Here is a 118,821-nt window from a genome sequence, read left to right as displayed (position 1 = left end):
TCTCATGGGTGGCGGCAATGGAAAAGAAACCTGCCATGAGTAACTACTTAAGGGGAAAAAACGAAATTAGGAAAGAAACCATTTATGATAACTCAAAGGGAAGCTCATTACTTTTCGAAGCGAGATCGGGATGCCTTAGAACACGCACCTATAAAACGAGATATAAGAAGGAAGAAGAAGCATGTGCTTGCTGCGGTAAAGCTAGGGAAACGACGGAGCATATTTTATTAGAATGTAAAGACATCTATCCAGCGGTCGATTTGGGCACCACTGGCCTCCTTGAAGCCCTTGGGTTCAGCGGGAGCAGTGGTAAAGCAAACAGGTCCGCAATAGACATCAGTAAGAGGCGATTGGAGGATTGGTGGAAGAAAAGTAGGGAAACGACAAAAGACGGAGACGTACAAAAGCACAGTTCGCAATAGGGTATCAGAAAATTTGGACGTGGTAGTTCATAGTGTCTTTTTTTTGTTTCTCATTGGTTAACTTAGGTAGGATATTAGGCAGCATAGTAGCAAGAGCTTGGTGGCGCAAGCCACCGCCCCGTTCCAAAGGGGACGCTCATAACATCCATCCATCCATCCGATTCAAAGGGTTGAGCCTCATTATCCATCCACCTATCCATCCATCGTCGGTCGCGGGCGTCTAAATGTTGAACGAAAAAGGGAACGACAATCCCTCACGTGACCTGATCTTAGGTGCCTAGGGACAGGGTCGTTTAGGGACTCTTGAGATGGCGCCATGTGGCGCGTTGAACATGGTTGAACATAAGCGTTGAATCTCCAACCCACGCTGACCACTGATATGTCTCCGCAGTGGGTTCAGTATAGCCCAGACCGCCCAGACCACACGTACGCTTGCGGACGCGCGCAAGCTCGCGTTCACGCGCCCACGCATGAGCAGACGGTGCGGCATGGCTCGTACGCGTCGAAACGCGGCGTGATCTCGGGGAACAGTTCCTCAACCAGACGTACGCGTTCCAATACGTCCGCACACGTCGCGCTGACTCGACGTCGCGTCGCGCCCGACAGAGGAAGAGGGCGCGCACCCAAACGACGCACGAGTTGCCGCCATAGAATAAAGAACAACTTTAGAGAAGGGAAACTGTACCTTCCACAGTGGTTCGAAAATAAAAAGCGGCAGCGCATGGAACTTAGCGGGGGGCCCGACCAGTGGCGCTACGTAAACAGAAAGCGGATGGGTACGGATGGGTACGGATATGGATGGGTACACAGACTCCACAGGTAACATGCTGCTGGATATGTGTGAGAGGCTTAACTTAGTTGTCTGTAACTCTACTGAAAAGTGTGACGGGATCATAACATGGGAGGTAGGGGGTCGACACTCGACAATAGATTATGCGTTGATGTCACATAGGATGTACGATAGATTAGGAGCCATGATTATAGATGAACAGGGCTCCAGAAGTATAGGTAGCGACCACAAACGTATCAAGTTGAGTTTTAAGAGGGAAACTAAAGCACGAACGACGCGCGAGGAAACGCCAAATGTGATTTTTTACTCAGAAGACGAAGTGGAAATAGCGGCCAAACAAATTGAAGAGGAAATATCAGAGAGTACTGAAACTGATTGGACTTACCCAAAGTTAATGAGACTATTTGAGCGTGAGCTAGGTAAGGCGCGAGTCAGGAAAACAAGGCAAGGGATACGAAAACTCAAGAGCTGGTGGGATGAAGAAGTTAAGAAGGCCATAAAGAAACGTCAGGAAGCCTCCAGGGAACACAGGTATTCCAAAAGTAAGGGAGAACCTGAAGCAGAAGTAGAGAGGAAATGGGTAAACTACATAAAATGCAAAAGGGAAGCATCTTATTTGATCAACGAGAAAATCAAGACAAAATGGTCCCAATGGCTGTCAAAAATAAGAAATAAAAAAGATAAACAGGCAGCTAGAAAATTCTGGCAACATCTGAACTCCTTGGGTAATAGGACAAGCCTAGAGCAGAGGTATATAGTAACAGCTCAAGGTACTCGGTTAGGAGGAGAGGCGGCAATGGAGCATATAGGAACCATGATGAGGGAAAAATTTACAAAACAGACAAATGGTACATGCAGTACGTCGCAGAGGGATAGCCCGGTCAACCCACTGCTTTCGCTTGGACAAAAAGAGTGGGAAAGGGCGGAGAAGAGAGAAGGAGATTCTTGAATATGGGAAGGAAAGGTTGGGGTAAAGTGCAGCGCAGTAACTGTCTCTCAGCAGAGGACACCTCAACCGCGCTGCACAGGGGGTAGGGAATGAAAGTGGCGGAGAAGAGGGTACCAAGTAGCACATCGGCAGGCCCCGATGGTATTCCAATTATGTTAATAAAGAAATTGGGCCCGAACTCTAAGAAAGAATTGAGGGAGGTGGTGAGCAAAATGCTAGTGGATGGTAAAGTGCCTGACGAATGGAGGCTAAGTAGGATGAGAATGATATATAAGGGAAAGGGGGACAAAGCTGACATAAATAACTACCGGCCTATAACAGTGACGTCAGTGGTTTACAGGGTGGTTATGCAGATTATAAAGGACAGACTGCAGGCATGGGTAGAGAACGAGGGGGTACTTGGAGAGCTACAAAATGGGTTCCGGAAGCATAGGAGGCTAGAAGACAATCTGTTCTCGCTAACACAGTGCATTGAAATAGCTGAAAAGGAACACAGACCCCTATGGCTGGCTTTTTTGGACATCAAGGGAGCCTATGACAGTGTACTTCAAGAGGGCTTGTGGGGCATTCTGGAAACTTTAGGAGTGCGAGATGGAGTAACCAATTTCTTAAAAGATATCTATGAAGGTAACCGGGTGATTATACAATGGGAAAAGCAGGTTTCGGAGCCTGTGATGATTCGGCGGGGGCTTAGGCAGGGGTGCCCATTGTCACCTCTGATGTTTATGCTGTACCTACAAGGTCCTAGAGGCCAAAATACAGCAAAGCGGACTCGGCTTCAACCTATCATTTCTCAAGCAAGGAAAATTGATTGAACAGTCATTACCAGGACTGATGTACGCGGATGATATTGTATTAATGGCTGACAATGCAGAAGATCTGCAGGAATTAATGGACATATGTGGTACAGAAGGAGACAGGTTAGGCTTGAAGTTTAGCAAAGAAAAATCAGCAGTCATGATTTTTAATGATAACAGTTGCGGCGAGCATAAGATACAGGAGGCCACGCTGGAGATAGTCGATAAATACAAGTACCTTGTGGTGTGGATAAATAATGGCATTGAGTATCTGACAGAGTACGAAAAATATCTGACGACTAAAGGTAACAGAAGTGCAGCGATTATGAAGAGTAGGGCACTGTGGAACTACAATAGGTACGAGGTAGTACGAGGGATATGGAAGGGGGTAATGGTACCAAGCCTGACTTTTGCCAATGCAGTTCTATGTATTAGAACAGAGACCCGGCAACAGTTGGAAATTAGGCAACGTGGTGTGGGTAGGCTCGCTCTGGGAGCACATGGCAAGACACCAAATCTTGGAGTGCAGGGGGATCTGGGATGGTCTTCTTTCGAGGGCAGAGAGGCTAGTAGCAAGATAGCATTTGAGGAGCGATTGAGAAAAATGGGGGAAATTCGGTGGGCTAGGAAGGTTTTCAGTTACTTATACACGAGGAATGTTGACACGAGGTGGAGGAAGCGAACTAGAAAATTGACAAGCAAATACTTGGGCAGTAGCGGGGGAACAAGTAAGGAATCATCTGTCAAGAAAAAGGTTAAGGAGGCAGATAGGGGTATGTGGAGTACAGAGATGCAAACCAAATCGGCATTGGAGACATACAGGACGTTTAAGCAAGAAATAGCCAAAGAAAATATTTACGATAACTCTAAGGGAAGGTCATTGTTGTTCGAAGCCAGGACAGGTGTACTGAGGACTAAAACGTACCGAGCCAGATACCAGGAGATAGATTTGGTATGCGAGGCGTGTAGAGAGGAGGAGGAAACGGCGGAACACCTGATACTTGCTTGTAAACAACTTCACCCTGCAGTTGAATCTAACGGGGAACTATTCAAAGCCTTGGGTTTTAAAGACAGTGAAAGTAGAATAGACTTTGAACAGGTAGAAATAACTAAACGGAGGCTATCTGATTGGTGGACAATATCAACGCAAAAGTAAAGGAGTAAATACATAGGTACACTCTAAGAACAGTTTGCACCCTTTGGCTTGCCCCTTCTGCCACACAAAAATAATCGTCATCTGCCTTGATGCGTTTCCTTTCTTTATCGCTGCAAGCCCGGAACTTTCCAGTGACGAACGGCACGCGCGTTATCAGAAGGGGCACTCCGAAGGGTGTAAACTGTTCTATGCTGATAACGCGCGTGCCATTCGTTACTGGAAAGTTCCGGGCTCGCAGCGATAAAGAAAGGAAACGCATCAAGGCAGATGAAGATTATTTTTGTGTGGCAGAAGGGGCAAGCCAAAGGGTGTAAACCACGGTGTAAACTGTTCTTAGAGTGTATGCATGCATATAGAACTATTAAAGGCTAGGTGGCGCGCGCCGCCGCCGCCCGATTCAAAGGGTTGAGCCACAATCATCCATCCACCGATTCAAAGGGTTGAGCCCATAGAGTTTCCTACAAAATTACCTCTATGGTAATTTTGTAGGAAACCATAGAGTTTCTCAGTTGAGCCACAATCATCCATCCATCTATCCGCGGATATGTCTTTTTTTTTTTTTTTTTTTAGTGCATTATCCACTATGGCCGCTTTATACCGGTGCTCGTCTCGCTGGCTTTGCGGCATGCCGCAGCTGCTGCGTTTTAATGGCCAGGAGACCAAAGAGCCTCTACTGACGCCCATATAAACAAGCCACAAGTGAGTGAACAGGACGTGCGACTTTATTGGCAGAAGCAAAGCAGTGCACCTTCTCATACAAGATCAGAAATAAAATTTGCATGTTGAGATGCGCTGAAACCATTAACGCGAGCACGTAAACTGCTCACTTTCGTCGCCGCACATGGCGATCTGGTAACGAGCGACAATCAGTAGCGCAAGCAAATTGGGCAGTGCACCACCTGTTTGCATCGACGGTCGCCGTAACTTGCATTGCGAAGCAATCGGGTGACGCAAGGCATCTGCTGCCGCAACCAACACAGCAACATAAACTAAACGGCATTTTAGCGTTCCCGCCTTTCCAACCTGCACGTTTCTTTTTGTTCTTTCGGGGGCCGCTAATGTGTAACTCATAGTTGGCGCCCCACATTCTCAATATGGGCATCACCATTTTGCAGCCACTTTTGCAGGCCTTTCCACCCATGTGGCTATCAACTTCGGACCATGTAATAACGTGTGCTGGTCTCCGCTCACGCCACATCACGGCCGATGAAGGCCCACAAGTCTAATTTGCCGGCGGCTTCAGCAGGAAATGTCGGATTGGGAGAGCACCAATTACGGTGCATGTAAATTGGGAGTCTTTGTCGCTGTGTCGACTGCAGGAGCAGATGGTTACCTCGGGAGACTGTTGCCCGTGCAGCTGACCAGGTCGCTACATCGAAGAAACATCACACGGCGACCATTATCAAATTAGACTCTGCATTCAATCACCGCATAAGCTTCATACAATACACTGTACATTGGCTAAGATCCACATGACAACAGTGGGCATTCACGCACTACAGGTCACTTACAGCACATTCAGCTATCCGATTTCAGGCACAGTGCTTGCCTACATCGCACATGATGGTGTAGTAACGAGTGACAACCAGCAGCACAAGCAGATTGGACAGTGCCCCACCTGTTTGCACTGACAGTCGCCGTAACTTGCACTGCGAATCAATTGGGTGACGCAGGCACCTGCTGCCATAGCCAACACAGCGACATGAACTACCCGGCATCCTAGCGTTACCTCCTTTCCTACATGCACGTTTCTTTTTGTTCTTTCGGTGGCCGCTAATGTGTCGCTCACACTTGGTGCCCCACCTGCTCTCTATATGGTTGTGGTCTGTTTTGTGGGAACCGCCATTTCGCAGCCACTTTTACAGGCCTTTCCACCTATGTGGATATCAACTTCATACGCTTCAAACCATGTAATCATATATGATAGTCTCTGTTCACGCCAAAGAAGGCCACAAGCACACTTTACCCATGGCTGCAGCAGGAAAGGACAAACGGGGAGCACCAATAGCAGTACATGTAAACGGGGAGTTTGTGTCACTGTGCAGACTGCAGGAGCAGGTGCTTACCTCGAGAGGCCGTTGGTCAATGCAACTGAACAGGCTGCCACATCCCAGAAATGTAACACGGCAACCATGACCAAGTGGGACAACATTGAAACAAGATTCCGCAATCAAATTACTTCAGCATACTCTAACATAACGCTCAATCTATACATTGGCTACGATCTACATGACAACAGTGAGCATACACGCACACAGGTTGCTTGCGGCACATTCAACCGTCCGACTGTAGGCATAGTGCTTGCCTTCGTCACACACAGCAGTCTGGTAACAAGCAGCAACCAGCAGTGCAAGCAGATTGGACAGTGTGTCCCACGTGTTTGCACCGACAGTCGGCATTGAATATGAGCAACTTGCATTGCGAAGCAATCAGGTGACGCAAGCATCTGCTGCCACAGCCAACACAGCGACATGGAGTGCCCGGCATTTTAGCGTTACCGCCTTTTTAACCTGCATGTTTCTTTTTGTTCTTTTGCATGCCACTAATGTGTAACTCACACTTGGTCCCCCACATTCTCTATATATGGGCATGGTCGGTTTTGGGACATCACCATTTTGCAGCCACTTTTGCAGGCCTTTCCACACATGTGGATATCAACTTCATACACTTAGAACCATGTAATTATGTATGAGTTGATGCCAAATTATGGCCGAGGAAGGCCACAAGCAAAATTTGCACACGGCAGCAGCAGGAAAGGACGGAACGGGGAGCACCAACCACGGTGCGTGTAAATTCACAGTCTATGTCACTGTGCGGACTATAGGAGCAGGTGCTTGCCTCGAGAGACTGTTTCCCAATGCAACTGACCAGGCTCCCACATATGAGAAACGTAACACGGTGACAAGTACCAAGTCAGACAGCAGCGCAACCAGATTCTGCAATCAATCACTTCAATGTAGCTTGCACAAAAACACAGGCTATCAAGCAAGAATAGCAATCCTGAATGAAACTAGGAATTCAATATGGGAATGAGAAAGCTTGCATTCAAGAAAGAAGCCACCCTACCTTTAAAGCACTGAAAGCCAAAAACATTAACAAAAGTTAAATGCTACATAGCACACTGTGTAAAGGTTAATGCAAGACACACGCCAATGCCGCATCAGCTATTTCAGGAGAGGAATTGCACATGGAAACATACACTAGAAAGTACTGCTACAGATATGTTATGCTTTTAGACAGTGACTGATATTAAATATGAGCAAAGAATCGGTCGACCTTAAGTGTTTGGATGAGGAATAGGAATGATCTCTAACAAAAATGTGGAATGAAAAAAGCTTGCATTCATTGAAACAAAATAATACTTGGCACGAATTGGCAAAGCCAGGAAGCTCACTAAGGAAGGGCAAGCTGACAGAACACTCTTAGCCAGCGTCGTCTGTTCTTGTTCAGAGGTTGAAGGTGCATCTGAAGACACAGAATTTTTGTTGTTGAGGTACCTGGATGACTCGGCCAATATCTGTGCTGGTGGAATGATGGCGTAGGCTCTTTTCACTCTTGAAACAGTCGTCCGTAGACTTGATATCTCATCCAAATAATTCTGGAATGGCTTCTTTGTTCGTGGTCTTGCGAATTCAGCTCCAGCCCCTTCCTGTTGGTGTAGATGGGGGCTCCCGTGATGACCAAGATGTACTTTGCACATACTCTGTTGAGGTAGAACAATGGCACATGAGATACAGCAGAGATTATACAAACTCATGTAGTGTTTTCTTTCATATTCGAACCAATTATGCTGAACTGTAAACATGGACAAACGTTCATATCATCTGCTACAAACAAATCACATGTAACTCAAGACTAGCAAGCCAATACAGCATATGTCAAGCATATCTATTTCTGAACCAGGTGTTGTTTACCTTGTAGTAGCAGCCAAAGTCCACACAATGACTTGTAGCAGACAGCAGCTTCTATTTAGTGCATGGAGTGTGTTGCTCTATACTGGTGCCATCCTCATTACTGCATGTCTGGAACAGAAATTTTGACTGCATCAGAAATTGAATAAGCACAATTTTGCAATATAAAATGCGAAAAGGTGTGACATATACATTGCAATGGTTTGTGACTACAGAACACATGCAAATGTACACTGTTTGTCCTAGGGTGCTTAAGCAGCATGGTAAATAAATATGGTTACTCTCCGTAAAATTGATGTCTGCGTAACTACAATGCATTCAACAGCTTAAGTATTATTAAGATCACAAATAGGAACATTTGTGCACTCGTTTATACACTAGAAGAGGTCACACTGCTGATTTCACAAGCAAATAGATGAAAGACATGAAGCTATTAGAAATGATGCATTCTTTTTGTGCATGAACGTGATGCACCGCTTCACTACTGCAAAAATAAATGTCCTGAGGTAAGCCAAACTGAACAGCAAGAACATTTGGAACCAACAGGTACGAAATATGGGTGAATTATCATGTGTGCAACTGTTTAATACATTAAATTCAGTACTTTAGCTTCAGTTTATCAAAAGGTTATTCGGTTCTGTGAACAAAAGAAGTTGCCGGCGGACCCGAAAAAAATATATATTGATAAGGCAACTCAAGTCACTTATGGCTACTGCTACAACGAGATGAAAAATGTGATGCGCGTTCCGATATCGCTTTCTCTTTCGTGAATGTGTGTATAATGGTGGTCTCGCAACTGAAAGTTTATTTCGGAAACAACAATGGAGGGTCCTGACTGCCCACATGCAATGCAGCATCTAGTTCGTTGACTTGCCTCCGCCTGTAAGTTAACGAGACGAATAAATTACATAGCAATTGAAGCAGCAATGTTAAACGACTCACCGGTATTGCTGTCCCCAGTCGCAGCAGGACCCGGCTCCCATTTCCATCCAGACGCGTTCCACATGGCTTACGACTGAAACCTAGCTTTCGGGCTTACACCCCAAGTTAAATAATGCGAGATATCGAAGCGCAATAAACTGGTGTTAGCACAAAATAACCAACCAATGTAGAAACCAAAGTATCCATACCTGCCGTGCACGCGAACGTACCGGCAAAAATTTTAAATCCAGGCCAGAGGTCACGTGGGAGGTCGATGATGCTGAACGCTATTTTGCGTTTAAAATGACAAAAGAAACACAAAGTTGGTAATGAAAAGTACAATGTAAAATTAGGAATTATAATTTTGTAGTCCTTATCATGTAATAAAAACGCTTCGTTTACTGCAGACCCGCCGTGGTTGCTCAGTGGCTATGGTGTTGGGCTGCTGAGCACGAGGTCGTGGGATCGAATCCCGGCCACGGCGGCCGCATTTCGATGGGGGCGAAATGCGAAAACACCCGTGTGCTTAGATTTAGGTGCACGTTAAAGAACCCCAGGTGGTCAAAATTTCCGGAGTCCTCCACTACGGCGTGCCTCATAATCAGAAAGTGGTTTTGGCATGTAAAACTCCAAATATTATTACTGTTGAAGAAAGTTTGTACGTTAAAACTGTGCTTACTGCGGCGCCTCTAGCGGGAGATAATGTGCTCAAGGGGGAACCTTTTTAATTGGCGTACTATGCCTGTTTCTTTAGCAGCGCCGCGCGGTCGATTTTTTCGCCCTCTGTGGCCATTTGTTGAACTTGAGAGTGTGCGGGGCCTGTTGCCGCGCGTCATCGAGTTTCCCTCGCGAGTTTCCCGCGCGTCTCGTCGCGGCGGCACAGTGTTGCTAGCTTGCCATGTTCAAGGCAGTGTAGCCTTCGTTTAACGGCCACGTTAAGCAATGTGTTACATATTGCAAAAAAACAATAATTTTAGCTTAAAATTTGTTTTTATATTTCAGAAACATATTTTACGTCTCCCTGTGGGTCATTCAGCTCAACTGCGACCTAATATGAGTATTGTGAGCCCGGCGAAACCTGCAGCAGCATCGGCATAGCATCACCAGGTACTGTTACCATAGGTATTCTGTGCTGTTACTTTAATAATAGACCGGAAGCGAGACGGAGCCGAGACGGACGGATGCCGACGGCTAAGTTCTATTTTTATTTCTAATTGCAGCGGCGGGAAATCTGAATGGAGATAGGGCCAGCATAGAAACGTAGGTTGCAGAGAATTGGAGCATTGCAAAGCCAGGAGAACACTTAGCCAAAGTAGGGCGATAAAGTAGGTCGTGGCCAACACATAACAGTTAGGACTAAAGGTTTAATAGTTAGGGCTAAAATTGTTTTTTTTTCCTTTTTTTTCTTTTTTTCCCCTGGTTATTGGTTTGGTTATTTTACTAGCTCTCTTTATTCTTCTAGAGATTCCCAGTGGTCTTTATTATAGTTAATTTCTTTCCTCGCTTGTACACTGTTAAATAACAGTAGGACAAGAGAATTCATGGGACGGCCGGCTAGAAAAGCCAAGGAGGAAGGTGGGGACCTCGTCCAGTGTGAGAGGTGTGAACGATGGTGTTATTTGGATGAAACGACATTCAAAACCATGGCGGAGGCGGAAGGGAACGGCTTCGTGTGCAGGCTGTGTAAGGTGATTGAGAATTTGGAGAAGCAGCTAAAGAGTGAAATGGCGAGGACAAAGGAGCAACTCGAGAAATAAAAAGACGAAACACGCAGAGTTCAAGGAAAAGATCGAGAGGGAGTGGGCCTCAAGAATGGAGGCTGTAGAAAGGAAATGGAGTGAGGAGCGAGAGAAAGGGCAGCAATTGGAAAAACAATTGAAAGAGATGTGAGAGAGAGAAGCTGAGAGGGAGGCACAGCAGGAACTGAAGGAAAAGGAAGCAGGAGGATCGCCCAGTGGAGCAGAATTGGGGGCGGACACGTTAACGTGGGGACCGCGGGAGCCACAGGTACAGAGGGATGAGACGACAGGAGGCAGAGAAGGCGAGGAGGCAGGGAAGACCCAGCCGACAGAGACAGGAGGGAGGCAAGATTTGCTTGAAGACCGAAAAGTGGGTCGTTGGAAGCTCCAACGTATCGCGAATGCAAACAGCACTCCTCAGAACAGTGCAGTATGACAGACGAGTGAAGGTCGAATGCATGCTGAGGGCTCGATTCGAAGCGGTGGGGGAGAGAGCCAAAAACAAACTGAATGAAAACAGAGAGGGAAGAAACCTGGTAATTTTGCACGCTGGGGTGAATGACGTCCTACAGAATAGGGGGCGAATGCTGGGCAGACAGATTCAAGAAGGAGTGGCGAAATTAAGGGAGACTTCTGAGGCGGTGCACATTGCCCTCTGTACTGTCCCAGAGGTCAGGGGACAGGGCCCTTTCATTAAAGAACAGGTAGTGGCGGCCAATGTAATGACTAGGGAGTTGGGGCGAGCCCTCAGGTGTCATGTGGTGGAGGTGAACAGAATGATTGGGGGGGAAAAGCTTCCCCCCTTTCGGCCCGGATGGCATTCACTACACTGCACCATCGGGATGGCAGGTAGGAACGAGGGTGGGTCGTAGGGCTCAGGCTTTTTTGCAGGCACGCAGGGCGACCCTGCATGTCAAAACATAAAAGATAAAAGGACAGGGGAGGAGGGGGCAGGACAGGAGCACGGAGGAGGAAGAGGAAGAAGAAGGCAGTAAATGTGTGGTTCATCAACATGCAGGGGAGAAGAAATCACATTAAGTGGGATGAAATAGAAGAACAATTACAAACGGCAAATTTTCAGGTATATGGAGTTGCCGAAGCCCATTTAAGAGATGAGGAAGAGCCACCATTCATTGTGGGTTACACCTGGGTTGGGTGCAACAGGGAAAGGAAAGAACGCAGAGGAGGAGGCCTTGGGGCGCTAGTGAAGGGACAGGACTGGGAAAGGGTAAGGGAGAGCTGCAGTGAGCACATGTGGCTCAAGGGCACCGTAGGGAATGTTGAGACAATCCTGGGAGTTGTGTATCTGAATACGGGGAATGAGTCTAAAGAGGAGAATGCAAAACATTTCAAGTGTATGGCCAAGGACATCAGGGAGTTAGCTATGAAACGGGAGATAATCATCCTAGGGGACATGAATGCACATTTGGAATACTTTGACGGGGCGACAGATGCAACAGGGCAGATGTTAGTAGATTTTTGTGAGGCTCATGATATTGTGATAGTTAATACTGAAATTAAATGCGACTGGAAAATAACATGGGAAAGAAATAACACCCACTCGACAATTTACTACTGCCTAATGTCCCACAAGCTGTATGAACGGTTGGGATTTATGGAAATTGATGAGGAAGGTACAAAAAGCCTGGGGAGTGATCACAAACGAATCAAAATCGGTTTTGGAAGGACAGTACCACTGGTAGAAACTAAAGAAAGGAAAGGTATGAGCAAATTGAATGACAGGCAGCTACAAGAAGTGGCCAAAAACATTGAAAGCATGGTATCCAAGCAACCGCAAAGGGCATGGACATACGACGAGTTAATAGGTATTTTTAAACGAGAGCTAGAGAAGGGACAGATTAGGAAACCAGGAAGTAAGCAGGCAAAATATAAACCGAAAAGCTGGTGGGATCGAGAAGTTAAGGAGGCCATAGAGCAACGCAAAGATGCGTGCAGAAAACACAGAGCAGCGAAGAAAAGGGGAGCCACACCAGAAGAGGTGGAGACAAAATGGGAGGATTACCTTGCAATGAAAAGAGAAGCATTGGCATTATTTCAAGCGAAGATAGCAAAAGTTGGGGTACAGTGGTTGTTAGAGATACGAAAAAAAGACAGAAATGCCTCTAAGAAATTTTGGGAACACATAAGACAACAGAGCAAGAAGACAGAGGTGGTTCAGCACTCACTGACCACACCAGAAGGAACAAAGGTAGAGGGAGAGGTAGCTCAGGAATATATTAGGTTAAGAATAGAGGCAGCATTTGCAGAGCCAGTGGGTAGCGAAATGGAGAACAATGACAACAGCAGGACAGAATTAGAGGAGGAGTACAGAAGGATGACAAGTAAGGAATGGGACAGAATTGAACACAAGGTCCCCGTGAAAACAGCGACAGGACCTGATGGCATACCTATGAAATTGATAAGCATATTAGGCCAGAAAAGTAAATTAAAACTACGACAACTTATTGAACAAATAGTAGTAGGGGGAGATGTTCCACAGGACTGAAAATCAAGCAGAATTATATTAGTTTACAGAGGTAAGGGAAGCAAGGACAAAATTAAATCCTACAGGCCAATAACAGTCACATCAGTCATATACAGAGTAGCAATGCAGATGGTGAAAAAGAGAATGGAGGAATGGGCAGAATGTGAAGAGATCTTGGGAGAACTGCAGAATGGATTTAGAAAGAACAGAAGGCTAGATGATAATTTATTTGTTATAACACAGTGCATAGAGATAGCGGCAGCCAGGCAGAAACCGCTATGGATAGCTTTTTTAGACATTAGAGGAGCCTATGATAATGTAAACAGAGAAAAGTTATGGAGCCAGTTGAGGGAATATGGTCTAGATAGAAAGATGATTGGGTTCCTACAACAATTTTATACAGATAATGAGGTAGAGATAACATGGGAGGGGGAAACTACAAAGCCAGCTAAAATAAGAAGAGGTCTCAGGCAGGGCTGTCCAATGTCGCCTCTGCTTTTTATGATTTACATGAGCCGAATGTAAAAGAGACTAGAACAGAGCACAATAGGAACCGACATAAGCTATATGCTGGAAGGGCGGAAGGTAGCTCAAGTATTAGACGGACTGATGTATGCAGATGATATTGTACTGCTTGCTGACACCCGAGTAGGGCTACAGGAACTAATGAGCATATGTGGAGAGGAGGGAGAAAAACTGGGACTGCAATTCAGTAGAGAGAAGTCTGGGATAATAGTACACAATGAAGGAAGGGGGGAACCATTGGAAATACAAAGCACTAAGATTGATCATGTTGAAAAATGCAAGTATTTGGGCATATGGCTAAACGAGGGCAAAAAGTACTTGGAAGAACAGGAAAAAATTATGATTGAAAAAGTGAAAAGGAACTCAGCTGTAATGAAATACAAGGCATTATGGAGCTATAATAGGTACGAGGTGGTTAGAGGGGTATGGAAAGGGGTTATGGTACCTGGCCTCACATTCGGAAATTCAGTACTGTGCATGAAATCGGAAGTTCAGGCATGCATGGAAACGAGACAGAGAAGTGTAGGCAGGTTGCCTTAGGAGCACACAGGAACACCCCTAATGAGGGAGTGCAAGGGGACATGGGACGGACGTCATTTGAAGGTATAGAGGCAATAAGTAAACTAAAATTTGAACAGAGACTCCCAGCACTGGAGGAAATAACGTGGGCAGGAAAAGTGTACAAATACCTGTACATGAAAAGTTTGAACACAAAGTGGACACTCCGAACGAGAAAGCTGAGGAATAGATACCTACAGCCGAGGGAGGAGGTCCAACGTGGTTCTAGTGTGGGAAAGGAGGTGAAGGAGACGGAAAGAAAAATGTGGGAAGAAAGAATGCTCGGAAAGCCAGCGCTATCAATGTATAGGTCACAAAAACAGGAGATTAAGAGAGAGCTCTTATTTGATAACTCACGGGGCAGCTCACTGTTATTCGAAGCTAGGATGGGGGTTTTGAGAACGAAAACATACAGGGCTAAATTTGAAGACGTGGACCTTCAGTGCACAGCTTGCGGAGCCGAAATGGAGACCACTGAGCATATAGTGCTGAGATGCACAGACCTTCGCCCGACCCTGGCAGAGGGAACAGTGGCAGATATGGAAGGGGCATTAGGTTTTCCCGGGGAACGAGGGCAAATAGACAAGAAAAGAGTGGCAGTAACGAAGGGGAGGCTAGAGGATTGGTGAAGGAAGTGAAGGGATAGATAATACCATAAATCGGGGAGATAAGGTTTCCTCTACTGTTTTAGATAGTTATCTTGGGGGGAGGAGGGGACGAAAACTAGGTTAAGGAAAAGAGGATATAAAGAAAGGGAAAGAAATAATAATAAAATAGGAAGGGGAGCAAAAGGCTAGGTGGCGCCAGCCGCCTCCCGTTACAAAGGGTATAGCCGCCATCTATCCATCCATCTGTCCATCCATCCATACCTGGTACCAGGAGGACGACAAGGCCAGGAGGACGGACGGAGCGAAGACGGACGGATGCCGACAGCTAAGTTCTATTTCTATTTTTATTTCTAATTGCAGCGGTGGGAAATCTGAATGGAGATAGGGCCAGCATAGAAACGTAGGTTGCAGAGAATTGGAGCACTTCAAAGCCAGGCGAACACTCCAAAGTAGGGCGATAAAGTTGGTCGTGGCCAACACATAACAGTTAGGACTAATAGTTTAATAGTTAGAGCTAAAAGTGTGCTTTTTCCTTGTCCTTTCTTTTTCTTTTTTCCCTGGTTATTGGTTTGGTTATTTTACTAGCTCTCTTTATTCTTCTAGAGATTCCCAGTGGTATTTATTATAGTTAATTTTTTTCCTCGCTTTTACACTGTTAAATAACAGTAGGACAAGAGAATTCATGGGACGACCGGCTAGAAAAGCCAAGGAGGAAGGTGGGGACCTCGTCCAGTGTGAGAGGTGTGAACGATGGTGTTATTTGGATGAAACGACATTCAAAACCGTGGCGGAGGCGGAAGGGAACGGCTTCGTGTGCAGGCTGTGTAAGGTGATTGAGGATTTGGAGAAGCAGCTAAAGAGTGAAATGGAGAGGACAAAGGAGGAACTCGAGAAAGAAAAAAACGAAACGCGCAGAGTTTGAGGAAAAGATCGAGAGGGAGTGGGCCTCAAGAATGGAGGCTGTAGAATGGAAATGGAGTGAGCAGTGAGAGAAAGGGCAGCAATTGGAAAAACAATTGAAAGAGATGAGAGAGAGAGAAGCTGAGAGGGAGGCACAGCAGGAATTGAAGGAAAAGGAAGCGGCAGGATCACCCAGTGAAGCAGAATGGGGGGCGGACATGATAACGTGGGGACCACGGGAGACACATGTACAGAGGGATGAGACGACAGGAGGCAGAGAAGGCGAGGAGGCAGGGAAGACCCAGCCGACAGAGACAGGAGGGAGGCAAGATTTGCTTGAAGACCAAAAAGTGGGTAGTTGGAAGCTCCAACGTATCGCGGATGCAAACAGCACTCCTCAGAACAGTGCAGTATGACAGACGGGTGAAGGTCGAATGCATGCCGGGAGCTCGATTCGAAGCTGTGGCGGAGAGAGCCAAAAACAAACTGAATGAAAACAGAGAGAAAAGAAACCTGGTAATTTTGCATGCTGGGGTGAATGACGTCCTGCAGAATAGGGGGCAAATGCTGGGCAGACAGATTCAAGAGGGAGTCGCGAAATTAAGGGCGACCTCTGAGGCGGTGCACATTGCCCTGTGTACTGTCCCGGAGGTCAGGGGACAGGGCCCTTTCATTGAAGAACAGGTAGTGGCGGCAAATGTAATGATTAGAGAGTTGGGGCGAGCCCTCAGGTGTTATGTGGTGGAGGTGAACAGAATGATCGGGGCGAAAAACTTCCCCCCTTTCAGCCCGGATGGCATTCACTACAGTACACCGGCGGGATGGCAGGTAGGAACGAGGGTGGGTCGTAGGGCTCAGGCTTTTTTGCAGGCACGCAGAGTGACCCTGCATGCCAAAGTATAAAAGATAAAGGACAGGGGAGGGGGAGCAGGACAGGAGCACGGAAGAGGAAGAAGAAGGCAGTAAATGTGGGGTTCATCAACATGCAGGGAAGAAGAAATCGCATTAAGTGGGACGAAATAGAAGAACAGTTACAAACGGAAAATTTTCAGGTATATGGAGTTGCCGAAACCCATTTAAGAGATGAGGAAGAGCCACCATTCATTGCGGGGTACGCCTGGCTTGGGTGCAACAGGAAAAGTAAAGAACGCAGAGGAGGAGGCCTTGGGGCGCTAGTGAAGGGACAGGACTGGGAAAGGGTAAGGGAGAGCTGCAGTGAGCACATGTGGCTCAAGGGCACCGTAGGGAATGTTGAGACAATCCTGGGAGTTGTGTATCTGAATACGGGGAATGAGTCTAAAGAGGAGAATGCAAAACATTTCAAGTGTATGGCCAAGGACATCAGGGAGTTAGCTATGAAACGGGAGATAATCATCCTAGGGGACATGAATGCACATTTGGAATACTTTGACGGGGCGACAGATGCAACAGGGCAGATGTTAGTAGATTTTTGTGAGGCTCATGATATTGTGATAGTTAATACTGAAATTAAATGCGACGGGAAAATAACATGGGAAAGAAATAACACCCACTCGACAATTGACTACTGCCTAATGTCCCACAAGCTGTATGAACGGTTGGGATTTATGGAAATTGATGAGGAAGGTACTAAAAGCCTGGGGAGTGATCACAAACGAATCAAAATCGGTTTTGGAAGGACAGTACCACTGGTAGAAACTAAAGAAAGGAAAGGTATGAGCAAATTGAATGACAGGCAGCTACAAGAAGTGGCCAAAAACATTGAAAGCATGGTATCCAAGCAACCGCAAAGGGCATGGACATACGACGAGTTAATAGGTATTTTTAAACGAGAGCTAGAGAAGGGACAGATTAGGAAACCAGGAAGTAAGCAGGCAAAATATAAACTGAAAAGCTGGTGGGATCGAGAAGTTAAGGAGGCCATAGAGCAAGCAAAGATGCGTGCAGAAAACACAGAGCAGCGAAGAAAAGGGGAGCCACACCAGAAGAGGTGGAGACAAAATGGGAGGATTACCTTGCAATGAAAAGAGAAGCATTGGCATTATTTCAAGCGAAGATAGCAAAAGTTGAGGTACAGTGGTTGTTAGAGATACGAAAAAAAGACAGAAATGCCTCTAAGAAATTTTGGGAACACATAAGGCAACAGAGTAAGAAGACAGAGGTGGTTCAGCACTCACTGACCACACCAGAAGGAACAAAGGTAGAGGGAGAGGTAGCTCAGGAATATATTAGGTTAACAATAGAGGCAGCATTTGCAGAGCCAGTGGGTAGCGAACTGGAGAACAATGACAACAGCAGGACAGAATTAGAGGAGGAGTACAGAAGGATGACAAGTAAGGAATGGGACAGAATTGAACACAAGGTCTCCGTAGGAACAGCGACAGGACCTGATGCATACCTATGAAATTGATAAGCATATTAGGCCAGAAAAGTAAATTAAAACTACGACAACTTATTGAACAAATAGTAGTAGGGGGAGATGTTCCACAGGACTGAAAATCAAGCAGAATTATATTAGTTTACAGAGGTAAGGGAAGCAAGGACAAAATTAAATCCTACAGGCCAATAACAGTCACATCAGTCATATACAGAGTAGCAATGCAGATGGTGAAAAAGAGAATGGAGGAATGGGCAGAATGTGAAGAGATCTTGGGAGAACTGCAGAATGGATTTAGAAAGAACAGAAGGCTAGATGATAATTTATTTGTTATAACACAGTGCATAGAGATAGCGGCAGCCAGGCAGAAACCGCTATGGATAGCTTTTTTAGACATTAGAGGAGCCTATGATAATGTAAACAGAGAAAAGTTATGGAGCCAGTTGAGGGAATATGGTCTAGATAGAAAGATGATTGGGTTCCTACAACAATTTTATACAGATAATGAGGTAGAGATAACATGGGAGGGGGAAACTACAAAGCCAGCTAAAATAAGAAGAGGTCTCAGGCAGGGCTGTCCAATGTCGCCTCTGCTTTTTATGATTTACATGAGCCAAATGGAAAAGAGACTAGAACAGAGCAAAGTAGGAACCGACATAAGCTATATGCTGGAAGGGCAGAAGGTAGCTCAAGTACTAGCCGGACTGATGTATGCAGATGATATTGTACTACTTGCTGACACCCGAGTAGGGCTACAGGAACTAATGAGCATATGTGGAGAGGAGGGAGAAAAATTGGGACTGAAATTCAGTTGAGAGAAGTCTGGGATAATAGGATACAATGAAGAAAGGGGGGAACCATTGGAAATACAAAGCACTAAGATTGATCATGTTGAAAAATACAAGTATTTGGGCATATGGCTAAACAAGGGCAAAAAGTACTTGGAAGAACAGGAAAAAATTATGATTGAAAAAGTGAAAAGGAACTCAGCTGTAATGAAATGCAAGGCATTATGGAACTATAATAGGTACGAGGTGGTTAGGGACGTATGGAAAGGGGTTATGGTACCTGGCCTCACATTCGGAAATTCAGTACTGTGCATGAAATCGGAAGTTCAGGCATGCATGGAAGCGAGACATAGAAGTGTAGGCAGGTTGGCCTTAGGAGCTCACGGGAACACCCCTAATGAGGGAGTGCAGGGGGACATGGGATGGACGTCATTCGAAGGTAGAGAGGCAATAAGCAAGCTATAATATGAACAGAGACTCCCAGCACTGGAGGAAAAAAGGTGGGCAGGAAAAGTGTACAAATATCTATACATGAAAAGTTTGAACACTAAGTGGACACTCAGAACGAGGAAGCTGAGTAATAGATACCTACAGCCGAGGGAGAGAGAGAGAGAGAAGGAGATTCTTGAATATGGGAAGGAAAGGTTGGGGTAAAGTGCAGCGCAGTAACTGTCTCTCAGCAGAGGACACCTCAACTGCGCTGCACAGGGGGTAGGGAATGAAAGTAGGGGGAGAGAAAGAGCACCAGAAACAGCAGCACGCCGCGGAAATGGGATGGAGCTAAAGGCGGTCGGCGAGGCCGACAGCCTCGGCGAATGTCAGGAGCGCACGTAGAAGTGTCCTGTGGCGTGAAGGGCAGCCCGAGGGGTGCAGGAGTTAAGTCACGGTGTCGCACGGCAGGCCGTGCCCACGGTAAACACGGGCAAGGGACGCGCACGCGAGCGAAAAGTTGGGGCACTCACATAGCAGGTGCTCGAGTGTCTCGATCGCGCCGAGGGAGGGGGTCCAAAGTGGTTCTAGTGTGGGAAAGGAGGTGAAGGAGACGGAAAGAAAAATGTGGGAAGAAAGAATGCTCGGAAAGCCAGCGCTATCTATGTATAGGTCACAAAAACAGGAGATTAAGAGAGAGCTCTTATTTGATAACTCGCGGGGCAGCTCACTATTATTCGAAGATAGGACAGGGGTTTTGAGAACGAAAACATACAGGGCTAAATTTGAAGACGTGGACCTTTGGTGCACAGCTTGCGGAGCCGAAATGGAGACCACTGAGCATATAGTGCTGAGATGCACAGACCTTCGCCCGACCCTGGCAGAGGGAACAGTGGCAGATATGGAAGGGGCATTGGGATTTCCCGGGGAACGAGGGCAAATAGACGAGAAAAGAGTGGCAGTAACGAAGGGGAGGCTAGAGGATTAGTGGAGGAAGTCAAGGGATAGATAATACCATAAATCGAGGAGTTAATGTTTCCTCTACTTTTTTAGATAGTTATTTTTGGGGGAGGAGGGGAGTGAAAACTAGGTTAAGGAAAAGAGGATATAAAGAAAGGAAAAAAAATAAAATAGGAGGGGGAGCAAAAGGCTAGGTGGCGCCAGCCGCCCCCCGTTACAAAGGGTATAGCCGCCATCCATCCATCCATCTATCCATCCATCCATCCATCCAACAGACGAGATGAAACCATAGTAACTCTATGGATGAAACAGCCGTCTGAAACGGCTTGCCCGGGCTTGCCTGAACGTCGCGTGAAGATTCGTTGCGGAAGTGACGTTGGCTTGCCGTGATCATGTGAGGTGCGTCATGCTACTGACGCGAGCGGCAGCTTCCGGTGTGGGCGCAAAAATCCTAGCGGTTGTAGGTCTCCACGCCGACACGCGAAACAGCCTCCGCGCCTGACGCCGTACGCGCCCAGGAGTGGTGCGGCGCGTGCGGGCGCATTGGAACGCGTACGTCTGGTTGAGAGCGCTTCGGTTGACTCGCGTCGGCGCGCCTAGCTACGCAGCTACGGCGCGAAACGTTCAACTCTCGCTGAAGCAGATTTATATCATGCAAGAAAGTGGTTCTTCTTTCCTTTTTATGCTGCTCTAACAGTTATAAAAATATTACAATTACGTTTATATAAATTGAAGCATTTTGAAACACTGTCGATAACAAAGTACGAAGCGGTGTCTACCAAGGCGTCTGTGAGTGAGCCCAGTGAGGGCGCATCTATTTTCTTTAAACGGTGCGACAGGCCAACGATAGGCCAACGTGCGAATGTTAGGGTTGTGTTTTCAGCTTCTACAAAATGGCAATGCCTGTGCAGACTAGCCAGACCAGGCCTCTCTGATAAGCGCACGTGCAAAAAGAAACACCAGGAACCGTTTGTTGAATGTGTAGAAGCAGTTGTTTACAACCTTCCTTTAAAGTGTGGAAAGAACTATGTGGGGCAAAGCGGAAAGTGCCTCAACGAGCGTTTAAAGGAACACCGGTATAATGTAGCAGAAAAGCGGGGTGGGTACCTTGATGCCCACTGCAGGCATTGCAGCTACACTGTCGCCGGGGTGGATGATGGTGACCACTCGAAGTGTGCTCCAGCATACAGAGACTGCTCCATTGTGGGAAAAGCCCGAGGTAGGATAACTTGCGAAATTATAGAAGCAGAAATGATTGATAGGCTTGGCGATAACTGTGTGTCTAAACCATCAATTGCCCTTTCCCGCAATGAGTTATCGTACCTGCGCAATAGTGTGTAAGGGTTTTTTTGCAAACAGCGCATGTATGATGTACGTGAAAAAGTTGTATATATGTATGGGTCCCTTGCTCGAAATAAAGATTGTTGCAAGTTAGCGCCTAAGTGTGTCACGTCTCACTTTCGTCCTTGTCTTTTTAACGCGCTATAAGCCTCACGATGTCTTACCAACAAGCCGAAATCACTGCTTTACCTATTTGCCGGTATTTTTATTTTCACATGCTGAATGGTCCCACCGCAATACATATATGTAGTGAGGTGAAGCTTATTATAAAGTTGCCAAATGCTTTGACAGTGTCAGCCCTAACAGTTTTAGAATGACATGGCCAATACAACAGCCCAGACCTTCACTTTAACAATTTTATTAGGATTGTCAAACTAATCTTACAGCACAGAAAAACAATGTAAACACCTCAAGAGTTGATCAGCAAGTAATAACTGGAAAGCACAAGTCTAGTGGCCACTCAACCGACAGACCTTAAGTGCTTAAAAATGTCTAGCATATTGATGCAGGTTGATCAGACTTATTGCGATATTGGTTGCATTACAATGAAAATAATAGTATTGGATAAGAGGATGCAATCGACTCGTGTGCTGCTTGGTTATGCACACCAAATGGGTGCCAGAAATACCCAAACAGAGTGCTTGTTTATGCATGCTGCTTGCATCCACTAATCTAAAGCTCTCTAATGTCAGCAGTATAAAGAGAGGCTGTAAAAATAGGGCTTTGGAACTTCACAACTCCAACTTTGTTTCTTGTGTACTCATACAACCTAAACACTATGCTTTCGTGACAGCATCTGGCTAGCTCATTGCCACATTTTGCAACAAAAGCAGTGATCACTTAGAGTTGCCTGTCCTAATATTATTCCAAGAATTCTTTAAAGTCCATTTTTTCAGCACGAAGCATGTCATGCCTCTCAACTGCTTTGTACTGCACCACATCATGCCCAACTAGAAAATTAACCACACAATAAGCTACTAGAAGTAGCTAAAAAATCAGCAGTCTTCTAAAGTCAGCTTGATTTGCAGCTCCTAAAATTGGCTATTATTGAATTAGGGGAAGAAAAGAAAAGCTTGAATAAACATACCCTATGCCTGATCAGAAAGTTATGGTCGTGTGATCTAGGCTAAGGTAGTAAAAGGAAGCCTTTTTGGCATTGGTCTACTTCTGTCCCAAAACCATGCACTGCAGCCGAGGCGACTTCACTTGGCTTTGACATCTTCAAATTCGCTTTCCCTAGCACACAACACTCAGTCGAGTTGAGCTCAATGCGCATTACCCACATTGGGTATGCAAAGACGTACGGCCAAGAGAATGCCACCTTGACGAAGCAGACACCACAGACCTCAAATTAACAAATGACACCAACTATACCAACTGCAAGACCCTCCATTAAAACCGGAAGGGCAGTACAGTTACCTAGCATGGGCAACTGGGGCCTTCATCCAGAGTGTCAGTACGACTCTGCCCCAAGAGGCAGCAACCATTATCCAGTATAAAACTTGATGTAGGGGTGAAAATGTGCCACATTCACAAAATCATGGTTTCAGGCTGGGACCATTTCCGTGATGCACTTGAGTCTGCAGAATGTGAACGTGTTGAAGAATCGATAGCAACACGCATCCTTTACACACTGCAAAGAGTAACATGCGAACTGGAGCTTACCGGGGCAACATCCAGCCCTGACAAGCACTTGCTGCAACTTTGGGGTGAGCAAGCCAAGCTGCATACTGCATACTTAGATTGAGCTGCACGCAACAAACCCTGATCAATGTTCTGCACAAGACTGAGCAGGCAAGATGTCATGCTAAGAAACTTGCCAGACTAGTGGATGGATCACTGTGCGTCATTTGAATGTATAGGTCTAAGTAAGATGCTTAGTAACTCAGGGGACCAATTGCAATGCATGCTCACTGACCTGGAGAGGCAAAGCAGAAGAGTCGGTCTAAAAATTCATCTGCAGAAAACTAAAGTAATGTTTAACAGTCTCAGAAGAGAACAGCAATTTACAATAGGTAGCGAGGCACTGGAAGTGGTAAGGGAATACATCTACTTAGGGCAGGTAGTGACGGCAGATCCGGATCATGAGACGGAAATAATCAGAAGAATAAGAATGGGCTGGGGTGCGTTTGGCAGGCATTCTCAGATCATGAACAGCAGGTTGCCATTATCCCTCAAGAGAAAAGTGTGTAATAGTTGTATCTTACCAGTACTCACCTACGGGGCAGAAACCTGAACGCTTACGAAAAGGGTTCTACTTAAATTGAGGACGACGCAACAAGCTATGGAAAGAACAATGATGGGTGTAACGTTAAAGGATAATAAAAGAGCAGATTGGGTGAGGGAACAAACGCGAGTTAATGACATCTTAGTTGAAATGAAGAAAAAGAAATGGGCATGGGCAGGACATGTAATGAGGAGGGAAGATAACCGATGGTCATTAAGGGTTACGGACTGGATTCCAAGGGAAGGGAAGCGTAGCAGGGAGCGGCAGAAAGTTAGGTGGGCGGATGAGATTAAGAAGTTTGCAGGGACGACATGGCCACAATTAGTACATGACCAGGGTTGTTGGAGAAGTATGGGAGAGGCCTTTGCCCTGCAGTGGGCGTAACCAGGCTGATGATGATGCGACACATTCTCGGCTATAGAAGGATGAACCAAATACTGTAATACTATTGAAAACAGGCTGCTTGATCTTCAGTGCATATCTGCGTAATTTGAGGAACAAGCTGCGGATGCTTTCCCCAACCACCTAACAGTCACCAGAGTTGTACGCCGTTAGGGATGGCCGGACGCCAAGGGCGATACGTCATCCCCTTCCCCTCTCATGGTCGTGGCACCGTGGGTGATACGTCATCCCCTTCCCCTCTCATGGTTGTGGCACCGTGGGTGCTACGTCATCCCTTTCCCCTCTCATGGTCGTGGCACCGTGGGTGATACGTCATCCCCTTACCCTCTCTTGGCCGGACCCCACGGCGCCGGAGAGGTCATTCACCCGACCTTCTCCCCGGATTCGTCGAAAAGAGGATCGACTTCTCCTTCCCGTGCTCGGTATTGCAGGAGGAGGGGCCCTCTCTCCGTGCCTGTCACGTGTCATCGACGGAAGCAAGATCCCGCCCACACTTGTAGAGAGCCTATTTAAGGGGCTCCGAAATGTACTTTTGAGATACTTCATACTTCATGCTCTTCTTATTTTATTTCAACTACCTTTGAATAAACAGTGCAAGTTTCGCACTAGCAAATCGTCTCGCCCCTGCTTGGTCGCCATGATCTACCGGATGCCTGCAGCCCGCCGACAACGCCACGCTACCCAATAAGTAAATGTCGGTTGAGCTTCGATAGGCAGGCCCCGCTACTTCTCGGCAGCAGTCTGGTACGCTACCCTGGAGTACGCAACAACGCACCTTAATGGCCACTTGCCAAGGAAGGAATGGAAAGCCTCTTTACGGTGGCAGAACCTGTTGTTGCTCTCGAACATGTCAACACTTAAAGCGCACATGGCACAGATGGAGTCATTTTGCAGATGTTGAGGAATCTTGCTGAAATGAGGAAGCAAGCATTATTGCTTGTAATCAATGAAATCTGGAATATTGGAATTCCCCACAGAGTGGAAACACTTGGTCATGATTCCACTACCGAAACCAGGCAAGAGACCCGACATCATAGCCAACCTTCGATTAGTCTCATTCACACTGACAGAGGCAAATTGACTGAAGGAATGTTGCTCGCGAGGCTGAACCACCATCTGAGAAAGACAAGACTATTTACACCTGTGCCAGTTTGGTTTCTGGCCTAAGGTTGACATGTGCGACAATAATCTCTTTTTGCATCAAAGCATCGCCAATACCAGCCGCTTCGGAGGAAAGATATATGGGTTCTTAGTTGCAGTCGAACCAAGAAGAATGTTGAGCACAGTCTGCAACGAGGAGGTACTGGTGGCCTTTCGTGAAGCCTGCCCAGGCCTTAGGGTTGCCAGTATTACCAAAGCCTCTTATACAACCAAATGTTTGAAGCATGAAGTTACAGCAAACAGCCAAAGACTTTTACCAACCATACCGGTGGAAATGCAGGTAAAACTCAGACCAGCACACTTGGTTGCAGGAGTGATTCGATGATGAGGCAAGAATGAATGAGGAAGAATACTGAATGCAAGTATGTGCATATTTACATGTACTGTTAGGCTGAAACAGATGAATTTCTCTAAAGCAATATCAAAAGCTTTTTTTTTTTTTTCAGGATGCCACGCATGTGCTTTAGGCAAGTGTGGACAGAGTTATATAAAGCTGCATAGGCAAAATGATACAACTAGGTACAGTAAGCATAATATTTTTTCTGGACTGAATTCTTGCTCCTTGAACTCATTCAAGATCATTAACTGTAGCACCAAAGTAGTGGACCACTACCAGAACAAAGACATGTAGTGTGCCCATCTCAATTCTTGTGCTTATGCCAGTCTTCTTTTTTACAGCAATAGCTTCTATGGGCTTACTTCCCTGGTTGTTCTGATGTCTGCTGGTGTTCTCACTGGAATTCCCAAATTTCTTTCTAGAATATTCCAAATAAAGTTCTAATTGTGCTGCGAGGATTCAAAAATACGATCAAAAGATTGGCAGTCCACAATTCTACATTTCAGCCACTCTGCTATAGTTACAGTCGTGGTGAATACTGATCCTGGAGAGCGCAATCAAGCCAACAGGTGCCATGATTGGCTAACACCTGCTCAATGTCTGCGTACTGTATATTGGGTTGGCGCCCACACCTACAAGTTCTGACACATCATTTTCCCACTTGTGAAGGCAGTCCTATTTTTCTTCTTACATGTAATGACAGTGATTGGGTGCATCTGCTTCATTAATCTTCTTCTAGTGCTTGGCTTCTCAGATTTACTGGATGGGGCTGTTGGTATCTTGTTTTCCTCAAGCACAGCGCAAGACCTAGCAATGCGTAGCCCAAATATAGATTTGAGACAACCAAAATAAATTCAGCAGTAAGAAGCTAAAGGGTTGTTTTGGTGGAGACCAGTGGCCAAGTCCGGATATGAAAGCAGAGGAAGAAAAGTCGAGTCTTTCCACTTCAACACTGGGAGGCCAAACTCCCACAAATAAATACGACTCGTGCTTACTTTACTTCTCTAAAGGAGATTACTGACTTGCATTGACAAGTGTTCACTTCAACAAACACCGCATGAAGCAACCTTCCTGAGCATATTTCACCAGCTACTGCATCATTGTGTCTTATCGAGTGAAACTGCAATTTTCTTTATGCCACGACTTGTCCAATTTTGTGTTTTGCAGTAGGATGTTAGCAGTGCTATTAAGGCACTTAAATACTTGTGAACCGTAGTAGAGAAAAAAAAAAGTAAGAAAGCAGTGGCTTTTTGTGCGTAGACTATGCATACACCTGGTGCTCCCATGGTAATTTGTTCGCTATCTGTTAAAGTATTCTAAACAAGAAAAGCTTATACACAATTATTGTGCAAAGTCAGACCACAACTAAACCGGAGGTATTTTTGGTAAGCAAAGAATATTTATTTGGTGACATTTTCTGCAGCCCTGCTATTGGGCTTTCTTTCCTTCCTGTTCAGCTGTGCAGGTTCATTAAGAAGTGATGAGACAGTTTGACAATTTAAATCATTGAAAGACTTAACAAAACCTTTTTTGGGTTGTTTTTTCTTGGTTTCAGATTCTGACCATTGCATTTTAAGGCATGTTTTCCAAGTTTCTTGCTATTTTTTTTTTAATGTGTAAGGCATGTTAACACTTTTCACACCATGTCAAGTATTTGGTGCAATAGAGTTGTTAGATGGAGTCTTGCCCTTTTATTCTGTACAATATGATGTCAGTTTTTTGTGTCCAAGGCTGTTTTACATTTGAGTGTGATTGTAGCATTTTGCTAATTTTGCCTCCGTCACCCAAGCTTGGAAGATTGCTACCCACTGCTGATGGCAAGACACATGACATTTTTTTTTTTTTTCAATAAAAGGAAGTCTGTCACTCATCCTGTGCACTGGTTGTCTTTGTCTTTTTGAACTACAATTTGCTGCTATATCTGCCCTGTAGTTGATTTTCAGATTAGGAATGGTTATCATAGTTGACATCATTTAACCATATCGCACACAATGTGGATGATATGTAGTTGCAATATATGGCCACCATAAACATAACAAATAGAAGTTAATTATTCAAGAATATCATATCCATATTATATCCATATCAACTTAAGCCCTCCAGTTTAAAGTACCAGCACACTTATGAACAACGAATCAATTCTCAAAGAGCATGTGCAGTCCAGCCAAAAGCATGGGCATGAATCTGCATTGTGCTCCAGCATTGAAGGTGAATAACACGTTCCATAATGGCGAATGTGCTTTAGGTTTCCCTGCAATATGAATTTGTAATGTACAAAGAAATGTCAATGAAGCTTACTATGAGTACAGATACACTTGCAAATTATATCACAATTGCATATAATGAGCACAGTGTAAACATATGTGCCCTTTTAACTCTTAGTATGCTTTACTGCACGATGCTTATTTCCACCCATGTATTACGGTGTAGCAAGCTACAAAATAAACATTGCATGATTGGGCTTTTTAAGATTACCTTTCTGGCAACACATCAATGTTTCGCGGTGAAGCATAAGCAATGTACTGCGGTGAAGCATACTAAAAGTGGAAAGGGGCCACTGTCACTGGACATGAGTTCTTTAATTATACACTCGCGCCGCCGCTGCTTTTCAGGTCACCTAAGTGGACACACTATGCTGGGTGATAGTGGCCCCCTCCCACTTTTTATGCTTCACCGCGTAACTAAAATGTACTGCGGCGAAGAAGCAGTGCATTTGTATTGAGTGAATAAACAAACGCTTTTACAGAAATCAACGCGCACCATGCATAAGTCTACCACACGGAAGAGCGCCGCAACAAAAGGTAGCCGATTCACACAGGCCGTGTAGCGCACTTATTAGTCGTGAAGCGTATTATGTGTAATTCGAGATTTCATACACACAGAAATATGTTTACATGTTTACGTTCGTACTCCTCGCGTAATAAGACTCCCAGAACTTCCACAATAGAAAGTAATTTACAACACACAAACGCAAAGAACACAGACACATGCCTCGTTTTCAACTCGGTCGTCATGCAAACGACATCTAGCACGGATTAACGTGAACAAGCTGTGTGTTAGCATCGTAAACTTCATACTAAGCCAGGAGCACACCACAATCCCGCGACAGTCGCTAATAAGATCAAATTGGAAGCACATGTCTGTGAACGCGCAAATGGAGCCCCTAAGTCACTGCTCCACCACCACTTTCACTGCACGGCTGCACCACTCGTTACAAGCACAGCACACCAACCACACATTCAGCACTGAACAGTGGGCGTTCGACGCAGTCGCATTTACATGCCTTGTAGCTAGCAGCACATCCCTCGACGTCCGCTAAGCAAAGGCGGTCACGGCGACGCCACATCGCGGTTCGCTGAACTGCGCTAGGCCACTTCGACATTTCAATTGTCACCACAGCCGGGTTCTCAAGGAAGCACGGGTTCTGTACTGCCAGAGCTCACGGTGGCCAAAGCCGCACTGCCACGGCTTTCCGCCAATTAGCACAGAACTTGCAACTAGCACACAAGCAACGCAAGCACAATCACATGAGCAATGTTGAACAACGCGCGGTCCAGAGAACGATCAAGCCGAAAACGAACACGCGATGGCGTCGCTCAGGGGCACCATAGCGCCTTCTCAAATATCCCTAAACAATCCTGTCCCTAAGCACCTAGGATCAGGTCACGTGAGGGATTTTTGTACGACATTTAGACGGACGCTTCCTATGATGGTTGAACGATTGCAGCGCCAGATTTCTCTCTAGTTATACTTGTGAAGCAATAAAACGATGGATTACGCTTCTATGAAACCCTATGGTTTCAAGGAAGCCAGTGGGGCCTAAATCTACCGCTTGGCAGATGTCTTCACATTCTAATGTTTCGGACGTTCTAATCATCAAGCGTTTTCCCTTTCTTAAGATCACTATCATCATCATCATTTTTTATGCAGCAGTTGTCAATGCGCGGACGCGCGTATGTGTCTGTCTGTGTGTCATCTGTCGACAGCTCGTGTGCGCGCGTGTTATGTAGGCGGTACACTTTGATCGTTGTTTGTTTAAGTTTCACTTACAACTGTATATTCGCTAGCTGGAAAAGTAGCGTCAGTACTGAAACCGTGGCGTTTTGAACTTTGTTGTCGGTTGACTTCGTCTACGGAAGGTGCAGTGCTTGTTAGCTGCATGAGGGTGAGTGAGCTCACGGGTCACTTGTTACGTACCTTGCCTCACGTTGTATTTGCGGAGGTGCTGGATCTCGGAGACAAAGCTGGGAGTACGACACGTACGCATGGCATCGTTAATCGCTTTAAAAAGTCAAAGGAGCTGCTTGCAGCTGCGTAGTCCTTCTCTCCATAACCCGTGTCGCTCTCTGCGCTTACGCCATGGGATAGAAAATGGGAGTGTGATATGTACCTTGTTTATGCTGTCTAGATATGTTTGTGGTATGCGGGCTTCGTCCATTGACTTTGCTACCAGCAATCGTTGCGGCTACACTTTTTGGGACAAAACATTGGTGGCGCAAACTTTGATATTTCGCCTGCGCGCGTCCATCCTCCGCGCCCGATCTGCAAACGCTAAAAAGAAAAGGTTAATTGCTCCGTACTGCTTGCCAAGCGAAGGCCGCCAAGCCATTGGCGAGGTGGGTGGTGCTTTTCTCGATGCCCGGCTCAGCCTCGCTGACCGGCATTCTCTTTTCCTTTTCCTGCGCCGGTCAGAACGTTTATCAGCGGATGCCGAGCGGAAACGCGCGTCCGCATACCGTATCCGCCAGAGCTGCCGCTTTTTCTTTTTCTTGTCCTATGCTCTTGTAGAGTTGTCTATCGCTCCGATGAGTAAGAGGGACAAATAAGTGCACGCGTGCGACGCGTGAGGAAAATCGCGTGGGTTCTCGACGAGAATAATCGGACCACGGGAGGTCCAGCCACGCTAAATATGTTTTGCGGCCTGGTGGTGTGTTTTTGTTGAGGGTTACGCTTTACTATATATCGTGCTTAAAAAAAATAAAAAATGAAATTAGTTTTATACACACATACATATATATACGTTATCACATTCGCGCATTTCATCGTGAATATTCCAAGTTACACATAGGTTGTGCTGCAAAACATTCTGCCATAAGTGCTGCAACAACAAAACTTTTTGACACTTTTTTTTTTTTCTTAGCTAAAGATATTTGTGCACAGTATGACTTACAGCGTACAGTGATCAGACAGTGACAAACAGTGCACACTAGTACAAGGGTTTTTTTCTCATAAGAGGCAGAACACCCAGAAATGGAGGAGGTCATTGTCCACGTGTGGAAAATGTTCACGCAGACATTGAGCGCCACTCAATTGGACACAATTAGGACTCTTCCTGTGCAGGCTTCCGAGAACCCACCCTTCGCTGCAGCCACTTCATTTCTCCAGAGGAAGTTGCAGACGCTTGTCCTTCACGGCTGGTGGTGCCCAGACAACAGCTTGTGTTTCACTTGTTCACAAGCTGAAAACTGCACCACCAGTTAGCGTGCATGAAATTATTAAATTATGAGCTTTATTTTCAGAGGAGAGACCTTGTTGTAGGCATTGTCTGCCAAAAATGCTCCTGAAATTCGTAAAAAAAATATATTTAAGTTAAATGAACTTAAGTTAGTGTGACTTGTAGTTGTACGAGCAGCTTTCCCTACATTGACCTACACATAGGCGTCTGCAAGGCCTCTGTTCTGTTAGTTGACAGCAGGGCAGAAAAATGACCGTCAAGGACCATCTTCAGAAATGGGCAGAGGATTAGAAAAACCAGCGCATCTTCAAAGGCTGGAACCAGGAGCAATAGCTGTGTAACATGTACTTTGCTATTGAGGATCCAGCATGATGCAGTTCAAGAAACATGGAACATCCCTCATTGTTGTGAGAGAAATTCCAGAGGCATCAGAAGGAAGATGAAAAGATGGCAGTTTACAAAATATTGCAATGCCTGAGCGAAAAGGTCACTGTGTATGACTTAGCTGATTTGGATGCGTGGGAGAGGTGGATACCTCAGTGGATGAGGATAAAAAAGCATGGTATCTCGCTGATCTTGCCTACATCTTGCCTGACATCAGGCAAGATGTAGGCAGTTTGCCGAGTCCATGAAAAAGGCACCACCTACAGACAATAAAGCAAAGAAGGCAAAGGTGTGAGAATACATGTGTGAAACATGCCTTGAACCAATTTTATTTTGATTTACTTGTAATAGCAAGTTATGCTTCGCGTTTGCACTAGTTTGTGTCGTCTTGTCTGAAGCCTGCGATGTGTCATGTCTAATCCCGCCAGAATGAAAGCCAGTAAAAGGCAGCTGTGCAATTAAATCTTAAGAAACTGCTAATGTATATGGTTAAAACACGCTGGCGAGCTAGTTGGTTAGAATCCATGGTAGAGGGTATAAGCGCGACTGGACGAGGACGAAGAAAGAAACAGATACACAGACACAGCGCTTCACTTTCAACTATATATTTTCCTTTCAATTTTTTTTCAATACAATGTTTCAATACAATGTCAATAAGGTAATCTCGGGTCACTTGGGTATTCACTGCCGAGATTGTTCCTGCAAGCCCATGTTTGAAAGCACTTCCGTTCTGTATAAGGCTCATAGCAGGATGACGAGGGAGATTGTAGAGGCATACGAGATAGCAAAATTACAGCAAAAGTGCGTAAGCAAGCCTTCGGTATCACTTTCGGAAAAGGAGATACGATTCCTTGGTTTGTCTTCGTGACGATTGTAGTACATGTTTTTTTTTTCTCTTTTTTTCCCTTGCCTTGCACACGTGTCCGGTTCAACGAAATGTACCACTCAATGTTCTTTTTTGCTGTCACGTTTGTTTCCGCTCGCACGGTATATATTTATCGATGCGTGCGAAAATAAAATATATAGTTGAAAGTGAAGCGCTGTGTCTGTGTATCTGTTTCTTTCTTCGTCCTCGTCCAGTCGCGCTTATACCCTCTACCATGCTAATGTATACACCGAGTGCATGCTTGTTGGTGTCAAAATGCTCCGCAGCATAAAGTTCCTAGAATAACTAATGTTGCGCCATTCATTGTTAACCTTGACCACCGCTTTTTATTGCAACCGTGAGTGTCATGTTGAATGTCCACATGTCTTTTTTGTACACTCATTGGTGCAGCGATTTCATGGCACACCGCGGCAGGTCTTGCCGAAAGTGGGACATGTGACGCATTCTGTGACATATAAGTGGGGGTGAAAGGGGAGCTTCATGTTCTGAATAAATGATAAAAGACAACCTTACCCCTTTTTGAATACGGAGAAGCAAAAAGTGGAAGAGGCGATGTGCACTTGGCTCCACACTCATGACAGGTGCAAGGGTGTGGTGCTTTCAGCTGGAACTTCCTTGTAAACAATTTAGACCAGGGTTTCCCAAACCAGGTGCTGTGAACTGTACTTTATAGTTTGGCGAGGTGCCAGAATGAATCCGATTCCATACCTTCATGGGGGGATTTTATGCTACAGTTTTAAATGAATGATTAAAACTACCACTTCTGCACTTCAGCAGTCTTCACAAGAAAGATTAATTTATAGCAACAATCACTGTGAGGCCATGGATAAGCACATTTATACGAAAAAGAAGTTTGAGAAGGCAGGTCGCAAGACCAGAAAGTTTGAGAACCCTTGCTCTAGACCACGCTGCAGCTGCTACTTGGAAAGAGGCAAAGATGAAGATGAAAAGATGGCAATACTTTTGTTACGACAAGTCAGTTATGCGGAAGTCTGTAAGGTGGGGAAGGTTCACAGAAAGGTTAATTAGTTCAGATTGTAGAGTGACTCACTTGGAAAGGCGTTGGTCTCGGGTTTGATCCTTGAGCCAGGAAAATTTTTCTTCAGCTGCGAAGCTTTACTTCTGAAGAACCTGTACAGGTTTCCTTTGTAACTTCACTTTTGTTGTTCAGTGTGTGGTGAAGAGGAAGACGAAGAAGGCGCTCTTGTGTCGGCTGTGCGCGCGATCAGCGTTCGCCTACTGTCAGTGCGACTAGACTGTGCCTAGTGCCTTATAATAAATAATCTTATTACATTTGGTGGAAGGTGCTGCACTCCCCGACCTCACCCTGGAGCTTCGCAGCCGAACTTTAACATCTGCTCCAGCCTCTACTATGAACGACGCTCCCTCCAATCCGCTTGGCGCATCTGCAGCTCCTGTCATGTGCGGTGCCGTGCAACGGCAGCGGGACCCTCCTGTTTTTAGCGGATCAGGTGAGACTGGCGTAGAAGATTGGCTCTCTACCTACGAGCGCGTCAGTGAACACAACAAGTGGGATGACCCGACGAAGCTCCGTAGCGTCATCTTCTATCTTGCTGACGTTGCGAACCTCTGGTTCCACAATCACGAACGGGAACTGCAAACCTGGTCCGCTTTCAAAACTGCATTCGCGGAAGTCTTCGGTCGCCCAGCCTTGCGGAAACTCCGTGCTGAACAGCGCCTCCGCCAGCGCACTCAACAGCCCGGCGAGACTTATACTAGTTACATAGAGGATGTCGTTGATATTTGCGCCCGTGTCGATTCCACCATAACTGAAGAGGACAACGTGAAGCACATCCTCAAGGGCATCGAGGACGACGCCTTTCAAATGCTCCTGGTGCGGAACCCTACTTCTGTCGCAGCTGTCGTCACTCTTTGCCAGAGCTTCGATGAGCTGCGTCGACAAAGGGTCCTTGCGCGCAGCGCTCTCGCACCTGGAGACTCTCTCGCGGGCCTCACGCTTCGCTCAAACACTACACCAGCAGCATCGCTCTCTGTTGTGATTAAGGATTTCATTCGTGAGGAGGTGGCGCGCCAATTGTCTATGCTGCCTCTCAACGATGGACCTCCCCAGCCTGACACATTTCTGGCTGCTCCCATTAGGCGGGCCATTCGCGAGGAACTTGCTGGGTCTTTACCTTTCGCCCAACCCTGCCCTCCCGTGGCTGCACCTCTGACCTATGCAGAAGTCGCCGCGCGACCTGCGCCGCCGACGTTCTCGTTTCCGGCGCCAATGCGACTTCAAGCTGCACCTCCTCCCGCGTCGCCTCCCATTCCATCTCGACACCCAGTTTAATCCCCTTGGCGCACACGCGACAACCGACCCATATGCTTCGCTTGCGGTGTCGCCGGCCACGTTGCGCGCTTCTGCCATCATCGCATGCCACCTGCTAACGCTACTGTCGCGCCGCCTGGATATGCCTATTGCCATGATACTACCGGGCATGCGATGCTTCCCGACCCCGAGTTTTCGCCGCCTCCTCGACGCCCCGTCGGCACCCATCGTTTGCCATCACCACGTCGTCGCTCACTTTCCCCCTTACGTCGCCGCCAGTCACCTAACGAGGGAAACTACTTGCTGCAGTTCCGCAGGCACGAACTGCAAGCTTCGCGACTTCTACAAGGCCTGCACAGTCACCTCGCAATTTATTGGACGTTTTGGTCGAAGGAACCGCTGCAATTGCGCTTATTGATACTGGGGCTGCAGTTTCTGTTATCGACGAAAAGCTTTGTCGCAGCCTCCATAAGGTCACAACGCCGTTAGCTGGTATGCTTCTAAGCACCTTGACTGCGCAGCACATAGCCCCGCTTGCTCAATGTACTGCAAGGGTGGTCATCGACGGCATTGTCTATGTTGTTGAATTTCTCGTGTTGTCATCATGTTCACATGACATTATTCTCGGCTGGGACTTCTTGTCTCACCATCGTGCCATCATCGACTGTGCCCGGGCCGAAGTGGCGCTCTTCCCGTTTGACGACGCCCCGCTGCCTGACCCCTCTGAACAAAAAGCCTCCAAGCTCACTATTGTGTCCGATACGGACATACCACCCGACATGTGTGTGCTTGTGCCCGTCTCTTGCTCTACCGCGCCAGACGCTACAGTACTTTTTACACCGTCGCCGATTTTTCTACGTCGCAAGGCCCTACCTCTCCCATTTGCCGTCCTCACCACTGTGTCTGGATTATCCTCCATGCTTGTGTGTAACCCGTCTCACTACCATGTGACGTTACTGCGCGGCGAATCACTCGGTCGTGTTCAGCCCCTTGACCCGCTTCACATTTTCGATGTTTCCGACGACATGGCCTGTTATGAACTCGACACCCTCACTTCTCCCGTGCCGTGCACATCATCATCATCATTGTCGTCGTCGTCAGACGTTCTTGAATCTGTCGTAGACGCCGATCTGCCGCCTCCGTATCGCCAGCAAGTCCTCGCGCTTCTTCAGACTTTTCGCTCGTCGTTTGACTGTGACCAACTATCTCTGGGGCGTACGGCAACCGTCACTCACAGCGTACACACTGGTTCCCATCCTCTTTTACGCCAGTGACCATACCGCGTGTCGGCAGCCGAGCGACAGATCATTAACGAGCAGGTCGACGACATGCTGCACCGTGGCGTCATTCGCCCTTCCCACAGTCCTTCGACGTCTCCTGTAGTATTAGTACGCAAGAAGGATGGGTCGACACGCTTCTGTGTGGATTACCGTCGACTCAATCAGATCACTCGTAAAGATGTCTATCCGCTGCCTCGGATAGATGACGCCCTCAACTCCTTGCAAGGCGCGGAGTACTTCTCATCTTTGGATCTTCGCTCCGGCTATTGGCAAGTGCCGATGGCAGATGATGACTGTGAGAAGACAGCTTTCATTACGCCCGATAGCTTGTACGAATTTACCGTCATGCCATTCGGGCTCTGCAACGCGCCCGCTACTTTCGAACGTATGATGGACACCATCCTTCGCAATTACCAGTGGAAAACATGTCTATGCTACCTTGATGATATCGTGGTGTTTTCGCCAGATTTCCCGACGCACATCGTTCGCTTGCGTGAGATACTGACCTGCCTTACCTCTGCTGGCCTCCAACTTAACATCAAAAAGTGCCGTTTTGCTGCTCGCAAGTTAACTATATTGGGTCACGTTGTATCGAAGGACGGTGTGCTTCCTGACCCAGCCAAGCTTCGCGCGGTCGCAGAGTTTCCGACGCCCACTACTCTTAAGGCGCTCCGCAACTTTATAGGGCTCTGCTCTTACTTTCGGCATTTTGTGCGCAATTTTGCGACTATCATCGCACCACTGACCAATTTGCTTACCGCTACCAACGGCATCTCCGCGTGGTCAACTTCCTGTGACGAAGCCTTCCAGCAACTACGTCGCCTACTTACTTCGCCACCGATTCTTCGACACTACGATCCCACAGCGCCTACAGAGGTACATACGGACGCCAGCGGTATCGGACTTGGTGCAGTCCTCGCACAACGGAAAGACGGCTATGACGAGTACGTCGTCGCATATGCGAGCCGCACTTTAAAGAAGGCAGAAGCCAACTACTCAGTAACTGAAAACGAGTGCTTGGCCATTATTTGGGCGCTCGTCAAATTTCGTCCATACCTATATGGTCGCCCTTTTGACATTGTCACCGACCACCATTCACTTTGCTGGCTGTCCTTGTTGAAGGATCCGTCAGGTTGCCTAGGCCGATGGGCACTCCGCTTACAAGAATATGATATCCACGTTGTCTACCGATTGGGCAGAAAGCACTCTGACGCTGATGCGCTTTCCTGATCGCCGCTACCTTGTGATGTGGCTTCAGTGTCTCCGCTCTTCGCATCCATGTCAGCCTTCAACGTCGCTGATATGCCGGACGAGCAGCGTAAGGATCCCCTGCTTTCAACTATGCTGAATTTCCTCCACGACCCATCCGCCACACCCTTTTCTCGAACACTTCGTCGCCAAGCCACTCACTTCACGGTCCGCGACAACATTCTTTACCGCAGAAATTATTTGCCTGATGGTCGCAAATGGCTACTGGTGATACCACGACACATGCGTTCTGACATATGCGCTTATTTTCATGCTGCTCCTCATAATGGTCACGCCGGTGTTCTGAAAACGTATACTCGGCTAAGGCAGCGTTTCTACTGGCACGGCATGTATCATTTCGTGCGCGAGTACGTACGCGCTTGCACGGCGTGCCAACGGCGTAAAATTGCACAGCGCCCTCCTGGTGAGCTACAGCTGCTGCCCTGCCCGGCTCGGCCCTTCGATCGCGTCAGCATAGACCTATATGGGCCACTTCCCTGCAGCTCCTCGGGTAACCGATGGATAATCGTAGGTGTCGACCACTTGACGCGCTAAGCTGAGACTGCCGCACTCCCGGCGGCCTCTGCGCGCGAAGTTGCGTTCTTCATCTTGCGGAACTTCGTTCTTCGACATGGCGCACCACGCGAACTGCTCAGCGACAGGGGACGTGTCTTCTTGTCCGAAGTCATCCAAGCCCTTCTCGCTGCATGCAGCATCGTTCACCGCAAGTCTACAGCCTACCACCCGCAAACGAACGGCTTGACAGAGAGGTTTAACCGCACGCTCGGTGACATGTTGACTATGTACGTCGCCTCTGATCACAGTAACTGGGACACTGTTTTGCCGTTCGTCACGTATGCCTATAATACGGCCACACAAGCTACCACTGGCTTTTCGCCCTTTTTTCTGCTGTATGGACGAGAGCCCTCGTGTACTATGGACACAATGCTCCCATACCGACCCGACGCTTCCGAATGCACGCCTGTGTCTGAAGCCGCCAAATACGCCGAGGACTGTAGGCAGCTCGCGCGAACCCTTACGACCGCTACTCAAGGTCGTCAAAAGCTGCGGCGTGACAGTGGCGCGCTTTCACCAGTTTTCCCGACTGGTTCCCTTGTTTGGTTGTGGGTCCCGCCTCACAGCCCTGGCCTTTCGACCAAACTCCTTGCACGCTATGATGGCCCCTACCGCATCATAGACTGTACTTCCGCTGTTACCTATGTTGTAGAACCTGTGACACCTTCACCCGACCATAGGCATCGCGGGCGTGACACGGTTCATGTCAACCGTCTTAAGCCGTACTATGACCCCCTCATCCTACCTATGCTGTAAGTCGCCAGGATGGCTCCTCTTCTCTCCCAGGGGCCATTGTGGTGAAGAGGAAGACGAAGAAGGCGCTCTTGTGTCGGCTGTGCGCGCGATCAGCGTTCGCCTACTGTCAGTGCGACTAGACTGTGCCTAGTGCCTTATAATAAATAATCTTATTACAAGGGGATATACCATAGCAGCAAATACAGAGGTGTCACTGAGTTATATTCAGCCAAATCTTTTGTTGGCTCACGCAAGCAACGAGTTTCTGAGTGCCAATGCCTTAGTGCAGAAACATTTTTACAGATTACTCTCTTATATGCACAAGTTTTGTGAGCAGTAGCTTAACCTTAACCATGTTGAAAGCTCACTCCTTGTAATGCACTGAAAAGTAGAAAAAGTGGCACTCGCATGAGCTAGCTAAACATCTTGTAGTGGAAACTGTGTGACAAACGATAACTGAGGAACACACATGAGCGCTGCAGAGGAAACGCATACCAAGGAACAAGAAGGGTGTGGGACTTACAGTGGTTAGTCCACAGTTGAGTTGTTAGTACAGCACTTTTTGTCTTTTTCTTCCTGTTGTGCTTTCTGGTTTTCCTTTCCATTTGCTGGCATTCCCTCATGTGCTACCATGTCAGTTGAACAGAGGTAAGCTCCTCCGTCAGTTTTGCTATGCACAAAGTCAGGCATATCAACAGAAAAAAATGGTCTGCCTTGTCTTTACCAGGCTTCAGCACTCGCAACCCAGACCATTTTTTATGACGGAGACATTTTTTTTCTGTTTCCCAGATGTAGTCAGTAACATTAGAAGGCTACTTTCTGAGACCTGCTGGAAAGCTTTCAGTCACTCGTGTGTGTGTGGCTGTAATTGGCCTCCCTTCTTCTCCTTCATTTTTTTCAATAAGCAACCAATTACTACTACTTTGTATGCCATCAGGTCTAGGAGCGCAGCACTAATGAATGAAGCTTATGGCCAAACACAATTTTTTTAAACTTAAATGATGTGTAAGGAGTAAGATGTGGAAGGGAGAAAGGTATTCGACTTGATCTTCCAAGTGGGTAGGCATCTGCAGGCTGGAATGGTGAAACCAGTAAACAAGTCTAAATGAAGAGCTGAGGCATGCTGCCAAAGCTATTTACTAGTCTTCCATATTCTTTACAAATGAGCAAAAGTACTCAACTTCACACAAAATGCTGTTCATTGTGAACTTTGTATCCTGATACTTTGTCTGTGTGCAGCAGAATATAGCCTGTTGAACGCCATCTTGAGGAATAGATGCCAATTTGCATGAGTTGCCTTTCTGCTCTCTTTTGTGATGTGCACAGGTTATGGAGTTTTAGATAAAGGGTTGGGAAATGTGCAGGAAGCTTTAGTATGGTACTTGCTGCCACATTGCACGCTAACATTGAAGAAGAGCTGCAAGTGATGTTTTACTTGTATAGAAAACACAATATAAAGCTTTTAGGACAGGAAATCATTTGCCACAATGGATGAGGTCACACCATCTCTGGCTTCCAGCACATATTGACAAGATTAAGTGAACTTTACACATCATCTCAATAGGTACCTGGCTGCACACTTTTCCACTGACCTTGAAAGCATACCTTCTGACAAAAACTTCACCATCATTTAGGATCCGACGCAGAAATGAAGACATCAAAAAATGCAGATTTTAGTGGGCAAAGCATCAGCAAAAATTCACAACACTGTACGCGCCCATTGATGACAACCAAAACTCCAGCTTGCAAGAAACCAAATTGTCACACTCCACCTGTGGAAACTCGCCCTTGGACAAGCCAAGTGGGTGCAAATTTAACCCAAGGAAAAACATTCTTCTAGTTGATGTGACCATTTGGGCCATGCTGGGTGCATTGAAAGCTGTTCAGATATTTGGGCGCATACAGTTGCATCACATGAGCGCTGGTGTCATTTTCAACATCCGTACAGTCATTATCGACAAAGACTTGCAAGAGATCTTGTACTCTTTTGGAAATATTGTTGCGGGGATGTTGCGAGTATTGTTAGGAATGGCCTGCCAAGGTGGCAACATGCAGGTTTTCTCAGCCAGCTGCGAGCGTTGCGAGCTTACCCGAAGAGAACCATGGAAGCCTATCACAATTGCTGCAGTGACTCATTTTGTAGGGACCTCGAGGTGCCGCTTCAACACCCCCTCGGTGCCGTTGTGACTAAACGCGATCGGCGGACCAATATTGTTACTGAACCCGCCACCGCCGACATGGTCTCTCTGCAGCAAGAAGAGCTTCCTTAACAGAAGGGTGCTTTGCGGTACGTGGGCCCCAGGATTCATCACAGTCTGCTGACACTCGTGGTGACTACAGGACGCAAGACAGTGGACAACCGGCGGCCACACTGCGGGGGTCAGCTCGGGAAACCAACGCGCCTTTCAAGACGTAAGCCCAGAGTTCTGCGAAGCCCGTTTCACCTCGGAAGGGGCAGTGAAACCTGTGCGGAATGTGTGTGTGTAAACCCCCTACCCCCTTCCCTCAAAAGCGGGCCGGCCACGAGGACTTTCTACGCTGACTGGTCGAACGTTTCCCTCACCTAGGGATCTAGGGAGAATGAGTGTTTATAAGCGGCTGTTGTCGGCTGCTAGAGTGTGCTCTGTGCTCGTGAGCTGCGTGCTCGTCATCGTGCTCGACCAGCAGTGTGCTGAGTGTGTTTGGAGCTTCGTGCTCGTATGCTGTATGCTTCGTCTTGAGGGCTTCATTTGGGAGCCATGCTAGACTGTCGAATGTATCTCTTGTTTAAAATGTAAATACTGTAAATAAACCCTGTACGCTTAGTTCCTCCCAAGTTCCTCTCTACGACCTACAACTCCTACAAATGGTGGCAGCGGCGAGATCGTCCGACAACTCTTACAGTGTATAAAAACCATATTTTCAATATATATGTACAGGATGAGCTAGAACAGCTAAGATGGCTGACCACCAACAACACGTAGCAGCCAGCGTCTCCGATCTTCTTCCTCTCTCTTCTCTCATCCTTCCGTAACAGGACCCCCGGATGGTAAAGCGACGTCTCAACGCATGGTAGGCGAAGAATTGCGACTGAAGTATGGATTCAGCTGCGATATGTGGACCACGTCAACAGGCATCGGACTTGAGGGTGCATCAAACTGTAGCGGCATAATCTCGTAATTTATGTCAACTTGACGTAGGACTTCATAAGGCTCTGTGTAGCGAGAGAGAAGCTTCTGGGAGAGGCCAACCCGACGACATGGTGACTAAAGGAACACCGAAGCACCTGGCGCGAACTTAACATTGCGATGGCACCGCTCATAATGCTCTTTTTGTATATGCTGCGAGGCTAATAAATGACATCGCGTGACTTGACATGCTGTGTGAGCGCAATCGATGACTTTACCAGTGTACTCAGTTGCAACACGTGGCGCAGAAGGGAGGAAGGTGTCGAATGGCAATGTGGGGTCGCGACCATACAAAAGATAAAAGGGTGAATATATTGTGGTGTCATGTCAGGACGAGTTATACACGAATGTCACGTAGGCCAGCGTGGCGTAACAGTTGTGGGGATCGTTAGAGACGTACATCAACAGCATCTGTGTGATTGTTCGGTTGGGATGCTCCATCAGACCATTTGTTTTGTTTCTGGGTGGTAGGCGGTAGACAGCTTGTGCTCAATGGCACAAGAGCGGAGGAGGTCGTCCACAACTTGAGACAAGGACTACCGGCCGTGGTCTGTAAGTAACTGTCGAGGCGCACCATGGTGGAGAATAACGTCATGAGGGAGAAAATCGGTGACGTCGGTTGCGCAACTTGTTGGCAATGCCTTTGTTATCACATAGCGTGTCGTGTAATCAGTAGCGACGGCGATCCACTTATTCCCTCTAGTCGTCGTTGGAAAAGGGCCAAGCAGGTGTCAAGGCTTACGCGAAAGAACGGTTCAGAGGGAACTTCAATTGGGTGGAGTCATCCGGCAGGTGGCAGGGGAGGTTTCTTCCTGCGCTGACGCAATTCGCAAGTTGCAACATAAAGACGCACAGAGCGGTAGAGACCTGCCCAGAAGAACTGGCGTCGTACATGGTCGTATGTACGCAAAACTCCAAGGTGTCCCGCCGTCGGTGCATTGTGAAATTGTTCGAGAATGGCAGGTCGCAGGTGAAGATAAAGGACACGCAGCAACTCAGGGCCGTCAGGGTTGATATCGCGGCGGTAGAGGATGCCGTCGTGCAGCATGAACATGTGGCACGAGCCGTTGGTGCTGCCAGATTGCACTCCGGCAATGATGGACTGTAAGGATGCGTCGCTTTGTTGTTGTTGTTGTTCAGCGCGCATGTCGGTCATGTCAGGCAAAGCCATCACGCAGGTCACCGGATCATGCGCAACAGGATCGGGAGGATCCATGGGTTGACGCGAGAGGCACTCAGCGTCCAGCCTTGTAATGGACACAAAATAAAATTCCTAGTGCCGCAAAGCCCAGCGACCAAGCCGTCCAGTCCGGTCCCGGAGGGAAGACAGCCAGCATGGTGGTCTGTGACGACCGAAAACGTGCGGCCGTACTAATATGGCCGGAGCTTGGCGACAGCCCAAACAAAAGTCAAGCACTAACGCTCGGTGATGGAGTAATTTTTCTCGGCAGGTGACAACAGGCGGCCGGCGTAAGCTATCACGCACTCGGTACCATTATGGTGTTCGGCGAGAACAGCGCCGATGCCATGGCCGCTTGCGTCAGTGTGGACTTCGATCGGTGTAGATGGATCAAAATGGGCAAGTATGGGAGGGGTGGTCAGAAACCCGATGAGAGCGGCGAACACGTGAGCCTGCTCCGGACCCCATGAGAATGGCGTGTTCTTCTTTAGAAGATCTGTCAAAGGCTGAGCTTCATCGGCGATGTTTTTGACGAAACGACGAAAGTAAGAACACAGGCTGGGGGGGGGGGAAGAAGCAGCGCACGTCAGAGGCAGAACATGGCACAGGAAAACTGCGTATGGCACTAACTTTTTCCGGATCTGGTCGAGCACCGGATGCGTCAACGAGGTGTCCCAACACGGTGATCTAACGGCACCCGAATTGACACTTCGTGGAGTTCAGTTGAAGGCCGGCTTTTTAGAAGACCGCAAGAATTGCAGTGAGTCGGGTAAGGTGGCTGCCGAACGTGGGAGAAAAAACAATAACATCGTCAAGGTAACAAAGACAGGTGGTCCATTTGTAGCCCCGCAGAAGAGAGTCCATCATACTGACACGTGTACTTATCTTTATCGGGCAAACACGTTTCGCCGCCTAACAAATGTTATCGCATGGCCATGCGGGACACACCTGCATGTATCCGAAGTTTCTGGAAAGTTATCAATGCTTCTATCCGCTGTCTGTTGTTGCCGAACCTTGTGTTATCTGATTTCATCGCCTGACGCGAATGGTGTAGAACTTTGTGGAAGGCATGCGGGCCCCAACGATTAGTCTGGAACATTCGACAACGCTGTATAAAAGCCGCCACGCTTGACCCACTGATCGGATTTTCGACGATCGCCGAGTGTGTTCGCCACTACCATTGTTCTTTGAGTGTAGCCCGTTTTTGAGGGCATAAGTTCGCCCAATAAAATGCTCGTTTTGTTGATCACAGTTTTGCTGCCTTCTTAACCGTCACTACCATGTGACATCTGGGGGAGGTGCTAGTGCGTTCATGTACCGCTCCCGCAAAGCCGCGATCCAAGCCCGAAGCCCGAGGACAAAACCAACACCGCCCAAGACCAGCGTGCTAGCCGCAGACTGCAAGGACTGCCCCCAGAGCACGGACTTCTACCTGAGTCGACAAAAAAGATCGTGGTCAAAAAAACCCCAATGGCTGCCCCAGCGTCCCGCATTATCCTAAAACAACCTCGGGACCCACCGACCTTCCATGGAGCAGCGACTGAAGACCCGGAATCCTGGCTGGAGACCTACGAACGAATCGTGACTTTTAACAACTGGGACTCCGATGACAAGCTACAGCATGTATACTTTGCCTTAGAAGATGCCGGGAGTCGACCTTGACCACATGGGACCTCTTCCGTAGCGGATTCCTGCGCACCTTTAGGAGCGTTGTGTGCAAGGAAAGGGCCGAAGCCATGCTGGACGCCCGAGTGCAGCTACCTAACGAGAACGTTGCCATCTTCACGGAAGAAATGAGCCATTTGTTCCGCCAGGCCGACCCAGATATGCCCGAGGAGAAGAAAGTCCACCTTCTCATGCGAAGGAAGAACTTTTCGGTGCAATGATACGAAGCCCACCGAAGAGCGTAGAAGAGTTCCTTCGCGAGGCCACCAGCATCGAGAAGACACTCTAAATGCGGAACTGGCAATTCAACCGCCGTACAAACTCTACCCACCACGCAGGAATTCAATCACTGGCCACGGACGATCTGCGCGAGACCATCAGGGCCATTGTGCGCGAAGAACTGCGCAAGGTCCTGCCTTCGTCGTGGCCTCGATTGCCGACATCGTGAAAGAAGAGGTGCGCCGATCGCTTGGAGTTCCTGAGGTGCAACCAGAATCACCGCATCCCCAGCCAGAAGCGATGACCTACACTGCCGTCGCCCGCCGTCAAGGCCCCCTTGCACGACCGCGCCAGGGCGTTTGAACGCCACAATTACGTCGTCCACCGCCGCCGCCATCAGCACGCCCGCCCAGCACCGCTATGCGAGGAAGACGGGCATTTGGCGCGCTCCTGACCACCACCCGCTCTGCTACCACTGCGGAGAAGCGGGTCACGTCTACCACCGATGCCCATACCGGGAGATGGGACTGCGAGGGTTCGCCATTAACGTGCCACGACCAGAGATTGGCGAGCGATCTCGCGATATCGCCGACTACCTCGCCGCCACTCAGTGGAGCCCTCGACAACTGTCTCGTTCGCTATCACCAGGCCGCTACCTTTCGCCGCAGCGCCGACCATAAACTGGCCCAGTCCGGGGCCGGTCAGCGAGCCCGTATCCGGAAAACTAAAAGCAGCAACCGATGGAGGTGCGTCGAACTGACAAAGATCCTCCGCCACCGACGAAGACGGCGAAGAAACTACCTCGACGACATAACGACACGCCGCCGTCCCGACGAAGTGTGGAAGCAAAGAATACGACGATGAAAGACAACCTGACGATGTCACATACCAGCCACAGGTCAACGCGACGCAGCCGTGATCCCACGCCAAGACCGAACTGTAATGCAAGACAAAGAACCACCGACCTCGATGTGCTTCTTGACGGCCACGCAGTCACCGCCTTAGTCGACACAGGGGCTGATTACTCCGTCATGAGTGGACACATCGCCGCCCAGTTGAAGAAAGTAAAAACTGCATGGGAAGGCCCTCAAATTCGGACCGCTGGAGGACACCTCATCACGCTGACTGGTCTGCACGGCAAGAATTTCTGATCAAGACTGGACTTACTCTGCCACCTTCATTATCCTCCAACAGTGTTCAAGAGACGTTATTCTCGGCATGGACTTCCTGAACCAATACGGCGCAGTCATCAACCTGAAATCCAAGTCGATAACGCTGTCAGGAGATGAAGCGATACCGTCGGAGAGCTCTTGTAGTCACCATGCCTTAAGCGTGCTCAAAAGTAAAGTCAGCATCCCGCCTCGCTCCTGTATTGTCGTTTCCGTTGGCACCAAAACACCTGCCGACGTGGAAGGCGTCATCGAGGGTGACCAACGTCTACTGCTCGACCGTGAAATTTGCGTCGCAAGAGGGATCGCTCGACTGCATGGAGGGAAAACTGAAGTGTTGCTGACAAACTTTAGCCAGGACTTCAAGCACATTAACAAGGGCACGACGATCGCGTACATCAAGGAAATTCTGGAAACCAGTAATGCGTTGGTCCTCTCGGATTCTGCCGCACCTACCCCGACGACCATGGTTCCCGAACCAGACTACAACATTAATCCAAGTCTCCCCATGATTAAGCAAGAATAGCTCAGAAGTCTGCTCCGACAATACAAAGGCTGCTTCTCGACGTCATCAAGGATTCAACAGACACCAGTCGCAAAGCATTGCATAATCACCGAGAAGTGCGCTCGACCACTCCGCCAGAGCCCTTACCGAGTTTCGCCGTGAGAACGTGAAGCTATAAGAAAACAAGTCGACAAAATGCTGCGTGACGACATCCTTCAGCCGTTCAAAAGCCCGTGGGCATCTCCTGTTGTCTTGGTGAAGAAAAAGGAAGGAACCTTACGTTTCTGCGTCGATTATCGTTGACTGAACAAGATCACAAAGAAGGATGTATACCCTCTACCACAGATAGATGACGCATTAGATCGGCTCTGCAACGCAAAATACTTCTCGTCGTCGATGGATCTCAAGTCTGGCTACTGGCAAATAGAAGTCGACGAGAGAGATCGCGAAAAGACCGCCTTCATCACGCCAGACGGCCTCTACGAGTTCAAGGTCATGCCATTCGGTCGGTGCTCGGCGCCTGCAACGTTCCAGCGCGTCATGGACACGGTGTTAGCAGGATTGAAGTGGCAGACCTGTCTTGTTTACTTGAAAGACGTCGTTGTCTTCGCCGGAAATTTCGACGATCACCTTAGGCGGCCAGCGACAGTACTAGAGGCCAGCAAGTCATCAGGGCTCACTCTGAAGCCAGAAAAGTGCCGCTTCGCTTACGATGAGCTTCTGTTCCTAGGCCATGTCATCAGCAAGTCTGGAGTCCGCCCCGACCCGCAGAAGACAGCTGCCATCGCAAAGTTCCCGCAGCCCATCGACAAGAAGGCAGTGCGTAGATTCCTTGGCATGTGTGCCTACTACAGGCGCTTTGTCAAGGACTTTTCACGCATCGCTGAGCCGCTGACACAGCTAACTAAATGTGACGTCGAGTTCAAGTGGGAAATGCCGCAGGCCGACGCATTTCAAGAACTCAAGCAACGCATGCAGTCGCAGCCCGTACTTGCGCACTTCGACGAGGACGCCGATACCGAAATCCACGCTGACGCCAGTAGCCTGAGCCTCGGTGCCGTGCTAGTCCAGAGAAAAGATGGACATGAACACATGATAGCATACGCTAGCCGATTGTTGTCAAAAGCCTTGTCAAAGCCTTGTCAAAAGGAAGGCAATTATTCTACAACTGAAAAGGAATGCCTCGCCATCGTTTAGGCTACAGCGAAATTTTGCCCTTACCTATATGGCAGGCCATTCAAAGTCGTCAGCGACCATCACGCCTTGTGTTGGCTAGCAAATTTAAAGGATCCTTCAGGACGGCTGGCGCGGTGGAGCCTAAGACTGCAAGAATATGATATCACTGTAACCTATAAGTCCGGACGAAAACACTCTGATGCTGATTGCCTATCACGCGCCCCCATTGACTCGCCGCCACAATATGACGACAACGACGCCTTTCTTGGCATTTTAAGCGCGGAAGACTTCGCTGAACAGCAGCGAGCAGACCCGGAGTTGAAAAACCTTGTCGAGTATTTGGAAGGGCACACCGACGTTGTCCCTAGGGCATTTAAGTGAGGATTGTCTTCGTTCTCGCTTCAAAACAACCTACTCGTAAAAACTTCTCACCAGTCCGCGCCAACTACCTTCTTGGTGTCCCGTCAGGACTGTGTCCAGAAGTATTGCATGCCCTGCATGACAATCCGACCGCTGCACACCTCGGTTTCTCCTGGACACTATCGAGGATACAGGAAAGGTATTATTGGCCGCGCCTGACCACCGACATCGCCCGTTATGTCAGAACATGCCGAGACTGTCAGCGACGCAAGACACCACTGACAAGGCCAGCGGGATTACTACAGCCAATCGAGCCTCCTTGCCGACCATTCCAGCAGATCGGGATGAACTTGTTGGGACCTTTTCCGACGTCAACAACCAGAAATCAGTGGATGGTCCTGGCGACAGACTACCTCACTCGCTTCGCTGAAACTAAAGCACTGCCAAAAGCTAATGCAGCCGAAGTGGCGAAATTCTTTGTCGAAAACGTCCTGCTTCGACATGGTGCCCCAGAAGTCCTCATTACCGTCAGAGGAACGGCCTTTACAGCGGAGCTCACCCAAGCCATTCTGCAATACAGTCAGACAAGGCACAGGAGGACAACGGCCTACCACCCACAGACGAATGGTCTTACGGAGCGCCTGAATAAGACCCTCGCCGACATGCTAGCGATGTACGTCGACATCGAACACAAGACCTGGGATGCCGTCCTGCCATACATAACATTCGCTTACAACACGGCGGTGCAAGAAACAACACAGATCACGCCGTTTATGCTGGTTTACGGCAGGAACCCGACGACGACGCTCGACGCCATGCTGCCACACGTCACGGGCGAGGAGAGTCTTGACGTCGCTACCTATCTCCAGCACGCCGAAGAAGCCCGACAGCTCGCCCGCCTGCGGATCAAGAACCAGCAGAGGACTGACAGCCGACACTACAACTTCTGCAGCGCTTCGTCGAGTACCAGCCTGGCGACCGTGTTTGGGTGTGGACCCCGATACGCTGACGAAGACTCAGTGAGAAACTACTGCGGCGCTATTTCGGACCCTACAAGGTCATCCGACGTATTGGCGCACTGGACTATGAGGTCGTGCCAGACGGCATTTCGCATTCACAGCGGCGCCGCGCACGATCTGAAGTGGTCCACGTGGTGCACCTTAAACCCTTTTACGGACGCTGATGAACTTCCTTATTTTGTTGTTTTCTTTGCTACGAGTGCTTTTCTTTATTACTTTCGTTTGTTTGTAGCATCGGGTCGATGCTTTTTAAGACGGAGGTATTGACACGTGTACTTATCTTTATTGGGCGACCATGTTTTGCCGCCTAACAAATGTTATCGCACGGTGCGGGATGTGCCTGCATGTATCCAAAGTTTCTGGAAAGTTATCAATGCTTTTATCCACTGTCAGTTGTCGCCGAACCTTGTGTTATCTGATTTCATCGCCTGACGCGAACGGTGTAGAACTTTGTGGAAGGCACGCGGGTCTCAACGATTAGTCTGGAACATTCGATGACTGCTGTATAAAAGCTGACGCATTTGACCCGCTGATCTGATTTTCGAAGATCGCCGAGTGTGTTCGCCGCTACCATTGTTCTTTGAGTGTAGCCTGTTTTTGAGGGCATAACTTCGCCCAATAAAATGCTCGTTTCGTTAATCACAGTTTTGCTGCCTTCTTAACCGTCACTACCACATGACAATACGTTCTAATGTCGCAGGGGCATTGCATTGGCCGAAGGGAATGACTTTGAACTGATATAAGCCATCCCGCGTGGTGAAGGCTGTCTTCTCGCGCTCCATTTCATCAACTGAAATCTGCCCGTAGCCGGATCGAAGATCGATGGACGAGAAGTATTTAGCTCTGTGCAAGCAGTCCAAGGCGTCATCGATGCGTGGTAGTGGGTAGACGTCTTTTCGCGTGATCTTGTTTAAGTGGTGATAATTGATGTAAAAACACCAGTTACCATCTTTCTTTTTCAGAATGACAAGAAGCGAAGCCCAAGGGCTGGCTGATGGCTCAATGATCCCTTTGCGGAGTATTTTGTCCACTTTTAATTGGATGACTCGAAATTCAGCACGCAATACATGATAGGGACGCCAACGAATAGGAGTCGTATCTCCAGTGTTTATACGTTGGTGAACAACAGATGTTTGGCCTAATGGCTTGTCGCCGAAATCAAAGATGTCACTGTACGATTCAAGAAGTCATATGTCCATGGCCTGTGCAGAGGTGAGGTCAGGTGCAATCACTTTCGCAAAGTCATCCATTAAGGAACCAGAGCTGTAAGCTGCAGTTGGTGCTAATAAGTCACTCTCGGCATTCAGATTCTCAATGTCAAATTTGGAACCACTAGAAATGCCGGGCAAGAACGTGCCGGCCGGAGTCACTTGAGGGCACAGGCTGAAATTCAGAAGCGGTAGATCGACGTCGTTGTTAGTAACCGTGACCAACATATGTGGAACAGCAACATTCCGGTTCAAAAGCATGTCGATGATGGGGCGAAGCACATATTCACCCTCAGGAACCTGTGGCTGGGCGGTCAAAGCGACGTAAGTAACTGCCTCAGGTGACAGGCGCACGTCTGGAAGCGAGCACAAGCACGGTGGGGCAGTACTCGGATTATTGGCGAGTTGAGACAGTTCTAACTGAAGAACGCCGGCCGCGCAGTTAATGAGAGCAGAATGAGTGGATAAAAAGTCCAATCCAAGGATACCATCGTGAGGGCAGTTGTCGATCACAGCAAAAAGAACAGAAGTAGGGCGGCCGGCTGTAATTAAACGCACAGTACACATTCCAAGAACAACCAGCACGTCGCTGTCGGCCACACGAAGCACTCAGGCAGCTGCTGGGGTGAGGACCTTCTTTAAATGTCTACATAGGCTAGCACTCGTCACAGATACGTAGGCTCCAGTGTCAACGAGTGCTTCGAGAGGTATGCTGTCTATTTTGACGTCGGTTACATTTCTCCTTGTGGGCACAGACAGAGGATTTGCTGCTGTAGTCGGCAATGCAGCACCACCTCCGAGGGCTGCATTTCTTAGTTTTCCGAAAGGGTGCTGCCAAAAGCCTCAGAGGACGAAAGGCGACGTGTTTGCGGTGAACGAGACTGGTGTCCGCGCGGCAATGGTGAGCGGCTGTACCATGTGGTCCGAGCAGAGTTGCCGGCGCTGTTAGACTCGGTGGTGGGTGAAACATTGCGGATATTTCCATCAGAACAGCTCAGGTTAGTCAGCGTGCAAGGTGTTGAGGGCCACGAGTTGCGACAGTATTGGGGGACATGACCAATGTGGCCACAGGTGAAACATTTCGGCTGGTCGTCCGCAGTTTTCCACTCAGTCGGGTTGCGATAACGTGGAGAGAATCGTCGGGGTGGAGCGAAAATAGTAGAAGGACATTCGTTAGCTCTGGGATTGGCGACAGCACACACAGACTGTAAACCGATGTTTTCAAGTTCCTGGCGAACGATGGCTTGTACGAGGGGAACTGAAAATGTGATAGCATCAGGGCTACGCGAACAGAAAGCTGCGGGCGCCATCGCATCCAGTTCACGTCTAACGACTCGCACGACGTCCTCTGATGGCGACGCATGCTGCTGTGTGGGTTGATCTTCACACGTCGACGTTGCAGCAGTATTGGGAAGTCTGGCGAATGGTTGCAAGACGCGTCGGCTTTTGGCCTGCTCGAATTGTAGGCACTCTTTAATGATTGCGTCAACTGGATAGAGCAGCTCTTGCACATGAGCAGATTAAACACATCGTCAGCAATGCCCCTAAGCGCGTGACTGACCTTCTCAGCCTCTGTCATGTCGTGATCGGCTTTACAACAAAGTGCCAGCACGTCCTGGATCTACAAGACATAGGACTCCATGGGGGATTGGGCATGGGAGGCCAGTTCGTGCTTTGCGGCAATTTTACGGCCAGCTGGTTTGCCAAACAACTCCGTCAATTTCTCTTTGCATTGGTCCCAGCTGGTTAGCTCCTCTTCGTGGTTTTCGTACCACACCTTTGTCGTGCCTCTTAGGTAGAACAACAGATTAGGTAGCATAAGCATAGCGTCCCATCTGTTGATTCCACTCACACGTTCGTACATGGCCACCTACTCTTCAACGTTGGCGCCATCAGTCCCGCAGAAAGTTCCAGGATTCTTGGGTTGCACAACGACAACCGAAGGAGACAGCGACGTAGCTGGCGACGGTGACGTTGGAAGTGGCAACGACGTTGATCCCGCGTGCTCACCGTCATTCATGGTGCGGGTGGTGATGCAACGTCCACTACGGAGCTCCCCCCGTGGTACCCCCCACCTCTCACCAATATGTTACGGGGATGTTGTGAGTTTATAAAAACTATATTTACAATATATATACAGGATGAGTCAGAACAGCTAAGATGGCTGACCACCAACAACACTCAGCAGCCAGCGTCTCCGATCTTCTTCTTCTTCTCTCTTCTTTCATCCTTCCGTAACAATATTTTTGAATTCCATCATCCTGGTCAGTCTGCAAGCCTAAAAGCTATTTTGTAAGGGGTAAACCTGCCAACATGTGTAAAAGGAGGCTGTGTAAGGTACTTGGTGAGCCTTTACGTGGGCTTTTGTGTCAACTTGTAGAACCAACACGGATTTGTTTGGTCTAAATTTCCTGAAGCATTTGACTGTGTAATTACTTCACCACAGATAGCACTTTTGTTTGCAGTGTTTCTCCTGTCTTTCTTTACTTTGCATTTCAGGATGAGCAAGGGGGCAAAGCCTTGGCTACTCCAAGGTCCAACGTCAAGACCCTCCGTGAGCTGTTCAGTGACAAGGATGCCAGATGTATGCCGCATGTTGCCAGTCTCAAGAAGCGAGAAGGCCCAACTGAGGTGCGGATACCTCGTCCCAGCCTCACACCAAAGCCATCTAACAACCGGAAGTTGTCTCTTGGCCCTGCCAAGGAGTCATCTGCTGAGCCCTCCAGCCCTGCTGGCCAGAGTAGCTTGTCAGGAAGCCTGCCTCGGGTGGGTGGGGTGTCCACCAGGAGAGCCTCCTTTGAGCATGGCAGAGTGGCCATAGTGCAGCAAACGGAGCTGCTGCCTCCGTCACCAGAGGTTGTTACAGCAGAAGTCTCATCCAGTAGATTAAGCTGTGAGGACTTCCCCTTGCCCCAAGCATTGCATATGGTTGCGGGGGACAGGAGCCCTGCCTCTGAGAAGCTGTGCTGTGACGCTTCATCTCTGTCTGAAGAAGAGGACTATGTGACACCCATTTCCTTATCATCGAAGCCGCTAGAAGCTGGTTGCCAAGGGAGTGTTGTACCATCACGACAGTGGAGTGAGGAAGCACTGCCGCGCCCTCCAAAGTCTCCTGAGGGTTCTTCACCCAAGGTGAAACCCAAGCTTCCTGAGCCACCACTGTATGTGCCACCACAGCTGGTGCGCCATCCTGTGGCGCCTGGGTGGCAGCGGCGTGAGCTGCCTGTGGCAGCTACTGCTTGTCCTCCAAAGCCAGCCAGGCCCTCTGGAATGTGCCTGCTGACCTACTCTAGTCTACACAATGTTGCACCCATTGCAGCCCAGCCAGACAGACCTTCATGTGAGTGTCAGTGAAGGCCAGTCTGTGTAGAATTCGTCTAATGAGAAATCTCTATTCCTGTATCTTCACTATGCTATGTCCTCAAGTTTGGTTTGCAAGAGTTACGGCACTACTCTTTTCTTGTTGGAATAGTTGTGCGAGATAAATGCTTGAAAAATGACCCAGACTGTCAAATTTGACAAGGGCAGCAAATGTTATTTGAAGAGGTTGAGATGCAGCCACAATAGTGCCTTATGCTCAAGTTGTTCAAGAATTGATCAATCTGCAGAGAGCTAGGTTTGGTGCCTTGTTTTGTGCCTGGAAGGGCTATATTTGTAAAGAAAGGATCTTTCTCTTTGCCTGACACTGAAATATAGATGCTTTTATATCCTCTTCTGTTGTTACTGAGCCTTGCTTTGCTGGTTATGCAATGTACTCAGTTACCCTATGTGAATGGTGTGAATCCCTTGTGTACAGTGGCCAAACGAAGCACTCCCCCTGTGCCCCCATCGCGAGCCCCACCGCCCCGTCCCTTGGTGCCCAAACCACCACGGCTACTGCCATCACTGCCCACTACACCAGCGGACGATACATGCTCAGAGCCCAGGCAGCCAACATCTCCCATGTGAGTGCATGCAGCTACCAAAAAGCAAGAAATAGCAGAAAGGTCACAGTTCATTATGGCCAAATAGTGTTAACTGACACCCTTAGCCTGGCTACAGGTCTGGTGGGAAGGTGCTTCTGGTGAATACTTTCCTACTGTGGCTGAAGGACTCTACTGTGAATTGCATTGGCGTGCTTTCAAGATGCTTACCAGTGGTGGCTTTGAAAGCGTGTGCACAATGGCACATATCTTCAAAGGAGTTGCTGCAACAAATCTTAAACCCAACTGAGGTACTGCGCATACTTGTTAACTATAGTCAGTCATGGCTGTATATTTACCGTAATGTCTCCTCCACGTCTGGTGATTGCAGCAAAGAAACAAGTGACTTGAAGCTGGGTTGATCGAAGAGGCAGCGTGTGGTGCATAGACAGGCAAACAGTGTCTACTAAATAAGTGCTTGTGGTTCTTGTCTCTCTTTGTATGGCACCATGTAATTTAATTGCAATAGCATTATATGGTTCGTTCGAGTGCTCCCAACATTGTGTCTTATCATAGAAAACAGCTCGGAGAGGCATAGAGGAAAAGTAAGTCAAGGAGCTTTTAGGAGGAGTTGGGCAGGCGCATTTTGGCAACTACATCATTGCGGCACTTCATTGCACTGTACACACATCATTCTCGTCACTTGCTCAATTGCATTAGTGATGGCGCTGATCTATGCTTGCTCTATGCTATCTTTATGCTTGCTTGCACCAGTCACAGCACTACTTGCATTCTCCTCTACACTTGAGGTGCTGCATGGGGCACATTTCTGAATACGCCATCCTCTTCACTCCCTACATAAGGTGTCAGTAGGGCTGTAGAGAGATGGCATCACCAAACCGAAGAATTGTGGAAACATTTGGCTACCAAAACGTCCAAGCAATTGGAATTCACTCGGGCATCCACGGTGCATTGTTTTGAAAAAGCATTGACAGAAAACGTGAATATCTATCATGCTAAGGCAGGAGTTGAGAGGGAGCAGCATTTTCTTTTTGTGACACGTCGGGCAGCTGCTACTCTGCTGGCAGTTTTGCCTTCAATAAATATGAGAACAACAGCTCACCATGTCAGCCATCGTAACATTGTTCTTGCATAAATGCAGCGTGGGAAATCATTGAATGACAAAATCTTCAAAATGCTGTTATGTTACATTTCCTCGTGTGCTAATGTTAGAGGTTGTTGATATCTCAATCTTAGTAACCAAAAAAGGCTGCTTGCAATGGGTGATCGTAGGTTTAAGCGAACTTTAGCTCTTAATGCTTTGCCAACAATGTAAAATGCATGAAAATTAAAATTTGTGGTTGCAATGATTTGTCATTTTTGAGCTGCAGGGCAAGGCTGAATGGCTGGACTAGGAGAAGGGCTTCCCCCAAGATCTATCCCATCTTGGTGGTGGTCCACCTTTAAAAGATTCTATCAGTGTTACACATCTGTGGTGGTCTAATAACAACGGATGATAATATTGTGCAGCATAAATGACTGCATGTTGGAAATTGCCTGGGAGAGGATATGGGAGCTTTGGCAGCTGGACTGTGACACCACACAGGTGTATGTGAAGCTTGTGCCAAAAAGGCATTTAATTACATCAATGCACTGTGCGGCATGATTTGTATTGCAACATTATGCTGTTGCACAGTGTAATACCATATTTGTTCATGTAAATCCCACACTTTTTAATTATCTTTTATGGGGCCTTACACGAGACAGCTTATGGCTACGCACTGAGGCCTCAAACTGCGCTCAGACTGCAATGCAATATAACGCAACCCATGAACATGCACTTATTCAGTCACCGCTTCCACTGCCATTGTTGCTGGACAGTTTAAGTCAGTGGCATTCTCCTAAAGCTGGTCTTCCTCCATGCTGTCCATTACTGTTTGAGGCATGCTGTCCATTACTGTTTGAGGTTCCCATCACCTTAAGGCTCTTGACAACAGTCTCGAGTGCTACATGTTATGCCTTCAAAATGCATTTACACACACTTCTTGCAGCCATGCCCTTTTAAAATGCCTCAGAAAGTATGATGCAGCTAAACAACATGCCTTAACACAGTCGATACCACTGAAGCATGCTGGAGAGCACTGGATCTAGGCCATGTGATCACGATTTGGTGGGATATGGTGACGATGATGCCATACCAAAACCACAATCTGATCTTTAGGCACGCCATATTAGGGGACTCCGGATTAATCTTGACCGCCAGTGGTTCTTGAATGTGCACCGAATGCACAGTATACAGGTGTGCTTGCATTTAGCCACCATCGAAATGTGGCGGCAGCAGCCGGGATTTGCTACCGCGGCACATTGCTTAGGAGTGAAACACTAAAACCACTAAGCACCATGGTGGGTAAATGCTTTATTAAGGCGAAAGCCTTATTTGTCTCATTAGTCAGTCTACCTTGAGCAAAAACGCATTGACAGCATGAAAGGTACAAAAAGGCTACAAACCCTCAATCTTTGGTGGGAGTCGAGCCAACAACCTTTGGTGTTACTGAAAGCAAAGTTAATTAAGATAGAGTTAATTTAGGCACTGGAACCCACCACCTTCGGTGGTAATTAAGGTGAAGTTAAGGCACATGTAATTAAGAGAGGTAATGAATGCACTGATACGAACAATCTTTAGTGTTACTCAAGGTGAAGATAATTAAGACACATTTAATTAAGATTGAGTTAATTGTCACTCAATCTCACGGCCTTGGGTGTGAGACGAATCCTTGACCTTTGGAATTAAGAGGGATGACTAGGCAATTTAAGAGGATGAGTAAGCAAATTAGGAGGGATAACTAAGCAAATTAGACTAAGGGAATTCAGGGGGATGTCTACATCATCTGTCAGTCTTTAATGCATCGGCACTTGGGCTTTCGTCTTCAAGTTGTCTTAGAGATAACATAAGAGAGGCTGTGAATTTTTTGTACAGTTTTCTTCGAATTGAGGGCTTTTTTTCACCTCTGTGCTATGAAATATGGTTTCTGAAGGATGCACACAAAGTGGAATCTTGCACAAAGGACAGAATCACTAATCCTAGCAAGGACTAGCAAGGACATGCAAAGACAGAGCTGTCTCATTGATGCATCATGCCACTTTTTTTGAATGCTGTTAGTGAGGCAAACACACTAATTTTATTTTTACAGTATGATGATTTCTTTCTTTTGCTATTGTGGAGGTGATTAGAAACAATGGCTCTTTACACATATTACCAAAACACCTTGTTACGGCTGCGCATGGTGCATAGTATATGGGCCTTGTTTACAGCAAATTTCACGCAGAACTTGTGACTATTGTACAGCCAAATGTTTCGTGTATCTGAAGTCTATTTTAACATGGTATAGAGGAAAATGAATTATTCTGAACACTTCTGACGTGTTACTGTCATATATTAGGTTATAAAAAGTGGGACCACATTGAGATCGGTAAAATAAATATGAAAGCAGATAAATGTATTTGCATTAATAGGCACTGTGTAGGCATGCCTCTTCATATACCTGTGAACACCTACTAGTGAGCCCAGTGTTGCTGCTCATTTATCAAAGAATGCGCCTCAGAAAGCCGGTCTCTGCAGCCCTGAATACACAGAGGATGAAGAGTTGGGCAACATGGCAGCTGATGAGGAGCTGTATGCAGACACTGAAATGGATGAGACACCACCCTCACTGCCACCAGCACGCACTCCTCCTGCACCACCTCGACCACCAGACGATGAGCTCTACCAAGATGTGAGTGCAGTGCTGTTTGATGGTACTTTCCAGAATTCGAAAGGAAAGCGGGACCTAAAGGGCTCCAGAGGCATGGATGTCAGGGGTAGTGAAGAAAGCTCTCTCTCTCTCTCTCAATATATATATATATATATTACTGAGAAAAGGGAAAGGGGGACGCTACAAAGTTTTCTAAACTCCAGTCATGCACCATCAACTGCCTATTGTCATTAATGCTTTGGAAAATAATGAGGACATTTGTTCTGTCAAAATACTTCTCAAAAACTTCAAGCAAAGATGAAACATCAACATACAGTTGCCATTGCCATTTATTTGTTGCATTTGTCCTCATGTTTGTGCATGCTTGACAGTTTGTAGTCCTGATAGATGTTTTCTTTGCAATGATATGAAGCTGAAACACTTTGCCTTAGACCAACCATTGTGGCTGTGGCATTTAGTTGCTGAGCATGAGCTCGCAGGTTCGATTCGCTATGACTGCGTTCTAATACCAGCAGTGCACAAGAACCGAAGCTTTGTGTTCACATTAGGTCCACCACTGCAACATGTATTAATAAATCAGTCATTCAATGTTACCAGTTTTTTGTGCCATCAGACATGAAAGGAGAAAGAGGTTCAACCAAAGGGAAGCTGTAAAAGCTGCAAGTTTTATCTTATCCTGTTATGTGACTACGTTACCAAAAACATGCTCTGCCTAAAATATATTAAACTTAAGAAGCATCCTGGGCATTCCCAGTATTGAGAGTAATGACTGGACAAATCATTATTCAACAAGCTAAGTGCTCTTTAACAGAGCTGCACTTTTACTAAAAGTGACTGAAAGTGACTGTTGGTGGTAGCCTATGTGGTAGCACTTATGTAACAAAACTCTTGTCTTAACAGCAAGCACAGCATCTGATGAAGGGTCTGTTTTCCCTCTGCATTTAATGGACAGAGTGAATTATTTCTAAGGGCCTCTTGCCTCACCTCAATAATGGCTACTTGTGAGTGTGGTATGTTACCATTTACCAACAATGGATCAGGTTACACCTTTGATGTCACCCATGTTGGGCACATTGTGAGACCAGCTCTTATGCCAAGATTTGGCACAATTAGAAGCTATCATTCTAAAGATGGTTGCACAGCTGGTACTGGTGCAAAATGTTAAGTGCTGTGACCTTGAGGCTGATTTGATAAACGCAGTCTTCTTGTCTGTTGCAGACCTTGGAAGAGCTCTATGAAGAGATGCCAACAGACGAGACGTAAGTGTGTGCCACTGGGGCTCACGATCAACCTACTTGGGATTCATTTTCCTTGCACTATGTACTGGAAGACACTAACGGGGACGAAATTAACACTGGTTATAAAGAGGACACGAAGTGACACAGAGGAGCGCTTCATGTCCTCTTTACAAGCTCTGTTTAGTGTCTTCCAATACATAGCACAAGGAAAATGAATGCATACCAACTAGCACAATTCATCGCTCTTCTACTTGGGATTGTTTATTCATAACGAGTGTGCAATAGTTTGCAAAATAGTAGTGTGCCAAATAGTATTTGTTCAACAACCAATAGTGTAAGCTAATTAGAGCTGCTTGTCAGCTCTTAGCACAGCAGGAGAACAGTTTATGTAAACGGCACGTCTGCATTGAAAATAATGAAGGTGTATGTAAGCAGCTGTAGTTTGCTTCCACAGTGCATCTGCCTTGCCACCTCCGATAAAGGTGCTGGACATCCTGCCCAGGCAAGACAAGCGGGACAGTGTGTGCAAGGCATTTGGGGTAAGCATGCATCTATCACTGTGACATTAAGAAGCAGTTGACTTGCTGAACATGTGATTAGATCACCTAATTTACCATGTGCACTGTTTTGTAAATTACTAAAACTAATGTGAATATCATGTCTTCCTGTTCATCAGTTGTGCTTTTACATGCAACTTCTTTTAAAGTGAAGGTTTCTTTTCCTCTTCCTTCGATTTTCCCGCTACTGCTGTCTTGTGTGCCACGTTGGGGGGTGGTTGAGAGTGTTCAGAATCTACAAGAGGGGTGCAAGAGAGCCGAAAGGTGACGTCAGAAGGCATGCCTAGTTTGGGGTCTCTTGAACAACAGATAAAAAAAAAGTTTATGGTGGCATAATTTGAACTAGTGTCGTACAATGAAATAACCTGGTGCTCTACCTCTTAGGCCACCAATGCAGTGATGAAACGAGTTAATATCAAGCTTACTACTCTTCACTCTTGGCCGCTCACAGGGTGACGCTCACAAATGCATGAACGCATCAAAGGAAGACAACATGCCACATAGCAAAGCGTCTTATCAGCCACATTTACTTGAATGCAACAGAAGCACTAGAGCACATAGCGACAGTTATGGACAAACTGGAAAAATGTAAATACAAAATATGGTATGGTAGGTTTATGCTATTTCTGAAAAATAAACGGAATGCAAGTTTCTCCATGCAGACGACAGACACAGGATATGGAAACACAAAGCCGCATTAACCCTCTGACCCCCAATCCCAAGCGGTACTCGTCATGGGAGGTTGTACCAATATCGCTAATGACAAGTCAGACTCATGCAGCCTGATGTGCTGCTCCCACTGCCAAAGAAGAGTTACGGTCGGTAATTGGCTTTGGATTTAATTTTAACACAGTGTTATCTCCTCTCTATAGTTCCCGACTCTCTTCTGTACTACATTGGCCCCGGCGGCGGAGAGGAGCCATCGTGGCGACTCAAGGTGATGTGAGCACGAGAGGGCTGTAGTAAAGCTTTAAGTGGTTCACGTGGACTGTTTCATGACCACGGCAGCGTCTGTTGGTGGTAAGTGTCATAGGCTCAATCAGTTCATCGGCAATGTGCATTGAGTAGTGTGGTAGGGACCGTGAAATTTCGCTTCAAGCTCGTGGGAGAAACCAGGGGTCGGGCATGGAATGGACACAAATGAGCCAACAGAGAAGGTAGGGGCAGGTTTAGCCAGGTCAAAGCGTTCTTTTTGTAGACCTTGTGTAAGGATGTAAATGAGCATGCTAGTCGGCAGCACTCTTCGGCACATTGGGTGGGTTCTGAGGCGAGGTGGTACCATGATGCATCGGGCAGTATAGAAGCATAGTATCCAGTGTGGAAGAGAGCTCATGTTCGTATGGTAGAAAGAAAGGGAAAAATTCAGTGGTGGCTTGTGTGGCTGTGTTACAGGCATATGTCACGAAAGGAAGCAGCAAATCACAATTAGAATGATTAGAGTCTATATACATAGAGTGCATATAACCGAGTGTTTGATTAAAGCACGCCGTCAAGCCATTAGACTGAATGATAGCTTGTAGGGGTGTGATGAATAGTATTGCTCTCACTTAGAAGCTCTTGGACAACTTGCAAAAGGAATACCTGGCCTCGGTCGCTAAGCAGCTTGTGTGGCGCGTCGTGGCGAAGAACGAAGCTCCGCAAGATGAACAAGGCAACATGACGAGCTAAAGATGCTGGAAGAGGTGCAGTCTCGGCATATCGAGTGAGGTGGTTGACGGCCACAATAATCCACCAATTGCCCGCTGGGGTGGAAGGAAGGGGTCCATACGGATCTATGCAGATTCTATCTGTCACGATCCACCCGGGTTTGTGAACAAGGGAGGGCTCGAGGTACCCTCCGTTAGATGGATGCTCCGCAGCGTGGTGGTGCTGAACGATGACTGACCACCGAGCAGCTGTGCTTGTTGGTGTTTATTGCAGTGCGGTGACCAATGTTGCGTGCCGAGCTTGGCAGGCCAACGAGCCTGGCGGCAAACAAACATTATGCCTGAGGGGGTGTCGCATGCTTGCCACACCCCCTTACCCCCAGTTTGTTAAATGAAAAAAACAAACGTCCATGTTCAAAATACGAGGCTCTGCCTCCACCCTAGCTGGGTCGACGGTGCCTGCTATCCAGGCGAGTAACGGTCCGGTGGCCTCCGCCGTCGAGTACTCCGCCTGGGCACCGGTGTTGACAGGTCGGGTGTGGCAACGCCGGGTGCTGCTTGAGCCAGCCTCGCTCCATCCGGAGGGTCCGTAGTGGTCGGCCTTGTGAGTGGTGCCGAGCTCAACACCGGTCCAATGGGTGCCGCACCACTGGCAATGGTTGCCGCCTCCGAGGTGGGTGGTGTTCCACTGGAAGCATCTGGTGCTGCCGCTAGTCCTCCTGCGGGCTGGAACTCAGATGTGGCAGTCGAGGGTGCTGGCCAGGTCCCGAGGCGAGGCCTGACATGGTCAGCGTGTCTGTGCCACAAGCAGCGATGAAGCGCTGGCAGGAGCCACCACCTGTCCGGCAGACCAGGGTGGGCCAGAACGGAAGTTCCTAGCAAAAACTGGAGCTCCCAACTTTGGCAGGGGCCCGGGATGGCACCCTTGGTCAGCAGCCAGCTTCTGCTTCAGCTGCTTCAAGAGCACTGTGGATTGGAGGTCTGGATGCAAGACGTCCAAGAGTGTCTTGACTATCCGACCCAGCAGGAGCTCACAATGGGTACAGCTAGCGACAGCGTGGGCCGTGGTCCAGTACTGAAATAGTATCCGGGCAATCTGCGCCTGGAAATCCCCAGTCTGGCTCTTCTTGAGCTTGTCCTTGATGGTTTGCACCACCCGCACGGCTGCACCATTTGAAGCAGGGTGCTACGGCGGAACCATCATCCGGCGGATTCCGTTCTTCGCCAGCCAGGCCAGGTGCTGGCGAAAGCAGGACCATTGTCGGACATGATGACATCCGGCAACCCCTGGGCAGCAAAGACCTGTCGTAGCACTGCAATGGTCGCACCTGCTGATGGGGTAGAACCTCCACCCACCTTGAAAAGGCATCCACCACCACCAGGAAGTAATGGCCCTTGCAGGGTCCCTCAAAATCCACATGTAGGCGGGACCAAGGTCTCTGTGGGAACGGCCAGGGGGCGATTTCCACATGACGCGAGGCTCGCTGATGCTCCTGGCAGATTTGGCAGCCCTGCACCAAGTGAGCGATGTCCTGGTCCAGGCCAGGTTACCAAACATGGGACCGGGCCACCATCTTGGTCTTTTCTACGCCAGGATGACTCTCGTGCAGCAACTCCAGAACCCTTGACCGAAGACTTTTTGGGATCACCACCCTAAAACCCCACACTAGGCAGCCCTGCTGCAAGCTCAGCTCAGCCGCCTTGTGGCTATAGGCCTGCTGCACCAACTGCTCTCCACGGGACACCGCCTTGACTACCTGAGACAGGACTGGGTCCCGGCTGGTCGCTTGAGATACCGCAGATCTGAAGAGCACCTCCGGGTACGCGTGTTCCAGCAAGAACACTTCAGCAGGTTCTGGAACAGCATCAGACACCTCTGGCAGGAGCAGGCAGCTCAGGGCATCAGCAGGTACCAGGTCCTTTCCCGGGCGGTAAACCAGCTGGTAACTGCAAGCTGCCAGCCTCAAGGCCCAGCATACCACTCGAGGTGATGCCTGCACCGGAACTGCCTTGTCAGGCCCCAACAGCTCCAACAGCGGCTTGTGGTCCGTGACCGCCTCGAACTTCCGGCCCCACAAATACTGGTGGAAGCGTTCGACACCGAACATGAGGGGCAAACCTTCCTTGTCCAGCTGGCTGTAACGTTGCTCTGCAGCATGAAGCCGTTGAGAAGCCAGGAACGACACAGGGCGTTCCTGGCCAGCTTTGTCCCAGTGTGCCAGGACGGCTCCCACACCGTACGGCAACGCATCTACGGTAAGGACGACAGGCTTAGCATGATCGAAGTGCACCAGCACTGGAGCCTTGGTGATTAGCTGCTTGCTGCGCTTGAAGGCCCGGTCCTGCTCCTTCTTCCAGACCCATTGCTGACCATCTCGAAGCAGAAGATGGAGCGGCTGTAGATGCTCCGACAGGTTCGACAGAAAACTCCTGTAGAAGTTGATGAGGCCGAGGTAGTTTGAAGCTCCTTCTTGTTCTGGGGCTTAGGTGTCTTGAGCACAGCATCAACTTTGCGGGAAGCCAGGGCTAGGCCTGCCTGGGAAATGACATGTCCCAAGTGCTCAACAATGGGGGCTAGGAAAATGCACTTTTCCAGCTTGGGCTTGAGGCCGGCATCCTGCAGTCGTGCCAGGACGTTGTGCAGGTTCTGCAGGTAGTCCTCGTCGTCGCTTCCAGTAACCAGGATGTCGTCCAAGTACACCGCCACGTGCCTCATGCCCCTGAAGAGGTTGTCCATCTCCCTCTGGAATATGGTTGGGGCCGAGGCCACGCCAAACAGTAAGCGCATGCGCTGAAAAATCCCCAAAGTTGTCGATATTGTGACATACTTCTGGGAGGTATCCTGGAGCACCAGCTGCTGGTAAGCATCTCTGAGGTCGAGCTTGGTAAACTTCTGTCCACCGGACACTGCTGACCAGAGATCTTCAATCCGGGGCAGCGGGTACTTCTCGACGGTAGCGACGGGGTTGATGGTAACCTTGAAATTCCCGCACATCCTGACACTGCCGTCTCGCTTGAGGACTGGTACGACGGGAGCGGCCCATTCAGATGTCTTGACAGGTACCAGGATTCCCTCTCGCTGTAACCGCTGCAGCTCCTGGGTGACCCCGTCCTTCAGGGCTTACGGCAGTGGGTGAGGCTTTAAAAAACGTGGCCGGGCTCCCTCAGGTACATAGATGCCAGCCATCATGCCGGCAAATGTGCCCACCCCTGGCTGGAAGAGGGACTTGAACTCGGTCAGAAGGCTGGGGACGTTTTTCACCACATGCACGCTGGCTTCCTGGTACTCTGGCAGACAAACGCCCAGTGCATGAATCCAGTTTCGGCCCAGCAGCATCGGCGACAACCCCTTCGTTAAGTAAAGGGGAAGGGTTGCCTCCCTGTCGCCAAAGCAAACGCTGACCTGTGCCTGACCCTGTACCTGGGAGAGTTGTCTGGAGTAGCTGCGAAGCATCACGCCCGAAGCCTCGACGGACACGCCGGGGAAAGTACGCTTGAAGAGTTTCCCGGCCATTACTGACACACTGGCCCCTGTGTCCAGCTCCATGGAAATGGGGTGCCTGCAGATTTCGACGGTCAGCAGGTACGGTGGCACAGACGACGGTACAAAGCCTGTGTGCCACATGTCGAAAATTGGCGGGTTCTCGGACACGATGTGGAGCCTGACCGCGGAAGAACTTGAGCCTGCTGCCGCACGCCCCCACCGCATACCCTTGTGATGGCTACCCTGGCCACGGGCTTGTGTGGTACCTAGGCTTGAATCAGGCTGCTGCTGCAGTTTACTGTTCGTCCTCCCCCTTCGGCATACACATGCCAGGTGCCCAGTTTTCCCGCACGTAAAGCATTGTGCTTGAGAGAACTGGCACTGTGAGGGGGTGAGCTGGACACCGCAAAGGTTGTAATGGGCCAGGCATGTGACAAGTTATTTTCCGGCATTGACACTCAATGCAGGAAGGAATGTACTTGCGGACGTATGTGTACATTCCACGCCAGTAGAATCACTGGCGTGATCTTGCATAAGGTTTCAAAACGCCAACTTGCGAGTTGTGTGGGTCTGCGTGGAAGTGCGTGCACAGGTCGGAGCGCAAATGGCAAGGTATAACAACCATTTGTGACCATCTGGGTGATAGTTGCAACGGTACAACATGGCGTCCCAGAGTGCATAATGAGCTACTTGGCGATGAAGGGCGCGAAAGAACTATGGGGATGGTGTCGCCGAAGTCATGGAGAGAATGTTCATCAGCGACATTATCCAAGGATCCCTGTGATATTCTGAAGGCATGTCAGTGATATTGATGTGAACGAAGGAAGTTGGGGAAGGGGAAACAGGTGCAACGTCGGAAGGCACAGGCGAGCGGAAGAGCGCATTGATGTAAGCCTGCTTGCGACCTGAGCAGTAAATGACGCCAATATCAAATTCTTGTAAACATAGCGCCTAGCGTCCAAGTCGACCCGACGGATACCTTAATGAAGCCAGCCAACAGAACAAAGTGGTGATCGGCGACGACATCAAATGAATGACCATACAAGTAAGGGCGAAATTTCTGCAATGCCCAATCAATTGCCAAACATTCGTTTTCTGTAACAGAGTACTTCATCATCATCATCATCATCAGCCTGGTTACGCCCACTGCAGGGCAAAGGCCTCTCCCATACTTCTCCAACAACCCCGGTCATGTACTAATTGTGGCCATGCCGTCCCTGCAAACTTCTTAATCTCATCCGCCCACCTAACTTTCTGCCGCCCCCTGCTACGCTTCCCTTCCCTTGGGATCCAGTCCGTAACCCTTAATGACCATCGGTTATCTTCCTTCCTCATTACATGTCCTGCCCATGCCCATTTCTTTTTCTTGATTTCAACTAAGATGTCATTAACTCGCGTTTGTTCCCTCACCCAATCTGCTCTTTTCTTATCCCTTAACGTTACACCTATCATTCTTCTTTCCATAGCTCGTTGTGTCGTCCTCAATTTGAGTAGAACCCTTTTCGTAAGCCTCCAGGTTTCTGCCCCATAGGTGAGTACTGGTAAGACACTGCTATTATATACTTTTCTCTTGAGGGATAACGGCAACCTGCTGTTCATGATTTGGGAATGCCTGCCAAACGCACTCCAGCCCATTCTTATTCTTCTGGTTATTTCCGTCTCATGATTCGGATCCGCCGTCACTACCTGCCCTAAGTAGATGTATTCCCTTACGACTTCCAGTGCCTCGCTGCCTATTGTAAATTGCTGTTCTCTCCCGAGACTGTTAAGCATTACCTTAGTTTTCTGCATATTAATTTTTAGACCCACTCTTCTGCTTTGCCTCTCCAGGTCAGTGAGCATGCATTGCAATTGGTCCCCTGAGTTACTAAGCAAGGCAATATCATCAGCGAATCGCAAGTTACTAAGGTATTCTCCGTTAACTTTTATCCCCAATTCTTCCCAATCCAGGTCTCTGAATACCTCCTGTAAACACGCTGTGAATAGCATTGGAGATATCGTATCTCCCTGCCTGACGCCTTTCTTTATTGAGATTTTATTGCTTGCTTTATGGAGGACTACGGTGGCTGTGGAGCCGCTATAGATATCTTCCAGTATTTTTACATATGGCTCATCTACACCCTGATTCCGTAATGCCTCCATGACTGCTGAGGTTTCGACTGAATCAAACGCTTTCTCGTAATCTATGAAAGCTATATATAAGGGTTGGTTATATTCTGCACATTTCTCTATCACTTGATTGATAGTGTGAATATGGTCTATTGTTGAGTAGCCTTTACGGAATCCTGCCTGGTCCTTTGGTTGACAGAAGTCTAAGGTGTTCCTGATTCTATTTGCAATTACCTTAGTAAATACTTTGTAGGCAACGGACAGTAAGCTGATCGGTCTATAATTTTTCAAGTCTTTGGCGTCCCCTTTCTTATGGATTAGGATTATGTTAGCGTTCTTCCAAGATTCCGGTACGCTCGAGGTCATGAGGCATTGCGTATACAGGGTGGCCAGTTTCTCTAGAACAATCTGTCCACCATCCTTCAACAAATCTGCTGTTACCTGATCCTCCCCAGCTGCCTTCCCCCTTTGCATACCTCCTAAGGCTTTCTTTACTTCTTCCGGCGTTACCTTCGGGATTTCGAATTCTTCTAGACTATTTTCTCTTCCATTATCGTCGTGGGTGTCACTGGTACTGTATAAATCTCTATAGAACTCCTCAGCCACTTGAACTATCTCATCCATATTAGTAATGATTACTAACCGAGTACTTGCACTCTGCCATAATGAGGGCACGACTTGTATATGCAATTACGTACTCAGAGAAGCCCAGCTTTAATTGGGCAAGGACAGCGCCAAGTTCGATCCCTCTGGCATCCATGTGCACCTCAGTTGGAGCGGTAGGGTAGAAGGGAAGTAGAATGGGGGGGGAAGTCAGGAGACGACATGATGTTGTGAAAGCCTCATCATGTGCCGGCGACCAACCAGACAGATAGCCATCGCTGGTGAGCAGCTTTGTCAGTGATGCTATTATGGAAGCGAAGTTCTTCACAAAATTGTGACAGTTTGAGCACAGACAAAGCAAACTGCAAGGCACTTTCATGGTGGTAGGTTTCGGGAATTCAGCAACAGGACAAAGTTTCTGCGGATAGGGAAGGGCGCTGTCCTTCAAGACTACATGGCCCAGTATGGTGAACTTGCGAGCCCTAATCTGGCAATTGTTGATGTTAAGCTGAAGTCTTGCACATGTCAAACAGCTGAATACTTCATAAAGACAACCTAGGGGACTGTCGAATCAGGGGAAAAATGTCGCCATCATCCAAGTAGCACAGGCATGTCTTTCATTTTAACTTGCACAAGACTGTCCATCATCCTTGCGAATATTGCTTGGGGCATTACCTAGGCCGAAGGGCATAACATTAAATTTGTAAAGCCCACCGGGAGCTACAAAGGCAGTTTTTGCCATTGTCTTGAAACAGTCCACATGATCCACTTAAAGCCCTACTACAACCCTCTTGTGCTCGCATCGCCTTGAGTCGCCAGGGTGGCTCCTCTGCATCGCCGGGGCCAATGTAGTGAAGAAGAGAGTCGGGAACGAGAGGAGATAAAGTAGTGTTAAAATTAAACCCAAAACCAATTACCGACCATAACTCTTGTTTGGCAGTGGGAGCAGCATATCAGGGTGTATGAGTGTGACTCGTCATTAGCGATATTGGAACAACGTCCCATGACGAGTACAGCTTGGGATTGGGGGTCAGAGGGTTAATGCAGCTTTGTGTTTCCACATCCTGTGTCTGTTGTCTGCATGGAGAAACTTGCATTCTGTTTATTTTACAGAAAAAAGCATAAACCTACCATACCATATTTTGTATTTACATTTTTACAGTTTGTCCACAACTGTCGCTATGTCCTCTAGTGCTTCTGTCACATTCAAGTAAATGTGGCTGATAAAACGCTTTGCTATGTGGCATGTTGTCTTCCTTTGATGCGTTCATGCATTTGTGAGCGTCACCCTGTGAGCGGCCAAGAGTGAAGAGTAGTAAGCTTGATATTCACTCGTTTCATCACTGCATTGGTGGCCTAATGGGTAGAGCACCCAGCTATTTCACTGGAGGACACTAGTTCAAATTATGCCATCATAAACTATATTTTTGGTTGTTCCAGGTCTGGCCATTTTGAGCTGGCAAGTGCAGAGCATACATTGCGTGATAACAATCATGTCTGCAAAGTATTACATCACTTCGTGCCGCAGAGAGGCCTGAAATTTCAATCCGAACGCCGTTTCCCTATTCACTCGCGGCAAACCCGCCCGGAGAGGCACGGTGACTCAGTCCGGCTCCTGCGACTACGTAATCGTGTCCGCAGTGTGACGTCGCTCATGGTGACTCGTGACTTCGAGAGTTATTCAAGACAACATCTGTTATCTGTTCGATCTGTTGCTTGAATTATTGAATTGAGGTTTTAGAGAAATAATAAAACACACAAACTGAATGTATGCGTGTTTTTTGTTTTACTTCACACCGAAGCAAGAGAGATGTACTACCGCTTCATTTGCTTGTTCCCACGGTCGTGCGGTCATGTGCGGAGGTACCGAAACTATGCCATTTTCTACTGTGTCCCAGCGCGGGATCACGCTCTGCAATCCGCTTGTTCTGTCTCAGTATTCGTGTAGCACTGAATTGTACTGCTGGTCATGTTTCCTTGTGCACCACACGTAAAATCGTGCGATGCGCGAACAAGACAACAGCTCGTGCGCAACGCCGTCAGCGGAAATTTGTAGCGCCGAGAACAAAAGAAAGCGAGGAGCAAGAAAAATTCATGCTTGGTCTGTGACGTATGCGTCACGCGATCCTTGAGATCCGGTATGGGAGAACGCAGGGAAAGAATTTTGCTTGCGTTGGCTAGATGGGGCAAGTGGAGAGAGCGTCTTGCTTGGCAGTGGAGCCCGCCTGCGGAGTCATAGGTTCGCGGCACTGAATTATTTATATCTCGGCTATTAATGGAGCCGATTCGAAAAACTTGTGTGGCAGAACGCTTCCTAGAGTTCACGTAACAACTTCCAGCATATAACCAAAATTTGCTATGGGCTCTTTAAGTCTAGTGATGAAAATAATTAAGACTGCTTGCAGGCAGTCTAGGACATCATCGATGCATGATAGAGTGTACACAACTTTGTGCCTAATTTTGTTTAATTGGCAATAATTGACGCAGAAGTGGCTCGAGCTGACCTTTTTTCTTGACAAGAACAACAGGCGATGACCACGAGCTGCAGGACGGCTGAATGATGCCGCGCTGAAGCAGGTCATCAACTTGTTCGGAAATCACACGATGCTCAGGAGGGGATACGCGGTAAGGGCACTGTCGCAGAGGCGCTTGGGACCCGGTGTCAATCAGATGGACATATGTGCGTTTGACCTAATGACGTCTTCTGGTAATCACACGAGCCACAAAACTGGTGTAGAAGTGCAGGAAGTTTCTCATGGTGCGCCTCTGCAAACTTAAAGGTGAGCGATCACATGTACCAGTAGAAAGGGTGTCATATTTAAGAGGCATGCTGCACAGAAAGGAAGAATAGGACGATGTGTACGTATCAGTCCGAATGGCGCGAGCCCTCGAGGTGCTGGATCCAAGCTGTGATCGAGGGAGAAGCGGCGCCGAGCTGGGATTATCGACATGGCTTTGGGCCAAGAAGGTTGTAGCGTCAGCATCGCACTGGCGACAGGAGCCATGGAGGTTCGGTCAAGTCTGTGACGCTGGCGGTCCAGGGTGTGGCCGTCGACCTCAGCGACGGTCGAGCGAGGCTCCTTGGACCTGCTGCAGCCTCTCACGGCAGTGCCGGGCACTCCAGGAAGGATCCCCCTTCGGAGGCAGACCAGCACGTACAATAGTCTTTGGGGCGTCTCGTTGGCACTTGGAAGATGAAGTAGTGGCGGAGCCCGAAGTTAGGCCTAACCAGTGAGGCCGGGGTGCCACGTCACAGATGGAGTTTGGGAGACCAACATCAGAGACGGACGAGTTGACTGACCAACACCAAGGCAGCAACGTTTATGGAGTCGGCAAGAACACCGACTATGATGAAGATGCAGCACACTGAGGACAAAAGTCAGTAAGAACGGTCCTTTTTAGTAGCGTCGCAGCCATAGGCTAGGGTGGCCTGACTTTTGCTTAGTAAATGCCAAGGACTAACATAGCCGGTAATAAGGACATGTTTAATGATTATTAAGTAGGTTGCGTAAGTGTCAGTGTTTCTTTCTTGTGTTTTATTTTGAGTTTGGGGTAGAGTGTAATTAATATATTTTTGCGGTGCTGCTCCGCGCCTCCCAATCCCATCTCTCATAAGATCCACATGCTCCAGAGATCGGTGACAGATGACAAGGGGTCAGGGTACTAAGTTGCAAGTTGTCCGTGTCGTCAAGGCAGAAGATGGAGGATACATAGACTGCCTGAACTGGTGCCTATACACTCTCCACGGAGTAAGGTTGAGGGAACTGGAAACGAATTTGTAACAAAAAAGGATGTAGTGCCGGTGGGTATGTCGAGAACGGCAAATAATAATGCGAGATCCCTGTCCTGTTGAACGGTCTCAGAGGGTGTAAATAGAACTATTGAATTACCAATACCAGCACAGGATATGGGGACAAGGACTGTACTACTGGGTGGTATGTTCGTATCGTTGGTGACCTACAACTTTTTCAACGTAGGTTCAGACGGCGCGAAACACAATGTAGATAACACTACCTCGGCACAAGTGCAGTCAAGAACTGCATGATGGTGAAAGAGGAAATCCCAAACGAGGATAGTGTCATGCGAACAGGCCAGTAGCACGAGAAACTCGGTGGGGTACACAACATCTTGAGTGATGGTGCGGGCTGTGCTGGCAGCTGATAGCTGAATATGGTGTGCGCTGGCAGTATGGAGGGACAATCCCTTTGACGTCATGGTAACCTTCCTAAGCAGTTCGCAAAGTTGTATATCTGTCACTGAAAGGGCAGCGACAAGTGCAAGGGTGCGAAAGCCGTCCACAAAAACTTCGATAAGGTTTGCCGGAGAAATTTGAGGACTTGAATATTTCGACGACGACACAGTTTGTGCCTTGGGAACTGTGACCTCTAGTTTTCCATGTGAGAAAGGCAGAGTCTGCGGCACATGGGTGACAGAGAGCGACAGCGGGGTGTTGAGGATTTGCGGGTAGTTGAGGGCAGGCATTCTGGTGAAGAGGATTGTTGAAGCTGGTGCCGTTAGAGCGTCTAAGATCGTATGCAGACAGGCGCGTGGCATCAGTTTGAAAAGCAGGGCGACGGCTACAGAGGTGTGCCACATGTCCTGCATAACTGCAAAATTAACATATAGGGCGATTGTCCACAGTGTGCCATGGATTCGAACATATGGGGACTGGTTGGCGTGACAGAACTGATAGTGGCTGAACATTTACTGACGCATAAGAATAGGTGGGTTGGCGGGATGACCCAGCAGCTACGACTTGTGTTTACGCCAAGGGCACAGACTCTAGAGGTAACGGACAAGCGAACAGCAAAGCGTCAGTGACCTCTTCCTTTATCACTTGTTGTATGACTGGGGCCAGATGTGGTGCCTGTGCTGGCTCAGGCATGCTCGATAAAATGGAGAGCTGTCCGGCGACTTCCTCGCGCATGAACTACTTGATCTGAATCAACAGTGCATTCTGGTCGCCCAGAGTCAAGGTTGCGATCGAGTCTTTTTGTTCCAGAGGACGTCAAGCTTGGGCAAGTTGCTTGCAAAATTTGTCGAAACTCTAGCACAAGCTGACAACATCTGCGATGGTTTGTGGGTCTTTGGCCAATAACATTTTAAATGTGTCATCGGCTATTCCTTTGAGAGTGTGCTTGATTGTCCGACTCGTGCATCGACGAGTTTAGATGCTTACTCAAGTCGACAACGTGTTCAATATAACCGGTGTAGTTCTTACCAGGTTGTTAAGCACATTCACGAAGTCACTGTTCTGCCCGGAGCTTGTATACTGCGAGGCGGTCGAAGATTTCCGAAAAAGTTGTCTTGAATGACTCCCAGTTATGAATCTCCGCTTCGTGATTTCAGAACCAGAGACTGGTGACGCTGGTCAAATAAATATTACATTGGTCAGCCTAGTTGCTTCATTCCATTTGTTGACTGCGCTCACCCTCTGGTACTTGTCAACCAGTCCTTGAAGTCTTGGTTGTCGGTCTCGCTGAATGTTGGTGGGTGACGCTGAGGTAGTACGCCAGGACAGATGGTGGCTTGAGTCTGGGAGCCTTGTGTTGGTTTGCTCTGGCATTGCTGAGGCTGAAGGTAAGCCACAGCGTCGTAGTTCCAGGTTGACAACACTTGCAGACGGGCTAGATGGTGCATTGCAGATCGACGAAAAATAAGCGCACAGGAAGACACACACGAACAGCCGAGAAAGACACAGGACAGGTGCTAATTTAGCGCCCGTCTCTCTCGACTGTTCGTGTGTGTCTTGCTGTGTGCTTATTTTTCGTAGTTCTAGGTTGGGGGACTGGGAGACTACCCGGCACCTTCCACCAAACTGTAAGGGGGTTTATTTACAAGCCAGGCTACGCAACAACTGCCTTGGCCCAAGAGCGTCAGTTGCTATATCGCATTTTCTGGGCTGCCCGACTTTGTCATCTTCTCTCAATAGTTCCTGACTGTCTTCCCTAGTACAATATATCTCAAAAAAGAAAGAAAGATGTGCATTCATACAAATGTCGCTTGTGATATCGGGAAGATGACATGAGCGCCAGCATGGCGAGGTGACAGGTGACTGTTACGCTTCTTGAACAAAGGGAAGCCCTAAAGCGCAGAACACTAGGCAAAAGGAACGAACTGGACGTTTCCAAGGTTTGTGGCATGACTCTCGGCCAGCCATATGATCCTTTACTGTACTATATGGAAGAGAGATGACATGGGAGTTACACAAGGTGCTGACACGAGCAGAAGTGAAACTGAAACTGATACACCACGACATAACATCGGGTATTCGTCACTTCACCGCATTCTGTGGTAATTTTGCGAGTTCCTAAATAAAATGTACTGGCTTCATGCACTGACTACAGAGAAGGAGGAGGGTCTGAAGAATCTTCAAACAACACAAGATTTCTTCGAAGTATAGTTTGGGACACAAGTGCATGCTGTCTTGTAAACGTGAAGAGAAGCACCGTATTTACTCGAATCTAATGTTCACCTTTTTTCGATAAAACTGGTCCAAAAATTGCATGCACATTAGAATTGAGTACGGCCATAAATCCGTGTTACCATATCGCCATCTGCATTCGAAACATGACCACCTCGTACATGCTTCTAGCCTAGCTGCTGTAGCTTTCTCCATGTGCATACCTTCATGTTGTACGTGTAACCAGGCGCTGGTGTAACCTAGCAATGCCTCCTTTAGAAATGTTTTAGAAGATGCCTGCCGTGTGAGCTGAGAAGCTGGTTCCGGCCCCTCTCCTCATTCCTCCTCTCCACCAGGGTTGGCTGTAAGCACTCGTTGCGGCGACTGCTCCAAACTTGAATCGCATTCCCCTGCCTCCGAGATTTTAGTAGCATCTGTTGCAATCCCGGAGGCAGGACCCGCAGTCACTCGTCAAGCCATTGGTTGAGCGCGCGCCAGCCTAGTAATTGTCACTTCCTCCGCAACAGGAAGTAGGGTCAGCAGCCAGCACCATCTCTACGCGACCACCCTGTACTACAGGAACCTCCACTCCACTGGGAAATCTAGCGACACAGCAGACATCTAGTAAAGGAGGCATAGAACCTAGTCTACTGCCTGTCGTCCCATTTTCTGCGTTTATTCCATGGCTTATTCAATCAGCATGGAAACGCCGACTGCAAAGACACGCCGAGTCCACCATGCTGCCTTTAAAAGGAAAGTTATCATGTGCGCAGAGACGGGCGGACATTAGGCCGCATCACGAGCGTTCGGAGTTCCCGAAACTTGCTTGCAGGACTGGCGCAAACAGAAGAAAAATATTTTTGCCAGCAAAGAAACAAGGAAGGGTTTCAGTGGACCGAAGCAGGGCCGCTTCGCTGAAATAGAAGAGCTGCTCGCGCAATACATGCAAGAGCAGCGAGCGGCACAGCGACCTGTGACAACCGATCTGCTCAAAGTACAGGCGATGCAGCTAGCCATACAGAAAGGGCTAATGTGGAGTGACTTCAAAGTGAGAAGGTTCTGGCTATCAAATTTTATGAAAAGAAAACACTTTTCTCTTCATAGGCAGACAGGGATATGCCAAAAATTGCCCGAAGAATATGAAGAGAAGTTACAGTTTTCAGCGATACGTTTTGAAGTTGCGCCATAGAAACGGCTACCACTTTGGACAGATTGGAAATGCCGATAAGACGCCGCTCTACTTTGACGTGCCTGCCATCACAACCATTGAAGAGAAGGGGGCGAAGCAAGTGCGCATTTTGTCTTCTGTCCACGAAAAAACTAGTCACTGCAATGCTTTGTTGCACTGTGGATAGGCACAAGCTACCCCCATATCTTATCTTCATATGGAAGACACTACTGAAAGGAGGGATGTTTCTGGGTGGTGTGATTGTGCTCTCATATGAAAAAGGTTGGATGACCATGGACTTGGTCGCTGACTGGATTGATAACGTTTGGTGGAAGAGACCCAATGGCAGTTTGAGTCTGCGTGGGATGCTTGTGCTCGACGCCTTCAGGTACCACCTTGACCAGCGCATCAAGGACAAGCTGGCTGCATGCAACACCGTCCTTGTGATACCCGGTGGCATGACAACGCAGCTCCAGCCGCTCGATGCTTGTTTGAACAAGCCAGTGAAAGATAGAATTTGGGCGCTCTACACCGAATGGCTTGTCAGTGGCTGCCACGAATTCATGCCCGCCAGTAAAATGAAGCGTGCCTCGCTGCAGGACTTTGCTGCATGGGTGAAAGATGCATGGTGCACAATCCCGTCTGCCATAGTCAACAAGGCCTTCAAGAAGTGCGGAATTTTTAATGCCATGGACGGCACCGAGGATGAAACACCTTGGTCTCTTGATAGCAATAAGGAGTTGTCCGATAGCGACGACGAGTGATATCTATTGCCTCACGCGACTCATACTGGCGCAGTGAAAATCTTGGTGGCAAGGTACGCCGCTTCCATTCGTGTTTTTAATCATCACAACTTTAGTGTATTGGGAATAAATCTGTTTTTTCCAAATGAGAGAAAATAGTATTTCTATATGAAAGCTCGAGGTGCATGGTATTATACTCTTCTTTTTTCTTTTTTTCGTCATGGAAAACGGGTGCATGTTACAATCAAGGTTTTCATTTTTTAAATCTTTTTGGTCACGAAAAATGGGTGCGCGTTACACTCGAGGGAGCGTTAGAATCGAGTAAATACGGTAGCGGCGAGGTGACTTATAAAATTCACTGACGATTGCAATACTCCCTAATGCGAAATTTGAGCGCAGCTCTATGCGTGGTTTCATTTCGCGATATCTTGAGGCAAAGAATTTCAGGGAGACATGTCGCAGAGTTGGCAATCATCGAAAATCTGATCTACAGGTCAAGCGCGTCGGCTTTTATACGTGACTTGTCGAAGATATTAGTAATCGCTGGTGCCACTTGGCTTCCAGAAAATACTACACAATTCGTCTCGTGCATATAATCGGATTACAAAACAATAGGAAACCATGACAGTCGAAACAAGCGCAAACGAGACCAAACCAAACAAGCGTGAGCGAGAGCTGACGCGAGCAGATGATGGTATGAAATGAGTGGTACAGCTGAGACCAGATACAAATGCACATCGAGCGTACAGGCGAGTCTGCATGACACCAGTTTCCCATGTGCATGTAACTGAAGGGGCCGCTCTCATTGGTCTCTGTGTTCGCAGCTCGCGTCTTTAATCGCACGCTCCATGTTCATTCTTTCATTCTTCGCTGTGCTCGTTCACTTGGTTATGCCACAGCCACCACTGCCACCCGCTGTAGGAATGGGTGCCTCAGAGCTGCCCTCTAAAACAAATTACACTTTCTTGCACTCAAGTTCGTTGAGTATGCACCCGGGGCAGTGATCCCTGGTCATGACAACAGCCATGAAAAGACACCGCCACTGCTTCTCTTAGTGTTTACAATCCAGCATGCATTCGCATTCCAAACTATGCTTCGAAGATGTTCTTGTGTTGCTTAATGACGTTATTCCCTAATTACTACCCTGACAGTGTTCCCTGGGGACTTCAACGTTGATTTCAGGAAACCTAAAAGCTGCTGGCTACCGGCATGTGTGGAATAAGTCTTTGGTGTGCACCTCGTGAAGTGTGGCTCAAACACACCATTACCCAATGCGAGAACTGGTGGTGCAATTGACCACGTTTTTGCAAGGGTAATTGCAACACTAAATGTTCAATAGTCTGTTTCATACTTATCCAAGTGCACCATTGCTCACTATTCTGCCCGCACTGCAGTGTCAGAATGGCACTGCGCATGTGACTGTACTACATCAACAGTTGTACCACTATGCAATATGCCAGTGAGACGGTGACGCTGCAAACCTCCTCACTGCCGACGAATAATGGCGCACAACGATGCTGCAAGCAAACACACCTCCCTTTTTGTTTTGTATCCTGCATAGACAAGCGTAAGTGCTGCACTTGAGATAATGTTTTATATTACTGTAACACTGTTGTTCCACAACAATGATATAATCCCACAGCAATGATTGTCATCAGTCTTGTGTGCATTTCCTTTCTTTAATGCTGTGTGCTCGGCACTTTTCAGTCAGGAACAGCATGTACATCTCATTGTTCCATACTGTTCCTGTTTGGTTATTATTGTTTGTTATTGCAATCTGTTTACCAACTTATTGCAATAACAGCCAATTTGACAGAGTGTCAAAAGTACGGGCTGTTGGCTGCTGTGCAGCTTCCTAGTGGCTGGGAGCAGCTGCGGCCTCTGGATGTCGGTCGTGCACGGGCTAGCAGCAGTGGCGGCACAAAAAACCTTGACCTACCACTGCACTGTGGCGAGCCTGTGTATGTTCTTCGATTTGAGAACAATCCCCCGGGCAAGTGGCTTGTGCGGAACCATAAGGGAGAAGGCAAGTACATCATAGGGCTTCTTGTGCAGGGCAAACCTCAGCTTGTGTTTGCATTGCTGTGTTCTGAAGCTCTGGCCACTCAGTACTTACTGTACACTGCTTGCTTGAAAGAAATTTATTTATCTCTGGTATCTTTTTGACATTCAGTTTAGTGCCAGCATCCACATCAGTAAAGCATATTAATCTACAAATTGCTATGTCATTCCCAAATATCCTAGTATATGCAATGCAGTGTGTCAGTAAAGAAGTGGGAGAGGGTGTGTGTGTGGTGGCACTGCTTTCTTGCTCTATGCGCTCAAGAGGACTCAGTAGTGGTCACTGCCTTGTGCTTGAGTTCACAGCTACAAGATGGTGCTAATAGCAAGGGGGTGGCACTTCGCAACAAGTATACATTTAATGGGCATACAGCAATAAAGGTTCTCGTTGTTACGAGTAGAGTCACTTTTGTCATCATTCGGTGCCCCTGAACATGGTGTCAGAAGTGTGAGCTACTTAATGTGGCGGTTATGAATGCGGCAGCGGGTGAGGTCACTGGGGATACCGAGGTCAACATCCTGCCTGTCGGAATGCCTGCACTTGAGCCCTCACCACTGTTCACCTTCACAAGCCCGGGGGAGCGGTCAGTATGGATAGTGATGTACAAAGACTATGCCTTCGCTGCAGATCTCAGTACAACCACCGACTAGGTGCAGGTGTGCACACTTTTGTATTGCATGAGGCCTCAACCATGGAGCGTCTTGTCGTCACTGGGAGTTTCAACTCCGGAAACTTCGTTTACGGATGTCAAGGCTAAGCTAGCATCGCATTTCGTTCCCAGTCAACAAAATGTATGAAAACTGCCAATTTCATTGCCAAATACAACAGCAAGGGAAGCCAGTCTATGAATTTTTAATGGTGCTTTGTAATCTTGTCAAGCGTTGTAAGTATAAAAACCCCAAAGTGGAAGACCGCTTTGTTCGTGACAAGTTCGTTGTGGGATTGTGGGAAGAAAAGCAATCTGACCAGTTGTCCCAATATATGAAACTTTCGGTGGAAGAAGTGCTGTGCCTAGCACGTGTGCATGAGTAAGCCGAGAAAGAGCGTCTCTCCCGTGCAAGTTTCCGCAAGAGTGCAGCTTTCAACAGCTTAAACGTCAATGCGATACAAGAAGATCGTGCCAAGCGCATTGTCACGCTGTAGCAAGTTGGTGCAGTCAACTTGTGGTTACTGCAACCGTTGTCTCCACCCACGGAACATATGCCTCACTCGTAAGCCGGCTAACCAGACGGCTAGCATGTGGCAGGGCGAAGTCAAATTTCTGAACAACTCGAAGCAAAGGCAAGAGTTTGACATAATAGTTCTGCGGCAACCCGCAAGGTGGAGAGAAGTAATCAATAAAGGGAAAATCAGGCATTCACCCGTTCGTAGCAATTGCTACAAACGGGTGGATAGTTCTTCGGGTTTCCGCAGAACTATTGCTTAACTTTCCTTTGCTTTGAGTTGTTGACAAATTCGACTTCATCCTGCCATCTGCAAGCTGCCTGGTTAGCTCAGATGGTAGAGTGGCTGCCCCGGAACGGCGGTGGTCCCAGCTTCGAGTCCCGGACCAGGACGAATTTTTCTTCAACTGCGAGGCTTTTATTTCGAGGAACCTGTATGGGTTTCCTTTGTAGTAATCGCTACGAACAGGTGCATGTCTGATTTTCCCTTTATTAAGCACTTGTTTTATATCAGAAGCATTTGGTTTCGGAAAGTAATCTATTCACAAGATTCCAATTAAATTCAGACAAAAGTGATGGATCCTTGAAAAGAGCTGCCACTGGCAACCAATCTTGAATTTATGAATATGACATCAAGCTGAAGTTGCAGAGCAAGGAGTGAAGGATGAGCAAAGGATTAAAAAATAAGTGCAGAAGAGCAAAGCAAAATTAGTGATGTTGATCATTTTCTTCAACTGCCATGAATTTATAGCTGAGAGTTAAACTGTTAGTGAAGCTTTCTATGTGGAGATCTTGAATTATATGAAATATCTTGTGCATTTCATGACCAAATTCATCAAAAGAGAGATGCAGGATTCTGCACCACAACAATGCCCCTGCACACTCTTAATTGGTAGCGTGTGAGTTTTTGGCACGCACTTCCACCACTGTGCTCAAACACTGTCTGTGTGCTCCGGATTTATCACGCTACGATTTTCGTTCGCCAACTGCAAATTGCTGCTGTGAAGGTGGAATATAATGATGTTACTACAACTAAATTTTTAAAAACATCGCTGCTGAAACGCTTTCCAAGGGTGCTTCCAGCAATGGAAGAGCTTGAACCAGCGCATTGTGTCTAATAGATAGAATATTGAAGGTGACCACGTTGATTTATCTAAAAGTTTGTTAAATGACTTTTTGAGATACATACCATACAAACTTTTGATACAAACCTTGTACTTCTAGACAAAATCTATTGGAAATTTACGAGTCTTGATTAACAGCTTGAGATCAATGGCAAGCAATAAAATTGAAGCAAGCATGTTTATATTTAAAAGCGGCGCATGTTTGTGTAACTTAACAGTACAAATCTACAAAACAGAACTAATCTGAAAAGAAATATTTGCTTCAAGAGTTGCCTATTTTACAAATTCTGAAAATTAAGGTACATGTCCCTTTCCTTGTTGGACAACTGTCACGGTGCTGGAACTTTCCTTATATGCAAAAATTTGGATGCAGCTAGTTCTTAAGAGTAATTCTTTGTTCTTTCACTGCTGAAATATTTTTTAATCATGCATGTCATTAAAAGCTTGGCCTGCCGCTGAAAGAGTCAGTGAAGTGGTGGCTCCCACAGCTGTATTTTACTTCACTTTCTTTGCAGTGGGCTATGCTGACCTGACGAACATAGAGGTAGATGCTGCATCCATCAAATTCGTAAGCACTTTTCCTGCTCTGCAGTTTCATCCCTCCGTGACAGTGTGTGGTCCCATGTGTTGTAGTAGATGCTGAGAAATGGCCTTGGCTGCCCTGTTGCTTCTCACTTGGTGTGAGGCATTTGGGTTTTTGTTTGCTGAAGGTTAAGTGGTAACTTGTTCTGCTTTATTTGGTATAGACTATGGGGCAGAAAGACGCAGTGTCATAATGGCGATTTCACTGTACTCAAATGGGCCTGACGCCTGCCTTCATCCAGTGCATCTGCTCAATAACTGCCGAGAGGTTTGGGTTATGCAAAGGCTGCAGCTGAGAGACCAGACTTAGGCCATTGCAGGTGTCGTGCTGATGATCCAAGGAAGCTAGCTTGCAGCTTTTCAGCCAGGCCTACAGTGCTCCATCATAGGCACAAACACTGATGGCAATGAAATGTCTGCCACCATCTCAACGAGAGAATGCCCACTGTTCCAGAGCCTCTTGGTGACCAGAGGATTGTTCATGGTCACATGCTCAGTGCCCTTGGGTCATATCGGAAGTAAATATGATGTACGAGGTTGCCAGGCAGCAAATTTGGCAGCAGTCTTTCTACTCAACAGCAATTGCTACTGAACACTGAAAATAAGCCTTAAAGCAATCCATTTGCACTACATATACCTAGTAAACAACAATATTTTAAGAAGACCTGTTATTTCTTCAAAAGGGCTACATTAAAAAAAAGGCTGTTTGAGCAGCTTGTGAAACCAATTTTTCTAATGGTATACTAGCAAGAATATATATCTAAATTAGGAACTCAAGCTAGTGTATAGTATTTCCATGTAAGGAAAACACCCATGTAAAGGCCGCACCCCATGTTTGACCTATATATTTCAGAGAGAAATATGTTCACATCTGGGCTGCACCTCCTCTTTCACACACATACCTTGTCAACTGCAGTCGCAATGCGATATCTAGGCGCCATACCTACGCAGTACACAGAGGTGTATGAATCTCCTCTTTGGTTGTAAATGGAATTGATAGTCTTTTGGTGGGCAGCTCATCAACTTAACTGTTGCCATCATCACTAAATTGATTTTCCCACAGTTTGTACCGCTGTGCTTTTTGGCTGCCCAGTCTTTCATAGACAGCCGCACGCTGCCACCTGTGCAGACCACACATGCGAGACTTTCCGTACTTTATAAGTATGTTGTCTCTCCCACACTGCCTAAGAATGTGCACGTGTTCAACTACAACAATTCCATTCACATTTCACTTGATAACCTTGGGCATTTTTCATTGTACGATTTTGCATGTGGCGCGACGTCCGAGCCCACATCCGAGGACAGCTTCACCTTTGAACAGCATATCAGTCATCTTTGGTTGTTTCCACAATTATCGACTAAGCACCAACGAAATTTGTGTCCTGGCATCTCACGGTGTGTCCTGTGACGCTGTGCATACATGTTCGTTTAACGTATATATGCCCTGTCATACAGGGTCTCAGCACTTTGCAGGTACCATACGTTTTGTGCAGTGAGCTTTTGATGCCGCTGGGCCCACTGAAACATACGCTGGCACTATTGTTATATGGAAAACCTCTCAGCTTTTTTATCATGCAACCTTACATGTGGCACGACGTCTCAGCCTGGTCCTAGGACAGTTTGTCTTGTAACACATGCTTGTGGTGAAGATTCCAGCTGCTCCAGCTCCATGGTTACATGCAGGCAATGAGAGACAGGGTAAATAAAAATGCTAAAATAAAGGCTTCCCAAGATCTTCACACACGGCAGTGAGCATGTCGTTTTTAGAGTGCAGCTTTTAGGCACCCGTTCCTGCATTTGGCGTTGCCGTCCCTCGGCAGTGTCTCTTGGCGGTGTCCCTCGGCGTCATTCCTCTGTGTAACCAAGCAAACAAGCACAGTGAAGGATGAAAGCGTAAATGGGGAGCACAGCGGTGGATGAAATATGGCAATAGCAAAGAGAGCGCAAGGAGGAAAGTGGAGGTGGAAGGTATGACAAAAGCATGAGAAGAAAAGTGTAGTGCCACGCAAGATGGCGCCAGAGAAATGCGCCATCATGTGTTCATTGCTGGCATGCAGCGAGCGTGTCCACAGATACCGTATATAAAGAAAGCGCTGCACAAGTGGAGGTCTGTCTGTGGCGGCTACTGTGAATTGCGCCCCCACGTCACCCACGCACTGCCTCTCACGATCGCCCGATTAGCGAGGCAGTCATGCCGCACTTCACTCCGTTTGCAAACTAGTAGATGCCAATTTATTTACGTTTTGCTTGTGTATCTGACGAAATTCAACTCCAAATTTATAAAAGAAGTGTTCCCCTTGCACGATAATATGTGCTATTTTGCCGTATAAGTTTGGGATGGAATCATGGGAAATCTGGAATTAAAAGAAAGGACCTGTGCTGCACATGACCCAGATTTCAGTTTCTTCTCCTCTGTCTTTATCATGCTTTGTGGTTCAGGCAAATATGGTCACTTTATTTGTAGCTGTAATTCCAGCCCATAGATCTCTGTCACGCATAAGTTAACGCCTGGTACGCTTGCTTGAGCGGGCGGAAGGAACACATGAACCCAAGGTGCAGCACACACAACATTCATTCATTTGGACTTTTAACTACAGGAACACACGGTAACTTTCGACACTTATTGCACACAGAATGCGTCCTCCCTTGCTAAGCTTCACGCACGCACACCCGTGTTTACTAACGTCCGTGCGGCGATCATCTATACGCTATAGTAGGGGCGCTTACAGTACCGGTTCTGTTCGACGCGGGTATCGGCGTCCCCCCGGTCTGTGGTCCGTCGTTGTAATCTGGTCGTCTTCAGTCTTTGCTGGTGTCCGACGTCACTGATGCCCCGGCCGACGTGACGAAGGCACGGTCGCTGAGGAGCTGTCGCCCTCCGGCAGAGCGGGGCTCGTGCCGGCTGGCGCTCCCGGTGCGCGCCGGCCCAGCTTAGTTCTCTAGACGGGACGGTGACTGGCTGTAGCCAGCCTCCGCGCGTCTACGTTCAGCAGCGTAAACGCTGACGTGTCCTGGCAGGTAGGTCCGGGCCAGCGGTAGTTCCGGGGACGTCGGTCATCTGCTCGCCGAGACTGGTACTCGGGCGGGACGTCGATGCGTCGCCTAGGAACTGGGGCAGGACCCAGAGAGGCGATCTCCGGCTGTCTTCTTCTGGAACGCTGTGCCCGGCCACCACGTCCTTCCCTGCGCGTGCCTCTTCTCCAAGATGGCGGCTCCATGCGCCCGCTCCACTCCTTCTTCCTCGTCCTCTTTCTTCGTTTACGCTTGTCACTCCTGACAATCTCATATTCAAAGAAGTCCTGGTTTAGCACTAGCTTGTAGGGATGTATATTGTGCGGACCTCACAGGCACAAATTTGTAGTGTATATTTCTACTTCTAATGTGCTGTGAAGTATGTCATCATAAGTGCTTATTATTTCAAAGGCTTAGCACATGAAAAATTAGCTTTCTAAGCACAGTCCCAATACAGTGAAGTCTCATTAAACCATAGTTGGCGGTAGCTCGGAAAAAGTATGTACCAAACAGCAGTACTGCTTAACCGAAATAACATGAGATCACCCACATACCTGTCAAAGACAGAACTCGGAGAGAGTACGATGAAAGGGGAAAATAACATGCAGTATTTATTCACTTTGCGCGACAAAAGTGTTATTTTCATTTGATGCCACGGCGGCCTAGCAGCGACGACAGCGGCCTCAAACTTACTGAAGCTGCGAGCCAGCTTTTCAGCCAGCTCCCTCTTCTCGGCAAACACTCGCATGGCAGATTCCTCGTTGGCGTTACGTATTCTCTGTACACGCGTGCGGTAGCGCTGCAGAAGTCGTGGGGCGCCTTTTTCATTGTGGGGTGCTGTTTTTGTCGCGATGATTGCATTCATGAAGCTGACGTAACGTGCAGCTTCTGCCACTGTTGGGCCTGAATCGCCCATGCTGTCGCTTTCCGTCCTCATCGTCCTCATCACTGCCAACAGAGGTAACGATGGCGAAACGTCGAACCTCGTAGACGACATCTCTTTGTGGTTGCAGCAGCGCTGCTGTGCAACTTCTTCACATTCCAAGTGCCACACACTGTAGTCAACAGCAGATCCCTGTCACATGCCAGCGCCAACTTCTTTATGTCATGTTCGATAGCATGAACGATGTCTAATTTTTCTTCTATGCTGAGCACCCGGCGTCTTTTTTATCTGAGCTTCGGCATGACGCGAGTCCTTGTTTACACAACGCCACAACACTCTCTGGCACAGCGCCGAAATGATGTTGATGTTGCTTCGCGCACATACATACAGGGCACTTCGAGGCCATTGTTCTGATCTCTGAGGCTTGTTGCTATGCCGGGCCTCCCTATGAAGACGACGCACCGCCGTGTTTGCACAATGAAAAATGGAAACATTACGTGTTAACCAATACGTACGCAATAAGCTGGTACGGTTTATGCGGATACAAAACGCGTTAAGTTCAATGGCCGCTTTGACTTTTGACTTTACTACTTTTATTGACTTTGATTTGACTTTACTACTTTTAAAACGAAACTACTGTTTAAGCAGGTACGGTTTAAAGAGGTTTTACTGCACTGGAAGTTCTGCTGCACTCCAAGTTCCGTGTGCAACTCGGTGAAATGTGATACACTCGAACCTCCATATAAGAAACATGGATATAACGAGTCATTGGATATACAGTTAAACCTTGGTATGACAAAATCTGTAAAATTGCCAATTTGCTTCATTATATTGAAACATTGTTATATTGAAATTCTATTTTTTATGTAATTAAGTACAGTTGCCGATGGAGTTTTCTTACATGGAAGGGGCCGCAAGATTTTGCAACTTATTGGGCAATTGTAAAAAGAAAATTTAAATGAGGGAAAGAAATGATTTTGTTGACTTTCAGAGTCAGCGATGAAAGATACAGTTTCATGCCATGTCGACGATATCGTCACATTGGCAGTACGTATTGAAGCCAGCCACATTTTTGCGTGCACTCTGCTCCCAACGCTGACAGTGTCCTATAGAAGAATCGACATTTGGGCGATTTGGTACTGGTAGAACATCTTGAAGGGACAGCGCAAGAGGCAGGAAACACCGCACTGTCCTGTGTGTTTCCTGCCTTTTGTCTTTGTTGTCTTGCATTTCCCCTTCAAGAAGCTGATAGTGTCGCCTGCAGTGGGACTACGCTATTATAAAAAGAACCAGCAGTGGGGAGCAAATGCTTTGTCTGCTTCTCACTTCAATGCGTTTCCGAAACTCGAGATTACACAACTTGAAGCACTAGATGCGCTGAAAGACAACGCACAATGTTACGCAATCTCAGCTTGCCCTGTCTTTGCTTACGCAGCAGATTACCTCTAAAACAGGGGGCACAGGCTGCCTATGCGTTCAGCCACACTGACAGCCATGCACACCCACGGTGGTGCTAGAAAAGGCAGTGCACGCCAACCTGCTCCCTGCCCCCTCCACCCTTGCCCGTGCATCATGGTGTAACCGCGAGCTCGCGTCCCTCCCCCTTGCTCGAGCAGGAAGACGGTGCTCACCAAGCCACATCCTTCTCAGCTCACCCTCACCCGCTTTCACTCGTACCTAAAGCATACTGCACGGGGCACGATAGGATCTTATCGCACTAGAACTTTATACCGAACATGATGCTGCTGCTCTTCAGCGGCCAGTTTGAGAGGTGTGTTTGCAAGCAGCTGCATGTTATACAACCATTTGACCATCTGCATCTGCAGAACTTTCCATTTATTGTAGCGGTATTCCTCTGTGGTGGCAGTGAAATTTCGTTATATTAAAATTGTGTATAAACACACTTTCGTATATTGAGGTTCAAACTACATGGTGTTCTATGGACAGGGAGTTATAAAAAGGTAAATGCTTCGTTATTTAGAGAATCTCATTATATTGAAGTTCGTTATATTGAGGTTTAACTGTAGTGAAGTAAATCTAAAATGTTTCATCGATATCGGCATGTAATGAATACGGGCCTTTAAGGAACATTGGATATAACGAATCTATGTTTGTGTCGTATGCAATTTTGTTTGAACGAGGTTAGACTGTACCGTCATCCATCCAATTGTCGAAACCCTCGTAGGCACCTGAAGTGAACGTGGACAGAAGCCCTGACCACCCTTGCCACTGGTTGGCCAAATTGACTTCCTGTGTTGGGCAAGTTAGGTCAGCTTGGCTCTGTTTGCCTACTTTCTCTCTGTTGCTTGATGCGAAGCTGCAGTAGCAGATGCTTTCCGGTGCTGCCTGTGCAGCCATTTGCTAGAGGTTTATTGCACCAAGAACATGAAACGGGCACATCTGGAGCATTGATATTTCTGGCTTTTCTCACTTCTCAGTTGCTCTTGACATGATTAAGACACCAGTGACATTGCTATTGTGTACTTTTGAATTTTGATTTGAACAGGTTGCACATGCAGTGACGCTGCATACAATATTGTTGATTTGAGCTTGCCATGTTTTTGTCTCCAAAGCACTCCTACTGGCAAACATTTTGTTATTGGGCATCTTTTATTAAGGTATTGATACTGAGAAGCTTTGTCATGTTATGTTGTCATGCAAAGAGAAAGCTGTGTGATACATACATGTGCATTTTACCTACTAGTGATTAACCAAAGCAGGACTGCTTCAGTGTGATGTTTCTGGTGTAGTCTCTCATAGGTAAGGCATGGTAGTAAGGAATGCATGTTCCTGCGTATGTGCGCTAGCATGGTTTGTATGTGCAATTACCATGAGCACAGTCTTCAGAGTTGCTTCAAAGACTGACCATAAATGGGGTAAAAAGAAGAAGATGCTGTTAATCTATGAGCTTTAATTCATGCTCAGACATGTTGTAACCATATTTTTCCTTGTATAACCTGCACCCCCAGTTACAACAGCCAGGGGGTAAGAAAAGGGGGGGGGGGTTGCGTATAACTTGTGGAGATAGCTGCATACAACAGCGCTCAAATCTTTACAAAAACAGTCTCCGTTCGTGGATATGCAACTTGTCCACATCATATCTTCGGTCAGCAGCTCCGGCTCCCCTTCGGCGTTGCTGATAACGCTAGATTCACACGATGGGTGTGATTGCGGATGAATAACTCACATGACATGCAACAAAAGTCGGATCACTTCGCTGCTAGCATTCACACTACAGAGGATAACAGTGTGGATGCAGCAGCCCTGACATGGGAAACAGCAATGGAGCAAATGCAGCCAAGAGAACTCCAACGGTGATTTCACTCACCGCTGTATTGCAAAGCCAGCACCTCCTCTATTTTATTCAATGACAGCCAGATGCGGCTGATCCGATCATTCACCACCCTCTCCTGTCGTCCTTTCCTATTGGCCCCTGTCGGCTAGCATTTGCGCCTGCTTTATGATCGGGGGAGAGTACCATCTGGGTGGTGCCATACAATGCGTGGTAAATTGAAAGATGCAGGGACTACCATGTCTACCAGGGCCTGCCACTTCTCCACATAAACGGCAGCGGTGCGTGCTCAGACGCAAGCGTGACGCGAGCAATAGTACTGTCTGGGTAGAGTCGCATCATGGCAACTCACTGAACTAAAGCGCACCAACGGCTCCCATTGGGGAGCGAGTGATTGCACTAGCATTGAAAGAATAGAGGAGGCATTGGCAAACACTCCGCGCAGACTAAGGGAGCTCTGTAGGAATGGGTGATGTTCATATGATCGCATGATATGCAATCCGCAAGCTGAAATTGCGTGCCGCGCTGCCATGAAGTGACACTTTAAGATGAATTTTGCATATAAACTGCACCCTAGCCTTACTGGCAAATTAAAAAAATTTTTGGTGCTGGTTATACATGCAGAAATATGGTAGTTGTCATCCAAGGACAGTTATCGACCTTGGGCAGCCTTCAGTCTTGGAGGCACTGCTGTGTTCTGTGCTTGCATGCAGGTCCACTTTGACTGTCTTGACGTTGCCAGAGAGTGGCATGTTGTTATGCCAGGAGTGATGAAAATTGTTTTGCATGCATTAGTATGTCTGCCAGAGAAGCTGACGATCTTGCATGGCAAAGTGAGCAACTGGCCTGTGCCTCCCTACATGCTCACTGAGGACACTGTGCCTGCACTGTTCAATTTTGGCACATTGTCACCTTGCTGCACGCAAGACTATTTTCTCATAATGTCGCACATTGCTCTCCTCTTTTTTCCCACAGATTATGACATCGCACAGAAGCCCATGCGCAAGCTTGAGGTGAGTGGTCTTCCCTGCTGTCGGCATTCACAGCAAGTTTTCTGTCTCCTTGCTCTCTGGGCATATCTGTCCCATTCCTGCAGCATTCATTTGCTGGATATAAGTCAGAAACGCTATCATACCATTTTCAATACATTTACACATTAGAAAATGTTTGCAGGGTAACTAGAATATATTAATGGCAGCAATTGTTCCTTTTGCAACATAGCTACATTTTCTTGTATATAACATGACCATGAATGCAACGTGAGGGTGCACATTTGACATCCCTGAAAGAAAAAGTACAGCAGATTCTCAGTACACAGAAATTGCTTAAATGAAATTGCTGGTTAAACGAGAAACAACCGCCTCTGATTTGGTTGGTTTTGTATTTGGATCACACAAAAAAGAACTTTCATTAATCGTAACCTAAATTTTCGCAGCTCTCGGTAAACAAAACTACAGAAGCAGGCTCAGAAGAAACTCCTTTTCATTTCATTTTATTACCTTAAAGACCCCATTCGGGGTATTACATAAGGGGTGGTTCACATGTGAACGCAAGAAAAGGCAGGTGTTACATTGAAATACAAGTTTTAACAGTTTCTAGAAATTGTGAATGACATGTGATGGCACCGGCATTAATGGGTAGGTCGTTCCAGTCCTTGGCAGCTTGAGGAAAAAATGATGATTGAAAAGTGACAGTTCGTGTTTGAGGACGAGAAACTTGGAGTTGATGATTGGTGCGCTGTGACATGCGTGAAGATGATGGCGTGACAAAAGGCGGGCGGCTTAGTGAGCTGTAAAAAAATTTGTGATGAAGAGAGAGCGGGGCGATGCGACGACGAAAAGCAAGAGATGCCAAGCTAGATTGTGCCTTTAAGGGTGAAATGCTGATGTTATATGAATATGAAGAATGAATGAATCTAGTCGCACGATTCTGAACTGACTTGAGTGCATTGATATGTGTTTGATGAGGGTTCCAGATGATGGTGGCATATTCCAGTTGTGGTCTGACAAATGATTTGTATGCGAGTAGTTATAGAACATGTTTATCTGTTCTCTTGAAGTTTCGTTTAATGAGCCTATTATAATATCACAATTATAATGTGAGTGAAGGAGGCATAATGAAGCTGTGTGCGTGGGATTGATAGCACTGTGCATGATCAATAATATCCATGGGGTTGATAGTATGTAGTATGCACCAGCATAGGACCAGCTGCATACGTGCTGTGGCCCAAACGAGTGCACATGGCCGATTATGCTGTGTTAAAAGTTTCTGACAGGATGATGCATTGTGGATGCACATTGCTGTAGTGAATGGGCAGTCAGACCTCAAGTTCCAACACGGGCATTTTTCTGCACTTTTGGAACTTTTAGTGCTGTTGGCAGTGAGGTTGAGCAGTCGCTACCTGGGGAACACTGGCTTAACCACGTCTAGTGCGGATTGGACGTTGCTTCGTCTGCTAGCCACTACAATAGATAGAGGCTGCCAATATGTGTTTGTGCGTGCATATACATCATGCATATTATAGCGAAACTGTTTACTTCTAGCCTTTGTATGTATCCCCTGCATGCATTCCCAGGAGGGGTACCTTGGGCTGCTTACGTTCGTATTGGGGACACGGCGCATGGACAGAAATGGAGATGGCTATGGCAGAGGGGAAAGAGTGTGGCAACAGCACTGCAGCAATGGAGAGGGGTAGGGGGAGAGGGGGAGGTAGTGTGATAACGGCACCTGTGCACATGGCCTGCGGGTCTGTGGTTATGATGCGGTGACCACGACAGCGCTTATGTCGGCGTAGTGTGGTGGCGCACAGCGGAGGAACGAGTGGAGAGCCACCTACAGCAGAAACTCGAATACAACCAGCGACAGCGTGACCATGGAAAGGCGGAGAATTTGTATGCAGCCTAAACAGCTTCACTGGTAATCAGTTGCCATATGAATGTTGTGGCCATAGGCGTATTTACCGGGGAAAGGCGCTTACCCACTCCCCCACTTTTGAAAACAGGCACTTTCCCTGCACGTTCGGATAGTCCACCCAACGATAACTGAAGCAAAATTTTCTTTCTTAATAGGGTGGACACATAAGTAATGCTTTTCTTTGCTACCTATATCCTGCTTAGGCAGCGAGGATTGCCTTTTGTGCCTCCTTGGGACGTGCTGTAATGGACGGCACGCAAGATCCGCCATACATGCTCGCGTTGCGGTGAAGGCCTGATGCTGTGCAGTTCCCACGCTAACAAATATCAGCTTTCGCTTCTTGGATCACACACAGTTTTTTGGGACATCTATATCCGTATCTGAAAACACAATCAGCTTTCCATGTTTAAACTGCGGACGAGGGGAGGTCCAGATAAAGTATTATAATCAGCCATGCCCAACAATTGGTGTGCCTTACGGCATTAAATTGTTGGATTATCAAATGCTTGAATTATTTAATCTCTGTCCAGAGATAGCCTACATAGCATTGCGGTCTCACTATCTTATAACCATTAAAAATCTAACCAAACCCAATGGTGGTCCAGCTGTGCTATTTTGCTACAATTCAGCTTGCCTGCTCAAGTGCCGTTTGTGCCAACTGTGCAAAAGTGCGTTATTTTCGCGTTTTCATGGCAGTGCAATGTTTTCAGTAAGGTAATGTAACTACAGTCGATGACCGATTTCCCGTACACCCGATTTTTCGGACATGCCCAATAATTAGGATGGATGAATTGATGTTATGGAGCACCCCTTTGGAACGGGGCAGTGGGGTATGCCACTAAGCTCTTATTTTATTGCCTAATGTCCTACTTATGTTAAAAAAGAAAAAAAAAGGGGGAAGAAAAACACACAACGAATTCCTATAACCAAATTTTCTGACCCGCTATTGTGAAATTTATTTTTGTGTGCCTCCATTGTTTGTCGTTTCCCCACTTTTTTTCCACCAATCTTCCAATCACCTCTTACTAATCTCTATTATGGACACGCTTACTTTCCCCCTGCTCTCGCTGAATCCAAGGGCTTCAAGAAGGCCAGTGACTCCTAAATCGACGGCTGGGCAGATATCTTCAAGTCCTAATAAAGCATGTGCCATTGTTTTCCTATTTTTACCGCAGCCAGCACATGCTTCTTCTTCTTATATCTCACTCTATAAACACATGTTCCAAGGCACCCTGATTTTGCTTCAAAAAGTAATGAGCTTCCCTTTGAGTTATCATAAATTGTTTCTTTCCTGATTTCGTTTTTCCTTTGAAGTAGTTCCCTGAAAGTTCCCTGGCTTTCACTTGAAACACTTCTTTTTTATCACTGGAAGGGCAGCTGCTCTCTGCATCCGAACAAAGTTGGCCAAAACTGTCTACACTTCGTGGTGACGGCCTTTCTTTGGTCTGCTAAATGCCATCCTCGTTGCAGCGCAAGCAAAAAGCTGTTGTTGTCCCCTCCAACGATGGACGTTTTTCTCATCAACGCTGAAGTCCCGCCCGGCTTGAAGGTTTGATGATGCCTCTGCGGCTATCACAACTTTTCACTTGAAAGCGGCACTGTAGTGACATCTCCTGCTTGGTGCCATCGCGATAGCACCACGTCGTACACCGATATGGCCAACATGACACGGATCAAAATGGCAACCTCGCTTGTGTACGGTTGGCTACTGGCACGGCTAGTAGCGGCTGTGATACTGACTTTTCTAGATGGCGCCAGCTATGCAGCATATTTAGCAGTTTCAATGAAAAACTGGCGCATTTATTAAAATCCTCGAATCTAAGCCGACCCTAGAGTTTGGAATGTGATTATTTGAAAAAAACTGTTGGCCTAGATTCGAATAAATATGGTATTTGTTCAGTGTTCAAATTATGACGGGCTATTTTGCGCTCCTTGCTCTCTTTCCCAACTGCATATTCCATTTTAAATATGATGCGTTTATGGTCACCCCCTATGCTGCTATACTCTTCCTCGTCAATGACCATTTCGCTCAACTTATCGTGAATTCCTTCTGCCATCAGACAGTAATTGGTTGATTGCCGGTTTCCCACTTCCCATGTGGTCTGCCCTTCACACTTAGGTCCTGTATTCACAATTACGAGGTTATGTTGCTCACAAAGATCTAGCATTGACTTCCTGTTGTTGTCAATGTAGCCATCTAGATCCTGTATGTGGGCATTCATGTCACCTCATAGGATAATTTAGGAATCATTCCAAAACCCTTAATATCGGCACTTAGGCATTTCGCTAACTCTTGATTCTTCTCTGTCCAATTATTTCCAGTCCACAAATATGTTATGCCTAGCCGACTTTTCCTTCCACTCATTGTACCTGTTAACCAAAGATGCTTTTGACCCATTTGGCTTCCCTGATGGATGAGCATTCTGACTCCCCCTCCGTTTTTTTTCCGATTTATTTCTGTTGCACCCTTTCCAAACATAATTCTCAATCACTGGCGGCTCTTTCGAGTCTCTAAGGTGCGTTTGTAACCGCATCCACCCCTATTTGTTGTCTGTTTTTGCTCCTGAATCTCTACCTACTTTTCCTTTCTTGTGGCGCCCTGCATGTTTATGTAGCTTACTGCATGGCAAGCTCTCTTTCTTGTTTTCCTCCTTTTTCTGTTATTGATGGCGATGCTGTTCTGAGGTTCCTCTAGCCTTCTTCATTACTACCTACACTGGCCTCCTGAGTGCTCCTGGGCCCCCTGAAAAAGCAACCACGTGACCAGCAAGTCACCAGCCCACTTCTCGTCCAAGCCTGTAATTGAAGTAGATACCTTCTTCTTTCAAAACCACCACACCTCCTCACTTCCCTGTTTACTTCGACAACCCCGACACCTTTCTCTCGGCTCATTGTCCACATAGCCCCATTAACAGCCACTGTGATTTGGACTTGACAAGGGGCATTGACCCCTGCGTTCCTGCATTTTATTTTGTGATGGCCTCTAGGTAGGTGCAGCTACTCTCTGCCATGTCACGTCAGGAGACGATGTTCCATTGTCATAACCATTCTCGTTCGTGATGGCAGCCTGGTTCAGCTTTTCCTTGGCTGCTTGAAGTCTTTTTTTCCACCGCCTCCCGTGCATCGTGCTCCGTATTTAGCTCATTGTTGAGCTCTTCGACCTGTTTCACAAGCTCGTGCTTGAAATCATCTATTTTCTTTAGCCTAGTATCAACATCACAGTGTCTTGACTGACTTGATTGACTTTATTTCTTCTCCATTCTCATCCTTCCCCTCGTCTACCTTGAGGGACCCCGCACGCTGCACGCTTTGCCATCATTCTTGCCATGTGTTGCAATACACCAAAGCTTTCAGAGCATGTGCCCTCTAGCAAAAGCCAATATGCATGGTGTCTAAATTCTTAATATGCCGCAAAATAATTATCACCAATGTTTTAGAAGGAATAAATGCCGCACCGACTTACAATGCAACTCCGGCAATTTTTTGACCATGTCAAGCTAATGGACTATTTACGTTCCCGAGAAGACTCCCCTGTCACACGTCTGATACAGTCGAACCCGGCTATATTGAACTTGCATAAAGAACGCCTATCAGTTCGATATAAGGCATAATACTATATAAGCCTGCTAAAGAATTGGACGTCATAAAAGCACATACCATATATAAAATCACTTTATTGATGAAACTAGCTTAGTTTCGCATGAAATGGTCTTGTATTTTCTTCTGCTTGTGCAATTCCGCTGCCTGCGGTGCACACACTTCTCCACGTTGTCTGAAGATTCGGAGCAGCTGAGGCCGCAACCTTCCACGTTCGTGCAGAAGCACCAGACTAGTGCAAGTGCACCAAACACCTTGGCAGATGTGGGCAAAGAACCATCATTCATTTCCTCATTGTGCCCACATTCAATTGTGCTCGGTACAATGTCTGCAGTGTAGTCTTCATTTTCTGGCTCTCCCATGGTAGCGACACCATCGCCTGTGCTCACAAACTCGTTGACCGTTGACTCGTCAGTGGCTTCTGGAAATTCTGGCAGCTCACTCCAAACTTTGGCAACACTGGCAATGGCATCATCGCACTCATCAGAAATTATAGTCACCAGGCACACGGAAGCCGGCACATCTGAAGCAATTTCAGATGAACCACGTGTACACGTCCATGCGTATGCATCGGGTGCCACGGGCACTGGCTCGCGTGTTTGGCCACGTTAGCCCTGATCTCCCCCTTATTCTTCAAGATCGTGCTGGAAGTGCTCTCATAATCTTGAATGCTGCGGGGTGCTCCGACTTCTCACTGCGTTCGACCCGATTTATGTTTTCAAGCTTCATGGCGAAAATTCTGCCGCTTCATCACAGTAACACTGCGGGAGAAGGCCCACAAGGCGCAAAACAATGAACCAGAAAAGCAGCGAGACATTTCACACGCCATCTTGCATGACGAGGGCACAAGAGCCTCTGATTGGCTGTCTGAGCAAGCGCTGCAGGCAGGCCAGAATAATATTTTGCAGGGGGGGTGTCGACGGCTCACCCAACGCAGCGCGGTCACGGTAGGGAGAGCGGTTGAATGGAGCCACGCCGCCGGGTTTTTCTGCTGCTATGAGGGAAAGCCAACTTCTGGGGGCACTTTTTCGGCGCTTGTCGTTCAATGTATCGGGAGTTGCTCCTATTTTTGTTCAATGTAAGCATAATTTTTGCTATATATACTCATTGTAACTATACTGTGTTCAGAATTGTTCGATATACAGAATAATTCGATGTAAACGGGTTAGACTGTTGTAGAATTGTTTAGCAGATTTGAACATAACTTTAAATAAGCAAGAAAGCTTGAAAACAAATCCGAAACCTGACCAAGATGCCGAGGCAACCTCTTCATGTGACGTCACAAGTGTCTTCAACGGGGAAAGCGCGCAAGGCATGCCAGTCTTGCCCGCTGGCAGCAAAGAGCTGAGGCTCAGCTGAATCATGACCACGCCGGTCGTGCGGGTGATAGTGTCAGCTGCACCAGCTCTTCAGATCTGTCAAATATTGACGGTTATGATTCTGATGAATTCAATAGCCATGAATCGTCGTCTGCATTCGACCCGCCACCACGAGAGCCAGCGCCCATGCGCTACATATCGTACTGCAACATGAAGACCAAGGGTGTCCCTAATCACCGATTTTATATGTGCTGCCTGCTATTTTAGGTGTTTTACCCCTTCTCAAAAAAGCACTTTGCATGCTCACTGTAAGATGTTGCGCACGACTTTCCACATTTGTATCTCGTAAGAATGCCGCTGACAGTCCAAAGCACCGAACATTTGTTTACATAGGCAGGTACAGCGACTACTCGTCGTTTGTTTGAGATATAATGCTAGCCTCTCATCGGTGACATCAATTAATGTCAGAACATATCAAAACAGGCAGATTTTTTGCACATAAGCACCGGTGCATCACTCTGAATCACGCTGATATGAGATTCGAGAGACCTTCGAAAACAGTGAGTGGGAGACCGTAGTATGGGAGCGTTGTTATGCTGCCTGCTTATCATTCTTTGTATTCTCTTCATGCATGCAATACCTTCCACAAAGTGGACACAGATCAGGACTTTGCGCATGTAATCGTTCATTTAGAGAACGCACAGTTTTCTCGCGGAAATGCTGATGCCAGTATTGACACCGTTGGCAGCTGAGTGAGGCTGTTGTTTACTCTCCTGTATTGAAGGGGCCTATGCTTGCTGCACATTTCGGATACAAGTCAAGCAGTGCACCTAGGAAGCTAAATAATGAGTCTGCATGACAATACGTAGAAATACACCCATGTTCGCAGTTGAATTTAATTTAGGGAAGTGCCGGTGAGTGCATCAGGCAGCTTTTCGTTGAAAACAGCAACGTACAGATGTCGATACTGCTCCATGTTATCGCTTCTCACTTTTTGTGTGTGCACTGTATGAAATGAGGAATCGTTTATTTCAATTCCGTATGGTCAAAACTGAACTACAGAAGTTTTCTTCATCCTGATGACTTAAATTAGCTTCAGGTCAGTCATTCAGGTTCACCAGCAGTAGACGCGTGAACTATGCGACTATGACATATAGGCTTAACCTCGGCTGGACGCGATTGGCATCGGTTCAAACTGTGTGTGGGGATGGCAAGGGCTGAAGTTCGTGCAGCCACAACACAACAACACTCGCCTCCCATCTCTTGCCCTTCTACAGTGAATACAGTGTATCGCGACAGCAACTTCTCATACCATGCACTAGCTCATGATTGTCGACTCCTCGATGCTCTCATCGCTGTCGTCTGCATGGTCTCGCCACGCTTTGCATGGAACACTCCTGACGTCATACACAATGTGGTCTGTAACTGAGGAGGAGGCAAGGTAGGGTGTTCAAGGCAATTAATTAAATTCATTTGTAAAAGAACCTGTGCAACTCAATGCTGCTTTTCTGAGGACATGACAAAAGGGCTCAGAGGAATGTACCCAGCGAATTTCACCGGCATCTGTTGACACTGAAAAATCACCACGTGTTCACACTTGTATAACCACATGGCCACTCTTTCACTGTCCTACCAAAGCAATATTCCCAATACCAATGCACACACAGTAAAATCACTAATAGCTGTTAGTCTTGCCACTTCCAAAGTACTACTTAAAGGCTATAAAGATTTAACGTCCCACACGGTTGCACATGCTGAAGCACGTTGCAACTATTCTGCAAAACCAAATATACATGAAAAAAAAGGAGAAAAAGAAAGCTAGCCAATTATTTAAAGGCTAAAAAAATAAAAATGAAAAGCAGAAGCAAGCTGAAAGCATGCACAAAAAAACTTATGTTTTCATCGCCGCCATGGAGCCCTAGAAAAACATGTCCGTCCGCCACAAACATCACATTATCCTTCACAGTGCCGCCACATCAATCAACCCTTCACGGCACTGCTACCGAACCACGTAGAGTCAATGTATAGGAAAGTCTGATATTTCGGACGCAAGAACCCTTCGCTTTCTGATTTTCCGCACTTCTTGCCATGACTGCAGGTCGAAAACAGCATTTATCGAAGTCACCACTGCCGCCATTTGGTTATCTTGCCACCTCTAACAGGCGTTCTCGCATGCAAATCCGCTGGCAGACCACCACGGCAATGCTAGGCTTAGCTACTTCGACGTTCGCTGCCAAGCTTCATGTGTTCTGAGCCATGTTCCTAATTAAAACAATCTGCCACTGTTAGCAAATGACACTGATCCCGCCTATCCAAGCTTGCTTCGAAGCTCGGAAAATAAAAGTGTCACAATGCCTGTTTTCGAAAGTCAGCTTCACCTTAATACAGAAGTGTTAGGCGGTGGAGCCTACACAAAGTGGTGCGGTGAAGCATACCAAGAGTGGGAAGGGACGATTGCCACAGGACACAGTATGTTACTCAAGTATTATTGCGCAACAAAAAAGACACAGACATAAGAGAAGAAGAACACATACCAAGTGCTACGTCTTCTCTTACGTCCATGTCATTTTTGTTGCGCAATAATACTTGAGTAATGGATTACCAACTTGGCCCGGAATGCTGCTCTCACACAGTATGTATTCCTTTATTATACACACATGCACCTGCCGTCTTCTGTCACAGTACAAGCACTGATACGCCTAATAAGAGTACCGGCAGCCATTCAGAGCTATTTGACCCCTTGGGGGCATTAAAAGACATGCATTCGTTTTTTCGTACTGCCTGATTTTTCTGACGTTGACTGTACTCAACTATACAAATTGATTTGTGAAAAGTCAAATAAGTTTTCAGTTCACAACTCGATTATTCTCCATTTTTCGTATATTTGGTGAAATACACAACTGAGGTCGATGCATCAATTGCACACTGCCTTACTACAGCGCTCAGTTGGTTTCATTTCATTTATTGTACCTTCAAGGCCCGAAGGCATTACAGAAGGGAGTGGAAGTAAATACAGAGCATGTGCAGATAACAGGGTATGATAATAAGAAGAAAAAAATTTAGAAAGTGCGGATTAACAAAAGTATTCTTCAATAGTAATTCTAAAAGCAGATGTATCGGTTACGTTAACAATTGAGGCCGGCAGATGATTCCATTCATTGATAGTTTTAGGAATAAATTAATAAAAAAATAGGTTCGTGCGACAGTGTGGAACACTCAATTTATGCCGATGGTCAGTACGAGATGATATATATGCAGGTTCGGACAAAAGTTCACTTTTTAATTCCGGATTGTAATAATAAATTTTGTGCAGCAGTGATAAACATGCTAATTTCCTACGGAATGAGAAGAGAGGGAGGTTTAAAGTAACCTTCATAGATGTTACGCTTGATGTCCGAGAATAGTTAGTAAGAATGAAACGCGCGCTACGATTTTGTATAGATTCTATTGCATTTGTTAAGTAATCCAAGCCAGGGTCCCATACAGAAGAGGCATATTCAAGCTTAGGACGCATTAGTGTTTTGTATAGAAGTAGCTTTAAGTTAGCGGGTGCCATAGAGAAATTGTGACGGAGGTAACCAAGCGTACAGTTAGCATTGTTAGTGATGTGGTTTATGTGTGTTTTCCAGGAAAAATTAGATGTTATGTGGACGCCTAAGTATTTATAGGAACTGACTTCTTCGAGTACAGAGTTCTTCAAGTGATAGTTGGATAGGTTAGATGAAGCAGTACTGCGGGAAATCCTCATTAGTTTGCACTTTTGGCTGTTAAGTCGCATTTTCCAAGTGTCACACCAGTTAGCTACCTTGTCTAAATCAGATTGTAGTTTTAGAGTGTCAGAATTTGATGATATTACTCTGTAAATGACACAATCGTCTGCAAATAACCTTATGGAGGACGCTACACAGTTAGGCAAATCATTAATATAAATGAGAAAAAGCAAGGGTCCGAGAACGGAACCTTGCGGCACCCCGGAACTAACAGGACAACATGAAGAGTCAAAATTGTTAGCTGAGACAAATTGTGCTCTATTGGATAAGAAGTGTTCAATCCATGAGATAGTGTTACGGTCAATGTTAAGTATATTTAATTTTAGACAAAGTAATTGGTGAGAGACGAGATCAAATGTTTTAGAAAAGTCTAAGAAGATGGTGTCAATGTGAAATCCATTATCCAACGCGGCACAGATGTCATGTGTAAATTAACTAAGTTGAGTATCACAGGAAAACGATTTACGGAACCCATGCTGACGAGATGAAAAAAATGAATTTGTTTCTAGGAAGTTGATGAGATTAGAATATATTATATGCTCTAGAATTTTGCACGGCACACTTGTTAGAGAAATTAGCCGGTAATTTAAAGGTGAATGCACGTCGCCAGACTTAAGTAATGGAACCACCTTGCCGACTTTAAAGTCCTTTGGTAATGAGCACGACAGAATAGATTGCGAAAAAATGTTGCACAATATTATGGATGAGTACACTTCGGTATTTTTCAAAAATTTAGAATTAATGTCGTCTATTCCTGATGATCATGAAATCTTTAACTTACGAATCAAGTTCACGACACCATCGTAATCAATTAACAAGGGCTCCATCTCAGGAAAATTCATCTTAACAACTTCAGGTAGAGAGGCACAGGGCAACACGTTATTCAAAAATGATTTAGAAAACACTTTATTGAGTACAGAACAACATTCTTCTTGTGGAACAACAGCACCATCTACATCAGTTAACAATATTGTGTTACGTTCGGAACCCTTGACAGTTTTCCAAAATTTTTTAGTATTTTCACTCAGCAGAGATGGAAGTGTATTGTAAAAGAAAACGCGTTTAGCTTCTTTGACTGCATTTTTAAACAGTGAAGCAACCTGCTGATGCGCACGCCAGCTGTCAATTGTGTTCCGTTTTTTAGTTTGGTGAAACAGCCGCTTCTTCCTGTTCAAGATACATTTTAGAGGTGCATTAAACCACGCTGCTCGATGGTTACACCGGACTACTCGGAGGGGTATGTATTTTTGTACTAATTCATTAACTTTATTTTTAAAGAGCAACCAGTTCTGTTCAACGCTCCGAGTGTAAAAGTCCGGCATATATTCTTCTACAAAAGCTTCAAGTTGTGTGTTCATTGATGCGTAATCGGCTTTACTGTAGTCTCGAATGTATTTTTGTTTGCTATTGGGACGGTTGATGTTTTCTTTAAGCTGGAAATTAATAAAACGATGATCGCTAATCCCTGGCAAAATACTTAAAGAATTGACAAGATCCGGAGCTGTAATCAAAACTAAGTCAAGGATGTTAGCACTAGCTGCTGTAGTTCGAGTTGGTTGAGTAATCAGCTGAGTAAGATGGAAATCAAAACACAAATAGAGAAATGCCTTGCTATCACTGAATGAGTCGGATACAGTTGGCACATGATAGGACCAGTTTATGTTTGGGTAATTGAAATCCCTCATTAGGAAAATGGGTGAGTGTGGAAACCTTGTTACGATGTTATTAAGCAGGTCATGAAGTTCGGTGCAAAACGTAGAGGAAGCGCTCGGTGGCCTATAACATGCGCAAAAAATAACATCGCAGTGATTTATTGTAATTCCTGCGCAAACTGCTTCTAAACCGGAAGAAAGAGGAATGTGAAGCGAATTGAGCCTGTCGGCCACTGCGATAAGCACGGCAGCCACCACCTAATCTAGTACCACGGTCACACCGATAGATACAATATTGTTGCTGGCATTCGAATACTTCTTTGTTCGATATTTTTGACGATAGCCAGGTCTCTGTCAAAGTGACAATGTCTGCAGTGCATGTATCGATTAAGGAAGATATGTCATCACACTTATTTGCAACACTACGAATGTTAGAAAAGAGCAGATTAATATCAGGTGCAAGGCGGTGTGTGTTCGAGTTTAGCTATGCTGGAATGTGTCATGCGCAGAAGATCGAACAGCGGCTTGAGAAGGATGCAAGGATGATTCAACAGCCTCGATTCCGGACTTGATCTCACAGACACTGTTAGTTGATGGGTGGTACATATAAGCCTTCTTTTTGATTATCAATTTATTGTAGCGTACTGAAAATTGTTCACCGTTAGCTTTCCCAAACTCGATTAGTTTTTTGCGGGCTGTGCGGGTGGAAATGCAAAAATTTTCACTTACAGTGATACCTGTCATTCTCATTTGGGATTTTGAGGAAAATATATCGCTTTTTGTTTTAAAACTAGTGAACTTAGATATTATCAGACAGCATTTATTTGGCGAAATCTTTCCCAGTCTGTGGGCATGAGATATGGCCGCATTCGACAGTTCCATGTTGAGCGCTGAAGAAATTATGTCCCGCACTTTTTTTTCAGAAGCAGCCCACGTTTCTGTCCGGTCATCAGCGACGCCATAAAATATCAAGTTATCGCGCCTTGACCGATCTTCGAATTCATTGAAACTACTGTAAATGCAGGCCGTCTCCCTACCCACAGCCTCAGTCACTGCTCGGGCAACTTCCACCTCGGCACAGTTTTCAGATGCTTCTAATTTTTCTTAAACAGCTGTTAACCTGTCATTTAAATCTGTCATTTGCTTTTCCAGGTTCATCTGAATTTCCTTAACAGTATAAAGTTCTGAGAGCACCTCTGCATGATTTTTGTCTATTTTAGCATTAAGTGTCTTCATCAAAGAAAGAAGTTCGTTAGAAGTTTTGCTAGGGTCCTCCTTGGAGGCCCGGGATTCATTTCGACATCGCCCCCCAAAAGCAAAAGTTTCATGACATAAGCACAGTCACAAACAATGCTAAACATGGTGTTTGGGCATGGAAAGAGCAGCAAGCTAGTATTGCTAGAGCGTTTACAGTGCAAAGGAGGGCCAGGACTGACCTGCATCAAGAAGTAAAGATAGATTTGGAACGCCCGCATCGTTGCCGCTCTTTCCTGCCCACTGAAGACGAACGATGAGAGCCCGGTCTTTAAAGGCAGTTGATCCGATGATGTCAGGGACGATGGCGATGCCGGATCCATGGGAAAAGAGGTGACTGTCCAAGCGTTGTCCTTCGATGTGGCTGGGCAACATTGTTCTGGCTGCAGCACTGGGCTGCGCAGGGATATGCGGCACCAAATGTCTGATGACGCATCAGGCTGTGGTTGTGGCTCGCCGGGGACACACATCGATACCATCTGCATCGAGAAGCAAAGATAGATTTGGAACGCCCGCATCATAGCCGCTCTTTCCTGCCCACTGAAGACGAACGATGAGACAAAATTGGGACAAAAGGATCGGACAAATCGGGACAAAAGAAAATTTAATTCTGGAGTTTTTATATGGCAAAACCACAATCTGATTATAAGGCACGCCTGTCTTGGTACAAGGGTCGTCCAGGTCATGAAGTAGAATCGAAACAATTCCTATACCCGATGCCGACAAAGGAAATGGCGGCGAAAGCAGCACCTCTCTGCGAAGATATAGGACTGATTAGCCACTAAAAGGCACGCAGGTTGTATCGCATAGGTCTGCTCATGTACGTAGATTCACGCATTTGCACTTGCAGTTTGGATCATCATCATCAGCAGCAGCAGCCTGGTTACGCCCACTGCAGGGCAAAGGCCTCTCCCATACTTCTCCAACAACCCCGGTCATGTACTAATTGTGACCATGCCATGCCTGCAAACTTCTTAATCTCATCCGCCCACCTAACTTTCTGCCGCCCCCTGCTACGCTTCCCTTCCCTTGGAATCCAGTCCGTAACTCTTTATGACCATCGGTTATCTTCCCTCCTCATTACATGTCCTGCCCATTTCTTTTTCTTGATTTCAACTAAGATGTCATTAACTCGCGTTTGTTCCCTCACCCAATCTGCTCTTTTCTTATCCCTTAACGTTACACCCACCATTCTTCTTTCCATAGCTCGTTGCGTCGTCCTCAATTTGAGTAGAACCCTTTTCGTAAGCCTCCAGGTTTCTGCCCCGTAGGTGAGTACTGGTAAGACACAGCTATTATATACTTTTCTCTTGAGGGATAATGGCAACCTGCTGTTCATGATCTGAGAATGCCTGCCAAACGCACCCCAGCCCATTCTTATTCTTCTGATTATACCTCCTATATGATTATACCTCCTATATGATGAACCTCCTATATGAGCAGTTTGGAATTTTCTGTCAAATAGCAAACTTCTACACACAATTGCAGTCATTTCCAGCTTCAACTGTTGACAAAAACAGATATGCATGATCTGAAAACTGATCACCCGTTAGCCACTCGCACAAAAATATTAGCAGCAAGCTTTCTGTGACGGCTTGTGGAAAGTTTGCAGGTAACGTCGGCCCAGAGCCAACTTTTGCCCACGCTGCCTTGGCCGTTAGGCCTAATTGACAGTGTTCCGAAAGGTTGGTCAGGCATTGGCAACAAAAGTTACTGTGTTGCACCAGATCGACTCCTATCTATTCGCAGAGGCCACACTACACACGTGAAGTCTACAAACCACCTCACAACAAAAGTGATTCTACGGGATGGTGCGAACATTGTTCTCCACTGCCGTCACCACCTTTGCGACACACCGTACAGAGGCATCTCATCTTGGCGCTTTTCATAGACGCATATTTCCTTGTCGAGCTTCTAGCATTGTTACAGGACACAATACACATTTTGTCTAGTGCGGTAAAGCATATCAAAACACATCTGTCATTTGGAATGCACATAAGACACTTGCCATCACTTTTTGTCTTGTGCCTTATGGCACGAATAGTTCTAGCTCATTTGTAATTTTATGTCTGTCTTGTGCCCAGGCGCATATATTTGTTCTTGTTAGCCTACAAAATGTTATTTAATTGTTTACAAATTTAACTTCCTTGGCTACCTAAATAAAAATATTTGCAACATACAGTGCAGTCCACTTATAACGATATCGAGAAAGACGAAAAATATGATTGTTATAACCGATGATCGCTATATCTGGACTGCAGTTATTAAAAAAAAGAAAAAACGAGGAACATACCCTTGCAGCTCCGAACTCGAATTCGCTACTTGCTCTAAGAATAGATGATGTAGAAAGTAGGCTGTGAAAAACAAACTTTATTTCTAGCGCCAATGACCGTGTCAAGGGTCAGGCGCACCGAAATAGTCCGAAATCTGCACTTGCTTTTGCGGCAGCTTCAGCTTCACAACCGTGGTGTGCATGGATTCCAGCGGTTGCGCGAACACTGGCGGCAATCCTTTAGCATGCACAAAATCAATTAAGGAGTCGATCGACGACAGTGCACTTTGCGTGGACATCGAGGTTGGGGTCAAGGAGCCACTGTCAGTCTCGTCACTGTCGCTGCTGCTGTCGACACCGTCGCACAACTTTGCCGTCTGTCGAGACAGCAGAGCTGCGGCGATCGCCTCGTTGGTGACCTCACCGCAGAACGAGGCAGCACTGTCTGCAGTCAAAAACTCCTCCTTCGACGCACCACCTGTGTCACCAGTAGGAACGAGCTCCCAGAGCTCAGTTATGCCAGCGGCTTCCACCGTGTTGGTCTCAGTGGGTTGGGGAAGTTCGTCCTTACGCACATAGCCCGCCTTTTTGAAGCAATTGGTGATGAACCACTGGTAAAGTGCCTCTTCAACATCGGCTTACAAAGGGTCTCTAACCCTTTTCAGCTGATCGGCATGGCCGCTGATAGCTCCTGCCTTCACAATCGCGGTGCTCCCAGTTTTCAAGATGGTTGATATCGTTAACTGGGCGAGCTCATACTTCTTCACAAGGACCGCTCACCTTGAAGCCGCATCAAGAGTCCTGCAAAATATCCATCTTCGTGTCAAGCAACACAGCTTTGCGCTTTGTCGGCGCCATCTTCGAACTGGGTTGAACCGTTGGTTGCACGCTGCTTCAGTGGCGTCAGCCTGCTATCGCGAGAGAGAGAGACGCGGGACAAAGAGAAAGATGTGTGGGACAGGCGCCACCGTGCCGCTTTGCTTGTCGCTTTTTTTTTCTTTCTCTCTCTTTCGGAGCGACTGTGGCCGACGCCCATGAAGCAGCTAGCGCCATCTTGTTGCGCGCTGTGCCTACTCAGGTACTCTCCGGTGTGCGGTCGGGGCGGGACGTGCTGCATGATAATGGCAGCAAATACGAACTTACGGAGGTAAACATCGCCTCGTCTTGACACCGTTCGTTTCAGGGAACTAAGCAATGCAAATGTTGCGATTATTTGGCACGAAAAACGCCGTCCGAACGGCTAAATTTTGATTGTTATATCCGATACGCGGTAAATAACCTATCGTTATAAATGTTTTTTTCCCCATAGACCTAATGCATAAAATGACACTCTCATGTTGACCCATCATTATAACCGATATATCGTTATATGTGGTATCGTTATAAGTGGACTGCACTGTACCATGCATGGTAAACTGTCCATGGGAAGGCAAGCTTCATTGGTTGCTGTTGCCTTTGTGTCTTGCTTCACTGTTGAGCAGTGCTTACTGACTGTGCAGTAATAACAAGCTTTGCCAAATGGCTATAGATTACTGCTGTACTACACCAAGTGTTCCAAAAAGACAAAATTTTCTGCTCTGAAACTATTACAAAATGCTGGTGTGGCTGCTCCTAAACTGCTCCAGAACGACATTTTTCCTGCTCCAAAAATTGCTCTGAATCCTAAACTGGCAGGACCAGCACTGCAAACCTCTTACAGGCATAAATGTAAAATTTGATTGTGTAATCATGACTTATCGCAGATATGTTCATGAATGCGATCTTGGTGGAACTTGCAGAGCTATGTCAATACCAATAGAACACTGACTTGAATTTTTTCTAAAGGCATGTGGGACTTCTGATGTTGTCGATTTCATTTCAGGCTATTTCTATATAAGAGCTATACCATTACTTGTTTCCCGGCAGGATGAAAAACAGCAAATATTCTATATTTTGAACAAATGAGGGCCACTTTTTGGTGACGTGTGCTGAAAACTTTTGACTGTGTAGGTTGATTATGTGATCTAAAAACACATGGTGAATACTCGCTTTCTCTGAATTTTTACGCATCATACATGGCATTTAGTAGTTTTCCCCCGGTATCCTCGCTAAACTATAAGGGCCACGGTATTTAAGGATGGAGTGACAAGTAATAAATGTCTATTCTGTGTAGGTTCATTGCAGCCTTTGTTGTAAGTTGCTCATTGAAGCATTCCAGGATGTTATATTGAAGCTAATAAAAATGTTTAGCAGACTACTAAAACAACAGCACGAGATAGGGACTTGAAATTCTGTGATAGTGGGAATAATTTTAAGTGCAACATGTAGCAAAGCTTTCATTTTCCTACTTTAAATGCAAGTGCTGCAGATAACTAAACCATTGCTTTTCATGTGTTTTCGTGTATCATACAAGATTTGTAGTTTGTTTCTGCAATGTCCTCGATGAGCTGAACAAGGCATCTTGTGACCCATGTTTACATGAAAGAGATTTGTTGAAAAGTTGAATTTTTCCTTTATTATTTCTATGCATGGTGCTTCTTTCTGATTATGAAATACCAGCTGGTAAGTACAGGTGCTTGCTGTACTGGAGGAGCTCATTGCAGCTCCACAGTAATAGCCTATGGAGCTTTAATTTTATGCACCTCTCCTATGCCCACCGTTCAGTATCAGTCGTCACTGTTTTCTGCGCATCGACTTCCTAAGGCTCATTAGGAACCTTATCTTGTGTCAGTGATCACAGCCAAGATGTGCGACACCCTACATTTAGGGAGGCTTCATTACATTGAAGTGGGCCAGCGTCATTATCAGCGCTGCACGATTGTACATCTAGCATCCCTCTAGTGGGTTCCCTTGTCATCACGCATCCGCTAGGTAGAGTAGCAGGCTAGAGCACAGGCGGACCTCTGTGATTTGGATAAAATCTCTGTCATGGAAAGGGGCAGTGTGTCACATGTTCATGCAAATACAGTATAAAAAATTTGGAGGATGCTTAAGCTTTGCCCTTAAGAGTGGAACGCGATAGCATTCAAAGATCACTGACTGCTTTTAACGCCTCCCGACGGCTGCAGCGTATGTAATCATAATGTTTACCAGGAAACACTTGCACTGAACACTGCGCACGAAGGCGGGCTTTCTGGTCAAAACGCAGCCTCTTGCATGGGCCGCGATGTGGCAGATGTGAGACCATCTGGAAGTCTTTCAAGAATGTTGGTGCTGCGTTCCATGGACTCGGAAATATTTATGTGCCGTCGCGTGCAAATGGCAGACATCGTCTAGGTTTGTGCATTGTAGAAACACTGGAAAAGGGGGTTTGTTTGAGTTTTCACGTAACAGAATTATGTTTTCTTGTAGATTCAAATTACAATCCAAAAGCTATCATGTCTGTAGGTTGTGTGCAAGTCGTAGTTTGCGATTTTTCCACGTATTTTAGCTTGGGAAATTAAATTAGTTCAGTGAATTCCTTGCGTCACATGAACGAGCTGGATATGTGCGGCTCAAAAATCTTTTTTCTTGCGGCGCCCACCGCCGGACGCCGGTGTGGGATGCCGATGTCGATGCTGGATTTTCTGCCACAAGGGCTCCTTGAACTTAACGCTGTCACATTAAATATTCTGGCAGAACCCATCTCTCTATGACTGTTGATGGTAATGCATTAGCATTGAATCAATATAGCAACACAACATATCGCCACCGTCAAAGCGAGTTATGTATAAGGCGTGTACTGCAGCAGGACTCTTCTTTTGCGCTTCCCGAAGAACATTCAGCACCAACTAGCACCACTGCCGCGAAGCCTGCACATGGCCTCCAAAATACGAGGTCTGTTACAAAAGTGTCCGACCTTATTAATTTTTTTTTTTCGAACGCCTGATGGATATGAAACAAGTGCACTTGCATTAGCCGACCTTGAACCTTCGTGCGCATGCGCAAATTTTTTCTCGCCTGCCGATAGCGTCAGTCGCTGGGATGCCGCGTTTGAGCGGGGTAGTGCACAGTGCTCTCGTCGGTTTTTTATTGCAAGGAAAATGGCGGAGCAACTGGAGCAGCGCTACAGCATCAAATTTTGCCAGAAACTGGGCAACAGCCAAGTGAAAACCATTTGGAAGATTCAGATGGCTTTCGGTGACAATGCTATGAGCAGCACACAGATTAAGGAGTGGTACAACCGGTTTAAAGACGGCCGCACATCGGTGGAGAGCGAGCCACGCTCCGATCGGCCAGCAACATGCCGAAAGGACCACGTCACTGCTGAAGTGAATGCTGTGATGATGCGGGACCATCGTGTGACTATCCAAGAAATTGCGGAAGAGGGGGTCATCGGCACTTTTTCTGCACATTCCATTATGACTGAAGATTTGGCCAGGAAGAAAGTTGTGGCAAAATTCGTGCCGAAGCTGCTCACGGTGGACCTATGTCGGGGTGATAGAGGTTCATTGAAGAGTGGTACATATGCACACACTGCCACATACTCATTGATCCAAGTTGACCTGATGGTTAGTTTGAAACCCTATTATGTCAGCAAAGCAGCCCGATGTGCTACCCATTCGACCACTGACTACCCAGTGACCCAGGTAGGCGGGAAAAGTTAGATATAAACTTGCATAGATACATAGATGATCATCATCAGCTTATATTTATGTCCACTGCAGGACGAAGGCCTCTCCCAGCGATCTACAATTTCCCCTGTCTTGCGCTAGCCAATTCCAGCTTGCGCCTGCGAATTTCCTCATTTCATCAGCCCACCTAATTTTCTGCCGTCCTTAACTGCGCTTCCCTTCCCCTTGCACCCATTCTGTAACTAATGGTCTAGCGGTTAGCTACCCTATGCATTACATGGCCTGTCTAGCTCCATATTTGTCTTTTAATGTCAACTGGAATATTGGCTATCCCCATTTTCTGTCTGATCCACACCACTCTTTTCCTGTCTCTTAACATTATGGCTAACATTTTTCTTTCCATCGCTCTTTGCGGGGTCCTTAACTTATTCTCGAGCTTCTTAAGCTAAGTTTCTGTCCATATGTTAGCATGCACTGATTGTACACTTTTCTTTTCAACGACAGTGGTAAGCTCCAAGTCAGTATTTGGTAATGCCTGCCATATGCACTTCAACCCATTTTTATTCATCTGTAAGTTTCCTTCTCATAACCAGGGTCCCCTTCTCATAATCCCCAGTGAGTAATAATATCACGTGTGAGTGGCTACATTGTTTGTCAATTGCTATTGTGACATACCAGAAGGGTCCCAGAAATGAGGGTGCTGACTTGAGTTTGATTCAACATAAACCACGTTTATGCTTTTAATGGATAAAAACTTTAGACAGGCTTTCACAAGTGGCTTCCCACATTTTTCTGGCTCTTTTGATCATCAGCACTCAAGTGGGCTGGTTCTTGCATATCCCAAATAATGTCTCATAAGGACTCTTTGATGTCCACAGTTCAGCAAAAAGTGGTTCATCGGACTTTTAGAACCTAGACCATTGCTACAGGAATTGAAATGTCAAATTTACTGAGACTTGCAGCTTGATGTAGGACCTTTGCTGGAGTACCCTAGAGACATGTTATGTGTGAAATGCTGATACTACTCTGATATGCCATCTTGTACCATTTTCTAATCGTCAAAATATAAAACCTTGTTTCCGAACTTCATTATCTAGGCAATGAACATATGTAACAAATTTAGCATGGTATCTGTAGTGCTACCTCTGTAATAAGCATAGGAAAATCCTTTTGAACAAGGACATCTACACTCCTCACAAAAAACAAAGGACCAACCGAGCCTTGACTTTTATGTGCCACTTCCTCTTGGCGGTGCGTGCTACTTGTTTGGGCTCATGAGCAATGTGACATGCTGTGAATGTTCTTAAGTGCAAGTTTAAGGACGTTCCTTTAAGGGTGAGACATAAAAATATGTGAAGGTTGATTATTTTTCATTTAAATGTGCAAAGTACGCCAACAATAAGGCTATCCAATGAAAAAATATATATTTTTTGCAGAAACACTTTCAGCATAAAGGGGGGGGGGGGGAGGCAACACCAGGCAGAACACTGAAAGCAGGCAGAACACTGGAACACTGTGGCTTCGTGCAGAACTTGTACAGACAGTTTCTTGTCAAATGGGAAGCAGAGGTGTACTACATTACATGTCCTCTGCATTTCTGTTGCAGTACTGCTGCAGCCACCCATTTTGCATTGGTTTTTCTCAAGCAAGTCATGCACCAAACTTCTTCCTTGTCATCTGTTCCTGACCTAACCCAACAAATGGCATTTGCTGCCTATCATTTAGTGTTGGCCTAAGATATTTAGCCAGAAAACTTGTATTCATAGCCGAAACTCTGCAATAAAAAAATATTTTTTGATCTGTTGCATGTAGGCAACTTGTCCATAAACCATTAACATTAAGGTTTGTGCACTTTTGCAGCCAGTGTTGCAAAAGAGCTGTGGTTTGCTTGTGACACTGGATTCTGGTTTTTAACTGCCTGCTTCTGCATAGCTGCAAAGTATAATTGTTGTGTCACTCTCAAGAACTAGTTTCTGCTGCTTTGTTGACTTCCCTGCAGTAGTGCAAAAGATGCATTTGTCTCTTGACGTTCACGTGAATGATAAATGGGTGGTGCTTTTGGGCAACAAAAGCAAATGCCACGTCACATATATAGGCTTCAATGTGAATCCACAACGTAATAAACTTCCCTTGACCTTGTGGCAAACTTGTGATGTGAAGAGCTCGTCGCAGCTTTGACCCTTTGGTTACCGCTAGACATATGTTCATTTTCGGTGCTTTTATGTTTTAATATTTTATTTCAAGACATAGTAGTTTCAACATATACTGCAATACATGAAATTATAGCCTGGTCACTGGTGTTTTGAATAAGTGTATAGCAATAATTGAGCAGACAATTTTTGAGAATTCTTATGTGAAACTTCAAAGAAGCACCTCAAGGAACAGAAATGAAAGTAATAATTTGCTATTTTTAGCAGAAGTATCGAGCGAAAGAGAAAAAAAAACTGAAATGTAGAAAATATGCACCTGCTTCCTACTTTCCAACTTTTGCAAGTGAGATCATGCAAAAAAATTATTTGAGGGGGGGGGGGGGTGTTGGCATAATACTAGCCATAGTGATGCCTATGCTATGCGGGAAAGTAGTAGCTTGGCAAATGTGAAAACGAGTAAGTTCATATTGTTCAAGGAGCATTTGTTTGTACTCATTGCAGCAGGCACCTGGTTTGTTTTTTTACTGCCTTCTTTAGGCTTGCGAAGCAGGGGTTGTCAGATAAGATAGCATGCAGAAGCCTCCTCATACTTGATTGTTGCTTTTGATTGGCATTTCTATGCAAGCAAGGCGGTCTAGTGTGCAAACGACTAGCACTGGAGCCTCTACATGCTTTGTTCAGTTCCTGTGCAGTGCTGTACACTAATGACACTAATGTGGAGTGTTGCACAATACAGTGTTGTACAGTAATATATAAGGGCACTTGCACAGGCAGTGATCAAAATGCCATAGATTAGGCAGTCAAACCTTGATCGAAGGTTGGTATAAAATTGACTTCGTGCTACTCGTAATAATTACAGTGACGCTGTATACCTCTACTGTCCAAGGAAATTTTCGTGTCGTAAGCAAGAAACTTCCCATATGTGGGCTGATCCCGGAGATAGTGCGATGCCGGGCCAACCCACGGCGGAGGTGAAGCAGGCGTTAAGCACTCCCCATACGTAAGCCAATCCTGAAGATAATGCAATGCTGGGCTGACCCGCGGCGTAGGTGCAGTTCGCCATTAAGGAGGGGCCTACATACACAGCTTTGCTGGTCATCCTTCTTCACAGAGTGAAAGGGCAGTGAGATTTTTTTTGCACCTACACTGTCGAGCGCTGATGGATAAAAGCAATCCACGGTGGGGTAAATAAAGTGGCACACTACTAGCCTAATACAGTTATCAAAATAACACAAACTCACTAGCACCTGCCATTGTTTGAGACCTGATTGTTGAAAAAGTCTGTACATCTGATTGGAAAATTCATTACCCGAGAGAAACTTCTGTGTCTTCAATGTTGCTGTCATATAAAAATTATGTTGCAGAGTCGACCGGAGCGGAAATTTTTTGTATTTCTTTAATGGAAGTACTAGGAGCACTGGAGGCTGGTTTTAGCGATGCCTTCACTCAAAGTTCTATTTTTTCCGACTCCCAATCTGCCTAAAATTGTCAAACTGACAGATAGTTAAAGTTCAGTTGTCACTTCAGACAGTGCATCAAGTTACTACTAGAAGGGTTCCAATGGAAATATTTAACAGTGCGTAGAAAAAGTGTTAATCAAAGTGATATAATTTTCTCTAAGCGGTGTGAACAATGGCAGATGGAGGTTAATGTTTCCAAAACAAAAGCTGTAACTTCTATCAATAACATGGCCATTGAGAAAGTTCCTGCAGTAAAATACTTACGCGTTCATATTTCTTCAGACCTGACATGGCATAAACACATTGATTGTATCACCACCAAAGCGTCGAAGACCCTGGGTTTCATTAGGCGTCATTTACATTCCGCAAATCAGGAAACCAAACTTCTAGCATACACAACTTTAGTCAGATCCCAAGTAGAATATGCCGCCATCATCTGGAACCCGCATCCAGCATACCTTGCCGGGAAACTCGAATCATTTCAAAATAAGGCCTCTAGGTTTATCGCAAGGAAGTACTCTCGCTACTCCAGCATTACTGGTATCAAATCTCATCTAAATTTATGTTCACTGGAAGCGCGACGACTTGTTACCCTGTTATCTCACTTTCACCGACTTTATTACAATCCTGCGCCTTTTACAGAATCTCATATCAAAACGGCTCATTGCATCTTTCCCCGATTAGACCACAGCTTTAAAGTACAACCAAAGATCGCTCGTACCAAGCTCATGCATCATTCACCATTGTTCCTTGCCATTTACCATTGGAATAAGCTGCCTGCGGAAATCGTTTCTGTCAATAACCACGACACTTTTCTTTGCAAACTGAAGTGCTTATTGAATTATACTGTTGGAATTATATTGTGCCGACTGCTTAGAATCGTATTAGTCTCTATTGTTGCCACTACCATTTTAGTCCTACTTTTTCCAATATCTTCTCAGTGTTCGCAGTGTATTTTTCAGTATGTTTTATCAAGTTCTGTTCTCAGCAAATGGCGCTCGTTTTCATTATTTATTCAATATGTTATGTAATGTTAAATAACCCCCTATGTAATGCCTGTAAAAGGGCCTTTAGAGTACATGAATGAAAAAAAGTAATAATAATGAGAGTTAACTTGGTGTACCAAGCTGGGTGGTTGATTTCGATTATGTCCACTGGTAACAACTACCATTTCAGTCGAGAGAAGAACTACAAATGCTTAAAAAAGAAAGAAAACTATGCCCATGAGCCAAATCTTTAATACTGCTTTTGCGTGTGTGTTGCTTTGTATAATTTGTGGATTGTTGTAATGCATTCGTGATGTCGTAGCTACGAGCACTTGAGCCTTCTGTTACCCAGACTCTGCCCTCGTATAGAGGGCAGTCAAGACTTCTGCTTATCAATGTTATTTTTCTTTCTAGGAAGCAACAAGCAAGTGCTGTGCAGAGTGAAGATGAAGAAGGTCTGTTCATTTTGAACTGTTTAATTACTGATTATCATCAGCTGGCTTAGTAGAGGTTTAGTAGAGTCCTTGCAGTTACATGTTTTGAGCTTGCTTTGCTTGAGCACATATATTGTGCCGGTCGAGAATGTGTTTCAGTGTTTTACCGCAATGGTTTGTGTTTATTGCAGCCATCTATGAAGAGACCTTTTAGGTCATGGACTCCACATCAGCAACTGTCTCACAGAAAGATAGATATTGGCTCGGTATGTGCCTTGTGTCAAAATATCAAAGTATTTTACCTATGCTGTGGCCCTGTCTTCTCTTGGCTCCATTTATTGTTCCCATTAACACTCATTTTTTGATGCCTTGAAAATTTAATCGGCACTAAGTGCAATCAGTCTTTTGAGCTGCCTATTAAATTTTTGTCTTACTGCATAAATATGATAAAACATGAGATTACATGTCCCCAGAAAAGTAGCTGTGGTGTTACGCGAATTTTTCACATGGTGATCTAAAATTTATTCAGAGTGCGATTTCAGACCCCTGTTTTCCACCACACGTTTGTTTAGGCTGCATAAGAACGTTAGTAGGTGATTCATCCTCCAATTGAAGTCCGTCAAAGAAAATTTAATTCTGAGTGAGTTGGGGTCGAGAATAATGTGGAGTCACTGCGCATGGCACTCTATTGCATAGCCCCTCGCAAATGGAGTAGAAGGAGCGTCGGACTGCTTAAATTTGACTGCGCTATCTTTGGGATTGGCCCAAATTTTTAGACTGCAATACATTCGGCATCAGCCCACACAAGAGGCTAGAAGCACACATACCTGATACAGAAAAGTTCAGGTGACTCATTAAGAAGGACATTGTCTTTACTATGACATATTACTGCACTCACTACACTTTTTTGAGATCTGAATTCTTGTGCATCATGGACCAACCAGTGAATGATGCACCTTTGCTACTTTCTCAGGCTGTATGCAGCAAGGTGACGTCGCTACCCTTGGTATTTACCAGGTGCATTTAAAGTGCATTGCGATATGTCGAGGTCACATTACAGGATTCTCTGGAAAGCCACACAGCACCGATTCATAACAAAATACAGATGCTTTTCTTGACTGTTGTGGCATAGTTTCGGTGTCTGCACACGCAACTGCATGACATGGAAACAAGCAGACGAAACAGAATTGCATCTCTCTTGCTGCACTGCGCAGTAAAACAAAACCACACAGACATTAGGTTCGTGTGTTTTATTATTTCTCTAAATTTTAATTCATCTATTGAAGCTACAGATTACACAAATGACAGATATTGCCTTGAATAATTCTAGAAGCCATGTGTCACTATGAGCGACGTCATAGTACAATAGTAAAGACAGATGTACCAGGGTGTCTACCGACTGGGAAAACCGGGAATTCTCAGGGATTTTGAGTAGTCTGGGAAAAACTCAGGGAATTTGTACCTCTATCAGGGAAAATTGGTAATTTTGTTGAAAGGGTCGAAAGTCGCGGTAATGCTGGCTCGAGTAATAGACAGGAATCGAAATGAATCGTATTTGACGCCCTGTCAAAGGCTGGAGGAGTTTCCAGTGTACAGTCAACGACCGACTTTCGGGATGCCTGATAATTTGGACAGCTTCGCGGCACCACCACGTACCCCATAGAGTCAACCTATCAGAACGTTTTAAATTTCGGACGCAAGAACCCTTTGCCGTCCGATTTTCCGGACTTTTTGCCGTGACTGCAGGTCCGAAACGGCATTAATCAAAGCCATCACCACTGCCATTTTGATTACTTCGCCGCCTTGAGTCGGCGCTCTCGCATGCAGATCCGCTGGCAGCCATAGCCACCACTGCGGCAACGCTAGACCTAGCTGCTTCGACTTCCGCTGTTAGCTCCTTGCCGTTAGGTGCCGTGTTTTTCATTGAAAGAATTCGCTTCTGTCAGCAATGGTACTGACTGCACCTTTGTGGTCCTTGCGATTGGCTTAGAAGCTTGGAAAGCATGATGCGTTGCATAAAGCCAGTTCCTGAAAGTCAGCTTCGCCTCTTTACAGAAATGTTACTTGGTGAAGCATACGAAACTGTATTACAGTGAAGCATAACAAGAGTGGGAAGGGGCTATTGCCACAGGACACAGTATGTATTCCTTAATTATACACGCGTGCATCCGGTATCTTCTGTTACAGTACGAGCATCGCTATGCCTGATACGTATACCGACAGGCCTTCAGAGCGTTTTCGAATGTGCCTGGAGCGGTTTGAGCCCCTTAAGGGCAGTAAATGACATGCATTTATTTTTTCCAGCTGGCTGATTTTTCGGATGTTTTCGCGGCCCCTAAGGAAATAGAAAAATCGAATTTGGACTGTGCAACTGACCACGAATTAAGATGCTTCAAATGGTCCGTGGGGTGAATGAGTGGCGGAAAGAGGACAAGAACAGAAAGAACCTACATATTGAGGAATGAACAGGAAAGGAAGCGTGCTGCCACCATTTTGAAGGAGCTTCAGCTAAAGAAAAAAGTGTTGGCTGATGCCGAGATGCAGGTGTCCCTCATCCAAACCAAAATAAACTCTTTAAAGCAGTGAAACACAACACTGAGGCGTTGTATGCGGGCTGACAGTATGTCAGTACAGTTGAGGTTGACTTATGAGCTGTTGGGAGAGAATCTCACTCGTGACAAAGTTCGGGCCTCATATCACTGAGCTTGCTATCAGTTGATAGAAATCGCTCATATTCGAAAGTATTTAATTCTGTATGCATCTCGTTTTTATTTGTATTTGAGGATGTCGGATCCGACTCGATTTGCAACTTTTTTGAAGACATTTTATTTGCTGTGCAGTTTACTAACCCCTCCTTTCTATCCTCTTTTTGAATAAAATAAACACTACTCCTTAGTATTCAAACTGAATTAAGTCGTTTTTTTAAATTTTTTCATATGCTTAGAGAGTGACGGCATCGGGCGATGTGGTTTCAGCCCGTCTTGACATAAAATATAGCTCTGTGTCACTCAGGGAATTTTGCAAAGGCACTCAGGGAAAACCTGGAAAACTTGGGGAATTTGGAAATGTCAACTTGGTCGACACCCTGTACAGTACGGAAGTGCACTTGCACATATATGTCAAGCATCCGGCTTGGAGTGCAGTGCCTGCGGGGAAAAGGGTAAACGGCGTTCGGTTTGAAATTACATCTTTTTCCACAGCAGGTAGCGATGTAATACTTAACAAACACAATTGTTAGCACGCATTGTATAGATGGCACTTGTCAGCTCAATATGACCAGACCTGGTGAGGGGCCCTTTAAAAGTTGAATGACTGACACTATTTTTTTTCCTTCAATCATGTCATAGATGATCCGATCAAGTATGATGGTTTTCTGGCTGTTAACTGAACTTTCACTTGCACAGCATGAGCGCCTTTTCATAGGCAAGCATGTATTATGATTATATTTTATCACCACTGGCTATGCCCTCATATTTTACCACAGATGCACTTTTTGGCTACGTCTCCTGCAGACTTCCTGTGCCAAACCGGAACAGAAACTGTCATCTTTGACATATTGGTTCCAGTATTGACAAGTTTTTTCTGAGCATGTCGCTAAACTGAGACAAGTCTCTAAACTATCATTAAGTTTTGCTCCCAGGTCACTGAAATAGTTGGAACTGTCGAGCAAATTTGATATGATGTAGGAGTTCTTAAAACACTATAATACACGCTAATGTGGCATAATTTACCCACGGAAATGTTTCGTGTTTGTCTAGTGCCCTTGAAGGTGAGGAATAAAAAGTGAATTTAGTAGCATTATGTGGAGGACTTTTAATTTACCAATATACTGAAAAAACTCGGCACAATGACAGCTGAAATCCTGCGTTTACGTTCAGATTATAAGATTACAAATCCAGCATGGCCCGAAAAATCATGTCACCTGATTTTCCAAGCATAAGGTGCACTTGGTCATGCCTACAAATTTTCAAGTTTTCAGCACTAGTGAAAATAGAAATAAATTATATGACAAAATCTTGGTCATGTTAAAATTATATGACAAAATCTTGGTCATGTTAGCACAGCAATGACAGTTCTGTGACCTTTTTACAGCGCGAATACTACATTGCCGCCCCTTGATGCACATGAATGATCCGTGCACTAGTGGTTTAAATCCCCAAAACCCGTAAGAAAAGGAGTTGGTGCATTCAGATTTGTGCGAGCAGGCCCAGCCGCTTTTCAACACTTTTCAACAGTTGATCTTTCCTATTTTTCACCTGCTGCATTCCAAATCTCCCCATAAAATTTATTGCAATATGTTTTAGTAATAGAATTCACTGCTACACTTGCAAACATCCAACAATCAAACGTACCATAAAACGCGCATGTAATATAGACACTCATAATATCAGACGAGATTTGAGAATAGCGGAGGGAAAAAAAGAAAGAAAATGTTTCATGCACGTATGATACGAATGAGGCAAGCTCAGTGA

At 46.6% G+C, this 118,821-nt stretch overlaps 1 protein-coding gene across 11 annotated transcripts; it reads left to right on the top strand.

Moving 5' to 3' along the window:
* Window positions 1–4,696: 4,696 nt before the first annotated feature.
* LOC142559751 (uncharacterized) lies at window positions 4,697–114,654 on the top strand. Of its 11 annotated transcripts, none has more exons than XM_075671362.1 (12): window positions 4,697–4,813; window positions 9,949–10,053; window positions 52,787–53,627; window positions 54,084–54,231; window positions 57,809–57,962; window positions 59,160–59,200; window positions 59,634–59,718; window positions 77,744–77,918; window positions 80,757–80,809; window positions 88,986–89,023; window positions 114,330–114,370; window positions 114,541–114,654. In XM_075671362.1, exons 3-12 carry the CDS (start codon window positions 52,874–52,876, stop codon window positions 114,561–114,563), a joined length of 1,512 nt encoding a protein of 503 aa, XP_075527477.1. In that variant the 5' UTR covers window positions 4,697–4,813; window positions 9,949–10,053; window positions 52,787–52,873; the 3' UTR covers window positions 114,564–114,654. The 11 variants fall into 11 exon arrangements, 8 of the variants coding, with proteins under 8 accessions (XP_075527477.1, XP_075527476.1, XP_075527474.1 ...); XR_012823235.1 differs by lacking the exons at window positions 4,697–4,813; window positions 9,949–10,053 and adding exons at window positions 30,072–30,378; window positions 86,904–86,986; XM_075671361.1 differs by lacking the exons at window positions 4,697–4,813; window positions 9,949–10,053 and adding an exon at window positions 29,684–29,927.
* The last annotated feature ends 4,167 nt before the right edge of the window (window positions 114,655–118,821 follow it).

This window comes from Dermacentor variabilis, chromosome 10, assembly GCF_050947875.1.
Source record: "Dermacentor variabilis isolate Ectoservices chromosome 10, ASM5094787v1, whole genome shotgun sequence".
In the NCBI taxonomy this organism is placed as follows: domain Eukaryota; kingdom Metazoa; phylum Arthropoda; class Arachnida; order Ixodida; family Ixodidae; genus Dermacentor; species Dermacentor variabilis.
The sequence above is the reverse complement of the archived record's forward strand: the minus strand, read 5'-3'. Positions and strand labels throughout refer to the sequence as shown.

Bases quoted from the DNA above. Each gene is read 5' to 3' on its own strand.
- LOC142559751 (XM_075671354.1), top strand. From the start codon at position 30,160: ATGCTGTCTAGATATGTTTGTGGTATGCGGGCTTCGTCCATTGACTTT. The intron at 57,963-59,159 runs GTGAGTGCAGTG...TGTCTGTTGCAG, and splicing joins ACGATGAGCTCTACCAAGAT to ACCTTGGAAGAGCTCTATGA. The intron at 80,810-88,985 runs GTAAGCACTTTT...TTTTTCCCACAG, and splicing joins ATGCTGCATCCATCAAATTC to ATTATGACATCGCACAGAAG.